Source organism: Oncorhynchus nerka, linkage group LG4 (assembly GCF_034236695.1).
Source record: "Oncorhynchus nerka isolate Pitt River linkage group LG4, Oner_Uvic_2.0, whole genome shotgun sequence".
NCBI lineage: Eukaryota > Metazoa > Chordata > Actinopteri > Salmoniformes > Salmonidae > Oncorhynchus > Oncorhynchus nerka.
Genome location: NC_088399.1, coordinates 41,105,892 through 41,229,534, shown reverse-complemented (window position 1 = coordinate 41,229,534; position 123,643 = coordinate 41,105,892). Strand labels below are relative to the sequence as shown.

The following is a 123,643-nucleotide window of genomic DNA, read 5'->3' as shown; positions in this document are numbered from 1 at the left end:
ATGCTCCGAGTGCGAAACACTCTGAATTTACCAAAGGACAATCCGACAATGTTCGGAATTTACGAACACCCTGAGCGCACTCTGAGCGTTCTCTGGCACTTCAGATAGAATTTAAGAACACACCCATAGTCATAAGTCATGATAAACACTATAGACATATACACACACACACACACAGCAATATCTAAGTGTGCTTGATATTTTTCTCTTTGTATGTCATTAAAAAAGTGTAAAATAAATAAATAAAAATGAATAAATAAATACACATTTACTTGGTCCCCCACATTCTTTATCATTTGTTTAAGTTGTTATATTACAGTGAACTTTGATGATCCCAATGTAATAAAAAAAACACTTTCAAAATGGCTGGTATATATTTTTTTTTACGTGTGCCACAAGTAGATCATTAATCCAGTGTGATGACCATTGCATACCATACGATGGCCATATCATGCCAGTTTAAAACATGAGGTAAAATAATTGGTTATTCTATATTACAGTGAACTTTGAGGTGTTGACTAGTAGATCATAACATGTCTATTTTATGCCAGTTTAAATATGTTTTGTGGTGTGTGCTACTAGTAGATAAATAGTCCATTGTCATCAACATTGCAAAGCATAACATGCCCATATTATGCCAGCTCTAAAATGGGGGAAATACTTGTTTTGTCTTATTATTGTGACGCCCTGACCTTAGAGAGCCTTTTTATTCTCTATTTGACTTGGGTCAGGGTGTGACTAGGGTGGGCAATCTGTTGTATTTTCTATGATGGCCTGGTATGGTTCCCAATCAGAGGCAGCTGTCTATCATTGTCTCTGATTGGGGATCATACTCAGGCAGCCTTTTTCCCACCTTAGTTTGTGGGATCTTGTTTGTGTGTAGTTGCTTTCTGCACTGCATATAGCTTTACGTTCGTTTTTTTTGGGTGTCATTTAATAAAAGTAAGATGTTCGCCTACCACGCTGCACCTTGGTCTCCTCATTCAAACGACAGACGTGACAATTATAGTGTACTTTGAGGTGTTCTAATTAAATGTGTCCACTGTTGCAATTGAACTGGATGATTAAAGATGTTGATTAAACTTAAAACTACTGTCACCGTCTCAGCTCACACTTCCCTTCACCGAATGAAACCAGTTTGATGTTCATGCTTTTATTCAAAATAACGTAAGAACTTTGTGTGTGCAATAGTTTGAAGTGAAATCTTGATTACATCGAGACCAATTCCAAAATTAAACTTGAATTATAATGTCAAATTATTTAATTATATGTGTCATATTGATGTACACACCACATATTAGTCATGCAACTACATAAAGTGTATATAGTGCATAACACATCCCCAAAGTGCAGTGAGAGTATACGTGCCCGTCCCAAAATAATGTTAACATCAATATAATATATCGCCTATTACAAAGTCACACACCCAGTGCACTTGACTTGGGTAATATAAGATATGCCCAGTTCCAAACCAAACCCTTCTGTAGATAGTCACCTACTCCAGTACCCTCCACTTTCAAGGATAACAGCACAGCCTTTTTATAAAGTGTTTTAGGACATTGGAGAACACATTAGGAGCGATCTTAGACTATTCCTCCATACAGGATCTTTCCAGATCTTTGATATCCATTGTCTGCACTTATGGAATACCCTCTTCAATTCATATCAAATGTTATTGGTCACATACACATATTTATCAGATGTTACTGCGGGTGTAGCGAAATGTTTGTGTTCCTAGCTGCAACAGTGCAGTAATATCTAATAATTCACATCAATACACAGAAATCTAAAAGTAAAATAATGGAAAACAGTGCATCACAGTGAAAACAGTGCATCACAGTGAAAACAGTGCATCACAGTGAAAACAGTGCATCACAGTGAAAACAGTGCATCACAGTGAAAACAGCGCATCACAGTGAAAACAGTGCATCACAGTGAAAACAGTGCATCACAGGCGCATCACAGTGAAAACAGTGCATCACAGGCGCATCACAGTGAAAACAGTGCATCACAGTGAAAACAGTGCATCACAGGCGCATCACAGTGAAAACAGTGCATCACAGTGAAAACAGTGCATCACAGGAAAACAGTGCATCACAGTGAAAACAGTGCATCACAGTGAAAACAGTGCATCACAGGCGCATCACAGTTAAAACAGTGCATCACAGTGAAATCAGTGCATCACAGGCGCATCACAGTGAAAACAGTGCATCACAGGCGCATCACAGTGAAAACAGTGCATCACAGGCGCATCACAGTGAAAACAGTGCATCACAGGCACATCAGTACATGTACTATATGAGAGCAAGAGTATTTGCAGAGTTGCTATTTAACACGAGGAAGTTCTCCTAAGACTAGGTATGCAATTTTCTTGACAAATTTGCCAATAATCTGACTATTACTCAATTATGTCAAACAAAGGAACATAAATGCGCTCATCAGCACTTTGAAGACAAAAGGCTTATACATCAACTTTGACAATTTTGTCATCAACACCATCAAACACAGTGAATGCATGGTAATGTTCACTGAAATTATCCGAATGGAACTTGTCCAGCAATAAGTATACAATATTGTCAACAACAATGATCTTAGTTATTTTTACACAAGACTGGCATTTCATGCTCCATCTTAATGCAAACTAACAGTTCCTCTCTGTACTCCATGCCATCCATCTTAACCCAGCTGGTAGAGTAAATGGCTTTCTGCATAGTGACCTGAACTGACGCTGCAAACTCCTCACCAGCAGTAAAATCACTCAGGGAAAATGCTTTCATCGGTCCATACTCCGTATGTCGCAATGGTGATGTCTCCCAGTGATGACCTATAGGAAATTGGTGTTTTTTGGTAAGGGACTTAGTAATGTTCTTGAAGTTTTTGAGGGTGTTCTAAAGAGTTTGTGCTTTGCCTCAAACCTCATATGTAATAAAGGACTGATTTGTATTATGCATGCTGGGTGTTTTCATAAAGTGATGTGTGGGTATTAAAGTTATGTAGGAACAACTGTTTGAAAAGTGTGTGATGTTCAGTTATCAAATGCTTCAGATACAGTCATGCCCTGGCTAAGAAAAAAATGGATTATTGCAGTAAGATGAGCAGCAAATTCCAGTTCTCATTTTCTGGTGGAAAAACATCCCCCAAAATCAAGGGAACGTTTCTCACAAGACAGTTTGAAAATAATTAAGTGCTATGCCAGTTCCACTGTTCTCTAGGTTGACTTTAGTTGGATGGTTTTTGCGTTCCAAGTACCCATAGTCAAATGAGTAGATTCTAGAGAGAAGTGCACGTTTCTAAAGAAAATTTTCAGAGATGTATTCAAACAACAATTTTAACTCAAACTGAGGCACCCTTACAAGAATGTCATGCATTATGTCCACAGAACAATGATTACAAACATGTAAGTGCTGCAAACTGTTCAGTTTATAATTTCTTTACACCATTCACAGACGGGAGCTGTGGGTCTGACTGCAACGGATTCAAATGCATTTCAAATTGATATTTACCACACAAAGGTCATCCTCACTGTAAACCGTCTGAGCATTCGACTTTTCTATCAAACAGAACCGGCAAAAGTAATGACCACTGAAGGACTCTGAAACCAAGGACTGCATGCACCCCCAAATTGTCTCCAGTTATTTGGCAGATAGTGCCATAAACTCTATCAGTTGAAAGTAATTTACACCAATTTACACCACCATTTAACATCATTAACCAAGGGCTCTAGAATGGCATAAAATACATATTTCTTTTAGATCTTGATAATGAAATAATTAAAATAAATTAATATTCATCACAGCAGAGTTAAACTTGGTGGGGATTCCTGAGGACAAAATAAATGGTGCCTATCTGGTAAACACCACGCTTGGATCCAAGCAGGTTGGCAGCTTCAAAGTCATCATAGTACAATTGGATCTGTAAAGCATTTCTAGGTTTTGAGAACAAGGGATGAGTCTCAAAGAAACTTCCAACACAAAAGTCTTCATATGTGTCTTCCACAGATCTATCCCTAGGTGCATTTTCCAATAACTTACAGATTTCAGAATTGTCGACACATGAACGTCAATATTTCCAGTGTAGGAATACAAATGTATCTTTCACTGGGACTTGATCATACATGCCTGTTTGTTTATTTTGCCTGCTGTCATATCTAACTCTCAACACTACTTCTACTGACTCCACAACATCTCTTGGTTTCTGTGTTAAAACTGACAAATGGGTTTTCAAAGTTCTCCAAACTATCCTTTACAGCAGATGTAGAGGGGTTATCCATAGGCATAATGGACAGAACATCTTGTTCAATTTGGGAGTGCAGCCCAGTAGTAAGCTCTTCTAAATCACAAACTACTGTTGACACAACACTATTTGCAACACTGCTAGCTTGCAACATGGCAATGAAGGAGGCACACATATCTTTAGCAAGACTGTCCATTCTTCTCAAAACAATCACTGAGTGTTATCGTGTGGGACACCAATGTTGCCACCCATTTGTGGAGCTTCTGACTGGACTGGAGAATCAGCAACATGAGAGGGCACTTTTAAGATTAATGCATCAACTACTTTACCAATATCCTTATGAATACTATTCAAATGTTTTCTGAAACCGGAGTACGTTGAAAACGGCCATCTACAATTATCTTGAGCACCGACCAATCTAAACTTGGTGGAGGGATAGAAACTGTGCTTAATTCTCAAATGAGATATCAATGACTGGCTGTTTCTGTGCAACACTTGACAGCAAAAGCACCGTAACCTACATTTATCTAGTTAAGAAGTTTTTTTCCTCAACTCTATCATGCTAGGGGCCTCTCTTGTTTTGTCTATATCAATGTTGTCGATGGTTGTCTGCACAAATGTGTAGAAGTTGACAAGAGCATCGTCATACGTCAGGTTAAAGACAAAGTGGTCTTTCATCAAACGCACACAGACCACTAGTTGCCTGGCAGGGAACAAGCCTCTTGTCCACAATGATGTAGTAGTTGTCAATCTTGCTCTGTCTTCTTCCGACGGCAAGGAGGTATGTCTGTCGACCATGGCTCCCATCAAGATGAACTACAATGCTGCAACACACAAAGGGTCTTTCTAAGTCACTCTCCACATGTTAAGACAATGAAGAGACAACCCCCAAAAAGAAGCCTACCTGGTTAAATAAAGGTGAAATATATATATATATATATTTGTTGTAAATAAATAGCCTCCTTGCAAGCATCACCAACAAGCTGGTGGTCCAGGACAGTCTTCCTCCTATGGGTTGTGCCTCCCGACTGGGGTGAAATACTCTTCTTGATGGGTCGAAGTGAGGTGTTCCTTGACACCGTCTTCAGCTGATAGGCAAAGGATATCTGAATTGTGTCAGGAACAAGTGTTCCTTAGATGTGGGAAAAGGTGACCAACATGGTCGTGAAATTGTTATTTTTAGACTTGATTCTGTGACTGTTTGATGCCCCTTTCAGTCCACAGAACATGTGTCAACATATTAAAGCATACACATGCCAAATATGTTTTGTTGATGAAGGTACTGTATCTTTCTAGTTTCATAATGAGGCCAAAAAGCATCAATGTATAGTTTGATTGTTTTGATCCAGTGTTTGTGTCCAGATTGGCTAATGAGAAGCTTACCAACGCATCTCTTTCATTAAATGTTTTAGATTTTTTATTGGACCTTTATTTAACTCGGCAAGTCAGTTAAGAACAAATTCTTATTTACAATGATGGCATACTCCGGTCAAACCCGGACAACACTGGGCCAATTGTGCGCCACCCTATGGGACTCCCAATAACGGCCGGATGTGATAAAGCCTGGATGTGGCTGACTAAGATGGCAATCATCTCTCCTGGTTCTGTGGTCTAATGTTTTGGTTGTCTGGTACTCTTCTAATACGTCTTGCCCACCAGGTCTACTAGTCAGGGCATCTCGGACCATCTATTAAGACGAGATAAAAGTGAAACAATTTAGGGTTGTAGGCAGCTGCAGCGGATGCTGGGGGGTACTTTTGAATATAAGAAATATTGTTTCACCCTTCCCTTCTCCCTACTACTTTGCGTTAAAGTGATACATTTTCACCCCATCCAGTAGGTGGCGGCAGACACCACAAACGTCGTTTACGGACCGCCATAATACCATAGAAGATGATTTCTTGTGAAATTTAGCCCCGACTACATCGATTCGCCCAAATTCAATACTTCTAAACATGTAAATAGTTGAAATCTTACCCTGTACCAATGTTTAACCTCTGTAGTTATGTCCCTTTATTTGTTTGCTCAAATCCATACTTTTTAACAGAACGTTCGTCAAATACAACCTCGGTTTCCTCGTTTCTGTCTCCAAAATGGCATATCAGGAAGAATACGCTAATTCAATCGCAGATTACGTTAAGTAATGTGCATTAAGTCATTTTAGAGCAACAGAAAATTAGTCAACGGTCGGTGGTTATATTTGAATGTTTTGTTAAAAAGTTTGGATTTCAGTAAACAAATAAAGGCAATACAGAGGACAAACAGGTACAACGATTTTTGAACGAAAATCGTTTACCACTTTAAGAAGAAAATTGAAGAAAAATGAGTTTATATTAGACAAATTAAGGTAGGTTCCTCCCGGTTTCGTTCTGTTTAAGAAACGTTTTGCAGCCGGATCGTTCTAGTGAGTATGTCCCTGCTCAGCTCTGTTGCAGTTCATCAGAAACTTCCTTCACCATGTGGGGTTGAGTTTAGTTTGCTAATCTGAAACATATACTGGAGAATGCGCACCAAGCCAATTGCAAATGATTTGAATGGTAGCGGGTGATTATAACGAAGCCATACGTGTCACACGTTGTAGTTACACACTAACAAATTGTTATAATAGATTGTCTAAATAATTCAATGTCTCCGCTGCGGATATCGCGCATGAATGCCATGCCGTTCATGAAATTGCAGATCTGTGACGGACAGTGTGGAATGGTCGCAGAAAGAAATTGTAGTGTTTTTTATAAACGTTCACAACTATTTGGGTTGACATGAATAAGTAGTGTTGGAAATCAGCCACTACGGATGACGTTGTCCAACAATGTTTTGATTCAATCGGTGACGTAATCCAGAACACAACAAATATGGTTCCCACTTAGTTTTGTGTCGAAACGTAAAGTGATAATTACTTTCAATGTGATGATTTGTTTTTTTAAATTAAGGTTTAAACGGATATACTAGGCAAGGGCTCAGATCATGGAAGCGAGTGCAGAATCTGGACGCAAACTGGTGTGTAGCATTACCCTATTATAGCTAGCCTTGTTTGACTACTGTGTACGCGTTAGCTGAGCTATCATCAATAGCTAGCTAGCGTTACAGTGATCATCATTAGTCAGAAGAAGTGCCATGTTAAAATGTTGACAAAGTTCAACTTTATGTAGTTGCTTACATTTGACTTGTTTGGTAAATTATATAGCTAGGTAGTTGGCTACATTACATTATTCACAAGCCCACTCAGCGCAACGTTGTGGCAAGTGCAGCAGTTCCAACGTTGTTGTTATTGTTTTGCATCTATTTTAGCACGTTATGTCAATGTTGATCCGGGACATGATATCAGCGATTGATGTTATTAACGAACATTGTCTAATCATCTGTAAAGGTGTTTGCAGCAGAAGGCCCATCTACAACCACACATTCAGAGGTTTAGCCTAGCCATGTGCACGTGCACCACTGTTTTATTGTGAATTATTTCGAGCCTACACAACAATGCACTGACTGGCCTACTCTTTTCTCATTTGAAACGACAGCTCTTATTCCAAGCCATGCATACATATTCATTATATGCAATTTTTAAAAACACGGTTAGTGAGATGTGATAAATTAATATATTGATATTGATATATACTTTTATAACAGTTATTTTCATTCCTCTAGCGCTCCATCTGCCGGACAATGTATGACGAAAACGAGGACTTCTCTGACGTTGAAGAAATTGCAAATGTCAGGGGTTTCAATTTGGAGGAGAAACTTGTTAGTGACTCATACAACACACATTTCGTTCAGTTGATGGATGGCAAAGGTACACATCTGTTTCATTCATAAAATATTACCACACACTCACAGTCCCCCAAGCAGACTCATAACTGACTGGACATGTACAATTTCTACCCTTTTATGGATTCACACATGATAAGGGAAAAGTTCCTGTTGGTTAATTCATTTTTTGTGCAGGATGTCCTCACACATCCATGACATACACACACATCACACATTGCTCTACCTGAATATATATGCAGAAGTTATGGCCCACTGACTACTTCCACTTTCTTCTTCTCAGATTTCACTTATGAGTATGTTCAGAGAGAGGCACTTCAGACCCCTCTTATTTTCAAAGCCAAAGATGGACTGGGAATCAGGTGAGACATGAGTCAAATATGATGACCTGTGACCAATACAATCAATTTGTTTTTACACTACTGCTACTCACTGTTTATTATCTATATAGTCACTTTACCCCTATCTACATGTACAAAATAACTTGACTAACCTGGACCTCCGCACATTGACTCTTACAGTTACTTTTTACTTTAGTTTATTTAGTAAATATTTTCTGCGTTGTTGGTTAAGGGCTTGTCAGTAAGCATTTCACAGTAAGGTCTACACCTGTTGTATTCGTGACAAATACAATTTGATTTGATCATGTTTATCCTATTACATGCTCTTTTTCTGCCTTGGTTAAATATTGGGCTTTATGGAATGGTTTGACGTTAATATGCTTATCTTGACTATATTCTTTAAAAAAACAAAAACAGAATGCCAGACCCGGAGTTCACCGTCAGCGAGATTAAAGGTTTGGTTGGTAAGTCTATCTGTTTTTAAATCGCAGGCAAAAGAAGTTGCTAAATGCTTCCTTTCCCTCCATCAATTCTTATCTTAGTCAGCAGTGCTGATGTACTCCACAATACCCTGCATTTCTTGATGAATGAAAAGCATGCTACTGGAAAAGGTGTTATGTCAAAAAAGTATGTGGGTGTTGATGTAAACTTCTATAAGCCTATAATGCAAAAATGAGATGACTCACTGTACCAAGACAATTTCTACACATTTGCATTACAGACAAAATAGATATAGGCCTAGTCATATAGATTCTATATTTTAATCAGACTGACATCAGTTAAATGGCACTTTTTACTTAGGCTAAATTACCACTTATTAGATCTCGGCAGGGTTCTTCAGTGCGACGATTTTACTCGCATAAGCGCTTAAATATTTTTCTGTGCGACCTAGAATTTTAATTAAGGACTACCAGTGCCCAGACAAATGTAGCATTCTAGCTTTACTACCTCAAAGATTTTTAATTGTGCCCCTACATTTCTTTGTAAGCGCCTACATTTTCAACTTAGTGCACGCATATTTGGTATTTTATTAGGATTCCCATTAGCTGTTGCAGGAGCTATTCCTCCTGTGGTCCACACAAAACATGAAACATAAATACAGAATGACATAATACAGAACATCATTAGACAAGGACAGCTACATACATTCGATTATTTGCCCGGCGTAGGCTAGCCCTGCTCATGTCAGATGATGAAAGTGTTCAGGACAGGGTGTACTTTTTTTATTATGGTACATAATGTATGTGTGCTGTGGTTCAGCAACTCCACCTGTTGGTAAAGGTTATGAACAAAGCGCATACAAATTGTACAGTTGTACCCAGGTTTACCGTAAGACTGCTGTGTTGGTGTTTGCAGGTAGCCGTCGTGCTGTTGATGTGATGGATGTGAGCACCCAGAAAGGCTCTGAGATGAGCATGGCCCAGTTTGTCCGCTACTATGAGACGCCTGAGGAAGAGAGGGACAAACTCTTCAATGTTATCAGCCTAGAGTTCAGCCACACCAAACTGGAGAACCTCATCAAGAGGCCCACTGTGGTGAGATGACGCTGGCAGTTTTTATTTCATCTGTTCATTATGAACGAGAGCAAATTTGATAGTGAATGCCAGCCAACTGTCAACTCTCTTATAGGTGGATTTAGTGGACTGGGTGGACAACATGTGGCCCCTAAAACTGAAACGAAGACAAACCGAAGCCACTAATGTCATCTCAGAGATGAAGTACCCCAAAGTACAGAAGTAAGTATTTTAGAAATGTCCTTAGTTATTGCATAGTATTTGCCATGCAATGTCAGAAAGTTTATTTGGATGTTTTAACCTGTTTGCAAAACGTAGTGGATTGTACCTAACAGGAAAATGCTCAAGCACAGGGCAAATTTTATTTTTAAAAGCTGCTTTGCTCAGAGGAAATATTAGCCTACTCCTCCTCCCTTTTCCAAAGTCCCTCTGCCCGCTGCGCACTGCTGTTGTTCACTTCCTCTTATGGCTCTAGATGGTTGCTAGGCAGCGGGGCTCTTTCATGGTGGAGGGCGGTTCTTCACAGGGTGCAGAAGTGACTGGATCCTCCTCAGCCAATCAGTTGCCAGCATTAGGGCATAACCCGCACTCCAGAGCCAATTGTGCCCTCCCTTTCATCCTCATTCTTCCCCTCTCTCACACACTCTATCTTGCTCTCTCTCTTTCACTATAATATTCTCTCTCCTCCCAGTTTCTCACTCTCTCTCTTTACTAAATGGAGCCCTCCGCCGATGGAGAGGCAGGGAAATAAAAGCCAGAAATAAAAGCTATAGCAGTTCTCTCCTGTCCGGTCGGTGAAAAGCGCGCAGGGGGGGGGGCTGGTCCTGAGCGAACCCGGCTCAGAGAGAGAGGAATAGCTATCGGGTACGTCTCTGTCTTTCATTGGGAAAAGCTGCTGGGGTTTAGAGATGTCGGGAGTACTCTACCATGTAATTTGACTTCGATTTATTTACCCCCTCTTTAATGGAGACGCTTATGGGGTGCTGAGATTGATTGTGAGTGGTGTTTGTAGTGGGATGTTGGGCTCTTAGCCCAGGGTCTGGTCACTCTCTGTCCATAGGGGAAACTGCTGTGCAGCCAATAGGATGGGGATCTATGTGTGTGATTATGTTGTGTCTCACAGGTTCAGCAGATGGGCCCTCAGTTTATGATAATTGCAACAGACGTGGGTGAAGATGTTAACTATCTGTGAATGTGTAGGAGGCCTATATGTGCTTCTTTGAAAATGATTTGTCTTTGTTTGCAAGTATGGTATTCATAATATAAAGAGAGTGAATGTGAAGTATGTAAGCCATACAGTATTATGCGTCTCTACATGTTCCGTTGAGTGTAGGTGATATTTGTGTTTAGTTATACAAAAGGTGGTCTAATCCTGGACACTGATTGTTTAAAAAAGCATTCCAACTGGTGTCTATTCAACAAGTTACCACCGGCTAAAGCTATGACGTTGAAATGCATATTTACTCTGATCCATCTCACTGCGCAATTCACTGTCATCAACCCAGCCAGGCAATTTATAAACTTGATCTCCACTATAAAAAGCATCTAGACATTATATCCCATTATATATCCCAGGTTTAAAAAAATATACCTCGTGTGTATTGATTTTAAGAAAGGCATTGATGTTTATGGTTAGGTACATTCGTGCAACGATTGTGCTTTTTTTGCAAATGCGCTGTTATTAAGTCATCCCCCGCTTGGCTAAGTTGGTCTTCACACAGTTCGCAACGAGCCAGGCGGCCCAAACTGCTGCATATAGCCTGACTGTTGCACGGAACGCAAGAGAAGTGACACAATTTCCCTAGTTAAAAGAAATTCATGTTAGCAGGTAATATTAACTAAATATGCAGGTAAAGGCGTTGATGTTTATGGTTCGGTACACATTGGTGCAACGACAGTGTTTCTTTTCACGAATGCACTTGTTAAATAACCATTTGGTGAAGTAGGCTATGATTCAATGATAAATTAACAGGCACCGCATCGATTATATGCAACCCACGACAAGCTAAATAAACTAGTAATATCATCAACCATGTGTAGTTAACTAGTAATTATGTGAAGATTGATTGTTTTTATAAGGTATGTTTAATGCTAGCTAGCACCTTACCTTGGCTCCTTGCTGCACTCGCATAACAGTTAGTCAGCTTGCCACGCAGTCTCCTCGTGGAGTGCAATGTAATCGGCTGTGATCGGTGTCCAAAAATGGCGATTAACGATTGTTATGAAAACTTGAAATCGGCCCTAATTAATCGGTCGACCTCTAGTATTGATACACCATCCAAAGTATAATTAATAACTTCATCAGACTCAAAGGGATATTCAACATCTGCTTTAAAAAATTTAAAAACGATCTACCAATAGGTGCCCTTCTTTGCGAGGGCCCTTCTCTGGTCTTTGTGGTTGAATCTGTGTTTGAAATGTACTGCTCGACTGAGGGACCTTACAGATAATTGTCCATGCAACTTATATTACTTGCTAAGCAACATATTTACTCTTGAACTTTAGGCTTACCATAAGAAAGGAGTTGAATACTTATGGACTCAAGACATTTCATCTTATCTTTCTTAATTAATTAGTAAAAACTGCAAATAACATTCCACTTTGACATTATGGGGTATTGTGTGTGTGTGTCCACACATTTGTGGTTATTGATTTTTTTGATGCTGGTCGGAATAGAGTATTGGTAGATGTAGAAGATTTCAACCAGGTATTGGGGCTGTTCCAAATTGGTTGAACTGCTTGTTTTGAAGGAATAAATAGACATTTTCGGCCAAATAGCTTCCATACTCAAGCTCCATTCCATGTACTGGAATGTTGCAATGCTACACTTTCTGGATAGTTTCTGGGGTAAGAACAGTGAACAAAAGTTTGCTCACTGAGCGCTTCTTTGACAAAGTTGGTGACCATACTGCACATGTTTTATTTACCCATTTCTGTTCATGATGTTCATTCAGCTCAGTATCTAACCCACGGTCTGATCCCTCAGGTTCATCATAACTATGCAGATGCAGGGTCTCATCATCCATCCCTCTCATCCCTCCTCTGTAGGTACTGTTTGATGAGCGTGAAGGGCTGCTATACTGACTTCCACATTGATTTCGGGGGCACGTCTGTGTGGTATCACGTTTTCAAGGGAGGGAAGGTAAGTTCATTTATTTGTATTATTATTTGTATTCATTTTTCTTTAACAGTATGTGGATAACAGCAGTGCATCCACCTGAGGCTCTGATGTACCCTCCCCCAATGCCGGTACTGTAAATGTATCAGATTTCTGCAGAGGCGCTACAAACGAACCTGCCCCCTGTTTTTCTCAGCGACGGCTGCAGAAATCACAGGACTGTTGCTAGGTAGTCCGTTGAGGGATCTCATTATATAAACGTGCACATTTCAAGCTAGAAGAAGATACATTTTGCGGTAGGATAGTCAAATCTAGGAAATGTCCTGGCTTCTCTAGTATAAGATGTAACATTGAGTGCTGTTAACATAGAAATATCACCCTTGTTTTAGATGACTACCAAAGCTACATTCACAACTTTTCATACCCTGTCCTGTCCCCAGGTGTTCTGGCTGGTGCCTCCAACGCCTCATAACCTTGCCCTGTATGAGGACTGGGTTCTGTCAGGCAAGCAGAGTGACATCTTCCTGGGAGACCGTGCAGATGGCTGCCAGAGGGTGGAGCTGAAACAGGGCTACACCTTCTTCATCCCCTCTGGTGAACTGCCTAGCATTTAATTTTGATGTATTCCTATCATATTGACGTTAATATTATTGTAGCAAACCATACATTACATGCTCTGCTTTATTCAAGCATGTGTTTGAGGACATGTTTGGGCATGCTATCTGTTTTGAGTGGGTCAGCCGGTTCTCATGATGTTTGGCTGGCTGTCCTGTTTCAGGCTGGATTCATGCAGTCTACACCCCTGAGGACACGCTGGTGTTTGGAGGCAACATTCTGCACAGCTTTAACATTCCCATGCAACTCTCCATCTATGAGATAGAGAATAGGACTAAGGTAGGCTGTCATACAGGTGTCCCACTACTGACGCTTCACTCCACCTATGACCATTAGTTAAACTAAACTGTGTCTCTACAATGAAGATGGATGAGGAAACAGCCTCACCTCATACAAACAAGTCAAGGTCACTTAGTTTGCTGCGTCAATGAGTGTGAGAATGTCAAACCAACCTTGTGATGTCATCAGAGTGCGCAGCTGAACACTGTATGCTGGAAACACTCGGTTTGTTATTTTTGATTCAAACATAACTAATATTCGTTAAATATAAATACCAAACTTGTTTTTGCGTGGATTCCGTGACGTGGTTAGCTTTTAACAGCTAGGACCGCTATTTCTTGTCCCAGAATTCTGCTTAGCAGACAGGTTGAAGCCTGCTTGACAGAGCAGCTAAGCTGCTTGCCACCAAGCTAACGGAGTTAGTGCCAGATGAGTTTTGCAATGGAGCCCTCTTTGTCTGGAGAAATAATTGTAGTGTTCCAGTGCTGTAGGAGCTGTGTCTACTACGCTTTGCTTCAGGACAAACCGGATCACTCAGAGTTCCAATGCGGCGTTTGTTTGCTTGCCGGGGATTATAGGCTTGAGGTGGCTTCCTTGATCACGCAGGTTGCCAGCCTACCTAAGAAACTGGTTAAAACGCAGAGTGGAATGTTTACCTTTTCTACGCCAGTGGCTGGACGGTGTACGCGCTTGTTGGCTGCATCTCCGCCTTGTCTTTTGTCATTATCCGACTGGCCTGTGTTGCCTGGAGCTCCCCCATCTGATAGCAGAGTCGAAGGGGCACAGCAAGAGGAGCAAGGCAATCATAGATGGTCGCATGTCATGAGCCGTGGAAGGCAAAGACAGCGGCCTCCCGCAAAGCAGTCTACACTCCCAACGATAGGCCCGGAGCAGATACAAACAACGAATAGTTTTGGCGTCCTGGAGCCTGATTTTCCTGCATCTTCGTCGCAGGGGGTACCTATGTCTGCGGCCGCAGTGCCTACTCCTACGATTTCGAAGTTGACGTCGGCAACCTTCCGTCCCTGCTCTGGATCGAACGGGGATTCTCCATATGTCGGAGGCCTGTGCCGGGAGCAACGGGCTCAAGTTATCCTACCTCTCGCCCGCCCATAAAGTGTTCTCCGAGGCATGGGAGTGGGTGGGTGTCCTCGTCCTTCTCGCCAGCTGTGATTTTGGGCTTTTTTTAAAAAGAAATGTGAATGTTTTTGCACCAGGAACAATGTCCTATCCCAGAGCTTGAGTAAATGACATTACTTAACCTCATAGTCCGCCCAAACCCGTATGTGGTAGCGTAACTACAGCCTCAAGCTCATTACCATAACGCAACGTTAGCGATTTCTAAAAATCGCAAATGAAATGAAATAAATATGCCTGCTCTCAAGCTTATCCTTTTCTTAACAATCCTGTCGTCTCAGATTTTCAAAATATGCTTTAGAACCAGAGAAAATCAATAATTTGTGTAAGAGTGGTGATAGCTAGCTTAGCATTTAGCGTTAGCATTTAGCACGCAACATATTCACAAAAACCAGCCAAGGAATCAAATAAAATAATTTACCTTTGAAGAACTTCAGATGTTTCAATGAGGAGACTCTCAGTTACATAGCAGATGTCCAGTTTTTCCTGAAAGATTCTTGTGTAGGACACATCGTTCCCTTTTGTTACTATGCATTTGGCTACCGAAACTAACCGAAAATTCAGTCACCTACATGTCGAACTTTTTTCCGAATTAACTCCATAATATCGACTGAAACATGGAAAACGTTGTTTGAATCAATCCTGAAGGTGGTTTGTCATATATCTCTCCATTGAAAGCACCGTCCTTGTAGCCTGGTTTGTTCTGAGATTCGAATGGAAAAATACTGGGAGCTGAGTTTTGCGCACCAAATGCCACGCAGACACCAAGAGGGACACTTGGCAATTGTAGTCTCTTATGGTCAATCTTCCAATGATATGCCTACAAATACGTCACAATGCTGCAGAGACCTTGGGGAAACAAGATAAAGAGTCCGTTCATTCCTGTCACATTCACAGCCATATAAGGCGATCATGGAAAACGTAGCCTCAGAAATCCTGTGCATTTCCTGGTCGGTCATACATCTTGGTTTTGCCCGAAGCATTTGTTCTAAGGGACTCACAGTGAAAATCTTTGCAGTTCTGGAAACGTAAGACTGTCTTCTTTCCAAAACTATCAATTCCAAGCATATTCGAGCATCTTTTCGTGACAAAATATTGCGCTTAAAACAGGCACGTCTTTTTATCCAAAAATGAAATACTGCCCCTAGAGTACTAACAGGTTAACTGCTACCGAATGTACTACTTCAGGACATGGAAATCGATTCTATCGTAGTTCATGTGGGTTTTAATAACATTATGAAGGGCAACTCTGAACTGTTGAAACTGGATTTTAAAGAGGTTGACATTGACTCTCTGCTAGACGCTAATTAAATACCCATCATATTTGGCCCTGTGCCCTCTGAATAGTGGCATTGAATGCTTTTGCAGGATTCTTTCTCTTCACAACTGGCTATGTGATTATTGCAGCTCAATTGGTGTAACTTTTTGTTGACAATTTCAATAACTTTTTGGAAACAAAACATTTTATAAGGATGATGTGATCCACCCAAATCATTTGGGTTCCTGGATCCTTTTACAACATTAAGGCTGCATTGAGACAATGATTTATCAATGACTCAAGCCCAGCTCAGCTAATCCCTACCATTGTGATGCTGAGTTCTCATAATTCTTCAGCAAATGTACATTATACCAGGGGAGTTGGTAGACACAATGTAAGTAACCTGATGTTCTGAAAGAACTGCAAAATCTGTATCCCTACAAATCAGCTGGGCTAGACAATCTGGACCATCTCTTTCTAAAATTATCCTCCAAAATTGTTGCAACCCCTACTACGAACCTATTCAACCTCTCTTTCGTATTGTCTGAGATCCCCAAAGATTGAAAGCTGCCGCGGTCATCCCCCTCTTCAAAGGGGGAGACTCTAGACCCAAACCTATATCCATCCTGCCCTGCCTTTCTAAAATCTTCGAAAGCCAAGTTAATAAACAGATCACCGACCATTTTGAATCCCACCGTACTTTCTCCACTATGCAATCTGGTTTCCGAGCTGGTCATGGGTGCACCTCAGCCACGCTCAAGGTACTAAACGATATCATAACCGCCATCGATAAAAGACAGTACTGTGCAGCTGTCTTCATCGACCTGGCCAGACCTGGCCAAGGCTTTAGACTCTGTCAATCACCGCGTTCTTATCGGCAGACTCAACAGCATTGGCTTTTCAAATGACTGCCTCGCCTGGTTCACCAACTACTTCTCAGATAGAGTTCAGTGTGTCAAATCGGAGGGTCTGTTGTCTGAACCTCTGGCAGTCTCTATGGGGGTGCAACAGGGTTCAATTCTTGGGACGACTCTTTTCTCTTTATATATCAATGATGTCGCTCTTGCTGCTGGTGATTCTCTGACCCACCTCTACGCAGACGACACCATTCTGTATACATCTGGCCCTTCTTTGAACACTGTGCTAACAAACCTCCAAACGAGCTTCAACGCCATACAACACTCCTTCTGTGGCCTCCAACTGCTTTTAACTGCTAGTAAAACTAAGTGCATGCTCTTCAACCGATTGCTGCCTCCGCCCGACTAGCATCACTACTCTGGACGGTTCTGACCCAGAATATGTGGACAACACCTAGGTGTCTGGTTAGACTGTAAACTCTCCTTCCAGACCCACATTAAGCATCTCCAATACAAAATTAAATCTAGTATCAACATCCTATTTCGCAACAAAGCCTCTTTCACTCATGCTGCCAAACTTGCCCTCAAAAAACGGACTATCCTACCTTTCCTTGACTTTGGCGATGTCATTTACAAAATAGCCTCCAACACTTTACTAAGCAAACTGGAGCCCCATATACCACCCACCATTGTGACCTGTATGCTCTCGTTGGCTGGCCTTCGCTACATATCCGTCGCCAAACCCACTGGCTCCAAGTGATCTATAAGTCTTTGCTAGGTAAAGCCCCGCCTCAGCTCACTGGTCACCATCGCTACATCCACCCGTAGCACGCTGTAAATAGCACATCCGACTACCTCATCCCCATATTATTACTTACCCTCTTGTTCTTTTGCACCCCAGTATCTTTACTTGCACATCATCATCCGCACATCTATCATTCCAGTATTAATGCTAAATTGTATTTTATTTTTCTCGCTTCTAGGGCCTATTTATGGCCTACCTCCTTACTCTTCTACATTTGCACACACTGTACATAGATTTTTCTATTTGTCTTTTCTTTTGTGTTATTGTTTATTGTTTGTGTTATTGTTATCCATTGGTTATGTGTAACTCTGTGTTGTTGATTTTGTCGCACTGCTTTGCTTTATCTTGGCCAGGTCGCAGTTGTAAATGAGAACTTGTTCTCAACTGGCCTACCTGGTTAAATAAAGGTGAAATAATTCATTCAAAAACAGCGTAATTCTGTCCCTCTAGCTGTCCTGAATGCCTCTGCTGATCCTTCAGCTATTGTGTGCAGTAATCATGTGCATATGAACCAGATGTATACTGTTAGCACCGAGGCGGTGTTCCCTAGTAGGAAGTTCACTGTGTGCAGCTCACCATGCACAAACATAAATAACATGAGCATATCTATTTCTGCTAAGCTTCACCGTAAAGCAATGAAAACAAGTAAGCATCCTAAAAGAAAAGTGCTCAAAATAGCCAACGTTAACATATTTTTCAACCTCTCCCTGTCCGAGTCTGTAATACCAACATGTTTTAAGCAGACCACCATAGTGCCTGTGCCCAAGAACACTAAGGTAACCTACCTAAATGACTACCCGTAGCACTCACGTCTGAAGCCATGAAGGGCTTTGAAAGGCTGGTTATGGCTCACATCAACACCATTATCCCAGAAACCCTAGACCCACTCCAATTTACATACTGTCTCAACAGATCCACAGATGATGCAATCTCTTTTGCACTCCACACTGCCCTTTCCCACCTGGACAAAAATAACACCTATGTGAGAATGTTATTCATTGACTACAGCTCAGTGCCCTCAAAGCTCATCAATAAGCTAAGGAACCTGGGACTAAACAGGTCACTCTGCAACTGAATTGTGGACCCCAGGTGGTAAGGGTAGGTAACAACACATTTGCCGTGCTGATCCTCAACACGGGCCTGTCGGGTGCGTGCTCAGTCCCCTTATGTAGTCCCTGTTCACTCATGACTGCACGGCCAGGCACGACTCCAACACCATCATTAAGTTTGCCAATGACACAGTGGTATGATCAACAACGAGACAGCCTATAGGGAGGAGGTCAAAGACCTGGCCGTGTGGTGCCAGGACAACAACCACTCCCTCAACGTGATCAAGACAAAGGAGATGATTGTGGACTACAGGAAAAAGAGGGCCGAGCACACCCCCATTCTCATCGACAGGGCTGCAGTGGAACAGGTTGAGAGCTTCAAATTCCTTGGTGTCCACATCATTAACCTGTTGCGTGTAGGGGGCAGTATTTTGATGTTTGGATGAAAAACGTACCCAAATGAAACTGCCTATTTCTCAGGCCCAGACTCTAGAATATAAATGTCAGATTAGAAAACTCTCTAAATTTTCCAAAACTGTCAAAATATTGTCTGTGAGTATAACAGAACATATATTGCAGGCGAAAACCTGAGGAAAACCCAACCCAGAAGTGCTGTTTTTCCTGAAAGCTCTCTGTTCCATTGCCTGCCTTCAATCCATTTAAAGGGATATCAACCAGATTCCTTTTCCTATGGCTTCCACATGTTGTGAACAGTCTTTAGACGACATAGCTTCAGGCTTTTATTTTGAAAAATGAGCGAGAAAGATCACATCGCGTCATTGGATGGCTGGGTGCCAGCAGCGTTTTTTTACGCGCTGCTGGCACAGCTTGGAGCAGACATTTTCTCTCTCCTATTGAAGAAGCCATCGTCCGGTTTAAATATTATCGATTAGGATTGATTATAAAAAACGTTTGACATGTTTCTACAAACTTTACAGATACTATTTGGAATTTTCGTCTGCCCGATCGTGACTGCTCGAGCCTGTGTATTTCTGAACATAACGCGCCAACCAAATGGAGGTATTTTGGATATATAAATAATCTTTATGGAACAAAAGGAACATTTATTGTGTAACTGGGAGTCTCGTGAGTGCAAACATCCGAAGATCATCAAAGGTAAGTGGTTCATTTTATTGCTTTTCTGACTTTCGTGACCAATCTACACAGCTGCTAGCTGTTTGTAATGTTTTGTCTGCTGAGAGAGATGTCCTTAAATAAACGCTTGGTATGCTTTCGCCAAAAAGCTTTTTTGAAATCTGACACGCCAGGTGTATTAACAGCAAGCTAAGCTGTGTTTTGCTATATTGCACTTGTGATTTCATGAAAATTAAATATTTTTTTAAATTTAATTTGAATTTGGCGCTCTGCAATTAAGCGAATGTTGACTAAAATGATCCCGCCAACGGGATGGGTGCATCAAGAAGTTAACTAACTAACATGGTCCAAGCACACCAACACAGTCTTAAAGAGGGCACGACAAAACCTATTCTCCCTCGAGAGCATCCTGGCTGGTTGCATCACTCCTTGGTACGGAGTGATGCAACTGCTCGGCCTCCGACCGCAAGGAACTACAAACGGCCCAGTACATCACTGGGGCTAAGCTTCCTGCAATCCAGGACCTCTATACCATGCATGTGGTGTCAGAGGAAGGCCCTAAAAATTGTCAGACTCCAGCCACCCTAGTCATAGACTGTTCTCTTTGGTACCGCACAACAAGCTGTACCGGAGCGCCAAGTCTAGGTCCAAAAGGCTTCTTAACAGAAATAATCAACATGTATTGATCACAGCTTAACTAACGCTGCAGAAATGAGCTTGAAAGCAGTATCCAGATCCATCGGATGTAGTGATCACAATATAGTAGCTATATCTAGGAACATGAAAGTTTCAAAGGCTGGGCCTAATATAGTGTATAAGAGGTCATACAATAAGTTTTTTAGTGATTCATATGTTGTTGATGTAAAGAATATTTGTTGGTCCGTGGTGTTTAATGAGGAGCAAACAAATGCTGCACTTGACACATTTATGAAATTGCCTTTTCCAGTTACTAATAAGCCTGCACCCATTTAAGAAAATGACTGTTAAATCCCTGTGGAATGATGAGGAATTGAAAAAATGTATGGCTGAGGGATGAGGCAAAAGGAATGGCAAATAAGTCTGGCTGCACAACTGATTGGCAAACGTATTGAAAATTGAGGAATCATGTGACTAAGTGAATAATAAAGAAGAAGAAACTACACTATGAAACAAAGATAAATGACAAAGAATGATAGTAAAAGGTCTTGGAGCACCTTAAATTACATTTTGGGAAAAAAGGCAAACTCGGCTCCATCATTCATTGAATCTGATTGGTCATTAATCACAAAACCGACTGATATTGCCAACTACTTTTAATGATTTTTTTCATTGGCAAGATTAGCAAACATAGGCATGACATGCCAGCAACAAAAGCTGACACTACACATCCAAGTATATCTGACCAAATTATGAAAGGTGAGAATTGTAATTTTGAATTCTGTAAAGTATGTGTGTGGAAGAGGTAAAGAAAATGATTGTTGTATATCAACAATGACAAGCCACTGGGTCTGACAATTGGATGGAATATTACTGAGGATAATAGCGGACAATATTGCCACTCCTATTTGCTATATCTTCAATTTAAGCCTACTAGAAAGTGTGTGCCCCCAGGCCTGGAGGTAAGTAAAAGTCATTCCTCTACCTAATAATAGTAAAGCACTCTTTACTGGCTCAAATAGCCAACCAATCAGCCTGTTGCCAACCCGTAGTAAACGTGTGGGAAAAAATTGTGTTCGACCAGATACAATGCTATTTTACAGTAAACAAATTGACAACAGACTTCAAGCACTCTTATAGGGAAGGACGTTTAACAAGCACAACACTTACACAGCCAGAAGAGGACTGGCCACCCCTCGTAGCCTGGTTCCTTTCTACGTTTCATTCTAGGTTCTGGCCTTTCTAGGTAGTTTTTCCTAGGGGTTTTAGGCTGGGTTTCTGTACAGCACTTTGTGACATCAGCTGATGTAAGACAGGGCTTTATAAATACATTTGATTGATTGATTACACAAATGACTTATGATTGGCTGACAGAAATTGAAGATAAAAAAGATTGGGGGGCTGTTTTGTTGAGACTTCAGTGCGGCTTTTGACATTATCGATCATATTCTTCTGCTGGAAAAACGTATGTGTTATGGCTTTACACCCACTGCTATATTGTGGATAGAGTTACTTGTCTAACAGAACTCAGAGGGTGTCCTTTAATGGAAGCCTCTCCAACATAATCTATGTAGAATCAGGAATTCCCCAGGGCAGTTGTCTAGGCCCCTTACTTATTTCAATCTTTACTAATGAATTGCCACTTGTCTATGTATGTGGATGACTTATCACTATACACGTCAGCGACTGAAATGACTGCAACACTTTACGAAGGGCGGCAGTTAGTTTCAGAGTAGATGGCAAGGAATAAGCTAGTACTAAATATTTCTAAAACTGAAAGCATTGTATTTGGGACAAATCATTCACTAAACAATTAAGTCATGTCGTAAATAATGTGGAAATTGAGCAAGTTGACTAAACTGCTTGGAGTAACTCTGGATGTTAATTGTCATGGTCAAAACATATTGATACAACAGTAGCTAAGATGGGGAGAAGTCTGTCCACAATTAAGCACTGCTCTACCTTCTTAACAGCACTATCAACAAGGCAGTTCATACAGGCCCTAGTTGTTGCAACTGGGCTGCTGTTTAGTTGTGTGGTCAGGTGCCACAAAAATGGACTTAGGAAAATTGCAATTGGTTCTGAACAGGGTAGCACAGCTGGCCCTTGGATGTACACAGAGAGCTAACATTAATAATATGTAAGTCAATCTTTCCTGGCTCAAAGTGGAGGAGAGATTGACTTCATCACTACACGTATTTATGAGAGGTATTGACATGTTGAATGCACCGAGTTGTCTGTCTGAACTACTGGCGCACAACTCGGACACCCATGCCTACCCCACAAGATATGCCACGAGGTCTCTTCACAGTCCCCAAGTCCAGAACAGACTATGGAAGACCCACAGTACTACATAGAGCCATGATGACATGGAACTCTATTCCACATCAAGTAACTCATGCAAGCAGTAAAATTAGATTTAAAAACATAACAATACACCTTATGGAACAGCGGGCACTGTGAAGAGACACAAACACATGCACACACACGATAACATACTCACTATACACACGTACACATGGATTTTGTATTGTAGATATGTGGTAGCGATGGAGTAGGTGCCTGAGTGCACACAGTGTTTTTGTGAAATCTGTCAATGTATTGTAATGTTTAAAAAATCGTATAACTGCGTAGCTGCTGCCTTGTCAGCAGATAATGGGGATCCATAATTAATAGAAATACAATTAGGCCCTTCCTCAGCCAGACCTCCTTGGTTTTCACAGATCTGATCAGGATAGGTTTAAGTAATATGAAATAAACTGTTGGGAAGCTAGGGATTTGAATGGAACTGTGCAGGAATGTGACACCGTAAGGCACACAAGTGCTGAAAGTGCAGTAATTTCCATTACTGTCCAATTGCGAAGCAGACTGATGCTAATGGTGGTGCCGATGAGGATGAGGGCTTTGCCCCCCTGCTTTTATAAAAAAATGCCATTGATATTCATGTGGAAATGGAGTCAGTGACAGGAGTGCATGTTGAATCAGAATACAGCTTTACAAAGGCTGGAAATAATCATGGCGCTTGTTTCATATTATCAGCCAGAGACGGACTTCAAGGAAAGAGGGTCAAGCCTGTAGGCCTATTTGTTTATCTCTTCTTTTCACACAAACTCCCAAGGGCTTCTTATGGTGATCAGATATTGTGTAAGATTGGTTTTGTGTGTATGCGTTTGTTTGTACTGTATGACCTACATAGAGGAATTCCTAGACAGATTTCACTCTTCTTATTCGGATATTCTTTACAATAATATGATCAGAGTAGTTATTGTAATAATATGGATGCTAGTCCTGTAGGCTTTGCGATTTATGTGGATACTTGGCTAAATGTGGCTTTCTCGGAAATGATGGATAGATTGTAGGAAGAGTCAGCTTTGCAGGAAGTACCGTACTATTTTTGTTTCTGCTGGAAAAGAGGCATGAGTGTAACAACGGCGACAGTTTCATATGCTCCCCAGGGCTCGGCACGTTGTGCTCGCTCTATTTTTACACCTCGAGATAGAAATGTAGCTAAAGAAAGGAAAGGATCATCACTTTGACAAGTGTTGATCTGTGTGAAATTGTCTTTGGGAGATAAATATAGCTGTATTTCTAAGAGGAGAGTGGGAATCAGATCATGCTGCTGTGTCTGAGAGGGCAAGCTCTGCCTGGAGAAGTGAATGAATGGAAGAGCTTGTCCTTCAGAAGAGCCTCTGGTTTGCCAGTGTGTCTTACATTTGTGTCACTGAACTTTAAGGTCCTGAACAGTCATTTTGATAGTACTTTTTCTCAAATGGCTAACTACTGGGAAGTTTGAAAATACTGGCTGAGTGGGCGGGGAGCTTATATTCAGGAGCGCGCCTTGACTGACCCAGTCATTGAAACGTTTATGTCAAAAGCAACTTGGATGCAGTGTCGCAGTAAAATCATCTCAAGCAAATTTGGTGATACACAAAGCAACTCAAACAATGTTGAAATTGCATCAGTTATATCACATTTTTCATACATCTCTAGGTTTGTATGTATCTTGTGATGCGGTTCACAGCAACACTGACGGATGTGTTGACTTGACAGCTGCGTCTGAGTTTTGGAACCCCCACCCCAATTTGTTCCATGCTGGCTGAAGACTTAATACCAGACACAGATGTAAGGGCAAACATATAAGTATCTTTGCCATAGATGAATAGTACACTTTTTAAAATTATATTTGCTGACACCCTACAGTCACATTTTTGGCACCAGAAGAGTAGCTATATAAACTACGCTCCTCTGCCAACACTCTGTTTGTTACAAGACAGTACTTATTTATATTAGGTAAGAGAATATCATGCTGTATTAAAATGAGAGTTAAGGTGATGTCACCTTGTCCCCTTTATAGTGAATCCAAGTGGTTGACATGGGGGAGGGGACCAGTAACTTTATGATCAAACTTTCAATCAATGTACAAGCAAGTCAGTTTTCATACTTGGGTCATCATACTTTGATCTGGTTCCTTAAAATATCATCCAATTTCTTGAAAAACATGATTTTTACTGTTCATAACCTTTTAACGTTTGTCTTTTATCCATGTTGTTTTTAAGTTGGATTTATTTTACTTTTTTTCTTATTTTTTTTAATATATTTTTTACAATACTTGACAGCCACAGTAGATCTACTGTCTGGGTATTAACACAGTGAATGCATCACTAGACTCACAGTAAAGATAAGGTATCAACTCTTGTTAATCATAAAAAAATGGTAGTAGATTAAACATGGTAATGTAACCCCCATTGTCTTTTTTTTTAAAGCTTTTTGTTCTCTCAGACTGTGAAAGTTTCTCCAAACTCGTTTCAGGTTCATTCCAAGTTCCGCTACCCATTCTACCATGAGATGTGCTGGTATGTCCTGGAGAGGTACGTGCACTGCCTGACCAAGCGCTCCCATCTCACTCCGGAGTTCCGCAGAGAGCCTCTGCTAATCGGTGAGTGAGCCCAGCTAATGCCGCTATTTAACCAATACCCAGAGTGTGTCTATGAATACCGGTTCTATCCTGAGAATTCTTATGGGGAGCCTTGCCTTGCACTCTTGTTGTAATTACCACTCACGAGTGGGTAATGCTTTGGAAAGAGCCAATGATATAACTCATCTGTTTAATCAGGTAGTTTGCCTTCTCACATAAATGATAGCATGATGAAAGTGACTGAAATTATAATCTGACCGGAATGGTTACACATGGAGCACAGCAGATTGGTCCCCTCGTCTTCTCTCATCCTTGTCGTCCTCAGACTTGGAAACTAAGCTGAGCACAGAGAGCCCATCCTCTGACTCCCGGAGTCAGGACATGGACGAGGAGGACTCCTGCGAGATGCAGCAGGGACGGGATGAACAGGGTGACAGGTCAGCATTTGATGATCCCTGCTCTCCTGATAACAGGAAGGGTAAATCCAGCGGCCTTCGACACCTCAAAGCTGCCTTGTCCAATGATTCTGAGGACAGCTGCATCCCCACCTCCACCCAGCCTCCAGAGTTCCCCAAAACCCCCTTTGGCTCGCCAGTCTCAGAGTCTCCGAGTAAATGGACTCATCTGACTGAGTTTGAACTGAAGGGCCTCAAGGCCCTTGTGGAGAAACTGGAAGCCCTCCCTGAAAATAAGAAGGGTGTTCCAGATGGCATCAAGGACCCCCAGGCCCTGCTGGAGGACATGAAGGTATGTGCCTCATCCAGCTTAGTTCTCGTGTATTTTTTTGTCTTGTGTATATATCTGGATGAACCATTACAAAACACAGGAACATACTTTACTCTTCTACCCGTTCCCCAGGTTGTCTTGAAGGAACATGAAGATGATGACCCCAAAATGGCTGCCACTGGAGTACCTGTGGTGTTCTGGCCCAAGAAGTCTGCCAAGGTGAGAATGCATGTATGTTTCCTTAGAATTGTTATTCATTTTTCATCTGATATCCTGCCCATCCTCATTCTCTCTGTCTTGGACCAGTGAAGTAGTGAGCATGTCCTAGGGGAGAGTGGGGTAAGTTGAGCCACCATTGTTTATTGGAAACTACAGAAAATTAACCATTTGACTAAATATTTAGGAAGAGGTCATCATTTCATGGAGTCTGTGAAGGAAGACATTTCCTGGGGAAAAGTAGTAACAAGTTAGGTCCAAAAAATAGATTTTCACCAAGTCAAATTAATTTGTTAGAGGTTTCATGATGCTTCTATCTAAACCAAGGTAGATCATGTTTAATATTGTTCTATACATCAGTTGGGGTCTCTATAAGCGTCAACATGAGGTCCTAAACCTAGCATGAAAGTGCATCCTTTTTTTTGCCTCGGGTGTCGTTGAGCCAATGGCAAGTTCTCAGGTGTAATGCAAGACATTATCGCTGGGATATGAGGTAACTGCAAGACCTTGCCTATGTTAAAGTACAAAGTGTTTGTTAGGTGTTAAGTGCTGTTAAAATATACTTACAATTATTAAAAGACAAGAAAGTGATTGTGATTGTATGGAATTGTGTTTGGGAAATAAAGATGGTTTTGAAAAGGTAGTGGAAATATTTAGTGACCGGTATGAATTTTTTGTCCGATACCGATATCCGATATTTTCCTTGCCTTCAAAAAAACGAAACCGATATTTAACATTTTAGTGGCCTTTTAAGCATTCTAGTAGAGTTAGAGTTAACACACACATTGACCGAGCGGTCTAAGGCACTGCATCTCAGTGCAAGAGGCTTCACTACAGACCCTGGTTCGAATCCAGGATGTATCACATCCGGCCCGTGATTGGTAGTCCCATAGGGCGGCGCACAATTAGCCAAGAGTCGCCCGAGTTTGGCCGGGTTAGGCCGTCATTGTAAATAAGAATTTGTTCTTAACCGACTTACCTAGTTAAATATAGGTTACACATACACTAACTATATATAGCTAGGTGTCATCATCTAAAAGAACCCTAATTTCTAAGACAGTTCTTATTTGATTAATAGTGGTCGGACCCATCTATGTGAGGCTAACCAGAATAAGGATTTGCCACAATAGTGGTCTTTGCAGTTAGCCTTCAAAATAAAAGTATGTCATTAACAGTGATGTAAATGATTACAAATAGTACAGTGCCATACTTTTATTTTGAAGGCTAACCGCAAGGTCCACTATTGTGACAAATCCTTATTGTGGCTAGCTTCACATAGATGGGCCTGAACACCATTAATGTGAAGCTAGCCACAATAAGGATTTGCCACAATAGTGGACTTTGCGGTTAGCCTTCAAAATAAAAGTCAGGTCGAGCCGCTCTAGCCAGATGACGCTATCTGGCTGGTTATAACGTTAGCTTTGGGCAACAGGGTTAAGTAGCTGGCTAGCTATTTATTTTCATGAACTGAAGTTCAATTTCAATAGGCAAACAAGTGGCAACCTAGCTAATACACTCACAAGGATTCCTAAATCATTGCTAAGAATAATGACAATTACTGCAGTTTCTACTGGTCATTGTTTTCAGGCTGGTTGTATTGGTGCTAGCTAGGTACAAAGCTAAAGCTAGCTACCCCAGAAGTTGCGGTTAAAAAATTATGCTTTATTACCAACGCGGTATTGTAAACACATCATTCGTGGCCGGTGTTTGCTTGTTTGCAGACTTTTTTGTACTGCTTTGACAGTGCTACTGTATCTATTTTGACACACATAGACCCAAATGGCATTCCATAGTATGTATGTATGTATGTATGTATGTATGTATGTATGTCGTCAAGCTAATAGCAGTGTAGCTATCACTGTGCAACTCCGGCGAAAGCCAACATCACCCACGACAGAGAACGGTTGATTGTCAAGGGCAATGAATTCCATTATCTTGGCTTTAATCGATTTCGCCTTTGAGTTGTCTCGCGGAAATTTTCTTAGTCTTTCAAATGACTGCTCGACTTGACTGCTGGATTCACACAGCAGACATTGTGTGCTAGGTTAGGAATGCTGTGTTGCACGTGTAGCGCAACATTTTACGTGGCGTCATTATGTCATGTACTTGCATAATATAGGTATGCAAGTCAGCTTTGACATCGGGACCGATTTTGGCATTTTTAGCTAATATCGTCCGATTCCGATATGTTCACCGATATATCGTGCATCCCTAGTAATATTTCATTCAGTACAGAAATTTGAAAGTGGCAAATTACCCAGGGTAATTTGTGCCAAGAGACCATTTTTTAGGACAAGCTATGTTTTTAAAACTAATGGTGACATGAATTCTGATTATTTCCAGGGATACACAACATCTGGAAACATATGCAGATATCTTTGTTAGAAAGAATATTTTCTATATTTAAACTATATTTATTTGACGGAGTGATGCTGAATGTAAAAAATGGCTCAACTTACCCCTCTCCCCTTTTTCTGGTGCTTGTGTGTCACTCTCTCACTTCATTGTCTCCTTCCCTAGAACAGAGGCTTTACTTATTTCCATAATTTTGACTTAGCGGGCTGCAGGGTTGCCTAACGAGGAACACAATGAGATTCTCTATTTGTTGCTCTTCATCTTCATGTCACAGCTGGGTCTCCTCATCAGTGTTTGTTGGATAATTAACACTGTTTTGAAGTGTTCTTGTTTACCAAGCAAGAGCTTTGCGCTAAATGATAAATTGTTTCCTTTCAGCCAGTCACTCGGTATAACATACTATGGGGAGTCAACTATTTTGTATTTTTTAAATTTTTAATTTCACCTTTATTTAACTAGGCTAGTCAGTTAAGAACCAATTTTTATTTACAAACCCGGACGACGCTGGGCCAATTGTGCCCCGCCATATGGGACAATCACGGCCGGATGTGATATAGCATGGATTCGAACCAGGGACTGTAGTGACACCTCTTGCACTGAGATGCAGTGCCTTCGATGTGGCGCAGCGGTCTATCAATCTTGCTCACCTGAAGCAAACTGAAATCACGCCCAACGGGCAAGTAGATGGCGCAACCATTTCCATAATTCTTCGCTCTTCAGGTCGCCTGAAGGAAGAACATGTCACACAATTTGAAAACTTTCCAAGCACACGAAGGCTACGAGATTCGCTTCCGAATTAGGTGTCTGTTAGTGGGGAGAGAGTACTCGTCCCCCTAGATGTTGCAAGTTTTGGGCCTGAGGCCTTGGTATGGCTTTTGTGTTTGCTAAAAGCTAACTACTTTCTGCTCTGCTTGTGTAGCCAGTGCTTCCTTGAGTAAGATGGCCAGTGGTGAGAGGAAGTTCAAAAAGGCTAACTAGTTGGGTTTGAACCTCCAACCGTACTGTAGGGCATGTGGTTTCACAATGAAAATGAAAGATACTCATCCCTGAACAATGATGTGACATCATTTAACTGAATTTTTCTGACTGTTGCTTTTTTGCTTGTGTGCCATTATTGCTGGCTAGACTACCCTAGACTTTACTTAGATGGCAGACGTGTTCTGATTAGTCTGTCAGTATTTGTTCAGGCTTGTGATTGCATTGCAGATGGAAACTTATAGCGCCCAGTTCAGATGGGTTTATGCAGATAGATCTTCACAGATATACTGTATCAGGAACCATCTGAAGCTCTGTTATATGTAACTAACTCATTTGACAAGGTCAACCTTGTAGTCCCAAGGTCACGATTTGTAGTTGAACAAGTCATTGCATGTGTAGATTTAATTATTATTTTATTTTTTACTTGAATTGAAAAAAAACGTTACATGCTCTTAGGATGCATGACTTGGACTGTGTGTCCCATAGTATGACGTGATTGTGTGTCCCATAGTATGTTATACAGAGTCATCGACTGAAAGGTAACGTACAGTTATGATTATAATTACTGCTCCCTGAAAGAGGGAACAAGGTATATAACATGTTTGGCCCCACGCCGTCAGGGGTTTTGGGCTCGCTGAAGAGCGGCACTGAATTGAGAAAATGGATGCAAGCCCCGGTATTATAGCCAGTAAGGCTGTGTGTGATTTCAGCTTGATTCAGGTGAATAGGATCGGTCGTTGGCTCTTCATGGTGTGTTCCCTCCTGCAGGGAACATTAGTTATATTCATAACTGTACATTATGGATGACCTAGGCATACTGACCAGCTTGACAAAAAGTCTGATGTATCCTTTTGTAGCAGGTCCAAAAATGCGAAATTGTGTCACAGCATCTGTGCCCTTTTTGTAAAAAGAAATATATTCATGTAGTTCTGTCCTTGAGCTGTTCTGTATTATGTCATTCTGTATTATGTTTCATGTTCTGTGTTGGACCCCAGGAAGAGTAGCTGCTGTGTTTGCCACAGCTAATGGGGATCCTAATAAAATACCAAATAACACATTTCCACTGCTGTGTTAAGACAGATTGGGGAAGGAATGCAGCAGAATAGAACATAGTCTGTGTGGAGCTCTTTGATCTTCTCTAACTTCCTGTGTTGCATGTTCAGTTCCAAGCTACTGGAAATATAGTAGATGCCATAGCAGAGCCATCAAATCCAGATCCACTGATACAGCGGGCAGGGAGGAAAGCAACAGACTAGATGAATCACTCACAGAGCAGTGTGATTGAGACACAATAGCAGAGCTCTGCATTGTGCTAGAATTTTGAGAATAGAAATGTGGTCTACTGGTGCTCCTCACCGTCGGTCCCTTTAAATGCCAGCCGGTGATTCTGTGTGCACCTTTGGTGATTAAACCCCATCTGTCTCTCTATTGGCTGGACTGGTCTGGTCTGGTTTTCCTTCCCAGTGATCCTGTTCATGAATATCCCCCAATTGGTTTTGCGTTCTCTCTCCTGACTGGAAGAAGTGGGGCTCCCTTGCACATATTCAAATACATTATCTGCATATGGTCTTCCAATTGGCTGCACTGTCTTCCTGTACTCCCTCCCAGACCTAGCTTTTCTCTACTCATGAGCTAGCCTGATCTGTGGTGCGGTGCTGTGTGCCTTGCCTTTGCTGGTGATTGTGGAGCAGGAGGGAGGGCCGTGGGGTAGACAGCAGTAGGAGGAGGAGGCTTTAGGCTGGGGCTGCCTTCAGCCATGTCAGTTTGCTGTGAGCTGGTCGGGGTATGAAAACCGGCCATGGCCATGTCGCTGAGCGCTGACGATGAGGATTACGACTCAGAGGCTGAGCAGGTTGGTTAGCGCACTGAACCCAAACCCTCGGGACAAAGAAAAGGAGAGGAATGTGTATGTGTGTGAGGCACGGTGAATTGAGCTGAGCATTGGTAGATGTTGTGTGGAACTGGAGCCACCTAAAGAGATGCCGTTTCTCCTTTCTCTTATTTCTTTTCTCCCCTGTACTTTTCATTGACAGGTTGTGTGCGTGTGTGTACCTGGTAAGTGCAGGAAGAAGGCACTGAGTGTTCAGACAGCAGTGTTAGTCCTCAGGGCAGCTACTGGTTGTTCCAGAACAGGGAAGAAAAATGAGATAAACAACAAGAATGTTGTGTGTGTGATCAGACAGAAAGATGCAGATTAGAGATGAATATTTAAATGGTTCGTATGGGCTTGTGTAAGCATGTATGAACAGGGAAGAATAAATCAGATGCATTTTAATAGATTTACTGTGCCTGCGATTGTGTATGGTAATGAGAGAAAATGAAGTTCATGTGTATCGTATGAATTGGGTTTGGCACAGCCTGCAAATTGTGCATGTAAACAGTGAGGGAGATATTGTGTTTGTGTATAGGCTCTTCAGCCACACAGTCATATCCCTGACTGCATTCCACACCCCCTTCCAATTATACACAGGCTGGGTTGTGATATCATTGGATACAGTTGAAATCTTTTCCATCCTTCCACAGATGAGATGGCGGAAGATTCCCCCCCCCCCCGTTATTGCTGTAGATATTTACACAACCAGTTTGTATGTGGTGTTCCTGTGCAAGTTTGCAGATTGTCAATGTCAGATGAAAACATATCACCATTTCAAGGGTCTGGTTGCAGGTGTTTTTACAGTGCTATGAGATATGGATAGATTGTATGTGGTGTTCCTGTGCAAGTTTGCAGATGTTCAATGTCAGATGAAAACATATCACCATTTCAAGGGTCTGGTTGCAGGTGTTTTTACAGTGCTATGAGATATGGATAGATTGATCTGAGATAAATTACAAGAAGTTGTTAAGTCAGTCACTTGTGAATTCCTTGTCCTTTTTGAGTTTTTGTTGTATCAAGAGCAAGTTTCATAGGCTTGTAAAATCCAGAAGATTACAATAGGAAGTGTCAGTGCAGTCAATGTTTGGACAGCAGTTGGCAACAAGCCTTTTTGATCCCCGTTAACATGAATATTCATGAAGTAGCCTAAAATAAATATGGTGACGTGATAACGATTCATCATTTTCTGACCGTACCCCTGGGGGATCACAGTGCCTCAGGTTCTGAGAGCTCTGCATCTATTATTCCTCGCTCGCTTTTTCCTCTTGAGGTTTTCCAGCAGTATTTTATCTAAGATCCAGACGTCTGTTTGTACTGTATGACTGGGAGTGCGTGGGTATGGCCAATGCACATTGAGTAGGTCCTCCTGTGCTTAGCTGTAGTGCAGTAGATTATTATGCTGTGGCATCTGCTTCTACTCCTCTGCTGAACCTCAGCTTTGCTGAGCTAAGGAATAAGCCTGCTTAGTAACGCTCATCTTCATACCTTACATAATATGCGTCTGTGGTCTGGGAATGCATTACATAGTTTACAGATAACAAACCTGTTGTCAAACTACTAGGCATTAAAGGCTTTGTTGCTGATGAGATGGAGAGGCTACACTTCTGATGTCATTGCATGTCCTTGCAAGGAGATGGCATGCTCCCTTATACAATCTCCATTGGAATATGATGAGGAACATCTGTCACTGAAAGCGATCCTAGCTTCCTGTGACCGTGATTATGGTAACTGAGACTCTCTTTCTCTATGTCGAGGGAGATTTAACCCCTTCTGTCACTGCTCTACAGGAATCTCATTGTGCGTTTATCCCTTCAAGGGGTGTTGCATCCAGACATGGTGGGCGACCAAGGTGATTATGGAGACAATGTGGAGGGCTGTCTGGAAAATCTTTTCTCATGAGAGGTCTGTGGTCCTTTGGCCTCCTGGCCCCGAGGTATGATCTGACAGCGATAGAGCTACTCTTTTAAGGCAGGTTAACTTCAAGATCACTAAATGATGTCAGGTAATCGGTTACGTAAGGGAATCTGATGGATGATACATCAGTGTCTTGTTGCTTGTGATGTACACTACATGACCAAAAGTATGTGGACACCTGCTCGTCGAACATCTCATTCCAAAATCTTGAGCATTAATAGGGAGTTGGTCCCACCTATTGCTGCTATAGCAGACTCCACTCTTCTGAGCTCTATACTAGATGTTTGAACATTTATGCGGGGACTTGCTTCCATTCAGCCACAAGTGTTAGTGAGGTCGGGCACTGATGTTGGGCGATTAAACCCGGCTTGCAGTCTGCGTTCCAATTCATCCCAAAGGTGTTCGATGGGGTTGAGTTCAGGGTTCTGTGCAGGCCAGTCAAGTTCTTCCACACCGATCTCAACCTCGCTTTGTGGCCACAAAGTTGGAAGCACGGAATCATCTAAAATGTCATTGTATGTTGTAAAGTTAAGATTTCCCTTCACTGAAACTAAGGGGTCTAGCCCGAACCGTGAAAAACAGCCCCAGACCATTATTCCTCCTCCACCAAACTTTACAGTTGGCACTGTACATTGGGGCAGGTAGTGTTCTCCTGGCATCGGCCAAACCCAGATGGTGAATCGTGATTCATCACTGCAGAGAAAGTGTTTTTCCACTGCTCCAGACTCCAATGGCGGCGAGCTTTACACCACTCCAGCCGACGCTTGGCATAGCACCATGTGATCTTAGGCTTGTGTGCGACTGCTGGGCCATGGAAACGCATTTCATGAAGCTCCCCTACGAACAGTTCTTGTGCTGATGTTTCTTCCAGAGGGAAGTTTTGCAACCGAGGACAGACCATGTTTACGTGCTTCAGCACTCAACAGTCCTGTTCTGTGAGCTTGTGTGGCCTACCACTTCGCGGCTGAGATGTTGTTTATCCTAGACATTTCCACCTCACAATAACAGTACTTACAGTTGACCGGGACAGCTATAGCAGGGCTGACAAACTGACTTGTTGGAAAGCTGGGATCGTATGACGGTGCCATGTTGAAAGTCACTGAGCTCTTCAGTCATATTCTACTGCCAATGTTTGTCTATGGAGATTGCATGTCAGCGTGCTTGATTTTTATACATCTGTCAGCAACGGGTGTGGCTGAAATAGGGGTGTCCACATACTTTTGTGTATATATGGTGTTTGCCAAGGAGGTGACCGGTGACACAGGACAGGTCATGGAGCACTGTACAGTTTTAGCAGGTTCCTTGGATCAGTCAGACCCCCAGTCTATAGTACTAACAGAGTCCCTCGGATTCCACCACTGATTTAGATTTCCCCCAATATCCAAAATAATCCTCTCTGGCTGTTTCCTGGATCTCTGATCACCCCAGCCTGGACACTCTGCTTAGTGTCCACTTGTTTGAGGATAAGTCTAGAACAAGGCAAGGATCTATCCTCGGACCCTGCTGTTCATTTGTGTTTTCTCTGTGGTAGCTGGGTTTGTTACTGAACCTGATTTCTTTGTGTATGACAGTAAAACATTCTTCTGATGACTATAACATTTGTTGGCATCTTCAATTCTTGCACATTTTCTCGTAAAAAGTATATTTCAACACTGTTTGCTCAGGTAAATTTGCTGAACTGCTAAACTTGGACCCAATCAGAAGTCCTGTACACACCCCAATGGCCTGCTTCTATGTAGGATGTAAACACATGCTCACGTGAAAACTGTGATAAAGAGGATCATCTAGCTAGCCCCCAAAGACTGAAATAAGATGCATATCTGTTTTTGATTTTTGACCTGAATTCATGTTTCACTTTTTCAGCATCTCCTTTCAGGAAAGCAAACTTCCTTTCATTGAGGCACATGTCCAAGTCATTAGACACCCAGGGCTTGTAGTTGGGAAATACTCTTAACAGTTTTTGTGTTTAATGACGGTATACTCACAGAACTGGATGTATGATGTGATGCTGTCTGTCGACTCATGGGGATCCCTGCGCGAATCAAAGAACACCTCCCAGTCTGTGACATCAAAGCTCCTCCCTGCCCCCTTCTGTCTATACCTGAATGGATTTCTCCACAGGTTTTTCGTGTTTCACCTACTGCCTATATCTCGGATGCGCTGCACACTGCCTTCTATGTGTCATCTCCATTGCCATAACAATGTAGTTGAGTGATGAAATCGGTGACGCACTGTTGCAGACTGCGGAGATGTGCGGAGAGGGAGAGCGAATTTAAAATCCTCAAGCACAGTCAGGTCAGCCGATGGTGAAAGAGCTGCATTGAAGCATTGAAACAGTCCTGGCAACAGCTTATTGTTAAGTCCAGGCACATAGACCAGAGTAATGGTAACCTGTCCAAAGTCGCGGGGTAGTTAGAATGGCCTGAATGATACAACGAGAATCTCAGTCTCTGGTGAACAATTGTTCAATGACATTACACTGCCTGGACAAGCATTTCGCTACACTCGCATTAACATCTGCTAACCATGTGTATGTGCCCAATAAAATGTGGTTTGTAAAATCTACAAAGATGCATAGCCCCCCCGGGCTATTGATTTATGTGTTGTTTTGTCTCAATCTGTTCTAATAACATTGTATCCCATCTATGTTCACATCAATATTGTCCTGCGTGAGCCACGTTTCTATAAAGCAGATTTTTAGATATCTTCTCCTCAAGGATTTAACCGCTAACTCATCCAGATTATGATGTAGTGACTGCACGTTTGACAGGGTGATCACCGGGGAGCGGGTGATGGCTTCCCTACCTCCGTAGTCTGTTGCTAATACCACCTCTTGAGCCTCGCTGCTGCTGCTTCTTCTTCTTTACGTTTTGACAAGGCCAGGCTGCTTTTGAGCTTTATCTTGGAAAGGGAGCAGGAACTCACAGGAATAGATGATGATGGTTGATTTATTGATTTACTCACTGACTATAGTGGCTGCTCCACTAAATATTTAGCGATTATGCTGCGGGACTTAGAGGTCATTTGTGGTTTAGTACGGTACCCTGCGTCACCACTTCATTGCGCCAGACCAGCGCAAGGGGGAGTTAGAGCACTGATTATGCTTTTGGGTACTACTGTGTCTCTAACTAATAATGAATGGGCGACCATAAACCTACATAGAAACTGCTAATTGTGCACGGCTTCAGTATTACTTACTGAAACTGTTGTTAGTTACACTGAGGTTTTTATTATTTTATTTTGTTAGGATTATTTTGCTCTTACTGTAGTACTGTAGCCCACTCCCGACCGGTCACATTGTACAGAGCCTGAGTGGCGCAATTGTTACCAATGCTGGTTCAATACCCGTGCCGGCCTTGACTGGGAGACCCATGAGATGACTGTAGGTTTTTAGTTTTCTCTCCCTCTAAAAACAGAAATAAATCATTCTGAATAACAAACTGGCTTTATTTACAAATTAGTAACAATGTCTCACCCCATGGCCTTTTTCTCACTAATTTTACGTTATTTGAAAACAAAATCATCTCCAAAATATTGTTATTTTTTAAACAAAGCGATTATTATTCATGTAGAATTATATAAAAGCCACATGGATATTCTCACAGGTACATTATTAACCCTGTTATTAGCAGGACAATATATCATGGCTCCCGAGTGGCACACAATGGTTTTGCCTTGCAGTTCTCCAGCTGTATCCACTGAAAGCGTGCGAGGTTCAAGGCACAAGGGCAGGGGGCACGGGATGGGCCACAGAGTCGCGAACAGAAGACAGACTAGCCCATGGGGAAGGAAGGGGGAGGGAGGGTGGACCCCCACCCCGCCACACTGGTAGCACAGAGCAACACTTTAAGGGGCATTGCACTAATAATGGCACTGACTAGGGAAACATTTCCGCTGTGCTTAGTGCCAGTCTGCACATTCAAACTAAAACAATGTAACTAATAATGGCATCTTTATGCTTTCGCTAATCAAATTTATGATAAAAAATACTCTTTCAAAATGCCGATGTTTATTTGGTTATGGATCCATAACGAATTACTATGGGAATAAATATCACTGAAATATCCTCCAATCCTCTATATGTAATTATTGGCAGAGAGTCTTTCATATTTTTCGATACACTGTAGCCCTACTGTAGTTGTAGCTCTTATTTAAAGAGCATAAAGTTCGAAGCAATAGGATTTGAAGCAATAGCCTACAACTATTTTAGCACCATTTAGCGCTGCTCTGAGACAAGCATGGGGACTGGTCTTGATAAATCAAAGAGATTTTTATTTTCACTGAATCTCCTTTTGAGTATTGGTTAGATTACAATTAGGGTGTATAAATGTTATGCTCTTAGAATAATCTTTATTTAACTAGGCAAGTCAGTTAAGAACAAATTCTTATTTACAAGGACAGCCTACTCCTTCCTCCCGGTCGGGGAATTGAACCACGGTCTCCTGCGTGCCTGCACGACACTGGGATTCTTTAGCTAAATAGCCCAGTACTGTAGCCTACTCCCGACCGTCACGTTGTACAGCGCCATATTTTCCGTTCCATATTTTCCTTCCATCTAAAAACCTAGAGGTTTTTTTTTTGGTGGGGGGGGAAACACCATAATATTAATCTAATTAATTAAGCAACATTTCTTCTTGCCACTCCAAACCCGTATCGGGGAGCGTAATCATAGCCTCAAGCTCATTACCATAACGAAATTAAATAAATATATTGAAACACAAGCTTAGCCTTTTGTTAACAACACTGTCATCTCAGATTTTCAAAATATGCTTTAACCAAAGCTACACAAGCATTTGTGTAAGAGTATTGATAGCCTAGCATAACATTAAGCCTAGCATTCAGCAGGCATCATTTTCACAAAAACAAGAAAAGCATTCAAATAAAATCATTTACCTTTTGAAGAACTTCGGATGTTTTCAATGACGAGACTCTGAGTTAGATAGCAAATGTTCATTTTTTCCCAAAAGATTATTTGTGTAAGAGAAATAGCTCCGTTTTGTTCATCACGTTTGGCTAAGAAAAAAAAACGAAAATGCAGTCAACACAACGCCGAGCTTTTTTCCAAATTAGCTCCATAATATCGACAGAAACATGGCAAACGTTGTTTAGAATCAATCCTCAAGGTGTTTTTCACAATTCTATTCGATGAAAAATCATTCCTGGCAGTCGGTTTCTCATCAAAGGCAAACGGAAAAATACTGCAGCTGGAGATAATAATAATAATAATTGCGATGGAGGACACCAAACGACCACCTGGTAGATCTAGTCTCTTATGGTCAATCTTCCATTGATATGCCTACAAATACGTCACAATGCTGCAGACACTTTGGGGAAAACGTGGAAAACGTAAGCTGACTCCTAGCTCCTCCACAGCCATATAAGGAGTCATTGCCATGAGGCGGTTTCAAAAAATGCGGCACTTCCTGATTGGATTTTTATCTGGGTTTTTTCTGTAACATCAGTTCTGTGGCACTCACAGACAATATCTTTGCAGTTTTGGAAATGTCAGAGTGTTTTCTTTCCAAAGCTGTCAATTATTTGCATAGTTGAGCATCTTTTCGTGACAAAATATCTTGTTTAAAACGGGTACGTTTTTCATCCAAAAATTAAAATAGCGCCCCCTAGTTATAAAAGGTTAAAATCAGTCCCATATAGTATATTCTTACAAAAAAAGGTTTTAAATTCTCTAGTACAGCCACTATTGAAGGCCATCAAATGCTTCTCAAAGATGCCCTCTGGTGGTGAAACTAGCATTAATGGTACCAGTGGTTGGCACTTAAATAATGTGCCATAGAATTCTGTGGCACCATGCAAGCTGTGCCGCAGTACGCTGCAACTTTTAAAGGACGAACCACTGTACATACAACCTCCGGTAGTGATTGTAAAGTTTTTTGCATATCACAGCAATTGAGATTAAGAGGGTCACACATGCCACGTACAATCCACTTTCAAACTTGCGATGCACTTGGACTTAGACAAAACTAAATTCAAGCAGTTTCACTATGAACAAACCAACAATTGATGCAGGTGAGCTCAGGGTCTGGCAGCAGTGCATATGCTACACGTATAGCGTACCTTGCCATACAATCTTCTCTAAAAAACAGCAGGGAGAAATGTTTACACTGTGCTCTGCAATAAGATGATCAGTGTTTGATTTCTAATCCAGTTGAGTTATCAAATGTCAGCAGCTGCCTAATTCCGTTGTGGGCATGCAGCATGTTTGATGCATTGGAATATAGACTATGCTATGGAGAATGATAGTCTCCAGGATTATAGAAAAGGCTGTTGTGAAATTGAGTTTCAAATACTTAAATGTTGACAGTGCCAAATTCTTGCCACTTATTATTTGACCAACTATTACTGAGTATGAGGCATGTTTTCCATAATGTACGTTTCATGCGTATACATTTGTCACTATATATCGTGTATATCGTGCCCCTCCCTTCTCACAAATCAGGTTTTTACAACGGTCGTAAATACCTGGTAGAAACTGCCATGTAGTATTGAGGGAGAGAGTTTATGGAGAACAAAGAGCTTCTCTTTAGAAACTCCGAATCCCCAAAATGGGAGAATTAAACAGTATTTATGTTTTTGAGAATGTGGGAATGGTCCGTAGACAGTTAAGGGACAGTCATGTCGAGTGTGTTTCATTTGGTGATCTCATGAAGGACAGGAAACACACAACTATTTCTCTTAATAATGTGTACATATTCCAGCTGTTAGGTCTACATCTGAAGGTTGTATAAGATGAATAAGTTTAACAATACTTTTGGAAAGATAACAATGTGATTTATTCTTCTAAATAAGAATGATTTGTTTTATGGTAACTTATGCACAGTCAGTAGCCACGCCCAGGTGGGCACAAATATGACAAGATGGCCCTTTTCTACCCAAGTGTAAAAGCCCCCGTGACGCAATTCACACCAGACCACCAAACCACAGTGTAAGCTAAGGTTGCAAATGGATGAATTTCCAAGACTATAAAACATGCAGCTGACGCAACATGTGAAATGGTTAAGAACTACAACTCTATATGCCCTGGAGGCCATACAGCGTGTAGCGTTGGCTACACGGCTGGAAATGGTTCAACTCTGAGACTATCGATCACTACAGAATAAGAGCAAATCCTAGGTGTAGAATTACTAGTCTGCAGCTGGAAATGAAGTCTAGTACAAGAATACTGACAACCGCTGAAGCATCTATTCTATGTAACGACCATCTGTACGCCTGACGTATCCATTACAACAGACACTATCCAGAGCCGCTGCGAAAGCGACAACTACGAAAGACATTGTGACTTCTAGGGATGTTAATCAGAGACTCTCTGATGAACTGACTCTCCAGCAGTCAGACCGGCGATTCCAACAGAGAAGACAACAACGACATATGAACGTAAATATATACATACAACTTTTCTCGAATGAGCTGCCGTTCATGTGCAAAGGATTAGCATTTCAATTAATATAATTATCAGCTGTATGTAGTGAATCCATTTTGTCTTTCCCGCTCTTTTATCTGTCCCCACCCCTTTCCATTGTCTACCAAGCCGTCATGCCTGTTTAGCCCACTTGAGACTTATCAATGCATTGTGTTAGTAACCAATATCAACTGTTTATGTATTTCTGTGATTATTTAGTTAGTAGATAAATAATTAAGCCAATTTGTATATTGCTGATTCATCATTTAGGCTAAGGTTCGAGAAGGTAATGAGAACTCAGGTAATAATGCTACATTAATAGAAGACTAATCGATAAGATATGATAATATCTGAATAGTCGATTCGGGAAAGAGAGACTCTATAAAAAAAATCCTGTGGTGCCTCGACTTCCTAGTTAATTAAAGTTTACATGATTAGTTTAATCACATAATAATAATTACACAGAAAAATGTATTTGATAATACAACAGTCTTCACATTAATGAATAGTCAGACACAACACATTTGAACAAGGAACACAATCAATTTGAGTGTTTCACCATGTATTTCGTATGGACAGAAATTGCAAAGGTGTCTCGGGTAGGCCTGTTACGTTGACCGTATTACCGCCGCACCAGCATTCACGAGTCATGACCACAGTCAAATTCCACGTGACCACTTAGTCAAGGTAACTAGGCTTCGCCAAAACTGCTCTCTGATGCCGCTGTTCTTATAAACCGAGTCGTTGCGCAATCGCATGTGAAAACAGATTTTTGACTGGCCACCATTCAAAAGATAATCCCAGCTTTCTTGTGCTGCTAAATTCTTAAAATGTAGGCTAATAATGTATCTCAATCACTGTTTGCAAAAAAGACCATTCAATGCATGGCTAAGTGTTCAATACATGGCTGAGCGTTCAATGCATGGCTGAGCGTGTAGAGTAGACCTGGGCTATATCAGATACGTTTCTTCTTCCTGCTGGAGGAATAAATGATTTTCCAAAAACAAACTTTTAAGTAGCACTGACCCAACATTGATAAATAGTGAATATGTGCAGTGATATTGCCTATGCTCTCCACTATTCGCTCAATTAAGTTGATCATTTTGATAACTAAAATACCTATTAGTCTTCTTTCTTCCCTGCAATAACCATTTGCTTTCCAAACTGTTTTCCCGCGATTTGTATTTTACATTTTTGAAATATGCCTGGCTTGGCCTCTAGCCTACTTTTTAGACAGTCGCAACACAACCATAATCCTTTCCTTACGACTGTAGGCAATGCGATTTAAAACAATACACAACCACTTAAAATTTTTAAAAGATTTAAAAAAGATAATGATCCTCTGTGGTCAAATCATGACTATAGTATCCTGTTTTGAATGATTTTATTTACTTATTTATGGACAGGAGTAGGCTAATTCGGCTATTTAATTTTGGCATTTTAATTGTATTTACTTTAGAGAAAGCTTTGTTTCCCCTCGCCTTATGAACTTGCCGCCTATGCTTGCATATTAAAAAATGGAACCGCGCGTAACCTACATTCGCTATTCGAGTGCAGGCTACAGATTTTTATAATTTTCTGTGGGCCATTATCAATCAAAAAATTATTCCACACCTACAGTACCAGTCAAAAGTTGACACAGCTATTCATTCAAGGGTTTTTCTTTATTTTTACTATTTGCTACATTGTAGAATAATAGTGAAGACATCAAAACTATAGCAACCAATTTTTTTTAACAAATCAAAATATATTTTATATTTGAGATTCTTCAAAGTTTCCACAGCTTTGCATGCTCTTGGCATTCCCTCAACCAGCTTCATGAGGTAGTCACCTGGAATGCATTTCAAATAACAGGTGTGCCTGGTTAAAAGTTCATCTGTGGAATTCCTTTCCTCCTTAATGCATTTGAGGCAATCAGTTGTGTTGTGACAAGATAGGATTGGTATACAGAATATAGCCCTATTTAGTAATGATCAAGTCCATATTATGGCAAAAGCAGCTCAAATAAGCAAAGAGAAACGACAGTCCACCATTACTTTAAGACATGAAGGTCAGTCAATCCGGGAACATTTCAAGAACATTGAAAGTATCTTCAAGTGCAGTCGCAAAAACCATCAAGCACTATGATGAAACTGGTTGTCATGTTGACCGAAACAGGAAAGGAAGAACCAGAGTTAACTCTGATGCAGAGCATAAGTTCATTAGAGTTACCAGCCTCAGAAATGGCAGCCCATATAAATGCATTCCAGAGTTAAAGTAACAGAAACATCTCAACATCAACTGTTTAGAGGACACTGCGTGAATCAGGCCTTCGTGGTCAAATTGCTGCAAAGAAACCAGTACTACAGGACACCAATAAGAAGAAGAGACTTGCTTGGGCCAAGAAACACGAGCAATGAACATTAGACCAGTGGAAATCTGTCCTTTGTTCTGACAATTTTTAAAATTCCAACCGCTGTCTTTGTGAGACGCAGGGTAGGTGAACGGAGGATCTCCGCATGTGAGGTTCCCACCGTGAAGCATGGAGGAGTAGGTGTAATGTTGTGGGCGTGCTTTTTCTGGTGACGCTGTCAGTGATCTAATTTAGAACTCAAGGCACACTTAACCAGCATGGCTACCACCACATTCTGCAGCGATACGCCATTCCATCTGGTTTGCTCTTAGTGGGACAATCATTTGTTTTTCAACAGGACAATGACCGCAAACACACCTCCAAACTGTTAAGGCTATTTAACCAAGAAGGAGAGTGATGGAGTGCTGCATCAGATGACCTGGCTTCTGCAATCACCCGACCTCAACCCAATTGAGATGGTTTGGGATGAGTTGGACCGCAGAGTGAAGGAAAAGCAGCCAACAAGTGCTCAGCATATATGGGAACTCCTTCAAGACGGTTGGAAAAGCATTCTAAGTAAATTTGGTTGAGAGAATGCCAAGAGTGTACAAAGCTGTCAAGGCAAAGGGTGGCTACTTTGAAGAATCTCAAATATATAAAATCTATTTTGATTTGTTTAACACTTTGGTTACTACATGATTCCATATGTATTTCACATTTTTATTGTCTTCACTATTCACTATCTTCACTATTATGGGGCCGCTGCAGGGTAGCCTAGTGGTTAGAGCGTTGGACTAGTAACCGAAAGGTTGCAAGTTCAAATCCCCGAGCTGACAAACTACAAATCTGTCGTTCTGCCCCTGAACAGGCAGTTAACCCACTATTCCTAGGCCGTCATTGAAATTAAGAATTTGTTCTTAACTGACTTGCCTAGTTAAATAAAGGTAAAATAAAAAATAAAATAAATTCTACAATTTAAAAAAAAATAAAGAAAAACCCTTGAATGAGTAGGTGTCCAAACTTTTGACTGATGCTGTATATTAGTAGGCTATACATTGCATTCGGAAAGTATTCAGACCCCTTGACTTAAAAAATAAATAAAAATGTGTTACAGCCTTACTCTAAAATGGATTTAAAAAATTAAAAATCCTCATCAATCTACACACAATACCCGATAATGACAAAGGGAATACAGGTTTTTAGAAATGTTTGCACATTATAAATAAACAGAAATACCTTATTTACATAAGTATTCAGACCCTTTGCTATGAGAGTTGAAATTGAGCTCTGGTGCATCCTGTTCCCATTGATCATCCTTGAGATGTTTCTACAACTTGATTGGAGTTCACCTGTGGTAAATTCAATTGATTTAACATGATTTGGAAAGGGACACACCTGTCTATTCAGGTCCCACAGCTGACAGTGCATGTCAGAGCAAAAACCAAGCCATGAGGTCGAAGGAATTGTCCGTAGAGCTCCGCGACAGGATTGTGCACAGGTCTGAGGAAGGGCACCAAAAACATTCTGTAGCATTGAAGGTCACCAAGAACGTAGTGGCCTCCATCATTTGTAAATGGAGGCGTTTGGAATAACTAAGACTCTTCCTAGAACACTTCCAAGTGTCACGTTTGGAGGAAACCTGGCACCTTCCCTACAGTGAAGCATGGTATTGGCAGCATCATGCTGTGGGGATGTTTTCAGTGGCAGAGACTGAGAGACTAGTCAGGATTGAGGGAAAGATTAATGGAGCAAAGTACAGCAAGATCCTTGATGAAAAGCTGCTCCAGAGCGCTCAGGACCTCAGACTGGGGCGTAGGTTCCCCTTCCAACAGGACAATGACCCTAAGCACACAGCCAAGACAACGCAGGAGTGGCTTCTGGACAAGTCTCTGAATTTCCTTGAGTGGCCCAGCCAGAACCCGATCGAACATCTCTGGAGAGACCTGAAGATAGCTGTGCAGTGATGCTACCCATCCAACCTGACAGCTTGAGAGGATCTGCAGAGAAGATTGGGAGAAAGTCTGCAAATTCAGGTGTGCCAAGCTTGTACTGTAGCGGCATACCCAAGAAGACTCGAGGCGGTAATTGCCGCCAAAGGTGCTTCCATAAGGTACTGAGTAAAGGCTCTGAATACTTGCGTAAATGTGATATTTCAGTTTTTTTTATGTTGAATACATTAGCAAAAAAATGTAAACTATTTTTGCTTTGGCATTATGGGGTATTGTATGTAACTTGATGAGAAGGAAAAAAAAAAATTAATCAATTTTAGAATAAGGCTGTAATGTAACACAATGTGGAAGGAGTCTAATGGTCTATATACTTTCAGAATGCACTGTATGTAAAGACCAGATTCAATTTGACAATAGTCTGATGGGTGAAACACATGTATTCTTCTGTGGGTTGCTGTGGAAACAAGTGCCTGTTGGATACTTGCCATTTGAATTCACATGAACATAATTTCCTCTTGTGTACAGCCCTCTTAAAGTGGGTATTGGTCATGCCATAACCATACATCAGTATGTGCCGTTTGGTACAGTACAAGTACAGTATGTCCCTGTGATCTATACTATGAGTAAAGGGTGGTTATGATTGCAGCATATTTTTGATGTAGGAACAACCTCCAGTAGTCTGCCTATATAGATGAGATCACAAGTACCCTCGGTAGCTAATATCTCCTGGCCAGGCATAGCCTGTGTGTTCTTGATTGCGTACAGTACATCTATATAACGTGTGTGTGTGTGTGTTTATGAGCAGCATGTACAGTATTGGCTCAGTGTTGGCTCAGCCAGTAATAACAGGAGAACATAAACTCAATAATGGAAAGTGCTTCACATCAAAGCAGTCCCCCTCCTCATCTCTCACTGCCTTCAATTGAATTTAAACTTATGCCCTCTCCCTGTTTTATTTAACACTTTGTTAAAAAAAAAAAAAAAATGTCATGTTCTCACTTGAGTGCGGTCGGATGATGGCTTCTTCCCTGGTCCTGTGTTTTCCATAGAAAGTGGAAGTAGCTAGTTAGACCAGACAGCTGTACAACCGGTCATAATAAAGGCTCTGCTGCTTATGACTCGGCACTTAATTGCTCAACCGCTAGCATTGATTAGATGAGTCAATTCACCTGGTTTCCCTAATCAGCTGCTTATTCAGGGGTCAATACTGCAGACACTGCAGCCCACCGTAGACCTGATCCATCTGTCTCTGTACCTTTTTAGTGTTGGGCTATAAAGACACCTCTCCCTCCACTTCTACTTTCAGCAGCAGCGGCCTCCCAACAGACCCAAACCCAAAATGGCGGCCTCGTCTCCTGCGGCGGCGGTCAAGCTGTCGGCCAGCCGGAGCACGTCTGGCGCCAGGAGGAGAAGGACGCGTTGTCGGAAGTGCGAGGCGTGCCTGAGGACAGAGTGTGGAGAATGCCACTTCTGTAAAGACATGAAGAAGTTCGGAGGGCCAGGTCGCATGAAACAGTCCTGCATCATGAGGCAGTGTATAGCGGTAGGTCTCCGACTAATCTTAACTACAGTAAGTCTGTTTGGCTTTTTATTGTGGTATGTTTTAAATGGTCAAACTAAAACTATCCTGCAAGGGACATTATGTGTGTGGACGTTTTAGAGTGAGTTCCTAATATGATGTTTGTGGTCTCCAGCCTGTACTGCCCCACACAGCGGTGTGTCTGGTGTGTGGAGAGGCAGGGAAGGAGGACACAGTGGAGGAAGAGGAGGACAAGTTTAACCGCATGCTCATGGAGTGCTCCATCTGCAATGAGATAGTCCACCCTCTCTGCCTCAAGGTAAACGGCTCAATGCAGTGTGTGGATGCTGTCACTGAGCCTCTCATATCTCTCTGTACGTGATCGATCGACTCAGTGTGAGCACTTACGTTACTGCAGTGTATTTGTTTATGGTTGCCCTTCCTCCTATAGAGGACTCCTATGCTGCAAATGATAAATGATAGCTTTGCTTCTCACTGTCTCACTTTTACTTGTGCTTCCTATCACCTTCACCCACTCAGTACTTTGTGTTCTTTTGTTCAGGTGAAAGATTCTGGTGGAGTTGTAAATGACGAGTTGCCAAACTGCTGGGAGTGTCCAAAATGCAACCATTCAGGGAAGACAGGGAAAGTAAGCATCTATGTGGGTGTGGAACCGGAATATCTAGCCTCTGTTCAAGACATCAAATGTATCGTAAAAAATACTTTAGAATTAAAAGTGTCCGGAAACAAATAGGCAAAAGATATAAAGTAGTCTTCTCTTGTTTCTCACCTTTTGGCCGTCAAGCAAAAAAGAGGACCAGGGTTCAAGTACGCGTCCAACCTTCCCGGGTCGCTGCTGAAGGACTCGCGATTGAACCGTGACATCAAGGAAGAGCCCGACCCGCCCAGTCTGCCAACATCACCCACTGGGACCACGGCAACCGTGGCCACAGTGAAGAGGAAGGCGGAGCGTGATGACACCCCAAAAACGAAAGCAGAAGAATCTCCTCCTCTGAAGAAACGTTCTCCCATGCTGTCTCTGGGCGGGCTGCCCCGACCCAGGCCTGAGGACAACCCTCTGAGGAAGAAGAGGATGCTGTTCGACATCAAAGATGAGGACGAGCCTCCTGTTGTCAAGAAAAAGGTGATTTATCCAACAGACTGATCAGCCTGATCATGGATAATTACGTTTATAATGAAGTATCTGTACTGAGCATTCCTCTTGATTTGAATTTATTTAGTCAAGATTCAATTACCAAACCGTAACCCTTGCCATTTGAGAATGGTAAACCCCTTACTTGTGAAACACTACTTGGAGAAAAATGTAGAAGATTATATGTATAAGGCCACTTCAAACTGTAAAGTGGATTGCAAGAAATGAATGTCAGAGTAACTGATCTGCTGCCTATGTTCCTTTACAGAAGAAGCCCCCAAAACCTGATGACCTTTTGATCCCCAAGCTGTTAAAGACCATCAAGCAAGAGCAAGTAGATGAGGACGACGAACACAAAGACCATGAAGATGAAGAGGAGGACAGATGCACAGGGGACAGGGTTGTAACTAAAGGGAAAAGAGAAGAGGAGGAAGAGGATGGAGATGAGGAGGAGGAGAAAGATGGTGGTGTAGAGAACAGTAAAGACGGTACAGTAAAGACTATGCTGAGTCCACTGCTACGGACGTCTAGAGCCAGAGAGAGTGACCAGTCCTGCTCCAGCTCTCCCCAGGCAGGGCCCAGCAGTGTAGGGTGCGATGCCTCAGAGAAGACACCTGGCCAGCTGAAGGCACGCAAGCGCCGCCGCCTCCCCAACAAAGAGCTGAGCAAGGAGCTGAGCAAAGAGCTCAATCTGGAGATTCAGAAGACCGAGGACTGCCTGGCCAATCAGAACCGCAGACCACTGAAGAGGGAGGACAGCCCAGCCAATAACAGCCGTCGACCCTTGAAAACTGAGGACACCTCGACCAATCCGAACCGCAGACCACCAAAAACAGAGGACTCTCCTGCCAATCATAACCGCAGGCCAATTAAGACTGAGGATGGTCTATCCAATCACAACCGCCGGCCATTGAGGACCGAGGACTGCTTAGTCAATCAGAACCACAGGCCAATGAAGACAGAGCCTGAGAGCGACGGGGAGGAGCCTAAGCCCAAGCGGCCACTCAACAACTGCACCAGTGACCTCGGAGACTGGCTCCACCCCAGAGGGCGGGAATTAAACGGGACGCCCCGCCAGCTCTCGCCTCTGGGATGGAATCGCAGCCCTCCGATCACACCTATTTGCCCACGCCCTCCTCCCTGCCGCTCACCACCCAAGTGTGTCCAGATGGAGCGTCACGTGATCCGGCCGCCTCCCATCAGCCCCCCGCCAGACAGACTGCCCCTGGAAGACGGACAGACCCACATGATGCACAGGGAGGTGTGGATGGCCGTGTTCGGTCACCTCGCACACAGAGACCTTTGTGTCTGCATGCGTGTCTGCAAAACCTGGAACAGATGGTGAGTTTTCAGATGTGCTGTGGCTATCAGATAGAGCAAGGGGTCTGATGCCAAGTTAAACCAGTCAGTCTTGTGAAATAGTGGGTTGTGCTTCTCATAATGGACCTTGTTCATTGGAACTACAGTATGAACACTAAGCTGTAAGGCTCTCTAGCCTAGAGCTCTCACCTCAGTGTAGTCCTTCCACAGCTGTAGCTATGGCGGCTGTGTGATCGGGTGCTGACCTTCGCCCCTGCCTCCCCAGGTGCTGTGATAAGAGGCTGTGGACGCGGATCGATCTGAACCGCTGTAAGTCCATCACTCCCCTCATGCTGAGTGGCATCATCCGCAGACAGCCTGTGGCTCTGGACCTCAGCTGGACCAACATCTCCAAGAAGCAGCTCAGCTGGCTCATCAACAGGCTGCCAGGTAAACACCAGCCAGCAGTGTTGTAACTGAGGCAATGTAAAAATCCCTCTGTGCCTTTATAACAGAATGGTCTGAACTGTAGTGTGTGTGTGTGTGTGTGTTTGTTTGTGTGTGTGTGTGTGTGTATCTCTGTATCTCTGTCCATGGTTCTGGGTACACACTGGAAACCTGCTGTCACCACTACTGTCTATTACAGTGCTTCTCTGTACTGAGGGCATTGACAGGAACATATTTAATGTGACTAGTTGTGATGGGTTTATGTTTGGCAATACTGTAATGCCGTCTTTGTTTCCATGGCTGGGCGAGCTGCTCCGGCATGTCTGACGCTTGTATCCCCAGGGTTTCCTTAAGTGTTTCAGCCCATTTGCTTTGTTTCTTATTAATTTATGCGGCGACTATAATTACATTTGCATAGTGATTTGTTTTTGTTTCCTTGTTTTTGAAGCCTCAGGTTAACGAGCTGTTGGAGACTAATATGATTCCTTAATGGAAAATCACAATTAGTCCCCCCCCCCCCCCAACGATTGAAAATAGCAGCAGAGAATGTTACACTAGTTGGAGGGCTTCTTTTTTTTGGGGGGGGGGGGCATTGTGACAGTGCTAGGGTGTTAGCAAGAGAGAGAGTGATGTCGAGTTTCGACCCCTGTTAACCCCTGACTGTTGTCCCTGCAGGTCTGCGGATGCTGCTGCTCTCAGGCTGCTCCTGGGTGGCTGTGTCTGCCCTCTGCACCGCCAGCTGCCCGCTGCTGAGGACCCTAGATGTCCAGTGGGTAGAGGGGCTCAAAGACGCCCAGATGAGGGACCTACTCTCACCCCCCACAGACAACAGACCAGGTATATTCCCACCATCCTCCAGTGTGTTAGAATGACCGTCTGGACACGTGGCGGGGAGTTTTGAACAGCATGTCCATGTGTTTTGCGATCCAGTCAAGGCTGCTGCAGCCCATCCATGTCAGGTCTTGCTGTGCTCTCTGGTGCCCCCATGTGGCTGTCTTTACAGGCCACACAGCTGGAACCACTTGGACCTGATTGTGCTCCGAGTAAGGAAGCTTAAAAACAACTTGACACATTCAATCTCACCGTCTCTTTCTGTCTCTCCTTCTCTAGGTCAGCTGGACAACAGGAGTAAGCTGCGGAATGTGGTGGACCTGCGTCTGGCCGGGCTGGACATCACAGACACCTCCCTGCGCCTCCTCATCCACTACACGCCCCAGCTGACCAGGCTGGACTTGAGCTACTGCAACCACGTCACTGACCAGTCGGTCAACATCCTGACCGCGGCTGGGACCACCACCAGAGACTCGCTCACTGACATCAACCTCTCTGGTAGGAGGATACAAGGCCGTGTTACAATGCCTACTATCACTACGGACAATGACTATGTCCGAATGTCCCTACAGCCTACTGTTTACTGAGAGTATTTACGACTAACAGTAACAGTACTAGTCACTAGGTAGAACATATTGGTTAGAATCCAGACACAGCCATTGACTCTCCGTTGCAACGTTCAATCGTTGCTTCATGGCATAGCTCATGGCATGTTCCTTACTGAGAGGAATGCACCCCCCCCCCTCCCATGGATGCCAATATGAATATATGGCTGGGCGATATGGCCTAAAAATCATGTCTTGATTTTTTTTCTAACTTATGGGGCGGGGCGGTTCACGATATATCTTTCTCGAACGTTTTCTCACAATAAGACACAGCCATTAACAGACAATACACCTAATTTCAAACAGTCAGGAATGATCTAATGAATTCAGGGCTTGTGAAGTTAAACCTAGGCTAAATAGAATCCTTCCACAACCGTAAGACCCACTAATAATGTAATTATTTTATTAAAATAGTTTAACCTACTTTTGTGGTGTTGCAATAATCACTGATCTGGCTTTCAAGTGTGTTAATGACAAAGCCCTTTTTGTTATAAAATTACCCAGAACCATGTGTAATGCAAATCCACTAATGATGACTAACTTCTTCAGGCGGACATTATAGAAAACGAACACAGGTCTCATAAACAATATCTCAAACACAAGCCCACATGCTAGCGAGGAGCCAGCTAATATTCATATTTCAAGTCTATCCAACTTGGATCTATTTTCTTGCTAAAAAGGCAGAACAGTTGAACTGTTATGAACACACCCTCCTGTCCGTCTCCAACTGTGTGAACAACATAGCGATTCTGTTGGACCAAACCTCAAATTCAAACCGATTGTTGTCAGAGAGGAAGAAGCTCTTTTGTCATGAGTGGCAAGGGGAGGGACTTGGGGTCTGTGCGCGACTAGAAATGTGCACGCAGCACAGAAGGTGCGAAGGACACGAGACCTAAAAAGACAGAACGCTCAAAAACATAGACATTTGGAACACCGCGCTAAAACATACATTCAAATAAATGTTATAGATTGCGCAGCCCTGTATAAATAGCTTTAATTGTGCCTATTTGTGATGCTCTATTGGAGCCAATGGGGCGGAGTAAAACTAGGGCTCACAGTCGTCCCCCCCCCCCCCCGGAGTGAAGCTCCACTACAAACCATAGCTGAAACACCCCCGGAGTGAAGCTCCACTACAAACCATAACTGAAACACCCCCCCCCGGAGTGAAGCTCCACTACAAACCATAACTGAACCCCCCGCCGGAGTGAAGCTCCACTACAAACCATAACTGAAACACCCCCCCCATGTTTCCCCACTCTGAGTAGTGCCCTTAAAGGTTGGATCAATGAGAGATAGACATTCCCATTATGAGACAGTCAGGGGGAACCGTGTGGCAGTCAGACTAATGAGGTCTCTGGCACCACTGATGTCTTATCCACCGTCAGTCATTCACTGACAGAACCGCTTGAAAACTTGTTAATGGAGCACTTGAAATCCCCATGCACATGACTACGGTGAGAGTTTGGTTTGAATCTTATATCCTAGAAAACAAACGAGCGGTAGGTGTATAGGAGGAGCCCATCTGTCTGTATACGCACTGAGGATACTGAATGGTCTCCTATTACATCAACCTATCTTCCTCCTCCCTCCCCTCTGCAGTGTGCAACAGAGTCACGGACCAGTCGCTGGCCTACTTCAAGCGCTGTGGAAGCATCTGTCACATTGACTTGCGCTACTGCAAGCAGGTGACCAAGGAGGGCTGTGAGCGGTTCGTTGCTGAGATGTCAGTGAGTGTACAGTTTGGACTTGTAGAGGAGAAACTACTGCAGAAACTCTGCTAGCGGTTGAGAGAGAGACTGCGCTGTATGCACTCGCTAGTTAGGACACTCTTCAGAATAAGGAACCGTCAAGGGGGGCGTCATCGCCATGGAGAAAGTGTTGCATTTGACAGAGGACATTTTTACAAGTGACTGTGGCTCTGATACTCATTGAATGCCTCTTGTGCTGCTGAAACAATCATGTTTTCCAAAACAGGATTTTCAACATGTAAAAGGCCACCTGGCATTACTGGACATTTGACAAAGCATGTTTTTCCCCCCACCCCCGTTTTGTCTATGCCAAGATATTTAAGTTATTTTTTTTATTTCTTGCAAATGAACAGGCAGTGTATGTTCACAACGGTGAAGTTTGACTTCTTTTGTTTAGTATGTGCTGTTGTTGCAGTGCACAGTTTATGCATTACACATCAATATTTTTGTATCAGAAAGTGTTTCATACTTTTATGTGCAGGGTTGAATGCACTGATTTACAGTACCATTTTTGATGGACAGTATTCAATCTGTCTGTTGTTTTTTATTCTTTAGACTGTAGATTTATGCCAAGAGCAGTAGCTTGTTTTCTGTACGGCTGTTTTATATGTCATTTATTTAAGTGCTGAGGTTCATTTTTATGCGTGTAATTGTCTGTACAGTACACAGATACGTTCTCATTTTCATGTTTTACTCAACTTACATTTTGAAATATCTAGAAAGAAAATCTATTTGTACTGTTTGACAAATAAATATTACTGTCCTTTCCAAGGTTTATCAAGTCCGTATGAGTAGGCACCAGTGACTGTTTGCAAGAGGAAGCAACACCAGGCTGATTTAAAGTCTACTACTGCATACCAAGAATCTGTCCATTTTCATATACCAGGCCGGTGTGACATTATCATGGTCTGTGTTGTTTTTTCACAAGGGATTCCCACACCTATGGATGCAAGTTTTAAGTAGACACTTGCTTTTGAATAAAACCAATACAGTATGTACACTGAGTGTACAAAACATTAGGAACACCCTCAGTCTCAGGCCATTGACTACAAGCTGTCGAAAGCGTTTCACAGGGGTGCTGGCCTATGTTTTCTCTCCAATGCTCCCCACAGTTGTGTGAAGTTGGCTGGATGTTCTTTGGCTGTTGGACCATTCTTGATACACACTGGAAACTGTTGTGTGAAAAACCCAGCGCCGTTGCAGTTCTTGACACTCGAACCGGTGCGCCTGGCACCGACTACCATACCCCGTTCAAAGTATAGGTGGCTGGCGGCACTTTAATTGGGGAGGATGGGGCTCATAGTAATGGCTGGAACGGTATCAAACATGATTCCCATGTGTTTGATACCCATTCCATTGACTCCTTTCCAGCCATTATTATGAGCCGTCCTCCCCGCCTAAGCCTCCTGTGGTTCAAAGGCACTAAATCTTTTATCTTGCCCATTCACCCTCTGAATGGCATACACACACATGTCGATTGTTTCAAGGCTTAAAAATCCTTCTTTAACCTGTCTCCTCCCTTCATCTACACTAATTGAAGTGTATTTAATAAGTGACATCAATAAGGGATCATAGCTTTCACCTGTATTCACCTGGTCAGTCTGTTTTGGAGAAGAGCCAGGAGTTACTAATGTTTTGTACATTCAGTGTATATGATCTACTGGGGTACTGTACGGTCAGTGTCTGACAGGTAACTAACTACTTTATATTATACCTTAATTACACTGGTTGTAAGTAGTGGCTTTTTTTTTGTGTATGCAGGCTATTATTAGACTATATACACTGAGTGTATAAAAAAAGGGTATGTACAGGAAATGACAAAAGTATGACTACTAGGGGCTCCTAATCGATGTTTTGATAAATCTCCTTTTTGTATGTGGACAGGTCTAACTACCAATCACCGTGTGTTCCCTGTGTGGTTGGGAAATGTATTAGTATATAATTGGTTCAACTGTATATACTGTAAATCTTCCGCTTAGAGAAACTAGTTTGTGACGTTTGAGTTATTAAAAACTCATCCTAAATACCGAGCTCTCTATTTTTGGTCACTTTTTCCCCCCCACAATCGTCTTAATTTATCTTTTTGTTCATAACCAGTCTGTGCAATATGTAAACAAAACATGTGTGAAATATGTTTAAAATGTCATACATTGGAGTATCTATGAATGTTTTTTAGGTTCTGAAATAAATACCTTAAACATCAAATCTAGAGTAGTATGCCATTCTGTCAACATTGCATTCATTAAACCGGGAATAAACAATTAATTGATGGTAGCCAGTCGGATACAGCAAGAAGTGTGTTTTAAAAAATTACAGGATCTTTGCTTATTATTTTATGGCATAATCTTGTAATGACCAAAATAAGAAGTTCAAAGATCCAGGATTCCATTGAATGCCCATATAACTCATTATACTTTAATATCATATAGCTGCCTACAAGTGGCATCTTTTTTGAGAAGTAGCAGGATTATAATGAACAAACATGTAAATACAGTGACAGAGTTCGCTACCGTGTGTGATGTATAAATGGATCCCAGCAGGTAAGAACAAGACATTCTCCAAAGGAAAAGGAGAGAACTTTAATTGTGAGCTGTCACATGATCAGTAAGTGCTCTGTTTTTGATTGGCAGAACATCATATTCATCTGATCAAATTAAGTGCATTTACATTCTGAAAAAAATTGCAATTCAACCTCAAAAAATATCAATTTAATGCTAATAAATTATATAAGACTTCCAAAGAAAATGGAAAAATATATTTATCTATAGATTACATATCAGTAAACAACAATATTAGATATCATATGCAATACATTTTACAGCAATAAGCTTTTCTGCTATAACGTACCACAGGCATCAGTAGCTACTTTTTTTTAAAGTCATTCAAAAAATCTGAAAGAACAGAAGCTGTATTTTATTAACTGATTCATGTAGAATAGACTTAGGTTATGCTTCCTTTTTATTCTCTTCAAAAAATATTAGAGATATCACAAGACACACCCACAACATGATAAAAGATATGTTTAAGTATAGGCACCGATTACCTACTTCTCGAGTTGAACACGGCCGATGGACAACAACAAGCGGACAAAACACCTATGGAAAAATAAATGGCATGATATTGCTTAATTAAATGGCAGAGACGCATTGCCAGTCATGCCTGACTTTAATAAAAGCGACACAGAGCACAGGAATATAAAGCACGGGATGACCCAGCCACAGTGTATGGCATGTTACCACAGTAGACAGCGTGCAGTAGACGGGAGCCTTATCCAAGCCAAACAAGATCATCAACATAGTACATATTGATCATAATGTGATATCACTTGTGACTGACTAAACACATGCAAGAAGAGATGGGTGGAGCAACTCTGAACTGAAGCCCCTTACTAACCCATAGCATGTGGCTCAAGTGTTTCCCTATAATCTAACCAAATCACAGAGCTTGAACACATTTGATTCATTTGAGTTTGGGTTGGATGCTGCTCCAATCTACAATGCATGGCCTGAAGTGAGGAGTGGCACTTGGCATAGAAACCGCAATCAGACATCAGTAATGTACTGTAGTTGTGGTGTGAAGTTTGGCACCTAAAACACCCTACGATGTGTGTGTAGAACGAAACAGCACAGAAACATACAGACTGGTTTATAGACAGACAGTCCCTCACTCACACATAGAAGTCTCTTTTTTTAATTTTTTTAAATATTGCACATACTAAAGAACAGTGAAGGAGATACGTACAGTATAGCCTGGTGTGACAGGAGTGTGTAAACCATATCGACTCTAACCCTGGGATATCGTCATCATTTCCACCTTGATCACCTCAGCCACTCACCATGAACAATCACATCCAATTCAAGCATCCATGGGACCAACTCCGCTCCATGGTTATTTATACGTTTGTTTTTTAAATGCTACAAACTGAAATGAAGCACTGTAAAATAAGATATTGTAGTTATTTTTGGAACGGTTCAGTGTGTGTTACACTAAAGACCTGTAGAAGGTCATTCAGTGCAGCCAGTGGGGCCCAGACCATCACTGGGGGGGAGTGGGACTTGTAGTTCTAGTAATAGAAGTTAGGCTGTGTGAAGCTGTCTGCTCTGCATGTCATTTCAACTGGAGGATGTGCACGTCTGTTGCATCCTTGGAAACGTGCACAGCCCATTCACACTCCCTCACTACAGATTCAGGTTTTCGAGCATGTGCACACTCTGCCGCAGGTTCAATGTCCTCGGCTGAAATGCTCGCCCACGGCAGAGTTAAGACTTGAAGACGTGCACGGCCCGCACCACGTACTGCCTGCAGATGGGGCACTCGCTCATCCTCATCCCACATTTGGTACAGGTGACCATGTGGCCGCACTCTAGCAGCACACAGTCGATCACAGCGTCCATGCAGATGCGACACAGGTGATCATCAGAGGCCAGCTGAGCCTTCATACTATCTGTGGAGAGAAACAAGGTATGAGGAAACAGCATTACCCTACGCAGTACGCAGCCTGAGGATGGCCGTCTTCTCTGGTTCATTCACATACCCTACATCAGTAGCAGTGGAGCCCTCAGAAAACGGGCTCATTGTAATGGCTGGAATGGAATAATTGCAACAGAGTCACGTGGTTTCCATATATTTGATCTGTTTGATACCTGTTCCATTCATTCCATTCCAGCCATTACAATGAGCCCATCGTCCTATAGTTCCTCCCACCAGCCTCCTCTGATCAGTAGCTACATGATGTATGTAGTGCGTCAATAGTCAATTTAAACAGCAGGATTAACTGGTCTCTCTCCAGAACACTTAGTGTGTTAAACAGCAGGGTTAACTGGTCTCTCTCCAGAACAACACTTAGTGTGTTAAACAGCAGGGTTAACTGGTCTCTCTCCAGAACAACACTTAGTGTGTTAAACAGCAGGGTTAACTGGTCTCTCTCCAGAACAACACAGTGTGTTAAACAGCAGGGTTTAACTGGTCTCTCTCCAGAACAACACTTAGTGTGTTAAACAGCAGGGTTAACTGGTCTCTCTCCAGAACAACACTTAGTGTGTTAAACAGCAGGGTTAACTGGTCTCTCCCCAGAACAACACTTAGTGTGTTAAACAGCAGGGTATAAATGCAACCCTCAAGCCCTTTATATTATTAGGAAGGGTGTCTCAAAGACCTGCACTACAATGAAACCTGATGAAGATGGTGGGATTCAAATAATATGACGGGTCGTAACGAGGTAAGAGTTGTTAGGGACCGCGTTAATGACAGGATGAACGACAGGCCTTCAGTACTAATGAGATGATGGAAATGAGAACAACATGGAACCATGCCGGGAAATATGATCAGGATCCGACGGAAATTAGACTTCAGCATGCATCAATATGGAGAGTTGTATTTTAAGACAGTGCTGAGCACTCTGTGGTTTTGCAGGTGGGATGATGTTGGAGTTAGACATGCTTTACACAATAATGCCTTACCTCCCACTGCACCATTGCATATAGGTGGAGGATATGCCACCACTTAGAATGAAAGCACATACCAAAAGAGCCATTAGTGATTCTAACAGGATACAAGCTCTTACTCCAATTCTTCCACCTCACGTAGTACTGAGAACAACTCCTGCACACAGTCATCTGATCCAGCAGTGAATGAGAAGTCACACTTCCACACAAATATGTGCATGTTATATACAACCCAACGATAGAGTGTTGAATGCTCACCTGCGGTCATGCTGTTGATGTTACTGACATTTTCCACTAAAATAAAATCAAGAAATGCATTTTTAATACTGTGCTGTATCTGGAACTGTAAATAACACCAATCAAAAAAAATATGTTTTAACTTGGACAGTTTCTATGTGGTTGAAAATAGGGTTTAACTGGAGATTGATAAGCTGCAATGGTCATTATTAACAGGATCACTATGGGTTCTAGCTGAGGTTAAGGTTGGTTGGTAAAGGAGGAAATGATTCAACGTGGTGCTTACTGGACTTCCTGTTCTGCTCGTTCTCCCTGTAGAGCCGATGTACCCGCTCGATCAGCTCCCACTTCTCACAGCATCCAGAGTAGTTGACAAAGTTACGGGCCAGAATCTCTTTGAGCTGCCGAACAGACAGGCTCTCAATGTCCCCCTCATTATCCAGGTCAGACAAAGAGGCCCGCATCCTCCTCTGCGTCACCGGACTGACCTACCAGAGAGAGAAGAGGAGGCCCTTCAGAAAACATGTGCAAGCCAACAAGTTCAACTACGACTAGGTTTTTGTAGTGAACGACATGGTCATTGAAGCAATAGCACAGAGTGAATCCTCTCACAAGAGTGGGTCAGTGAGTTCTCTTCAGTTAAACACATGCGGTGGAGACAGAGGCAGAGCTGGCTGTCTCACCTCTATGATAGGTTCCCTGGCAGGTTCCAGGTGCAGGAGGGGGATGGTTGGAGCTTCCCCATGCGGCTGGGGTTTCCACAGAAAACAAAACATAGATCAAAAAGACGGTCAGATTCAGTTTTTAAATGGTATGAAAGCAGATAAGCAGCTTTGAAATACTTTTTTTTTTCCCCGAAAGGATGCTCCTCACTCTTTCGCCCACAAATCAGAATGTCTATAAAACACCACAGGGTGGGCTCTAATCACGAGACTTCCACTTGCAGTTAATCACATTGATATTTGATGGCTCTCTTAAAATGTCTGATAAGGAAATTCGGTATGGAGGCGTGTCCTCTAAAAGGTTGCCCGTGTTACACTTAGTATTCAGCATCATTTTGCTTCTTCTAATCTTCAAATCAGTGGTTAACTATTCCCTTTCTTGAAGGCGATGGCTTTATTAGGAGTTTGCCTGCGACCAGAATCCAATGGTCTTGGCAGGGATGCAGCAAAAAAGCAGAGTGAGTCTGGTGAGAATGCGTTTGGCTTGCGGCATATTGCCCCGCATTAACTCAGCCCTTTATGTGCAATGAAGAGAGTAGCCTAGACTCCCCTCGTCTCTGTCTCCACTGGACCATAGCACATAAAGCAGTTAGCTAATGGTGCAGGCGCCAGGCATTCTTCTGGTGTGACATCACAATGAGGGATGGGTGTGTAGGGGTTTGGGGACGCTGACGTCCCTGGTCGTACATGCACACACACGCGCTCCCTCCGTCACATTCCGCTGGACCAATAAGCCAGCAGGCTCCCAGCATGCACCTGCGTTAATAATGCATCAGCAGTCCTGTTGGTGGCGTGCTAGCCTCCCCAGCCCAGATGTCACGCTCGAACGATCGAACCGCTGTGCAAGCACCGGGCACCAGCGATGCCCATAACCAGCCGAGGGTGTTACAGTTGGTGCATTCATCTTAAGATAGTTGGTGAGACAACCACACATCACTGTCAGAGTACATCTCTCCTCGATAGCAGCAAAGACAGTGCTAGCGGTATCACAATAGGAGGATGTTGATGTTTGGGATGCCGAAGATGACCCCAGGGACAGAGATGTGAGAAGTACTGTTGTCTTTCTCTTTCTCTCTGTCTTCTCAGTTACAGCTGTGCGGTTGAGAGGAATCAGAAGCCAGCCTGTGTGCGACTGAGCGTGACATAACCGATTCAGCTTAACAGGCAAAGGGTTTAAGCCTTGACTGTTGCTGACTGGCTCCAGCTCCCAGGGTGACACTGTAAACGCAGCTGTTTCCAGCAGTCAGTCAAGTGGACGTCAGCTCACTGCAGTGGCGCTGGGCTTTTCCCTGTGTGAGTGAGGCACCTCATTCATGTCAAACACACACAGCACCAGACTGTATCAAACTGTTTTTTTCTTTCTGGCTGCAAAGAACAGGGCCTGACTGCAATACTACACTGCAATTACTAGACTGCTTGGGAGCTTTTTATGCTCCTATGTTTAGCCTATATGGTTTTCCCAGGGGGTTACTTTCAGTAGGACTGGGGACAATCATAGCCCTACAAACCAGCACTAGAGATCTAGAACAGATTGCACGTTGCTGATTGTTATGCTTAGCTGTGACTTCACACTGACAAATATGCTTCCCACATCCGTGCCATGTGCTCTTCAAGCTTCACATTAATTAGCTTTGAAACAAGTAGGACAGATGTCAAAAGAGCAGGGAAGGCAGAAACGGAGGGGGGCAGACGTGAGGGAATGGGACCAAGTTTTTGTGTGTGTGTGTGTGTGTGTTGGCGTGCGTGTGTGAGTGTGTGTGTGTGTGTCCGCGTGCGTGTGCGACTGTGCATGCGTGTGTGAGTGTGTGTGTGTTGTGTGCCGTCACACCTGGCTCTGAGCGGTCCCTGAGCTGTCACTCCGGCTGAGAGGAGCGTCTCCCTGGGAGGCAGAGAGCACCGACTGCTCCGAGGCGGAGCGTCGTGTGGCTGAGGGGGGCGAGGCGTGGAGGGAGTGGGGGAGGGAGTGCAGGCTGTCTGTGTCCTCCTCCTCCTCTACAGCTCCTTGTGTGGAGGTGTTTTCCCCTGCTTCCAGGTGGCAGAGCACCAGGTCCACCAGGTCTTCCTTCTCCCTGCAGGTGTCTGTGGGGATGTTGCGCAGCAGCAGGTACTGGCGCAGGTCTTTAACGCGCAGCGCCATGAGCTGTGGTCTCTGGAAGGCCGTTCCGCGCAGGAGGTGGCAGGTGGTGCAGCAGCGGAGGTTCTCCTGCAGCACCGAGCACAGGGCACAGAAACTCTTCTTACAGTCCGAGCAAATGTGCTGAGAAAGAGAGGGAGAGAGAGAGGGAGTAGAGAGAGGGAGTAGAGAGAGGGAATAGAGAGAGAGAGAGAGGGAGTAGAGAGAGGGAGAGAGAGTAGAGAGAGCGAGGAGTAGAGAGAGGGAGTAGAGAGAGAGGGAGTAGAGAGAGGGAGAGAGCGAGGGAATAGAGAGGGAGAGAGGGAATAGAGAGAGGGAGAGAGTGAGGGAATAGAGAGAGAGGGAGTGAGGGAATAGAGAGAGAGAGGGAGTAGAGAGAGGAAGAGTAGAGAGAGTGAGAGAGGGAGTAGAGAGAGAGTGAGTAGAGAGAGAGGGAGTAGAGAGAGAGGGAGGGAGTAGAGAGAGGGAGAGGGAGTAGAGAGAGGGAGTAGGTAGAGAGAGGGAGTAGAGAGAGGGAGAGGGAGTAAAGAGAGAGAGGGAGTAGGGAGAGGGAGGGAGTAGGGAGAGGGAGGGAGTAGAGAGAGAGGGAGTAGAGAGAGAGAGGGAGTAGAGAGAGGGAGGGAGTAGGGAGAGGGAGGGAGTAGGGAGAGGGAGGGAGTAGGGAGAGAGAGAGGGAGTAGGGAGAGATAGGGAGTAGGGAGAGGGAGGGAGTAGGGAGAGAGAGAGGGAGTAGAGAGAGAGGGAGGGAGTAGGGAGAGAGAGAGGGAGTAGGGAGAGAGAGGGAGAGGGAGGGAGTAGGAGAGAGAGAGGGAGTAGGGGAGAGAGAGGGAGTAGGGAGAGGGAGGGAGTAGGGAGAGAGAGAGGGAGTAGAGAGAGAGAGGGAGTAGGGAGAGGGAGTAGAGAAAGGGAGTAGAGAGAGGGAGTAGGGAGAGGGAGTAGAGAGAGGGAGTAGAGAGAGGGAGTAGGGAGAGGGGTAGAGAGAGGGAGTAGAGAGAGGGAGTAGAGAGAGAGAGGGAGTAGAGAGAGGGAGTAGGGAGAGGGAGTAGGGAGAGAGAGAGGGAGTAGAGAGAGAGAGGGAATAGGGAGAGGGAGTAGGGAGAGGGAGTAGGGAGAGAGAGAGGGAGTAGAGAGAGAGAGGGGAATAGGGAGAGGGAGTAGGGGAGAGGGAGTAGGGAGAGAGAGAGGGAGTAGAGAGAGAGAGAGGGAATAGGGAGAGGGAGTAGGGAGAGGGAGTAGAGAGAGGAAGTAGGGAGAGGGAGTAGAGAGAGGAAGTAGGGAGAGGGAGTAGAGAGAGGGAGTAGGGAGAGGGAGTAGAGAGAGGGAGTAGGGAGAGGGAGTAGAGAGAGGGAGTAGGGAGAGGGAGTAGAGAGAGGAAGTAGAGAGAGGAAGAGTCACCACACACATTTAGAAGACAGGCGATCCCATCAGCCAGTCATGTCCATTCCTCCTGATCAATTAATTACTAGATTTAATTAATTATTTGGCCTCATGGCGTCATTTAACTTTCCTGTTTTTGGAAATATATTAATTACAGCTAATGAGAGGGATTTGCCAAATTTGCTAAACAACAGCTTTCCAAAACAAGGACTCATTTGTGAAGGTGGTAAATGACCTTTTAATGGTGTCAGACCGAGGCTCTACATCTTTCCTCATGCGCCGAGATCTTAGTGCTGCTTTGATACCATCGATCACCACATTCTTTTGGAGATATTGGAAACCCAAATTGGTCTACACGGACAAGTTCTGTCCTGGTTTGGATCTTATCTGTTTGAAAGATATCTGTTTGTCTCTGTGGATGGTTTGTCCTCTGACAAATCAACTGTAAATGTCGGTGTTCCTCAAGGTTCCGTTTTGGGACCACTATTGTTTTCACTATATATTTTACCTCTTGGGGATGTCATTCGGAAACATAATGTTAACTTTCACTGCTATGCGGATGACACACAGCTGTACATTTCGATGAAACATGGTGAAGCCCCAAAACTGCCCTCGCTGGAAGCCTGTGTTTCAGACATAAGGAAGTGGATGGCTGCTAGTTCTAGGTCCCAAGAAACAAAGAGATCTTCTGTTGAATCTGACAATTAATCTTGATGGTTGTACAGTCGTCTCAAATAAAACTGTGAAGGACCTCGGCGTTACTCTGGACCCTGATCTCTCTTTGAACGAACATATCAAGACTGTTTCAAGGACAGCTTTTTTCCATCTACATAACATTGCAAAAATCAGAAACATTCTGTCCAAAAATGATGCAGAAAAATTAATCCATGCTTTTGTCACTTCTAGGTTAGACTAGTGCAATGCTCTACTTTCCGTCTACCTGGATAAAGCAATAAATAAACTTCAGTTAGTGCTAAACACAGCTGCTAGAATCTTGACTAGATCCAAAACATTTGATCATATTACTCCAGTGCTAGACTCTCTACACTGGCTTCCTGTTAAGGCAAGGGCTGATTTCAAGGTTTTACTGCTAACCTACAAAGCATTACATGGGCTTGCTCCTACCTATCTTTCCGATTTAGTCCTGCCGCACATACCGACACGTACGCTACGGTCACAAGACGCAGACCTCCTAACTGTCCCTAGAATTTCTAAGCAAACAGCTAGAGGCAGGGCTTTCTCCTATAGAGCTCCATTTTTATGGAATGGTCTGCCTACCCATGTGAGAGACGCAGAATCGGTCTCAACCTTTAAATCTTTATTGAAGACTCATCTCTCTCTCTCTCTCTCTCTCTCTCTCTCTCTCTCTCTCTCTCCAGTACACCTGGCCGTGCTGCTGCTCCAGTTTCACCGGACGTGCTACCTGTCCCAGACCTGCTACCTGTCCCAGACCTGCTGTTTTCAACTCTCTAGAGACAGCAGAAGCGGTAGAGATACTCTGAATGATCGGCACAGCCAGAAGAGGACTGGCCACCCCTCATAGCATGGTTACTCTCTAGGTTTCTTCCTAGGTTCTGGCCGTTGTAGGGAGTTTTTCCTAGCCACCGTGCTTCTACATCTGCATTGCTTGCTGTTTGGGGTTTTAGGCTGGGTTTCTGTACAGCACTTTGAGATATCAGCTGATCAGCTAAATACATTTGATTTGATTCCCTATGACATCACCATGTTCTAGGACAGAGGAGGACTTTATCTCATTTCTTGGCACATAAAATCTAAATAATACTATATGGCAAATTGCCCAGATATTCCTGACATTCACAAGCTTATCTCGGTTTACTGAGGCAATTCAGATGAATCGACTGACAGACAGCCAGTTTGAATGGAGATTTTTCCATGTCATTGGTGTGTAAATGAGCTGCGGACCACTCTGACAGATCTATTCTTCAATCATCAGTGTTAATCCCCCTGAACCTCTGCTTTCATGACACAAATATCAAGCTGAGCCACACACACACACACACACACGTGTGGTTATAATATAACCCGGGACTGAATCTGCCATTCGCATAGCAACAGGTGTGAGCGGGCTGATAGAGCAGTCTAAGCCTGGAAGCTCAGAGAACGCTCCAGGGGCTTCCATCGCTGTCCCAGCATGCCACACTGTCAGACAACGCCTAGAGACACTCTGCCATTTACCTGTCTGCAGTCTAAGCTGGTGCCCTGGTGTGGCCATTATGATTGAGTACTTCATATGGAAGTTAGTTTTATTTGTTTATTTTTAAGGGGCGCATTCTTCCTCCTCCTCCTCCTCTTCTTACACACTGTCCTCATCAGTGTTCTCATCATAAACAACATCATCATCATCATACACACTAAAAACATCATCCCCCTCACCACTTACCTTGCGCCTGAAGACAGAGAAGGCCAGCCCACAGGCCTTGCAGAGCTGACCTACACTCCCTGCGCTGGTGGGGGGGTAGGTGGAGTACCCGGCGCTGGGGGCAAAGCGGAAGGGCCCCGCCCCGGCCCCGAACCCTGGCTGCTGCCCGCGCACCGTCCCTGTGCCTATCACCTCGTTCAGCAGCCCGCAGCATGATGCCCACATGGACGATGCCCCTGCCTACGACACAAACATACACAGCATGCACGTCTGTTCTCCAAGTTTGAATGCCTAGATTAGAGTCCTATTATCCATCCCAGTAGGTTCATAAACAATATGCCTTTGGCAGTACTGAAATCATAGTAGCCTGCAATGCAATCAATACAGTGCCCCAATTTCATTCCTTTTTTACAACTTTTGTTGCAGGTCGCATCACTAAGGGAAAGGATTGCAGACTTCACACTTTATTTGTCATTTGTCCCTGAATCCCACAATGCCTCAGTGTGATCTTCCGCTGCTCAACAACCGTTCCCCCTCAATGAACTACATGCCTTTGTGGCTCCTGAGTTCCTCTACAAAAGGCATTGAAATATTGTAATACAGTCTCCGGGATCCTAGTGCATTGAAAATTGTGTAGCAGTGCATGGCGGCAGCCGGCGTATTCAGAACAGAACGTATTCAGAGGCCTGTGAACAGTGGTGCAGCAGAGGCGGATGTTACGGTTTATAGAGCTTCAGAAGAAAGACTTTAATAGTCTCTCAGACTGGAACGAACTGGGTGAAAGACACAAAAAAAGACAGGACGCTGGCTGCAAATACATTATTATGAGAACTCTTTGGGTCTGTTTGAGGTTGAAAATGACTGAGTCAAGCACCAGAGTAGAGGTTGACCGTTTAATCGGAATGGCCGATTTCAAGTTTTCATAACAATCGGAAATCGGTAATTCTGGACGCCGATTTTGCCGATTTTTTTTTTTTACACCTTTATATCATCTTTATTTAACAAGGCAAGTCGGTTAAGAACACATTCTTATTTTCAATGACGGCCTAGGAACGGTGGGTTAACTGCCTTGTTCAGGGGCAGAACGACAGATTTTTACCTTGTCAGCTCAGGGATTCAATCTTGCAACTTTACAGTTAACTAGTCCAGCGCTCTAACCCCTGCCTCACGAGGAGCCCGCCTGTTACGCAAATGCAGTAAGAAGCCAAGGTAAGCTAGCTAGCATTTAACATAAACAATCATAATCACTAGTTATAACTACACATGGTTGATGATATTACTAGTTTATCTAGCGTGTCCTGCATTGCATATAATAGATGCAGTGCGCATTCTTGAAAAAGGACTGTCGTTGCTCCAACGTGTACCTAACCATAAACACCAATGCCTTTCTTAAAATCAACACACAGAAGTACATATTTTTAAACCTGCATATTTAGCTAAAAGAAATTCAGGATAGCAGGCAATATTAACCAGGTGAAATTGTGTCACTTCTCTTGCGTTCATTGCACGCAGAGTCAGAGTATATGCAACGGTTTGGACCGCCTGGCTCGTTGCGAACTAATTTGACAGAATTTTACGTAATTATGACATAACATTGAAGGTTGTGCAATGTAACAGGGATATTTAGACTGATGGATGCCACCCGTTAGATAAAATACAGAACGGTTCCGTATTTCACTGAAAGAATAAACGTCTTGTTTTCGAGATGATAGTTTCCGGATTCGACCATATTAATGACCAAAGGCTCTTATTTCTGTGTGTTATTATGTTATAATTAAGTCTATGATTTGATAGAGCAGTCTGACTGAGCAATGGTAGGCACCAGCAGGCTCATAAGCATTCATTCAAACAGCACTTTCGTGCGTTTTGCCAGCAGCTCTGCTGTTTATGACTTCAAGCCTATCAACTCCCGAGATAAGGCTGGTGTAACGATGTGATGTGAAATGGCTAGCTAGTTAGCAGGGTGCGCGCTAATAGCATTTCAAAAGACACTAGCTCTGAGACTTGGAGTAGTTGTTCCCCTTGCTCTGCATGGGTAACGCTGCTTCGAGGGTGGCTGTTGTCGATGTGTCCCTGGTTCGAGCCCAGGTAGGAGCAAGGAGAGGGACGGAAGCTATACTGTTACACTGGCAATACTAAAGTGCCTATAAGATATTCCAATAGTCAAAGGTATATGAAATACAAATGGTATAGAGAGAAATAGTCCTATAATTCCTATAATAACTACAACCTAAAACTTCTTATCTGGGAATATTGAAGACTCATGTTAAAAGGAACCACCAGCTTTCATATGTTCTCATGTTCTGAGCAAGGAACTTAAAGGTTAGCTTTCTTACATGGCACATATTGCACTTTTACTTTCTTCTCCAACACTTTGTTTTTGCATTATTTAAACCAAATTGAACAAGTTTCATTATTTATTTGAGGCTAAATTGATTTTGTTGATGTATTATATTAAGTTAAAATAAGTGTTCATTCAGTATTGTTGTAATTGTCATCATTACAGAAACGGCCAACTGCTTTCTTCTGGAAAATGTGAAGTCCAAGATGGACAAAGGGGGTGCTGTTGAGGCTGTGTTTCTGGACCTAAGGAAGGCTTTTGATACTGTTAACCATGAGATTCTCATCACAAAACGTCCAAGTTCAACTTTTCCCCTGATGCCTTGAGATGGATGAAATCATACCTTGAAGGCAGAACTCAGTGTGTCAGAGTGAGCAATGAGCTGTCGCCCACTCGTAGCTATGATGTGGGCGTGCCCCAAGGGTCAATACTGGGGTCCCTCCTGTTCAGCCTGTACATTAATGATCTGCCTTCTGTCTGTACTGGGTCTGAAGTTCAAATGTATGCAGATGATACAATGATATATGTGCATGCAAAGAGCAAACAACAAGCTGCACAAGAACTCACTACTGTAATGGTCCAGGTTACAAAGTGGCTCAGTGACTCGTGTTTGCATCTCAATGTGAAAAAAACTGTTTGCATGTTCTTCACAAAGAGGGCAACAGATGCTACTGAGCCAGATGTCTATGTGTCAGGGGAGAAGCTCCAGGTGGTATCCGATTTTAAGTACCTTGGCATCATACTTGATTCCAACCTCTCTTTTAAAAAGCATGTGAAAAAGGTCATTCAAATAACCAAATTCAACCTAGCTAATTTCCGATTTATACGAAATTGTTTGACTACAGAGGTAGCAAAACTGTACTTCGAAACTATGATACTCCCCCACTTAACATACTGCTTGACTAGTTGGGCCCAAGCTTGCTGTACAACATTAAAACCTATTCATTCTGTCTACAAACAGGCTCTTAAAGTGCTTGATAGGAAGCCCAATAACCATCATCATTGTCACATCCTTAGAAAGCATGAGCTCTTGAGTTGGGAAAATATTGTGCAATACACCGACGCATGTCTTGTATTCAAGATCCTTAATGGCCTGGCTCCCCCTCCACTCAATATTTTTGTTAAACAGAAAACCCAGACATATGGCAGCAGATCCACAAGGTCTGCCATGAGAGGTGACTGTATAGTTCCCCTAAGGAAAAGCACCTTTAGTAAATCTGCATTCTCTGTGAGAGCTTCCCATGTCTGGAATACACTGCCATCAGACACACATAACTGCACCACATATCACACTTTCACAAAATGCTTGAAGACATGGCTAAAGGTCAATCAGATTTGTGAACATGGTCCCTAGCTGTGTGTTGCCGCTTTCCATGTTGTCTGTTGTCTGTAGCTTGTGAGGTGTGGAAACACTTTGTTGCTTTTATGAATTTTGTATTGCTGCTTTTTGTTCTGTCTGTATGCTACGTCTTGCTTGTCCTATGTTGCTCTGTCTGTATGCTATGTCTTGCTTGTCCTATGTTGCTATGTCTTGCTTGTTCTATGTTGCTATTGTCTATATTGTAATTGTTTTTAATAACCTGCCCAGGGACTGCGGTTGAAAATTAGCCGGCTGGCTAAAACCGGCACTTTTACTGAAACGTTGATTAATGTGCACTGTCCCTGTAAAAAAATACTTCAACTCAACTCAACTCAACAAACAAAAGAAAAAAAATGTAATCGGCCGATTAATCGGCATCCGTTTTTTGTCCTCCAATAATCGGTATCGGCGTTGAAAAATCATAATCGGTCGACCTCTACACCAGAGCCCAAACAGCCTGTCCTAATGAGCTAGTCCGAAGGGGATTAATCAATACATCTGTCCATTATCTAATGAATAAAAATATTGCAGCAGGAAAGTGACCACAGCTCTTATAGACAAAAAGCACCTGATGAGAGGAAGGTGACCACAGCTCTTATAGACAAAAAACACCTGATGAGAGGAAGGTGACCACAGCTCTTATAGACAAAAAACACCAGATGAGAGGAAGGTGACCACAGCTCTTATAAACAAAAAACACCAGATGAGAGGAAGGTGACCACAGCTCTTATAGACAAAAAACACCAGATGAGAGGAAGGTGACCACAGCTCTTATAAACAAAAAACACCAGATGAGAGGAAGGTGACCACAGCTCTTATAGACAAAAAGCACCTGATGAGAGGAAGGTGACCACAGCTCTTATAGACAAAAAGCACCTGATGAGAGGAAGGTGACCACAGCTCTTATAGACAAAAAGCATCAGATGAGAGGAAGGTGACCACAGCTCTTATAGACAAAAAACACCCGATGAGAGGAAGGTGACCACAGCTCTTATAGACAAAAAACACCAGATGAGAGGAAAGTGAAAACATCTTCTCTACATAAAGACTTCTATGGTTGCTGTGGGAGCAGTGGGGTAATTTCTCAGTTATGACAGCCTTATGACCTGGTAGAGTAGGTGCACTTAGGGATATTAGTGTGGTCAAGGACCATAAGAGGACCGTACAGTACATGTGACATGTTTTCCTGATCAATGTTTTACTGACAGCAAGACTGTCCACTCCAGAGCCTGAGACCCAAGATGGTGTGATCTCAGACGTAGCTCCTTGGAGCATACTGATGAGAGGATGAGGGAGGGGCAGGGAGAGAGAGAGAATATGTCTTCTGTTCCACGGTCTGGGGAATCAAGAGCTGACATGAGCATACAGTATGTGGCTCTGTCTGAGTTCAGAAGAGAAGCCAGTGTATATTTTACGAGCAGGGGTCGCCGCTGTCCACAAATAAAGCTCTGCTCAGCCATGACCTGCCACAATACTCAGGCCTGCCCTGTGCTCTGTGATCTCACCTCAGTTACATAAGTGCATGTCAGATGGCTAGATGGAATATGTGGAACTGACTGCACTGAGAAAGAGAAGGTCTTCTCGGAAATACATTACAGCAATAAGCTTGTTGTGAAACTGAACAGAAAGGACCCCAGCAGCTCACTTTCTAGTTCCAGTTTTCCTGATAACATTTTGCTTTGTTGCCTTCAGAAACTATTCATACACCTTGACTTATTGCAAAATGTGTTGTGTTACAGGCAGAATTCACAATGGGTTCAATAAAACTAAACTTCTCACCCATCTACGCACAATACCCCATAATGACAAAGTGAAAACATGTTTTTAGAAATGTTAGCAAATTTCTTGAAAACGAAATACAGAAATATCTCATTAACATAAGTATTCACACCCCTGAGTCAATACATGTTAGAATCACCTATGACAGCGATTACAGCTGTGAGTCTTTCTGGGTAAGTCCCTAAGTGTAAATAAGAATGTCTTAACTGACTTGCCTAGTTAAATAAAGGTAAATAAAGAAAAAAAGAAAGTGCTTTACACACCTGGATTATACAATATTTGCACATTACTTAAGTGAAAACTTTAACTAGGCCACTCAACATTAAAATGTTGTCTTAGTAAGCAACTCCATTGTATATTTGGCCTTGTGTTTTACGTTATTGTCCTGCTGAAAGGTGAATTCGTCTCCCAGTGTCTGTTGGAAAGAAGACTGAACCAGGTTTTCCTCTAGGATTTTGCCTGTGCTTGTTCTATTCAGTTTCTTTTTATCCTAAAAAACTCTAGTCCTTGCCAATGACAGGATGCAGCCACCACCATGCTTGAAAATATGAAGAGTGGTACTTAGTGATGTGTTTGATTTGCCCCAAACACAACACTTTTTATTCAGGACATAAAGTTAATTTCTTTGCCACATTTTTTGCAGTTGTACTTTAGGGCCTTATTACAAACAGGATGCAGGTTTTGGAATATTTGTATTCTGTACAGGCTTCCTTCTTTTCGCGCAGTCAATTCAGTTAGTATTGTGGAGTAACTACAATGTAGATCCTATAACAGTCATTAAACTCTGTAACAATTTTTTATTATATCTTTTTATTTATTTACTTTTACCCAATTGGTAGTCTTGGCCCATCACTGCCACTCCCGTACAGACTGGGGAGAGGCGAAGGTCGAGAGCCATGAGTCCTCCAAAATACAACCCTGCCAAGCCGCACTGCTTGCTTAACCCAGAATCCAGCCGTACCAATGTGTCAGAGGAAACACCATACAACTGGCCACTAGTGTCAGCTTGCAGTCCGGCCTCTGGCTGGGCCACTCATGGACATTCAGAGACTTGTCCCGAAGCCACTCCTGGGTTGTCTTGGCTGTGTGCTTAGGGTCGTTGTCCTGTTGCCCCAGTCTGACGTCCTGAGCGCTCTGGAGCAGGTTTTTATCAAGGATCTCTCTGTAAGTTGCTCCGTTCATCTTTCTCTCGATCTTGACTAGTCTCCCAGTCCCTGCCATTGAAAAACACCCCACAGCATGATGCTGTCACCACCATTCTTCACCGTAGGGATGTGCCAGGTTTCCTCCAGACGTGACGCTTGGCCTTTAGGCCAAAGAGTTCAATCTTGGTTTCATCAGACCAGATAATCTTGTTTCTCATGGTCTGAAAGTCTTTAGATGCCTTTTGGCAAATTCCAAGCAGGCTGTCATGTGCCTTTCACTGAGGAATGACTTCCGTCTGGCCAATCTACCATAAAGGCCTGATTGGATTGATGCAGAGATGGTTGTCCTTCTGGAAGGTCCTCCCATCTCCACAGAGGAACTCTGGAGCTTTGTCAGAGTGACCACGGCCCTTCTCCTCCCCGATTGATCAGTTTGGCCGGGTGGCCAGCTCTAGGAAGAGTCTTGGTGGTTCCAAACTTCTTCCATTTAAGAATGATGGAGGCCACTGTGTTCTTGGGACCTTCAATAATGCAGAAATGTTTTGGTACCCTTCCCCAGATCTGTGCCTCGACACAATCCTCTCAGAGCTCTACGGACAATTCCTTCACCCACATGGCTTGGTTTTTGCTCTGACATGCACTGTCAACTCTGGGACCTTATATAGACAAGTGTTTGCCTTTCCAAATCATGTCCAATCAATTGAATTTACCACAGGTGGACTCCAATCAAGGCGTAGAAACATCTCAGGGATGATAAATAGAAACAAGATGCACCTGGGTCTGAATACTTATGTAAATGAGGTGTTTCTGTTTTTTATTTGTAATACATTTCCCCAAATTTAAAAAAAACAGTTTTCCCTTTGTCATTGATGAGGGGGAAAAACAATTATTTAATCAATTTTAAAATAAGGCTGTAATGTAACAAAATGTGGAAAAAGTCAAGGAGTCCGATTACTTTCCGAATGCACTGCATGTCAATGCTACAGTATTCACACCCCTCGACTTTAAAATGTAAATGAGCCCCCATGACTCAGATGTGCCCCTTCCCTTTGGACAGTCACTCAGTGGGCCATTACTACACCCTTCCTCCTCTTTTCTGCTAGATTTACCAGGATGAGGCACAGCGGTCTGGCCATAAAATCACTCATATCTGGCACAGTGCCAGAGGCAGAGCTTTCCCCTGTCACCTCAATTAGCACCCAGTAAGCTCTGCAGGGAGGGACTGCCAAAGCATACAAGAGATACCTGCAAACAAGAGTTACACTACAGTGCACTACTCTGTTACCAATATCTACACTTTCTTTGTGCTTATTAATGTATCATCCACTGATCATGAAGATTAAATATTAATTACTATAACATGCCTGGTTGTGGGCAGTTTTATCTGATGGGGGGGCATTTAGGGCCCTTAACCCCACCTGTCATGTTGACTGTTTTCTACACTGTTAAAATGTCTATCTCATGATGTGCTGAACCTGCTGATGAGCATTGGGATATTAAATGCTTCTGACCTTTGACTTCTGTCACGTTCTGACCTTTATTTCCTTTGTTTTGTATTTATTTAGTATGGTCAGGGCGTGAGTTGGGGTGGGCAGTCTATGTTTTGTTTTTCTATGATTTGGGGATTTGTATGTTTCGGCCTAGTATGGTTCTCAATCAGAGGCAGGTGTCATTAGTTGTCTCTGATTGAGAATAATACTTACGTAGCCTGGGTTGCACTGTTTGTTTGTGGGTGATTGTCTATGTTGATTGCTTGTGTCATCACAGTTCTCATTTAGCCTCACAGTCATTATTTGTTTATTGTTTTGTATAGTGTGTTTCAGTGTTCAGTGTTTTCTTTATTAAATTTCATCATGAACACATACCACACCGCATTTTGGTCCTCCGATCCTTCTCGGCTCTCCTCTTCAGATGAAGAGGAGGACGACCGTGACACTATCATCCTTTTTTGCAGACTATATGACAGTGTAAGACATTCCCTTAAAGAACAAAGACCAGACAAGGTTGACAAACTGTGCAAATAATTTACTTTTTCTTCCTAAACGCAAAATCCACCAATTCTTCACATTTGTGTTTTTTCACTAGAAATGATTGCTTATGGGTACCTTAATGTGTGTGTAAAATATTACTGTTCTCCTCTGTTTTTTTATTCATAGATTTTTATTAAAAAATAACGCTACATATCCATTCTTTAGATGGAATGGAATGTTTGAATCCTATATATTTGACCGTGACATGCCGTTGTCTCACCAAGCTATCTTAAGCCCAACAGACTAACTGCAAGTCAATATGGATAAGAACATCTACTAAATGACAAAAATGTCTAATGGAAATGTTTTACCTACAGATCTCATTTTACTGTACTGTTTATACTGATGTCACAAATGTACAGTTCTTTATTCAAAATGTTTTTTTTTTTTTTTTACATTTGACTGTGTATAACCTATCAGTACTACTCATTTCTCTGAGAGTGAGGCGGATATTGTTCAGCAAAATAAAATGATTATTTATCTCTGAAAAGAAACCATCAAGTGATAGATTTCAAACAAATGCATGTCTGTCATTGAACAACCCCATACCATGAGTAGATAGTGAAAAAACACACCAATCTCTTTCATAAGTTCTTCATACAATAAAAGTGAATATATCAACATTTCAATTTTTTTTTATTATATAGCGTTTTGTAGTGGTGGAAAAAGTACCCAATTTTCATACTTGAGTAAAAGTAAAGATACCGTAATAGAAAATGAGTCAAGTAAAAGTGAAAGTCCACCAGTAAAATATTACTTGAGTTAAAAGTCTAAAAGTATTTGGTTTTAAATATACGTAAGTATCAAAATTAAATGTAATTGCTAAAATATACTTAAGTAAATATAACGGCTTTCTTTAGGTGAAGTAGAGGCGGACCAAAATGCAGAGTGGTGGTTATTCATGTTCTTTCATTTATAAAGAAACTACACATGAGATAACAAAAACAACAAACGTGAGAAAACCTAAAACAGTCCCATCTGGTGCAAACACAAAGACAGGAACAATCACCCACAAAACCCAACACAAAACAGGCTACCTAAATATGGTTCCCAATCAGAGACAATGACTAACACCTGCCTCTGATTGAGAACCATATCAGGCCAAACATAGAAATAGACAAACCAGACACACAACATAGAATGCCCACCCAGCTCACGTCCTGACCAACACTAAAACAAGGAAAACACATACGAACGATGGTCAGAACGTGACAGTAAAAGTATAAATCATTTTCAAATTCCTTATACATATACAGTACCAGTCAACAGTTTGGACACACCTACTCATTCAAGGGGTGTTCTTTATTTTGACTATTTTCTACATTATAGAACAATAGTGAAGACAACAAAACTATGAAGTAGCACATATGGAATCATGTAGAAACCAAAAAAGTGTTGAACAAATCAAATATATTTGAGATTCTTCAAAGGTGCCACCCTTTGCCTTGATGACAGCTTTGCACACTCTTGGCATTCTCTCAACCAGCTTCACCTGGAATGCTTTTCCAACAGTCTTGAAGGAGTTCCCACATATGCTGAGCACTTGTTGGCTGCTTTTCCTTCATACTGTGGCCCAACTCATCCCAAACCATCTCAATTGGGTTGAGGTCGGATGATTGTGGAGGCCAGGTAACCCCCATACTCTAATTAAATTCCCACTCTCCCCACTACATATGGCAGAAAGGTAGGCCTCACTTGAAGCCTGATCAGGAGTTAATGTCCTTTTGAGTGACATCGGCAGAAGCGTTGAGCCAAAATGTGGAGACGAAGTGTGGGTTAAGGTTAGAGTTAGGGACAGGGTTGCAGATAAGGTTGAGCTGGGAGTTTATATGAAGTTAGGGTTGAGGCTAGGTTTAGGGTTGAGCCGGGAGTTGATATGAAGTTAAGGTTAGGATTGAGGCAAGGCTGAGGGTTGAGCTGCAATGTGGACATGAAGCTAGGGTTAATGCCTCAACCCTAGACACACTGGCCACCCCTCAGAGTCGGGTTCCTCTCTAGGTCTCTTCCTAGGTTCCTGCCTTTCTATGGAGCTTTTCCTAGCCACCGTGCTTCTACATCTGCATTGCATGCTCTTCGGGGTTTTAGGCTAGGTTTCTGTACAAACATCTGCTGATGTAAAAATGGCTTTATAAATAAATGTGATAGATTGCCATAACTCTAACCTTAATCCAATTAACAATTAATTAATTTGCCCCTCTCCCCACTACATGGCAGAAAGTTAGGCCTCGCTTGAAGCCTGAACTAGAGTTAATGTGCTTTTGAGTGACATTGGCAGAATGGTTGAGGCTAGAAACAAAATTCACGCATGGGATCGTTCAACAGACACTACCGATGAACCCAAGCCTGTATCTGACCATGTGAAATTAACTCTTCACATTGAATACTTGGTCCTACAGAAAACAAGGCATCTCTCCATAGAAATTACCTACACCCCTCACATAATCATAAAGCTCCGTAAACTGCGATTGAGATAGCTAATCGTCCTTGCACGCAACCAATCGTGACCTTATAGGGATGCCCTATATGTTGTGGTTCAGCTTCCTGTGGCAAAAGGAAGTGTCTTAATTCATCCTCAACATGGTCCTTCATTCTCTCCCTGCAGTTACACAAAAACACTGTCTTCCATCCTCTGTAGAACGGTCAATTCTTAACGTAAAGACTTGAAACTCAGGGCATCATTAAAGAGTGTCCCCAGGAGGCTGTACATTTAATCCTATGATTACAGAAAGTGACTTAATAGGGGGTCATATGGATAGTTTCAAAGGGTTAAAAAGATTGAATCTTCCCAAATTGTACATATTTGTAACTGGGGGACCTGGCATATGAAAGTCAATCGACCCAAAATAATGTTTCACCACCATTGGACACAATGGTCTTGCAAGTCAGAAACTAAGAGCATTGTTATGAATTCCTGAATGAATTCAGAAGAGGATATTGGTATTTTTTCTTTCTTTTTTTTAAACTTGAAACTGTCTGTCTGTCTGTCTGTCTAACTGCTGGCCTGCCTGCCTGTCTGTCTGTCAGTCTATCGGCCTGTCTGTGGGAGAGTGGAGGGAGAGATAAGAGGAGGGAGAGGCAGGAAAAGAAGGAGGGAGAGAGAATGAAGGGGGAGGAGAGAGAGAAAAAGTGAGGGAAGGGGAGAGAGAGGGTGAAGGAGGGATGGGGATAGAGAGGAGGGGGATGGAGGGAGGGAAAGGAGGAAGATCAAATGGAGGGGTAAGAGGGAGGGAGAGAGAGAAAGAGAATGGGGGAGAGGGTGAAGGAGGGAGAGGAGAGAGAGAGAGGAGGGGGGAAGAGAGTGTCAACAGAGACAGAGGTTGGAGAGAGGAGGGAGCAAGATAAGGGGGAGGCAGGGAAAGAAGGAGGGAGAGATAATGAAAGGTGGCGGAGGGAAAGGGAGAAAAAATGGGAGAAGGTGAAGGAGGAACGGGAAGAGAGATGGATAGAGAGATGAGAGGAGGTGGACGGAGGGAAAGGAGGGAAAGAGAATGGGGGGAGCGAGGGAGAGAAGGGGGAGAGAGAGGGAGGGGGAGAGAAAGACAGAGAGGGTGAGAGTGGGAGGAGTTTTAAAGAAGGGGGAGGGAGTGAAAAGAGATTGAGGGGGTGATAAAGAGGAAGTAAATAGTGAGAGGCAGACATTAAATAAACGAGAAAAACATTAACCTTGTTACATTCATCTTTTCCCAATGACTACAATGTATTGAGAAAAATATCAACCCTGTGACGCTCATCTTTTCCCATTGACTGCAATGTATTATTAAGAAAAACATTAGCTAATTCGACATTTTACCTTTTTGCAAAAATGTGCCAGGATAACGTTTTACCTGTATATCTCAGCCCAAATACCCATACGAACCAAGATAATTGGCTATGTCCCAGTACTCTGATAAACCAGGTCAACCCTTGTGACTATTCAGCAAAACTCACATAAACCAGGTCTACCATTGTGTAAGAGACACTAAAGACACCTTTTGACATTAAATATTTGTTACGTTATTACACTAATTCAGTTTATGGGTCCACACATGGCCAATTCCCCGATTTAAACATATGTTGACGCTAATGGAAAAACCATCTGTAAAATAATCTTGATCAAGTATATCCATTACCCAACTCAACTTCAATCTACTGAAAAAAGCAATCATCTGCTATGATAAAATATATATATTAAATTAGATCACAAATGTGACCACTACGATATGTATATGCCATAAGCATCATGGATTCAATGTATTGAAAATGAAGGCACATATGTAAACTAGACCCTTTAAACATTAGATACAACAAAAGACAATATTTAAAAATATTTAAAAAATTAATTAATGTATTTGAAGAGTTTATACAATTTTTCACATTTGTGTTTTTACATCAGCAATTATTGCTTATGGGTCCCTTCGTGTGTGTTTAAAATATTACTGTTCTCAGATGTTGTTTTTATTTTTGGTGTGCAAAATGCTATGTATCCTTTGTTTAGCTGGAATGGAATGTTGGTATCCTGTATATTTGACTGTGACAGGTGGTTGTCTCACCTAGCTCTATCTACTATCTACTACTACTATCTATCTACTATCTATCTACTGTAAATCCCTCTGAATAAGAGCATCTGCTAAATGACTCAAAAGTACAATGTATAGACCTCATATTACTGTATTGAATTATTATTTTCTTTTTAGAAATGTAGTTATTTGTTACATTTGACTGTGTAAAACCTAGTAGTACTACTTCTTCCTCTCAGAGTGAGGCGGATATTTTAAAAAAAGAAACATGATTATTTGTCTCTCTGAAATGAAACCGTCAAGTGATAGATTTTAAACATACTGATTAGATTGTGATAAAAGCACATTTTACAGACAAATTTAGAATGAAACTCTCTTAGTTTTTAAGCTGTTGAATACAGACTTCTGGTGCCAAATTCGTCAGGAAAAGGACACCTTGGAGATTTCTGCTTGTGGTCTTGTGACCATTTTGAGAAATCATATGAAACTTCTCTGAATCATACTAGACGCCCTACTATATTGCTTATTTGTTGATAAGTACAACTTTAACTTCTCTAAAACCTTTAGAAGTACCAACATAGTTTTCTCACTATTGTGACTGATGAGATTAAATGGGTTAAAGGGCTGTTGGTACATCTAGAAATAAGACCTCATTCTTACGCAGTCAAAAGAAAAGAAGTGAAAGAACAACTGCTTTAAACACTTACTCTTGGGGTGGAAGAGGACAGCTCCTACTAATAAAAAATAGTGATTTGGATCAGGGAATATTTTGTTTGCAGGAAATAAAAACAAAGTGGTGTGTCTGCTCCTGTGATATTAAATACAGTATGACTGCTGTATTTAATAAACGGATACCTTTCTGAGTATGCATCACATTTCATTCCAACAGACCATAGCTCATCCCACAGTTCCAAATCCATTTTGGACTTCAGAACTGTGTCATGGCAGTCAACCTATCCTGAGTGAATTCTCTTGCACAATAAAACAATATGCCCCAATGAGCAACAGACCTGTCTCGAACAAGTCCCCATGACAATTCAATGGAACTCAAGAGAAGTCGTGTTGAATAACAGAATGCAGTATCAATTCATGAGTTGTACTGTATTTCAGCTATCATCCTCCATTTCTCATGAACTGAAAAGCTCATTTTCAATATAAACCAGATTAGTCAACAAAACATCACAGCGTTCTCTCTGGGACAGATTATGGTTTGTCATGATCAGAAAGAAGACCAGATGACCTTTCACCTGCACTGAGACAACAAGGACAATATGGAATACCTGAAGATACAGATGTTGCACAAACATGCAATAATACACATGTGTTTATGATAGTCCTTTGAACAATCATAGCCAGCATTTGTATCGACACTTGTCTAACATCAATGTGTTCCTTCATTGCATATACAAGGAAGATACAGTACGTCTTCACAGCAAAGTATTCACCTCCCTACAATGGGTGGGGATAAACTCCTTATGTTTACCTGCTGCATAACATAACACTGATATGCTGGATCGGAGCCAAACATTACCATTGGACATAATTGCTCAATTTAGAACATCTTTACTCCAAATTCTATACTCTGATACTCATTAGTGTTGCAAGAAGCAGGACTTTTAAAAAGGGGGTAGAGGTGGTTAATTAAAACGAGGTAAATAACTTTCCTGCAAGTTGGATACTCTCACTGACAAAGTGCAAGGGGGTTATTTTTCATAATCATCCATCCTCCACCTCACCATCTACATTGCTATTGTTCTCGCCTGTTGTAGCACTACCGGTCAGTGAGTTGTAGAGATTACTGAGTCCAAAGGCTAACTAAGTACGGGTATTTATCAACAGACCAGAAATCTCACAAATATTTCCTCACTCATTGACTGCAGTATACTGATCTCATTATAGCAGATTAACGCTGGGAAATGGAATAGACATCGCACTGTGGTCCCAGTCTGACACTGGTGCACAGTGGTACAGTCCACTAGTGTCAGACTGAGGGTCAGAAAGCGCTCATGACCATCAACATATAATATCATATATGGATGCCATTATAAATAGAACGCAACATAAATATTTCAACCATGAGAAAATATTCCAACCGGTAAAAACATGAATGTTTACTCACCTTATACATGCATCCGTATAATCAGAGTTTGCAACCCTTTAAAGCAAACGACAAAAAAACACAATTCATGTATTGTAATTTTATAACATTGCATGGGTTTGACTGCATATGAAATTGAAATTTTGTTTAAATATTTTGTCGACAACCGTAATTGAAAGTTGTAAAATAGATAGAATGCAAGCCGGTTGTGCAAAAATATAATAACACAGACACTTTGACATTGCAATAGGCTTACCATACCTTCATTCCGACTCCCGGTTCTGGAATTTGTCGAGTAATATTAGAATGATGACCATTGCAAGGGCACAAGGAATCACACCATTACGTCTTCCCTCTCAGAAGCTCTCTGTGTATTTGCAGAATGAGCATAACGCAACGTACAAGTCACCCTGGACCAATCAGCAAATAACCCGAGGTACGGTTATCTTTACCAGCCAATCGCCTTTTCAATTGCCGCATAGTAGGCGTTCTAAACTATCCTTAGACACGCGCACGTCTTGATACGGGCAACCCGCCGTGCACTATCGATATTTAATTTAGATATTGGGAATTTATGAAACGCTGTTTCAGCATTTTTTTATTAAGATGTTAACTTGATTATGTTGCAACATGTTTAGGGGTGAACATGAAACTAGTGCACAGTGCACAGGTGAGTTATATCCCAGTAGGCTATGATTTAATTTTAGCCGAACACAGAGCCATCGAACACACCTGCAGCTTCATATCTGCGGATCACTTCACTGCACTAGAAGTCTATAACAAATTATAGAGCCTAGTGAATCTCTGAATGGTCATTTGATTCGCCTATGAGTATCAGTAATGCATACACAAAACATACTTCTTTGGGAAACAAATACAGTATCTACTATATTTTGCATGATTTTCATCTGATGTCTTGAATAAGTATTATTTCACAAAACACTTAATCAGATCACTTCATCTCTAAAACCAATGTCAAATAAATGTGAGGTGTGCATCTGGCTCTACAAACTTCAAAGTAGGAGGGGAAACAAGCAAGTGTGTGTTTGTGTGTGTGTCAGGGTGATCAGAAATGCAAATGGTCCCTAGGCTTGCAGACAGAGAGAGAGAGAGAGAGAGAGAGAGAGAGAGAGAGAGGGAGAGAGAGAGAGAGAGAGAGAGAGAGAGAGAGATAGAGAGATAGAGAGAGAGAGAGATAGAGAGAGAGAGAGTGAGAGAGAGAGGGAGAGATGGAGAGAGAGAGAGAGAGATGCTGCAATGGAGAGATTACAGCACAACAAAACATTAGGCCTACACAAAAGAGAACAAGTAAATAAACAAACCTATGCAGACAGCATTAGCCATACAAAGAATAATCCATGCACAGAAAGGTGCATATGTACACTATAACCCACAACCTGCAAAAATCACATACTTCAGAAGTTGCTTCTTTTTAAAAAAAAATTTTTTTACTTCTTATGGGTAAACAGTAAGCCTGTCCAAAATAAATTTAGCCTGTTCCAAATATTAGGGACATTTGTACCATAAATTGTGCCTACAACAAAAAGCTATTTATACAGTGCCTTCAGAAAGTATTCATACACTATCTCTTCACGTATTCTACATTTTGTTGTGTTACAGCCTGATTTCAAAATGGATTAAATGGATTTTTTCCCTCTCTCATCCATCTAAACACAATATCCCATGACAAAGTGAAAAGATGTTTTGAGAAATCTTAGCAAATGTATTGAAATGAAATAGATAAATATCTAATTTACAAACACATTCACAGCCCTGAGTCAATACTTTGTAGACGCACCTTTGGCAGCGATTACAGCTGTGAATCTTTCTGGGTAAGAGCTTTCCACACCTGCATTGTGCAACATTTGCCCATTATTCTTTAAAAAATTATTCAAGCTCTGTCAAATCGGTTGTTGATCATCACTAGACAACCATTTTGAGGCCTTGCCATGGAATTTCAAGTAGATTTAAGTCAAAACTATAACTAGGCCACTCAGGAACATTCCATGTGGTCTTGGTAAGCAACTCCAGTGTATACTTGGCCTTGTGTTCATTTCTTTGCCACATTTTTTTGTAGATTTACGTTAGTGCCTTATTGCAAACAGGATGCATGTCTTGGAATATTTGTATTCTGCACAGGCTTCCTTCTTTTCACTCTGTCAATTACATTAGTATTGTGGAGTAACTACAATGTTGTGAAACTATCCTGTGTCTTTAGATATTTTTGTCAGATGTTACTATGGAATAATGAAGTATAATTACAAGCATTTCATAAGTGTCAAAGGCTTCTATTGACAATAACATGAAGTTGATGCAAAGAGTCAGTATTTGCAGTGTTGACCCTTCTTTTTCAAGACCTCTGCAATCTGCCCTGGCATGATGTCAATTAACTTCTGGGCAACATCCTGACTGATGGCAGCCCATTCTTGCATAACCAATGCTTGGAGTTTGTCAGAATTTGTGGGTTTTTGTTTGTCCACCCGCCTCTTGAGGATTGACCACAAGTTCTCAATGGGATTAAGGTCTGGGGAGTTTCCTGGCCATGGACCCAAAATATCGATGTTTTGTTCCCCGAGCCACGTAGTTATCATTTTTGCCTTATGTTCCTGGATGGTTGGGAGAAGTTGCTCTCAGGGGATGTATTGGTACCATTCTTTATTCATGGCTGTGTTCTTGGGCAAAATTGTGAGCGAGCCCACTCCCTTGGCTGAGAAGCAACCCCACACATGAATGGTCTCAGGATGCTTTACTGTTGGCATGACACAGGACTGATGGTAGTGCTCACCCTGTCTTCTCTGGACAAGCTTTTTTCCAGATGTCCCAAACAATCAGAAAGGGGTTTCATCAGAGAAAAGGACTTTACCCCAGTCCTCAGCATTCCAATCCCTGTACCTTTTGCAGAATATCAGTCTGTCCCTGATGTTTTTCCTGGAGAGAAGTGGCTTCTTTGCTACCCTTCTTGACACCAGGCCATCCTCCAAAAGTCTTCGCCTCACTGTGCGTGCAGACGCACTCACACCTGCCTGCTGCCATTCCTGAGCAAGCTCTGTACTGGTGTTGCCCCGATCCCGCAGCAGAATCAACTTTAGGAGATGGTCCTGGCGCTTGCTGGACTTTCTTGGGTGCCCTGAAGCCTTCTTCACAACAATTAAACCGCTCTCCTTGAAGTTCTTGATGATCCGATAATTGGTTGATTTAGATGCAATCTTACTGGCAGCAATATCCTTGCCTGTGAAACCTTTTTTGTGCAAAGCAATGATGACGGCACGTGTTTCCTTGCAGGTAATCATGATTGACAGAGGAAGAACAATGGTCCAAACACCACCCTCCTTTTGAAGCTTCCAGTCTGTTATTCAAACTTAATCAGCATGACAGAGTGATCTCCAGCCTTGTCCTCGTCAACACTCACACCTGTGTTAAGGAGAGAATCACTGACATGATGTCAGCTGGTCCTTTTGTGGCAGGGCTGAAATGCGGTGGAAATGTTTATTTGGGCATTCAGTTCATTTGCATGGTAAAGAGGGACGTTGCAATTAATTGCAATTCATCTGATCACTCTTCATAATGTTCTGGAGTATATGCAAATTGCCATCATACAAACTGAGGCAGCAGACTGTGAAAATTAATATTTGTGTAATTCTCAAAACTTTTGGCCACGACTGTAGTGACTGGGTGTATTGATACACCCAGTGTAGTTAATAACTACCATGCTCAAAGGGATATCCATCTTCTAATAGGTGCCCTTCTTTGCGAGGCATTGGAAAACCTCCCTGGTCTTTGTGGTTGAATCTGTTTTTGAAATTCACTGCCCGACTGAGGGACGTTAAAGATACAGTAATTATATATATATATATATATATATATATATACAATATATATATATATATATATATATATATATATATATATATATATATATATATAAATACAATTACTAGATCTTTAACGTCAGTCGAGCAGTGAATTTCAAAAACAGATTCAACCATATATACAGTGCCTTGCGAAAGTATTCGGCCCCCTTGAACTTTGCGACCTTTTGTCACATTTCAGGCTTCAAACATAAAGATATAAAACTGTATTTTTGTGAAGAATCAACAACAAGTGGGACACAATCATGAAGTGGAACGACATTTATTGGATATTTCAAACTCTTTTAACAAATCAAAAACTGAAAAATTGGGCGTGCAAAATTAGGGCACAAATTATTACTCTTGAACGTATTTAGGCTTGCCATAATGAAGTTTTTTTTTTAAATCAGCGTATAATTTTTTATTAATTTGAAAACATTTTAAAAAACAACATTCCACTTTGACATCAGGCACTGTAGTAATGTGTACACATTACCAATAGGCCTCCATCATAAAACTGCACAATTTTCCTCAGTCTCATGGCAAAATGTGAAGGATAGTATGAGGTGAGCTATAAAACAGTACATTTTTCTCTCTGTCCCAGGGCAAAATGTGTAAAATTGCAGGAAATTTACATTAAAAAATCTAAAATTATCTCCAGCATCATGACAAAATGTAATTTCATTAGAAAACTACACATTGTCTCTCGGCCTCGTGGCAAAATGTGTTGAAATGCAGGAAGTTAGCTGTTTTCTTTAAAAAAAAATCTGTTTTCCTAAAAGGGTGTTATCCCTGGGGTGGAGCTAAAAGTAAATACAAAGGATACAACTGAAGAAACAGAGTGATTGGTACATGCCAACTGACCCATATAGGTCAACTGTCCCTATTGTTCTTTGAAGAAAACTCTTTCCCTTCTCACTTAGCCTATTTTGGGGTAATGCAAGATACCCTACCCTGTAAGAGCCTTCGTTCCCAAAGTCATGCAGTGTGATAAATGCTAAAATATTTGGACGTGTCAAGTGTATGTAGAATGAGGACTTCTGTACCAGTTGAGGTTCAAATAGGATGTATCAAATTACATGGCAACAGAAGTACTGAAAAATACAGAATTGGGAAAAGAAAATCTTACCCTAACCCTAACCTTAACCCTACCTTCATGTCCACATTCCGGTTCAACACCAACCCCAACCCCAGCTTCAACCTTAACGCCTAGCCCTAGCCCTATCCCTAACCCTAACCCTACACAGTGAACGTGAATGCTGAGGAAAAGACCCATGTAAGATATATATATATATATATATATTTTTTTTTTAATTTATCCGTTATTTTACCAGGTAAGTTGACTGAGAACATGTTCTCATTTGCAGCAACGACCTGGGGAATAGTTACAGGGGAGAGGAGGGGGATTAATGAGCCAATTGTAAAATGGCTCACAATACAGTATAATCTAACGACCATACGGTGGCACTGTATGCATGGTAAATGCTGTGAGAATGCCTTTGGTACTGATAAAGTATACCGAAAACATAGCAGTTTGTTGAGTGTTTGTTGAGTGTAGGTCTCCATGGGGCTGTTTTGGACCAAGACTTTCAAATCTCAGCCAAAGAGCTGACCCGTGGCTATTGTGGCAAATAAATACTCAACTACTCCCCCTCCCTGCCTCCCAAGTGGATCACTCTGACCTCCTGAGGGGTCTGTAAAGAATACAGCAACGCTGTAGTAGGCCAAAACATCGGCTAACAAACACAAATCAAAAGTGAGAGTGGGATTTCTTTGTTCCTGGCCCTCATAGAGGTTTACTGTGAAGTGAGAAACAACTCCAACTAGATATAGCTTACCTTAAAGGTGATCTTGTTATTCTGCTGCGTATAAAAAGCTATTCAGGAGACTTTCAGATGCCATTGGCATGTCTCTGTGTTATTACTGGCCCCAATATGGAAAGCGTTTTGATTTGAACATGGGACAGAGTTATGCTAAGTGGGACCACCATCTCAAGTCTAAACCAGAAACCCCCAAACACATATCCAGGGCATGGCACCATGGTTATTATAGTTTTGTGTTTTTACATTTGTTTTCATTTCTATCAGTTTAAAGATTTTTATTTTGATATTCATTTTAGTTTCAGTTTACTACAATAACCTTGCGTGACGCCACTGTCTCGCAGAGTTTACTGGAAGCAGAGCACTCTGTTAACAGGAAAGGACACATGGGTTATCGTAAAACAAACTCCAAAGTGTTGACATCCTTTTATTATTATTTTTTTTTAGGGGTTGGATCAGCTTTAATATTACAGATAGAGTGTGGCTTCCATCAATGTAATTGTCTGCATAATTTCCAATTAACATATGTTTGTGAACTTACCATTAAAAAGTACCATAATGATTGACTGTCCATATAGTTATACCATGGTATTTGCACTGCTACTGAGTAAACCTTCAATTGTTCTTCACCATTCCATCCTCTAAAACCTCCATCCCAAATTGAATTGTCGTCCAAGAGACTGGCAGACCACCCCTGTTCACCTGTATTCGAGGGCCTTTGAGACCCATCATTTAAAAAGAGCACACAGTGCCACCCACAGAACAGAAGCGGATTAACTGCCAAAATAATTTCCTACGCACTCACCTCCATTGTACTGTATACAGCTAATAAAAAATATACACGCTGTATATAAAAAATATTGCATATTTTAATTTATTTCCACAATTAACGAATAATATGCGTCATAATGTTGGCTGTTTTATTTTATTTTATTTCACCTTTATTTAACCAGGTAGGCTAGTTGAGAACAAGTTCTCATTTACAACTGGCCAAGATAAAGCATAGCATAGATAACAACACACAAGAGCAGAAAAGTAAATAAATAAAAACAGTATGGGGATGAGGTAGGTGAATTGGGTGGGCTATTTACTGATGGACTATGTACAGCTGCAGGTTAGTTGCTCAGATAGCAGATGTTTAAAGTTGGTGAGGGATATATGAAGGATTGTTACTTTTAACCAGGATTGGCATTACAAAAATTACATTTTTGGCAAACAATTATTGTGGTTCATCCTGTATTATCCCTAATATCACTACCCCATTAAAAGAGTTGTGGGATACACACACACACACACACACACACACACACACACACACACACACACACACACACACACACACACACACACACACACACACACACACACACACACTCCCCACACTTCCCCTCATAAACAATCACAAGCTCAGATGTTCAACTGTTGTTCCATCCCCGAGCCCAAGAGAAGACTTGATGTGCGAATGCATACAGTTGTAGCTGTTTGAGAAGGCATTCACAATTGAGAAAGAATGGGGAGATTTGATGAACCAATGTCAAGTCCTAGCTGATGATGCTCAGATACACCCCCTACCCTGAAACACACACACACACTGGTCCTCCGTTGTGACCATTTTCCCAATCATCTCTGTGCACTTTTGATTATTTTGTGCCACCAGTGCCGCAATAATTTGCCCCCTCTCTGATTGTCCAAGTGTGACCCCCTCCCCATGGCTTACTGCAGCTAGTGTTGCCTGCACTGCCACTACCAGGGTGGGGGCACCTCACTGGAATCCCCACCAGTTAGGTACAAGGTCGTCAAGGTTCTCATTAGCAGCTTTGAAAAATTCCATGCATATTATGCTCACCCGTCCGGGTGCTTTAGCTTTGTTGGACCTGCCAGGCAGGCTCAGACTCTTAAAGGTGGCAGTGCTGCTTTATTGGGTCTCTGACCGCGTTTATCTTTCTGTCTTGGCTGTGTATAGGCTACTTTCAGTAGGACTATAAAACAGATAAGGATTTCTCCTTAGTGTGTGGGTCGCTCAAGTGGGTGTCTAGGGTACAGGGTTGGGGACTGCTCCATCATGATAAGACAATAAATAAATAAACTATATTTATAATCTATTTTAAAATGTATATCCCATATCAAATCAAATCAAAGTTTATTTGTCACGTGCGCTGAATAGAACATTTTCCATTTTGACCTTACAGTGAACTGCTTACTTACAGGCTCTAACCAATAGGTGACCTTACAGTGAACTGCTTACTTACAGGCTCTAACCAATAGGTGACCTTACAGTGAACTGCTTACTTACAGGCTCTAACCAATAGGTGACCTTACAGTGAACTGCTTACTTACAGGCTCTAACCAATAGGTGACCTTACAGTGAACTGCTTACTTACAGGTTCTAACCAATAGGTGACCTTACAGTGAACTGCTTACTTACAGGCTCTAAACAATAGGTGACTTTACAGTGAACTGCTTACTTACAGGCTCTAAACAATAGGTGACCTTACAGTGAACTGCTTACTTACAGGCTCTAAACAATAGGTGACCTTACAGTGAACTGCTTACTTACAGGCTCTAAACAATAGGTGACCTTACAGTGAAATGCTTACTTACAGGCTCTATCCAATAGGTGACCTTACAGTGAACTGCTTACTTACAGGCTCTAACCAATAGGTGACCTTACAGTGAACTGCTTACTTACAGGCTCGAACCAATAGGTGACCTTACAGTGAAATGCTTACTTACAGGCTCTAACCAATAGTGCAAAAAAGTTATTAGGTGAACAATAGGTAGGTAAAGAAATAAAACAACAGTAACAAGACAGGCTATATACAGTAGCGAGGCTATAAAAGTAGCGAGGCTTCATACAGATACCGGTTAGTCAGGCTGATTGAGGTAGTATGTACATGTAGATACGGTTAAAGTGACTATGCATATATGATGAACAGAGAGTAGCAGTAGCGTAAAAGAGGGAGGGGGGCACACAATGCAAATAGTCCGAGTAGCCATTTGATTACCTGTTCAGGAGTCTTATGGCTTGGGGGTAAAAACTGTTGAAAAGCCTTTTTGTCCTAGACTTGGCACTCCGGTACCGCTTGCCATGCGTAGTAGAGAGAACAGTCTATGACTGGGTAGGCTGGGGTCTTTGACAAATTTTAGGGCCTTCCTCTGACACCGCCTGGTGTAGAGGTCCTGGATGGCAGGCAGCTTAGACCCAGTGATGTACTGGGCCGTACACACTACCATCTGTAGTGCCTTGCGGTCAGAGGCCGAGCAATTGCCGTATCAGGCAGTGAAATTGAAAGCTCTCTCTCTCTCACAACTCCTAGTCGCAGACACACATAGGCTCTGGCATTTGCAACCCTTTTCTGTTTTGACTCACTTAACTCCAGACTTTTCCAAACACAAAAACACACACCGCACCTTCCATCACAATACACCCGCCCATACCCACATACTGTGCCTTCTATATCCTCTGTTCGCTGTGCTTTTATCCCTACCATGTTGATTCCTACCTAAATTCGGGCCCCTAAGTATTTTCGTGTTCCAGATGTATTATTTCAATAATTATCCTTTCTTCTGAGGCTGTCTTTTATCTATTTCTAAATATTATGAATAGAAAGTTGAATACTAATTATTTTACCACATTCCCTATCTTGAATGGTGTAGGGTATTTTTTGTTTATTTCTTTATCAATTGTTGTATTTGATTGTTTTTATATAAATTATTACAATCCCTACCATGGATAGTATTGGGTGTCCCATTATTCGACTCCTCTATGGGAACTTTTTATTTTAGAATAGCCATAGAGTATTCTTGGAGTCTCGGAACAGTTGGTTCCCAGCTAGCACAGTGGATCTGGGCCAATTCCGGCTGAGAGTCAGACTCGGCCGATGTTATGTGGCCCGAGTCTGGGCCGCCTTAGGCAGTATTACTTACGGCTACGATGCGGGGATTGAGCTCAGGCCGATTCCGGTGTGAGTTATCTGGCCCAAATGTATAATTTGGGGCTCGGGGTGATTGGGGCTACTCTCTGACAGATGATTACACGGGCTGCTTTACATAACATTTCATAATTTATTTATTGTTCCGTATTTTCTCATTGTTTCTGTGATTTAAAAATACAATTAACATTTAAATAAAATTCTTTAAAAGTCCTGTTTAAGTAGTATTTGAGTATTTTGATACTTTGTGCAAGGCAATTGAAAAACTTTGTGGCTGGAGCCCCGGTGTAAGACCCTGCACTGCAGTACAAACTGCGTTGCTACAGATGCTAGTTCGATACCCATTACGGACGCGACCGGGAGACCCATGAGGTGATGCACAATTGGAGTTAGGGGAGGGTTTGGCAGGTCGGGATGTCCTTGTCCCATCGCGCTGTAACGACTCCTGTGGTGGGCCAGGCGCATGCATGCTGACATGGTCACCAGGTGTTTCCTCCGACATCATTTTTTGGGGGGGTGGATGGGAATAATTTGTATGCATGAAATGTATAATAGTAATAGTTAAAATGACTAAATTGAGCAATTTTGCATACATTTATTTAAATTTGCATATGGACGCTTCTGGGGGAATTCTGGTAAGATGCCAGCATAGTTTTGCTGAATTCCGGTAGACGGAAACGGCCAGATGTACTTGGGCCAATTCTGGGCAGTGATTCATTTTAATTCCGGGCACCCGATTCCGGGCCGATTCAATCAGTTCCTGCCCCCGGAAGACGGCCGCTTCAGGGACGATTCCTCATTGCTAGCTGGGTTATCAATAAAAAGTGTATTGACTACGAGAGCTACACGTTTTCCTTTAAGTCTATTCACCTTGAAGAGTGGTTACAGAAATGTGCGCCGTTCTGCAATTTACTTGGGGAACTGATAATTAATTAATATTTTCATGCAAGAATAGAAAAGGATTTTATCAGGTCTTGGAATTTCAGTCTTTTTATGGCTTTGTTTCATGCCCTGTTGTTTTAACATGCTGCTGAACCCCTCGATAAGAGGCTTTCTTCTCCCCCAAAGTAAGCCTGATTGGTTTGAATCAAAAAACACTGGAGCTGTGCAGAGAAACCCTGGTGAACAACCCCATCATCCATCTCTGTTGTTCCTGTCAGAATTGTGAAACTGGGGCCATGGGAAACTGAGATTGAGTAATTAGGTGCAACTAACAAAACATTCTCACATACACAGACATAAACACACATAACTACATACACATGCAGGGACTCACAAGCTGTGTTATTAGGAATACGTTTTTTTTGGAACGGTTTGTCTCTTAGTTTTACTGGTGATGTTTATCTTGTCACAGTGTCATGTGTTTATGAGATTGAATAAACAGCTTGCGGTGCACCAGGGTAAATCAACAGACTTTTCCTGTCTCGTTAATAGTGAACCAGTCTCTCTGGATTTCAGGTCAGCGAGGGGTCGCATTGTAGCGATCCATATTTTTTTTGTATTTATTTTACTAGGCAAGTCAGTTAAGAACAAATTCTTATTTACAATGACAGCCTAGGAACAGTGGGTTAACTGCCTTGTTCAGGGGCAAAATGACAAAATGACACCATTACATTGCAACATTAGAGCAAAGATATCACATAAACATAAAAGAGTATTGTGAAACAACACAATGATTTATTTATACCACCAGACATTAATACATGTGAATACATGTGAATATGTTCATATACCCAAAGACAGTGTGAAGTAAAAAAAAAAAAAAAAACGTTTTTTATTTTATTTTTTAAAGTAGGACGTGCTTTTCACATTGCGATTACTCCTTGACATGACAAGTTATTTCCCTTTGCTTATCCACAGTCAAAGATGAGTGCAATTGCATTGCATTAAACATATTTTTAGACTGCAGGGCTAGAATACCATGAACTGCTTCCTCCAGTAACTCTTCCTTGACAGGGAGAGTACCCCCCGCATTACTTTGTTCACTGGTAAATGAGGAAGTATGGGTACAATTAGTGTGAGGTTGACCTGTTAAACCCCGGTGCAAAGCCCTTTCTGTTCACTGACCTCTGGCCCCTAACTGTACACATCCAAGGGATGGAGAATAATACGTCTGTGGGGGCTTGACTGACCATAAACAACAAGTGGTGTGTTGTGTCCTCTCAGAATAATTAGAAAGGCTCACATAGGACACTTTAAAACGGACATTGTGCTGAATTATGTGACAAATGAAAACATCTTACGACTGGGCAGAGGTGACCTAAAATAACATTAATGTCATATTGTGTGTTATTTTGTGACGTCATTAAAAATGTTATAAAGGAAATACTGTAACTTGAAAAGTATACACACTATATGTGTGAAGTGTTCATCCGATGCGTTGTGCATGAAATATGAAAAATTATGAAAGTGTTTTTTTTAAGAGAGAGACATAATTTGAGGAGCCATAAGAGATAATAGATAATAGATAAAAGCCTAGCCCCTGAGTGATGTCAGAGAGCATGTCAGCCTGATGGATCCTCCCTTTTGAATGAACTGTATAAAATGATGGGTTAAGAATGAACATATCAGACCACGTTTAACCTCTTTGGGCTAGGGGGCAGTATTTTGACGTCCGGATGAAAAGCGTGCCCAAAGTACTCAGCCTGTTACTCAGGCCCAGAAGCTAGGATATGCATATAATATATTTGGATAGAAAACATTCAACCGTTTCTAAAACTGTTAAAATTATGTCTGTGAATATAACAGAACTGATATGGCAGGCGAAACGCCGAGGACAAACCATCCCAAAAAAAGCTACATTCAGCCTACCTCTATTTTCAATGGCTATCACTTTAATTATAAGGCCAAGTCCTCCCAGATTGCAGTTCCTAGGGCTTCCACTAGATGTAAACAGTCTTTAGAGAAAGTCTCAGGCTGGTTTTTGGAAAAATGAGCCAGAAATGGTAGTTTTTCTAGGTGGCTCCCTTTTTGACTGTAGTGTTTCCAAGCGTGTGGAAGAGAGCGCGTTCTTTGGTATTCTTCTCCGGTAAAGACAATAACGATTCTCCGTCTTAAATTGTATTGTTTATTTGCGTATTAGGGTACCGAAGGTTTGATTATAAACGTAGTTTGACTTGTTTTGTTAGTAACGTTTGGGATTCATTTTGTATGCATTTTGATGGAGGGAAACTGTGTGGATTATTGACTGAAGCACGCCAGCTAAACTGAGTTTTTATGGATATAAAGAAGGACATTATCGAACAAAAGGACCATTTGTGATGTAGCTGGGACCGTTTGGAGTGCCAACAGAAGAAGATCATAAAAGGAAAGGCATTTTTTATGTCGGTATTTCTGACTTTCGTGTCTCACCTGCCTGGTTGAAATATGTTTTTCATGTGTTTGTATGCAGGGCGCTGTCCTCAGATAATCGCATGGTTTGCTTTCCCTGTGAAGCCTTTTTGAAATCTGACACCGCGGCTGGACTAAGAAGAAGTTAAGCTTTATTTTGATGTATTACACTTGTGATTTTATGAAAGTTAAATATTTATAATACTGTAGTTTGAATTTCGCGCTCTGCAATTTCACCGGATATTGGCCAGGTGGGACGCTACCATCCCACCTGACCATAAGAAGTTAGGGTACCTGAGGATTGATTAGAAATGTTGTTTGACTTGTTTGGACAAAGTTTATTGGTAACTTTTGGGATTCATTTGTATGCATTTTGAACGAGGGAAACAGGTGGATTACTGAATCAAGCGCGCCAACTAAACTTACTTTTTAGGGATATAAAGAAGAACTTTATCGAACAGAACAACCATTTGATGTGTAGCTGGGACCCTTGGGATTGCAAACAGAAGAAGATCTTCAAAGGTAAGTGATTTATTTTAGCGCTATTTCTGACTTTCGTGATGCCTCTGCTTGTTTGGAAAATGTTTGTAATGCTTTTGTACGTGGGGAGCTGCCCTCAGATAATTTCCCGGGCTCCGATTTGTTGTTGAATTTGATCCCGTTAACGGGATTTCTGCACTAAGAGGTTAAAGAGTTACCATCTCCTGAATTAAACTCTATAATTAAACTCTTAAACTCTATAACCCCAGCCTTACTCATTATTCAGTACTACACAAATTGGTTTAATTATTTATTGACTAGCTAATTAAATAATATCCCAGAATACGCACACACACTTAGTACATGAGACAAAGGTCCCTAGCGGACTGACACAATATGGCATTTTACCCAACGACATGGAGAGAGAGAGGGAGAGAGAGAGAGAGAGAGAGAGAGAGAGAGAGAGAGAGAGAGAGAGAGAGAGAGAAAAGTACATTTATCGTGGATACATTCTATTACTATTCTCACGATTATATAATTTGTACACGAACCGCCGCCCGTTCAGGATTCGGACCACGATGGACATGAGTTGCAGCTCTCCGTCTTTTTGGTCTAAAGGAAGGTGAGGTTATTGCTTTACTTCGTGTTGAGGTTCAAAGTTTCAACCAATTCAAACATGTAGCTACCGCTCCACACTTTTTCTGGTCTAATGTTAATTTCGTTACCAAGGCTTTTTATGCACTCTGGCCAAAGGGGTCGGCTCCGTCCCTCTGACATGCTCTCCAACCTCACTCGGGGCATGGCTACTTACTCATGCACAGTTTATAGGAGATTCAATTCAATTAAAGGGGCTTTATTGGCAATGGAAACATATGTTAACATTGCAAAAGCAAGTGAAGTAGATAATATACAATTGTGAAATAGACAATAAAATTGAACAGTAAACATTACACTCACAGAAGTTCCAGAAGAATAAAGATATTACAAATGTCATATTATCTACAGTGGGGCAAAGAAAGTATTTAGTCAGCCACCAATTGTGCATGTTCTCCCACTTAAAAAGATGAGAGAGGCCTGTAATTTTCATCATAGGTACACTTCAACTATGCCGGACAAAATGAGAAGAAAAAAAATCCTGAAAATCACATTGTAGGATTTTTAATGAATTTATTTGCAAATTATGGCGGAAAAGTAAGTATTTGGTCACCTACAAACAAGCAAGATTTCTGGATCTCACAGACCTGTAACTTCTTCTTTAAGAGGCTCCTCTGTCCTCCACTCGTTACCTGTATTAATGGCACCTGTTTGAACTTGTTATCAGCATAAAATATACATGTCCACAACCTCAAACAGTCACACTCCAAACTCCACTATGGCCAAGACCAAAGAGCTGTCAAAGGACACCAGAAACAAAATTGTAGACCTGCACCAGGCTGGGAAGACTGAATCTGCAATAGGTAAGCAGCTTGGTTTGAAGAAATCAACTGTGGGAGCAATTATTAGGAAATGGAAGACATACAAGACCACTGATAATCTCCCTCGATCTGGGGCTCCACGCAAGATCTCACTCCGTGGGGTCAAAATGATCACAAGAACGGTGAGCAAAAATCCCAGAACCACACGGGGGGACCTAGTGAATGACCTGCAGAGAGCTGGGACCAAAGCTGGGACCAAAGTATTTATTTGCAAATTATGGTGGAAAATAAGTATTTGGTCAATAACAAAAGTTTATCTCAATACTTTGTTATATACCCTTTGTTGACAAAGACAGAGGTCAAACGTTTTCTGTAAGTCTTCACAAGGTTTTCACACACTGTTGCTGGTATTTTGGCCCGGTGAGCAAAAATCCCAGAACCACACTGGGGGACCTAGTGAATGACCTGCAGAGAGCTGGGTCCAAAGTAACAAAGCCTACCATCAGTAACACACTACGCCGCCAGGGACTCAAATCCTGCAGTGCCAGACGTGTCCCCCTGCTTAAGCCAGTACATGTCCAGGCCCGTCTGAAGTTTGCTAGAGAGCATTTGGATGATCCAGAAGAAGATTGGGAGAATGTCATATGGTCAGATGAAACCAAAATATAACTTTTTGGTAAAAACTCAACTCGTCGTGTTTGGAGGACAAAGAATGCTGAGTTGAATCCAAAGAACACCATACCTACTGTGAAGCATGGGGGTGGAAACATCATGCTTTGAGGCTGTTTTTCTGCGAAGGGACCAGGACGACTGATCCATGTAAAGGAAAGAATGAATGGGGCCATGTATCGTGAGATTTCGAGTGAAAACCTCCTTCCATCAGCAAGGGCATTGAAGATGAAACGTGGCTGGGTCTTTCAGCAGGACAATGATCCCAAACACACCGCCCGGGTAACTAAGGAGGGGCTTCATAAGAAGCATTTCAAGGTCCTGGAGTGGCCTAGCCAATCTCCAGATCTCAACCCCATAGAAAATCTTTGGAGGGAGTTGAAAGTCCGTGTTGCCCAGCAACAGCTCCAAAACATCACTGCTCTAGAGGAGATCTGAATGGAGGAATGGGCCAAAATACCAGCAACAGTGTGTGAAAACCTTGTGAAGACTTACAGAAAACATTTGACCTCTGTCATTGCCAACAAAGGGTATATAACAAAGTATTGAGATAAACTTTTGTTATTGACCAAATACTTATTTTCCACCATAATTGGCTAATTAATTAATTACAAATTCTACAATGTGATTTTCTGGATTTTTTTCCCCTCATTTTGTCTGTCATAGTTGCAGTGTACCTATGATGAAAATTACAGGCCTCTCTCATCTTTTTTTAAGTGGGAGAACTTGCACAATTGGTTGCTGACTAAATACTTTTTTGCCCCACTGTATATATACAGTTTTGTAACAATGTGCAAATGGTTAAAGTACAAAGGGGAAAATAAATAAACATAAATATTGGTTGTATTTAAAATGGTGTTTGTTCTTCACTGGATGCACTTTTCTTGAGGCAACAGGTCACAAATATTGCTGCTGTGATGGCACACTGTGGTATTTCACCCAGTAGATATGGGAGTTTACAAAAATCGGGTCACAAAGCTCATACAGGTAATGGTGTCTATTGCCCATTCAAATCCTTTTAGGCAACAACTTTAGTGGTAGGGGGAAAAAAGTGAATGGGGCTGGGGCACATGTCTTATACCACTGAACTATGAGCTCATCTATGAAATGATTAGTGCATACAGGTCAGAGGTCACAAGACTAAGAAATGCAAATAACAGTGTTGGGGTGTACATCGAATAGATGGAAATAGGTTACTGTTGGTCAATTGGATAATACGGGCCTAAGGAAAGTGGCTAACAGGGCTGAGGTGAATTGACAAAGGAACTGGGGTCGTAAGTAGCAAATAGGGCATTTAGGGCTAAGATATGGGTGTAACGGTACTTAACTGTACACATGTGGGTGTTAGGGTTAGGTCATGGGGGTAACAGGGCTGGGGTGTGTGGGTAATTGGGTGTACTGTAGGTGTGTGGGTAAGTGGGCTGAGGTACTCTATATAGATATTGCGGCTGAGGAATAGGGGTGAATGTATTTTCATCTTATTATAAGCAGAGCATTATATGTCACAATTGTGACTTAGAATAAAACATACTTTTTTACCTACTTTTCAATAAATAAAAAATAAGCAAAATGGATTACATGTTAGGGTTACTGGTGACATAAGATTTGCATAGTGGCATGCCTGGGAAAGATTTGGGAACAAATGGGATAATATCACTCTAGATAGTAGCATTCCCATTCTTCTAAGTCATATTCATGTATATATACTTTTCTCCAAATTAATATGTCTGTCTGGAATTGTGTGTGCTGCATTTCAGAATTGACATGGTCCTGGTTGTTGTATGTATATTGTAGTTTTTATTCAGCTGTGTTTATAAATGTACTGAGAGGATTCGTGTGCCTGACAAAGGGCAGAGTGAGTCTGAACACCCAGAATCTGGAGAGAGGCGACGTGTTTCTGAGGCTGAGAGACATCAGGTGGTCCGACAGAGGAGTCTACATCTGTCAGGTCATCCATGGAGAACAGGAGGAGGAGGCTGCAGTGGGTTTAAGGGTCAGAGGAGGTAAGTGTTCTGTAACTCCAGTAATGTTTATAAACACCTAAACTACAACAATAGCAACCAGCGTCTTTCCCTGTACAGAACCCTCCTACTTTATCATGTAGGTAGGAGTTCAAAGTCGGAGTTACAGATGAATAGACTAGATGAATTCTGAATATCAACTAGTTAGAATGCATATTACAGTCATTTGAGCTTTGTCCTAAAAGCATTTGAACCAGTTCAACATTACTGGTCACATCCCTTGATTGTCATTAGTAATGGATGTGATGAACACTCACACCTCTCTGATGTATATCACATCACTGTGGTATTTGATTGGATAATGTGACATATGGTGATTTGAAGGTAATGAGAATAACTAACACATTCTGTTTCACATGATCATTATTCATGACTCTCCATCTTGGATAATCAGCACTAGGTTAGTAATAACTTATTTGTCTTTTTTGTTGATTGACAACCAATAACACAAGACAAGGAACAGACCAGAGTGTTAATCTGATACTCTAAAGAACAGCAGTGTGTCTTCTTCAAGATTTCTAAGTAAATATGGTTGTTTACATGTTTCGGCACTTGTCCCAATTGTTTCAATGGTAGCTTTTATTATGATGAATATCTAGAAAAAATTCTCCTGAATTGACATACTGCAGCCTTCCCACAATATGTCTGCCATAGAGCTCAACATTTCACAGACCAACATTAAAATGGAATCAGCTTGAATTAAGTTTGATGTTCTATTATGAAGCACTCAGTCATTCTCAGACTGCTCACAGCACTGCTGACACCCCTTTCCATTGATGTACATCCCTCAGTCATTCTCAGACTGCTCACAGCACTGCTGACACCCCTTTCCATTGATGTACATCCCTCAGTCATTCTCAGACTGCTCACAGCACTGCTGACACCCCTTTCCATTGATGTACATCACTCAGTCATTCTCAGACTGCTCACAGCACTGCTGACACCCCTTTCCATTCATGTACATCAGTAAGGAATGTGTCAGTCATTCTCAGACTGCTCACAGCACTGCTGACACCCCTTTCCATTGATGTACAGCACTCAGTCATTCTCAGACTGCTCACAGCACTGCTGACACCCCTTTCCATTGATGTGCATCACTCAGTCATTCTCAGACTGCTCACAGCACTGCTGACACCCCTTTCCATTGATGTACATCACTCAGTCATTCTCAGACTGCTCACAGCACTGCTGACACCCCTTTCCATTGATGTACATCACTCAGTCATTCTCAGACTGCTCACAGCACTGCTGACACCCCTTTCCATTGATGTACATCCCTCAGTCATTCTCAGACTGCTCACAGCACTGCTGACACCCCTTTCCATTGATGTACATCACTCAGTCATTCTCAGACTGCTCACAGCACTGCTGACACCCCTTTCCATTCATGTACATCAGTAAGGAATGTGTCAGTCATTCTCAGACTGCTCACAGCACTGCTGACACCCCTTTCCATTGATGTACAGCACTCAGTCATTCTCAGACTGCTCACAGCACTGCTGACACCCCTTTCCATTGATGTACATCACTCAGTCATTCTCAGACTGCTCACAGCACTGCTGACACCCCTTTCCATTGATGTACATCACTCAGTCATTCTCAGACTGCTCACAGCACTGCTGACACCCCTTTCCATTGATGTACATCACTCAGTCATTCTCAGACTGCTCACAGCACTGCTGACACCCCTTCCCATTCATGTACATCAGTAAGGAATGTGTCAGTCATTCTCAGACTGCTCACAGCACTGCTGACACCCCTTTCCATTGATGTACAGCACTCAGTCATTCTCAGACTGCTCACAGCACTGCTGACACCCCTTTCCATTCATGTACATCAGTAAGGAACGTGTCAGTCATTCTCAGACTGCTCACAGCACTGCTGACACCCCTTTCCATTGATGTACAGCACTCAGTCATTCTCAGACTGCTCACAGCACTGCTGACACCCCTTTCCATTGATGTACATCACTCAGTCATTCTCAGACTGCTCACAGCACTGCTGACACCCCTTTCCATTCATGTACATCAGTAAGGAATGTGTCAGTCATTCTCAGACTGCTCACAGCACTGCTGACACCCCTTTCCATTGATGTACATCAGTAAGGAATGTGTCAGTCATTCTCAGACTGCTCACAGCACTGCTGACACCCCTTTCTATTGATGTACATCAGTAAGGAATGTGACAGTCATTCTCAGACTGCTCACAGCACTGCTGACACCCCTTTCCATTGATGTACATCAGTAAGGAATGTGACAGTCATTCTCAGACTGCTCACAGCACTGCTGACATCCCTTTCCATTGATGTACATCAGTAAGGAATGTGTCAGTCATTCTCAGACTGCTCACAGCACTGCTGACATCCCTTTCCATTGATGTACATCAGTAAGGAATGTGACAGTCATTCTCAGACTGCTCACAGCACTGCTGACACCCCTTTCTATTGATGTACATCAGTAAGGAATGTGACAGTCATTCTCAGACTGCTCACAGCACTGCTGACACCCCTTTCTATTGATGTACATCAGTAAGGAATGTGACAGTCATTCTCAGACTGCTCACAGCACTGCTGACACCCCTTTCCATTGATGTACATCAGTAAGGAATGTGACAGTCATTCTCAGACTGCTCACAGCACTGCTGACACCCCTTTCTATTGATGTACATCAGTAAGGAATGTGACAGTCATTCTCAGACTGCTCACAGCACTGCTGACATCCCTTTCCATTGATGTACATCAGTAAGGAATGTGTCAGTCATTCTCAGACTGCTCACAGCACTGCTTACATCCCTTTCCATTGATGTACATCACTAAGGAATGTGACAGTCATTCTCAGACTGCTCACAGCACTGCTGACACCCCTTTCTATTGATGTACATCAGTAAGGAATGTGACAAACAGCCATTCCAATATGTTGTATGGTATTTGATTAAATTATGTAATAAGACAGAAATTGGATTGAATGTAACTATAATAAACAAATACATTTTGTTTTTCATGACCATTATTCATGACTCTCCATCTTGGATAATGGATGATCAGCACGGAGAGCAGGTGAGTAATTACTTATTTGTCTGTTTTGTTTATTGACAACAAATAACACAATACAAAGAACAAGACCAGAGTGTTAATCTGATGCTGTAAAGAAGCACAGGCCTTGTGAACAGCAGTGTGTCTTCAAGGCTACAAATGAAATCAGTTTCATTTATTCATACTCTCCCCAAATGTTCTCAAGGTAGGTTGAATTATGATGATGCAAAGACATTCTTCAAATTATACTGAATGTACAGTACATACCATAGAACCCTGCCTCCTGCCACAATAAACAGTATCTGCCATCGAGCCCAATGCTGGTCATCACAAAAAAATGAAAATAATTCATTTGAACAGAAATAGACCAATAAAAAGAATAACATTATTAATGAAATTAACCAGACCTCATTGGTGCCCACAGTCCCTTCATGAGGGAGGGTTGAGTGACAGGAGAAATCTGATTGGTCCTGTTTGTTCTGTATATAGTGATGTAGTCTACCACACAGAACTCACCTCTCTGCATATAGTGATGTAGTCTACCACACAGAACTCACCTCTCTGTTTTACACAATCGACTCAGGTACAGTGTATATACAACGTGAGACCCAGGAGGACAAGTTGAAAAGTGAGGGATCAGCTGGTGAACTTGGTAAGTATGAGAGAGTCTGGAAGAGGAAGGATTGGTTCAGGGAATATGGGGGATGTCATTTAGATTTTCAGACGTATTCATTTGGAAATGTATCAAATAGTCAATAGATCAGCCGATGATTGGTTGAACTGAGATAACTGTTGACTGTAGAACAAAATAATTGTACCACCTCCATCAAATGATAATGTGTCTTTATAGGCACACTATTGAATGAATGAATTCATGAATCAAACAACCAATCCAATATGTTAATTGCTCTCTCAGAGTTGAAGCTGGAAAAATAATGAAAAGAGATATTGAGACAGGAGATGAGGAAACCACTAGAGGAGAAAGACACACACCTGGATGATAGGACCCAGGAAGTGAGAGAGACGGAGACTCCTGGAGGGGAAGAACCAGATAACTCTCCACTCAGAGAGTTATCAATATTGTCCTGCTTTCTCCTACTGTTTCCAGTCTATAGTGGACTATCCTTCACTTAGTGAGTTATCAATGCTGTCTCAAATTAACATCAATCTTGATTTTCACGATATTCTCCAATAATTTATATTTTACTATGATTGGTAATGTATGTAGCTGTTCTGTCCTATGTTTTTTAATGTGTCTCTGATGGGAGTGTCATGGTGACCATGGGGGAAGACAGGTCAAAATAATGTCTGGTCCTGTCTACTGTGTCAAGAGAAGGAGGGGAGCGAGGTCTGTAAAGATCTTGATGAGACTTATGCCAGAATCCATAACCAATGTAGATTATTGAATGTGTGTTATGATTTGTATGAATAATGACTAAATGATTTATACATTTAATGTAGAACTACAGAATTCTACCGTGTCTTTCTATAATGATAAATAATGTTTGTTCATAAGAAAGGAATGTGTGTGTGTGTCGAAAGAGAACGAGGAGGAACGTTAACCCATGTTTGAACCGACCCCTATAACTCTGGGAGATAGGACAGGGAGAGCCCCTCCTGGTTTCCCGTATCTGAGGGGGGTAATAAACTGTGGTGGGACTTCGGGAGAAAAAGAGAGAATCCAAAAGTTACTGTGTATGTACAGTATATCACAAAGGTGAGTACACCCCTCACATTTTTGTCAATGTTTGAGTATATCTTTACATGTGACAACACTGGAGAAATTACACTTTGCTACAATGTAAAGTAGTGAGTGTACAGCTTGTATAACAGTGTAAATTTGCTGTCCCCTCAAAATAACTCAACACACAGCCATTAACCTCTTACAGCTACCCCCCTACTTTTTTCAATTTCCGCCTGAAGACATACCCAAATCTAATTGCCTGTAGCTCAGGCCCAGAACCAAGGATATGCATATTCTTGGTTTAATTTCAATGTGAATTGAATGCAGGAGAATATAACACAATAGATCTGGTTTAGATAATACAATGAAAAAAACACACATTTCTTCATTTTTATTGTTGTATCATCATCTTTAAAATGAACAAGACAAAACAAACATTCAGATTGGATGATGGGGACAATTTCAGTGAAAACCATAAGAGGGCAACAGTACTTGTGCAAAGTTTCAGAATGATAACTTCCAAAATGAGTGTGCTACATGACATTTATCATGAAGTCACCCAGGTGTCCCACACAAGTAGCCCAAATGTACCCAAGTGGCCAAATTGGTGAAGTTATACATTTTGAATGGAATAACTATATACAAAATACCAAAATGGTATTCTAACACCCCCCCCCCCAAAAAAAAAGAAATGGAGAAAAAAACATGAAAAAAATCTATATACATTTACAAAATAACACATTCAATTGTGCTGCTGATGCCAGGTGCCATAGCAGTCTCGTTCTGCTGTAAAACAGAGGGTCACCAAGCATGTGGTGCAGGTGATGGGGGACTTCATTTTGCAAAGAACACAGCGACGCCTCCATGCTGTGCCCTTTTGGCCGCGAGGCACATCCATGCTTGCAGAAATACATTTGGGCAGATGAACACCACTTGTGGCAGGAGTTGGATGAACCAGCTTCAGTGGGGGATGGACACCTTGGCCCTGAGGGCTGCCATTCGGAGTCAGTGTCACTGTGAAAGAAAATGTTCAGTTAAAATAGTTTCACATATGAGCCCTGTATCAACAGGTATAATAAACAGATATACAGTGGGGCAAAAAAGTATTTAGTCAGCCACCAATTGTGCAAGTTCTCCCACTTAAAAAGATGAGAGAGGCCTGTAATTTTCATCATAGGTACTCTTCAACTATGACAGACAAAATGAGAAAAGAAAATCCAGAAAATCACATTGTAGGATTTTTAATGAATTTATTTGCAAATTATGGTGGAAAATAAGTATTTGGTCACCTACAAACAAGCAAGATTTCTGGCTCTCACAGACCTGTAACTTCTTCTTTAAGAAACTCCTCTGTCCTCCACTCGAACTTGTTATCAGTATAAAAGACACCTGTCCACAACCTCAAACAGTCACACTCCAAACTCCACTATGGCCAAGACCAAAGAGCTGTCAAAGGACGCCAGAAACAAAATTGTAGACCTGCACCAGGCTGGGAAGACTGAATCTGCAATAGGTAAGCAGCTTGGTTTGAAGAAATCAACTGTGGGAGCAATTATTAGGAAATGGAAGACATACAAGACCACTGATAATCTCCCTCGATCTGGGGCTCCACGCAAGATCTCACCCCGTGGGGTCAAAATGATCACAAGAACGGTGAGCAAAAATCCCAGAGCCACACGGGGGGGACCTAGTGAATGACCTGCAGAGAGCTGGGACCAAAGAAACAAAGCCTACCATCAGTAACACACTACGCCGCCAGGGACTCAAATCCTGCAGTGCCAGACGTGTCCCCCCGCTTAAGCCAGTACATATCCAGGCCCGTCTGAAGTTTGCTAGAGAGCATTTGGATGATCCAGAAGAAGATTGGGAGAATGTCATATGGTCAGATGAAACCAAAATATAACTTTTTGGTAAAAACTCAACTCGTCGTGTTTGGAGGACAAAGAATGCTGAGTTGCATCCAAAGAACACCATACCTACTGTGAAGCATGGGGGTGGAAACATCATGCTTTGGGGCTGTTTTTCTGCGAAGGGACCAGGACGACTGATCCGTGTAAAGGAAAGAATGAATGGGGCCATGTATCGTGAGATTTTGAGTTAAAACCTCCTTCCATCAGCAAGGGCATTGAAGATGAAACGTGGCTGGGTCTTTCAGCATGACAATGATCCCAAACACATCGCCCAGGCAACGAAGGAGTGGCTTCGTAAGAAGCATTTCAAGGTCCTGGAGTGGCCTAGCCAGTCTCCAGATCTGAACCCCATAGAACATCTTTGGAGGGAGTTAAAAGTCCGTGTTGCCCAGCAACAGCCCCCAAACATCACTGCTCTAGAGGAGATCTGCATGGAGGAATGGGCCAAAATACCAGCAACAGTGTGTGAAAACCTTGTGAAGACTTACAGAAAACGTTTGACCTCTGTCTTTGTCAACAAAGGGTATATAACAAAGTATTGAGATAAACTTTTGTTATTGACCAAATACTTATTTTCCACCATAATTTGCAAATAAATACTTTGGTCCCAGCTTTGGTCCCAGCTCTCTGCAGGTCATTCACTAGGTCCCCCCGTGTGGTTCTGGGATTTTTGCTCACCGTTCTTGTGATCATTTTGACCCCACGGAGTGAGATCTTGCGTGGAGCCCCAGATCGAGGGAGATTATCAGTGGTCTTGTATGTCTTCCATTTCCTAATAATTGCTCCCACAGTTGATTTCTTCAAACCAAGCTGCTTACCTATTGCAGATTCAGTCTTCCCAGCCTGGTGCAGGTCTACAATTTTGTTTCTGGTGTCCTTTGACAGCTCTTTGGTCTTGGCCATAGTGGAGTTTGGAGTGTGACTGTTTGAGGTTGTGGACATGTATCTTTTATGCTGATAACAAGTTCAAACAGGTGCCATTAATACAGGTAACGAGTGGAGGACAGAGGAGCCTCTTAAAGAAGAAGTTACAGGTCTGTGAGATCCAGAAATCTTGCTTGTTTGTAGGTGACCAAATACTTACTTTTCCACCATAATTTGCAAATAAATTCATTAAAAATCCTACAATGTGATTTTCTGGATTTTTTTTTCTCATTTTGTCTGTCATAGTTGAAGAGTACCTATGATGAAAATTACAGGCCTCTCTCATCTTTTTAAGTGGGAGAACTTGCACATTGGTGGCTGACTAAATACTTTTTTTTGCCCCACTGTATATACTGTATTCTATACTATTCTACTGTTTCTTAGTCTATGCCGCTCTGACATTGCTCATCCATATATTTATACATTCTTAATTCCATTCCTTTACTTAGATTTATGTGTATTGTGTATATGTTGTGAAATTGTTAGATGTTACCTGCTAGATATTACTGCACTGTCTGAGCTATAAACGCAATCATTTCGCTAAACCCGCAATAACATCTGCTAAACACGTGTATGTGACCAATAAAATTTGATTAGATTTGAAGAGTGAGGTGGTCTCTCTCTTTACCTGACATGCAAGCACGCACACCTACTAATACTCTAGGACAGCAGTTTGAGAAGACCAGAGGAAGTGATGGAGCCTCAAACTGAACGGAGATGTCCAAATGACTGACAGATGAGGATTAAAAGAGACATGCAGTAACCTTCTCTGACCAGAAGATGTCTCTGTTACAACACCAGAGGGGCGGGAGGAACCATGAGGAGCATAAGAGTAGCAGTAGTCCATTCAACACCTGATTCCAACACCTGATTCCAACCCCTTTTGATTTGGTAACCAAACAGACAGAGAGAAATACAAGTATTATGTTGCTTGTTTTACTATATAAAAAGTATACATGTTACTTCAGTCAATATTTTATTAAATCAGTATCAATAAATTCCATGTCACTGGTTATGTTGTACAGTAGTAAGCACACTTTGGATTACTTTTTCTGTCTGAAAAAAATACCTTGATTCTCCCAATAATGCATGAATAATGTTGTAACTTTTCTTTTACAATGTATGGAGGATGTCCCCTTTCAAATGTTATGGTTATTTAGTGGAGCTTTGTGCTTTGAGAGGGCTGTTTTTCCATCAGGAACTGTGGCCCTTAGCAGTCAGGGAGGGAACAGTCAAAGGTTGGCTATGGAAAAGTTAACCCTGTATTGTTTGGCACTACACTACTTTACAACAGTTGGAAATGATATCACACAGGAGGATGATATAGTTAAACACATTTAAGAGCAGAAGTAGGGAACGTTACAATCCAATAATTCAATAACACACTGTAAACCAATCAAATCAAAATCACTTATTGTGATCTTTACATCCAAATTACTGTCAGACACACGGTCACTAAAGCCTTGTTTATAGCTGGTGCTAACATGTGTGTCACGCCCTGACCTGAGTATTCTTTGTATTCTTTATATATTTTGGTTAGGTCAGGGTGTGACATGGGTGATGTATGTGTTTTTGTACTGTCTAGGGGTTTTGTAGGTTTATGGGGTTGTTTGCCATCTAGGTGTTTATGTATGTCTATGGTTGCCTAGATTGGTTCTCAATTAGAGGCAGCTGTTTATCGTTGTCTCTGATTGGGAACCATATTTAGGCAGCCATCTTCTTTGGGTATTTCGTAGGTTATTATCTATGTGATGCTGCATGTTTGCACTCAGTTTTGATAGCGGTCACATTCGTCTTGTTATTTTGTTTGTTTGTTTAGTGTACTTCGTGTTTTTTTCATCTTTCATTAAAAAGATGTATTCACATCACGCTGCACTTTGGTCTCCTCACTATGACGATCGTGACAGAATAACCCACCAACAATGGACCAAGCAGCGTGGTAACGGCCAGCAGCAGCAGCGGCAAAGAACGCAGGACTCCTGGACTTGGGAGGAGATTCTGGACGGCGAAGGACCCTGGGCACAGCCAGGGGAATATCGCCGCCCTAAAGCAGAGCTGGAGGCAGCGAAAGCAGAGAGGCGCTGGTATGAGGAGGCAGCACGGCAGCGTGGCTGGAAGCCCGAGAGGCAGCCCCCAAAAATGTATTGGGGGTAGGTTGGCACACGGGGAGTGTGGTGAAGCCAGGTAGGATACCGGGCAGGCACCGTGTTATGCGGTGGAGCGCACAGTCTCCCCAGTGCGTGTGCATAGCCCGGTGAGGTACATTCCTGCTCCTCGTTTCAGCCGGGCTAGAGTGGGCATCGAGCCAGGTGCAATGAAGCCGGCTTTACGCATCTGGTCTCCAGTGCGTCTCCTCGGGCCGGCGCCTGTCCAGCGCCTGTCCAGCGCTGCCAGAGCCTTCCTCCTGCCCAGCGCTGCTAGAGTCTCCCGTCTGTCCTGAGCTGCTAGAGTCTCCCGTCTGTCCTGAGCCATCATAGCCGCCAGTCTGTCCTGAGCCGTCAGAGCTGCCAGGACCTGCCAGAGTCGCCAGTCAGCCAGGAGCCGCCAGAGCCGCCAGTCAGCCAGAAGCCGCCAGGAGCCACCAGTCAGCCAGAAGCCGCCAGCCAGCCAGGAGCCGGCAGGAGCCGCCAGCCAGCCAGGAGCCGCCAGAGCCGCCAGCCAGCCAGGAGCCGCCAGAGCCGCATGAACCGCCAGGAGCCGCCAGTCAGCCGTGAGCCGCCAGCCAGCCAGGAGCCGCCAGAGCCGCCTGAACCGCCAGGAGCCACCAGTCAGCCAGGAGCCGCCAGTCAGTCAGGAGGCACCAGAGCCTCCAGTCAGCCAGGAGGCGCCAGAGCCGCCAGTCAGCCAGGAGGCGCCAGGGCCGCCAGTCAGCCAGGAGGCGCCAGAGCCGCCAGTCAGCCAGGAGGCGCCAGAGCCGTCAGCCAGCCAGGAGCCGCCAGAGCAGTCAGCCATTCCGGAGCTGCCCCTCAGTCCGGAGCTGCCCCTCAGTCCGGAGCTGTCCCTCAGTCCGGAGCTGCCCCTCAGTCCGGAGCTGCCTCTCAGTCCGGAGCTGCCAGATTCGCTCCTCAGTCCAGAGGCGCCTTTCTGTCCAGTGGCGCTCTCTACGATGATCTTCAGTCCGGGGCCCGCTGCGAGGGTCCCCGCTCCTGAGGCGCCACCTAAGTGGACCAAGACTGAGGTAGAGCGGGGGTCCACGTCCCGCCGCCGTGAAAGGGGTCCACCCGGACCCTCCACTTTAGATTAGGTTTTTGCGGCCGGAGTCCGCACCTTTGTGGGGGGGGGGGTGGGGGGGGGGTACTGTCACACCCTGACCTGAATATTCTTTGTTTTCTTTATATATTTTGGTTAGGTCAGGGTGTGACATGGGTGATGTATGTGTTTTTGTACTGTTTAGGGGTTTTGTAGGTTTATGGGGTTGTTTACCATCTAGGTGTTTATGTATGTTTATGGTTGCCTAGATTGGTTCTCAATTAGAGGCAGCTGTTTATCGTTGTCTCTGATTGGGAACCATACTTAGGCAGCCATCTTCTTTGGGTATTTCGTGGGTTATTGTCTATGTGATGTTGCCTGTTTGCACTCAATTTTGATAGCGGTCACATTCGTCTTGTTAGTTTGTTTAGTGCACTTCGTGTTTTTTCGTCTTTCATTAAAAATATGTATTCACATCACGCTGCGCTTTGGTCTCCTCACTACGACGATCATGACAATGTGTCCTTGGTCCTGACCTTATCCACATTCTGATTGTGCCACATTTTCAGATGTGTCTACACATGGTATTAAAATGGGTCTCATATCCTTCAGCATTGTGACCAGATTTCCAGGTCCTTCCCTAATTCTTATTTTTTTGTTTGTATTTATTTAAGACACATATTGATGTCATAAGTCAATGGTGCCACCTGACAATGATATTAAAAGGCGGGATAATAATGATTTAAATAGTTTCACTTTCCAGATCGGTCTATACTTTTATGATATCCAGACACATTGTGTGTCTGACTACATCAGGAAGATCACAACCAGATAGTAATGTGTCTTTTAATCATCTACACCTATCCAAAAATGTGTGTGGCTCAGTCAGTAGAGCATAGTGCTTGCTCTACCAAGGGTTGTGGGTGTGATTCCTGCTGGGGCCATCCATAAGTATGACTGTAAGTCATTCAGAAAAAAAGGCTAATATTATATCAGGACAAAGGACACATGTTAGAACCAGGTATAAATTGGTCTCTGACTCTGAGAGAGAGAGAGAGGGAGACACAGAGAGAGAGAGAGAGGGAGACAGAGAGAGAGAGAGAGAGAGAGAGAGAGGGAGAGAGAGAGAGACAGAGAGAGAGAGAGAGAGAGAGACAGAGAGAGAGAGAGAGAGAGAGAGGGAGAGAGAGAGAGACAGAGAGAGAGAGAGAAAGAGAGAGAGAGAGAGAGAGAGAGAGAGAGAGAGAGAGAGAGATTACACTCGCCCAAGCCAATGGCATGTACCAGATGCTCAGCAGGCTCTGCTCACACTTACTGGCCTGAGGCCAAACCACGACCAACAACATTGGACACTCTATGGAACAAAAAGCATTCACTATATCATCCTGGAATATCCAAGGCCTGAGGTCATCTGCCTTTGGCCTGAAGAGCAGAAACCCGGACTTCACCAAAGAAATCGGTAACACAGACATTGTCATCCTGCAAGAAACCTGGTATAGAGGAGACAGACCCACTGGTTGCCCTCTAGGTTACAGAGAGCTGGTAGTCCCATCCACCAAACTACCAGGTGTGAAACAGGGAAGGGACTCAGGGGGTATGCTAATTTGGTATAGAGCAGACCTAACTCACTCCATTAAATTAATCAAAACAGGAACATTCTACATTTGGCTAGAAATTCAAAAGGAAATTATCCTAACAGAGAAAAATGTCCTCCTGTGTGCTACCTATATCCCCCCACTAGAATCCCCATATTTTAATGAAGACAGCTTCTCCATCCTGGAGGGCGAAATCAATCATTTCCAGGCCCAGGGACATGTACTAGTCTGTGGCGACCTAAATGCCAGAACCGGACAAGAACCTGACACCCTCAGCACACAGGGGGACAAACATCTGCCTGGAGGTGACAGCATCCCCTCCCACATATGCCCCGCTAGGCACAACTATGACAACATAACCAACCAAAAACGGGTCACAACTCCTGCAGCTCTGTCGCACGCTGGGTATGTACATAGTCAACGGTAGGCTTCGAGGGGACTCCTATGGTAGGTACACCTATAGCTCATCTCTTGGCAGTAGTACTGTAGACTACTTTATCACTGACCTCAACCCAGAATCTCTCAGAGCGTTCACAGTCAGCCCACTGACACCCCTATCAGACCACAGCAAAATCACAGTCTACTTAAACAGAGCAATACTCAATCATGAGGCATCAAAGCCAAAGGAACTGAGTAACATTAAGAAATGCTATAGATGGAAGGAATGCAGTTTGAAACCTACCAAAAACAATTAGGCAACAACAAATTCAATCCCTTTTAGACAATTTCCTGGGTAAAACGTTCCACTGTAATAGTGAAGGTGTAAACCTGGCAGTAGAAAATCTTAACAGTATATTTGACCTCTCAGCTTCCCTATCAAATCTAAAAATCTCAAATAGAAATCCGAAGAAAATTAACAATAATGACAAATGGTTTGATGAAGAATGCAAAAATCTAAGAAAGAAATTGAGAAACCTGTCCAACCAAAAACATAGAGACCCGGAAAACCTGAGTCTACGCCTTCACTATGGTGAATCACTAAAACAATACAGAAATACACTACGGAAAAAGAAGGAACAGCATGTCAGAAATCAGCTCAATGCAATTGAAGAATCCATAGACTCTAACCACTTCTGGGAAAATTGGAAAACACTAAACAAACAACAACACAAAGAATTATCTATCCAAAATGGAGATGTATGGGTAAACCACTTCTCCAATCTTTTTGGTTCTATAACAAAGAACAAAGAGCAAAAACATATACATGATCAAATACAGATCTTAGAATCAACTATTAAAGACTACCAGAACCCACTGGATTCTCCAATTACATTGAATGAGTTACAGGACAAAATAAAAACCCTTCAACCCAAAAAGGCCTGTGGTGTCGATGGTATCCTCAATGAAATGATCAAATATACAGACAACAAATTCCAATTGGCTATACTAAAACTCTTTAACATCATACTTAGCTCTGGCATCTTCCCCAATATTTGGAACCAAGGACTGATCACCCCAATCCACAAAAGTGGAGACAAATTTGACCCCAATAACTACCGTGGAATATGTGTCAACAGTAACCTTGGGAAAATCCTCTGCATTATTATTAACAGCAGACTCGTACATTTCCTCAATGAAAACAATGTACTGAGCAAATGTCAAATTGGCTTTTTTACCAAATTACCGTACAACAGACCATGTATTCACCCTGCACACCCTAATTGACAACCAAACAAACTAAAACAAAGGCAAAGTCTTCTCATGCTTTGTTGATTTCAAAAAAGCCTTCGACTCAATCTGGCATGAGGGTCTGCTATACAAACTGATGGAAAGTGGTGTTGGGGGTAAAACATACGACATTATAAAATCCATGTACACAAACAACAAGTGTGCGGTTCAAATTGGCAAAAAACACACACATTTCTTCACACAGGGTCGTGGGGTTAGACAGGGATGCAGCTTAAGCCCCACCCTCTTCAACATATATATCAACGAATTGGTGCGGGCACTAGAAAAGTCTGCAGCACCCGGCCTCCCCCTGCTAGAATCCGAAGTCAAATGTCTGCTGTTTGCTGATGATCTGGTGCTTCTGTCACCAACCAAGGAGGGCCTACAGCAGCACCTAGATCTTATGCACAGATTCTGTCAGACCTGGGCCCTGACAGTAAATCTCAGTAAGACCAAAATAATGGTGTTCCAAAAAAGGTCCAGTCACCAGGACCACAAATACCAATTCCATCTAGACACTGTTGCCCTAGAGCACACAAAAAACTATACATACCTTGGCCTAAACATCAGCGCCACAGGTAACTTCCACAAAGCTGTGAACGATCTGAGAGACAAGGCAAGAAGGGCATTCTATGCCATCAAAAGAAACATAAATTTCAACATACCAATTAGGATATGGCTAAAAATACTTGAATCAGTCATAGAGCCCATTGCCCTTTATGGTTGTGAGGTCTGGGGTCCGCTCACCAACCAAGACTTCACAAAATGGGACAAACACCAAATTGAGACTCTGCACGCAGAATTCTGCAAAAATATCCTCCGTGTACAACGTAAAACACCAAATAATGCATGCAGAGCAGAATTAGGCCGATACCCACTAATTATCAAAATCCAGAAAAGAGCCGTTAAATTCTACAACCACCTAAAAGGAAGCGATTCACAAACCTTCCATAACAAAGCCATCACCTACAGAGAGATGAACCTGGAGAAGAGTCCCCTAAGCAAGCTGGTCCTGGGGCTCTGTTCACAAACACAAACACACCCTACAGAGCCCCAGGACAACAGCACAATTAGACCCAACCAAATCATGAGAAAACAAAAAGATAATTACTTAACACATTGGAAAGAATTAACAAAAAAACAGAGCAAACTAGAATGCTATTTGGCCCTACACAGAGAGTACACAGCGGCAGAATACCTGACCACTGTGACTGACCCAAAATTAAGGAAAGCTTTGACTATGTACAGACTCAGTGAGCATAGCCTTGCTATTGAGAAAGGCCGCCGTAGGCAGACATGGCTTTCAAGAGAAGACAGGCTATGTGCTCACTGCCCACAAAATGAGGTGGAAACTGAGCTGCACTTCCTAACCTCCTGCCCAATGTATGACCATATTAGAGAGACATATTTCCCCCAGATTACACAGATCCACAAAGAATTCGAAAACAAATCCCATTTTGAAAAACTCCCATATCTTTTGGGTGAAATTCCACAGTGTGCCATCACAGCAGCAATATTTGTGACCTGTTGCCACGAGAAAAGGGCAACCAGTGAAGAACAAACACCATTGTAAATACAACCCATATTTATGTTTATTCATTTTATCTTGTGTCCTTTAACTATTTGTACATTGTATATATATATATAATATGACATTTGTAATGTCTTTACTGTTTTGAAACTTCTGTATGTGTAATGTTTACTGTTAATTTTTGTTGTTTTTCACTTTATATATTCACTTTGTATGTTGTCTACCTCACTTGCTTTGTTAGGGAACTTCGGTATTCATTTCCAGGTGAGGTATTATTCGTTCCTCTGCAGGTTAACCACCATGGATCCTACAAAGGGCCTTCAGTATAGAACACACTGGGTCTGAGATGGCTGGACTGGATGGGTATCGTAGATGTTAGTACCAGTAGCATCTATGATAGTAGAGATGGGAAATGAACGCTTCCCACTCTGATGTAACAGTCGTCTCTAGAGACAGCTGTGGAAACCAGAGACACCAGATTCACTAGACCATGGACATCTGAAAGCTTCAGAAATCTCAAATCCAAATCCTCACCATTTTACTTCTCTACTTAGTCACTCCTCAGGAAGCAGAGGTCATCAACCACTCTTCTCCATCTCTCTCTATTACCTATTTACTCTGACCAGTCCTGACCCCTAGTCTCACCTTACCCTCACCTCACCCCATTGTTAACCCTCACCCCTATCCTCCTCACCCCATCCGTAACACTCACCCCTATCCTCCTCACCCTATCCTTAACTCTCAGCCCTAACCTCCTCACCTTACCCTTACGTTTACCTACACACAGATCTCTCTATCATAACCTCAAACAGACACTCCCCCAACACAAGGCTAGGGGGCCAGCTAGTGGGACAACTTCCAATGAAACTGGAGGGCGCGCAATTCAAATAAATAATCATAAAAATGATGGATGTTAAACATTTATGTACATACAAGTGTCTTATATCAGTTGAAAGCGTAAATTCTTGTTAATCTAACTGTACTGTCTGATGTACAGTAGGCTTTACAGTGAAAGCATGCCATGCGATTATTTGAGGACGGCGCCCCACATCCAAATATTTTTCCACCAGCACAGGTTTCATAAATGTGTGTGTGTGTGTGTGTGTGGAGGCTGCTTTCCCAAAAATAATATTCCGTCACTACAGCAGGCCAACAGTGAGGGCCACAGACCCTGGGCATAGTGGAGCCACTCAGTCTCACATCAGAGAAACACACACTGAGAGAGGCTGTTGGGCTAACAGCTATACACACACATTCTCTCGCTTCCTCCCCTTATTCACTGGACTCCTCAGCCACTCTGCTGGTTGAACACAATTATGACAAGCTGTTCCAGGATCAACCAGCTACAGATAGAGAGACAGTGATTGAGCAACTCCATATGGAGAAACAGAAACATGTATTCAGTCACCCAACCTATCTGATATCCACTCACACGAATGTCAGACACTGGTTGTTGTTTTGATACGGTCTCATTCCATCTCACTACACATCATGGTGATTGAAGCCAAAACGCAGGAATCCTCTCAGAGAGAGACATGGGGAAAGAACAGTCCTGTTCCTCTCAGCCTCAGAGAGAGACATGGGGAAAGAACAGTCATATTCCTCTCAGAGAGAGACATGGGGAAAGAACAGTCCTATTCCTCTCAGAGAGAGACATGGGGAAAGAACAGTCCTATTCCTCTCAGTCTAAGAGAGAGACATGGGGAAAGAACAGTCCTATTCCTCTCAGCCTCAGAGAGAGACATGAGGAAAGAACAGTCCTATTCCTCTCAGCCTCAGAGAGAGATATGAGGAAAGAACAGTCCTATTCCTCTCAGCCTAAGAGAGAGACATGGGGAAAGAACAGTCCTATTTCTCTCAGAAAGAGACATGGGGAAAGAACAGTCAATGTTCCTCTCAGCCTCAGAGAGAGACATGAGGAAAGAACAGTCCTATTCCTCTCAGCCTCAGAGAGAGACACGGGGAAAGAACAGTCCCATTCCTCTCAGAAAGAGACATGGGGAAAGAACAGTCCAATTAATCTCAGCCTCAGAGAGAGACATGAGGAAAGAACAGTCCTATTCCTCTCAGCCTCAGAGAGAGACATGGGGAAAGAACAGTCCTATTCCTCTCAGCCTCAGAGAGAGACATGGAGAAGGAACAGTCCTATTCCTCTCAGCCTCAGAGAGAGACAAGGGGAAAGATCAGTCCCATTCCTCTCAGAGAGAGACACGGGGAAAGAACAGTCTTATTCCTCTCAGCCTCAGAGAGAGACATGGAGAAGGAACAGTCCTATTCCTCTCTGCCTCAGAGCGAGACATGGGGAAAGAACAGTCCTATTCCTCTCAGCCTCAGAGAGAGACATGGGGAAAGAACAGTCCTGTTCCTCTCAGCCTCAGAGAGAGACATGGGGAAAGAACAGTCCTGTTCCTCTCAGCCTCAGAGAGAGACATGGGGAAAGAACAGTCATATTCCTCTCAGAGAGAGACATGGGTAAAGAACAGTCCTATTCCTCTCAGAGAGAGACATGGGGAAAGAACAGTCCTATTTCTCTCAGAAAGAGACATGGGGAAAGAACAGTCCTGTTCCTCTCAGCCTCAGAGAGAGACATGGGGAAAGAACAGTCCTATTCCTCTCAGCCTCAGAGAGAGACATGGGGAAAGAACAGTCCTGTTCCTCTCAGAGAGAGACATGGGGAAAGAACAGTCCTATTCCTCTCAGCCTCAGAGAGAGACATGGGGAAAGAACAGTCCCATTCCTCTCAGAGAGAGACATGGGGAAAGAACAGTCCCATTCCTCTCAGAGAGAGACATGGGGAAAGAACAGTCCTATTCCTCTCGGAGAGAGACATGGGGAAAGATCAGTCCCATTCCTCTCAGAGAGAGACATGGGGAAAGAACAGTCCTATTCCTCTCAGCCTCAGAGAGAGACAAGGGGAAAGATCAGTCCCATTCCTCTCAGAGAGAGACATGGGGAAAGAACAGTCTTATTCCTCTCAGCCTCAGAGAGAGACATGGAGAAGGAACAGTCCTATTCTCTGCCTCTGCCTCAGAGAGAGACATGGGGAAAGAACAGTCCTATTCCTCTCAGCCTCAGAGAGAGACATGGGGAAAGAACAGTCCTGTTCCTCTCAGCCTCAGAGAGAGACATGGGGAAAGAACAGTCCTATTCCTCTCAGAGAGAGACATGGGGAAGGAACAGTCCTATTTCTCTCAGCCTCAGAGAGACATGGGGAAAGAAGACATGGGGAAAGAACAGTCCTATTCCTCTCAGCTCAGAGAGAGACATGGGGAAAGAACAGTCCCATTCCCTCAGAGAGAGACATGGGGAAAGAACAGTCCCATTCCTCTCAGAGAGAGACATGGGGAAAGAACAGTCCTATTCCTCTCAGAGAGAGACATGGGGAAAGAACAGTCCTATTCCTCTCAGCCTAAGAGAGAGACATGGGGAAAGAACAGTCCTATTCCTCTCAGAGAGAGACATGGGGAAAGAACAGTCCTATTCCTCTCAGAGAGAGACATGGGGAAAGAACAGTCCCATTCCTCTCAGAGAGAGACATGGGGAAAGAACAGTCCTATTCCTCTCAGCCTCAGAGAGAGACATGGGGAAAGAACAGTCCTATTCCTCTCAGCCTCAGAGAGAGACACAGGGAAAGAACAGTCCCATTCCTCTCAGAAAGAGACATGGGGAAAGAACAGTCCTATTCCTCTCAGCCTCAGAGAGAGACACAGGGAAAGAACAGTCCCATTCCTCTCAGAGAGAGACATGGGGAAAGAACAGTCCTATTCCTCTCAGACTCAGAGAGAGACATGGGGAAAGAACAGTCCTATTCCTCTCAGCCTCAGAGAGAGACATGGGGAAAGAACAGTCCTGTTCCTCTCAGAGAGAGACATGGGGAAAGAACAGTCCTATTCCTCTCAGCCTCAGAGAGAGACATGGGGAAAGAACAGTCCCATTCCTCTCAGAGAGAGACATGGGGAAAGAACAGTCCCATTCCTCTCAGAGAGAGACATGGGGAAAGAACAGTCCTATTCCTCTCAGAGAGAGACATGGGGAAAGATCAGTCCCATTCCTCTCAGAGAGAGACATGGGGAAAGAACAGTCCTATTCCTCTCAGCCTCAGAGAGAGACAAGGGGAAAGATCAGTCCCATTCCTCTCAGAGAGAGACATGGGGAAAGAACAGTCTTATTCCTCTCAGCCTCAGAGAGAGACATGGAGAAGGAACAGTCCTATTCCTCTCTGCCTCAGAGAGAGACATGGGGAAAGAACAGTCCTATTCCTCTCCGCCTCAGAGAGAGACATGGGGAAAGAACAGTCCTGTTCCTCTCAGCCTCAGAGAGAGACATGGGGAAAGAACAGTCCTATTCCTCTCAGAGAGAGACATGGGGAAAGAACAGTCCTATTTCTCTCAGAAAGAGACATGGGGAAAGAACAGTCCTGTTCCTCTCAGCCTCAGAGAGAGACATGGGGAAAGAACAGTCCTGTTCCTCTCAGAGAGAGACATGGGGAAAGAACAGTCCTATTCCTCTCAGCCTCAGAGAGAGACATGGGGAAAGAACAGTCCCATTCCTCTCAGAGAGAGACATGGGGAAAGAACAGTCCTATTCCTCTCAGCCTAAGAGAGAGACATGGGGAAAGAACAGTCCTATTCCTCTCAGAGAGAGACATGGGGAAAGAACAGTCCTATTCCTCTCAGAGAGAGACATGGGGAAAGAACAGTCCCATTCCTCTCAGAGAGAGACATGGGGAAAGAACAGTCCTATTCCTCTCAGCCTCAGAGAGAGACATGGGGAAAGAACAGTCCTATTCCTCTCAGCCTCAGAGAGAGACACAGGGAAAGAACAGTCCCATTCCTCTCAGAAAGAGACATGGGGAAAGAACAGTCCTATTCCTCTCAGCCTCAGAGAGAGACACAGGGAAAGAACAGTCCCATTCCTCTCAGAGAGAGACATGGGGAAAGAACAGTCCTATTCCTCTCAGACTCAGAGAGAGACATGGGGAAAGAACAGTCCTATTCCTCTCAGCCTCAGAGAGGGACATGGGGAAAGAACAGTCCTGTTCCTCTCAGAGAGAGACATGGGGAAAGAACAGTCCTATTCCTCTCAGCCTCAGAGAGAGACATGGGAAAGAACAGTCCCATTCCTCTCAGAGAGAGACATGGGGAAAGAACAGTCCCATTCCTCTCAGAGAGAGACATGGGGAAAGAACAGTCCTATTCCTCTCAGAGAGAGACATGGGGAAAGATCAGTCCCATTCCTCTCAGAGAGAGACATGGGGAAAGAACAGTCCTATTCCTCTCAGCCTCAGAGAGAGACAAGGGGAAAGATCAGTCCCATTCCTCTCAGAGAGAGACATGGGGAAAGAACAGTCTTATTCCTCTCAGCCTCAGAGAGAGACATGGAGAAGGAACAGTCCTATTTCTCTCTGCCTCAGAGAGAGACATGGGGAAAGAACAGTCCTATTCCTCTCAGCCTCAGAGAGAGACATGGGGAAAGAACAGTCCTGTTCCTCTCAGAGAGAGACATGGGGAAAGAACAGTCCTATTTCTCTCAGAAAGAGACATGGGGAAAGAACAGTCCTGTTCCTCTCAGCCTCAGAGAGAGACATGGGGAAAGAACAGTCCTGTTCCTCTCAGAGAGAGACATGGGGAAAGAACAGTCCTATTCCTCTCAGCATCAGAGAGAGACATGGGGAAAGAACAGTCCCATTCCTCTCAGAGAGAGACATGGGGAAAGAACAGACCTATTCCTCTCAGAGAGAGACATGGGGAAAGAACAGTCCTATTCCTCTCAGCCTAAGAGAGAGACATGGGGAAAGAACAGTCCTATTCCTCTCAGAGAGAGACATGGGGAAAGAACAGTCCTATTCCTCTCAGAGAGAGACATGGGGAAAGAACAGTCCCATTCCTCTCAGAGAGAGACATGGGGAAAGAACAGTCCTATTCCTCTCAGCCTCAGAGAGAGACATGGGGAAAGAACAGTCCTATTCCTCTCAGCCTCAGAGAGAGACACAGGGAAAGAACAGTCCCATTCCTCTCAGAAAGAGACATGGGGAAAGAACAGTCCTATTCCTCTCAGCCTCAGAGAGAGACACAGGGAAAGAACAGTCCCATTCCTCTCAGAGAGAGACATGGGGAAAGAACAGTCCAATTCCTCTCAGACTCAGAGAGAGACATGGGGAAAGAACAGTCCTGTTCCTCTCAGCCTCAGAGAGAGACATGGGGAAAGAACAGTCCTGTTCCTCTCAGAGAGAGACATGGGGAAAGAACAGTCCTATTCCTCTCAGCCTCAGAGAGAGACATGGGGAAAGAACAGTCCCATTCCTCTCAGAGAGAGACATGGGGAAAGAACAGTCCCATTCCTCTCAGAGAGAGACATGGGGAAAGAACAGTCCTATTCCTCTCAGCCTCAGAGAGAGAAGGGGAAAGATCAGTCCCATTCCTCTCAGAGAGAGACATGGGGAAAGAACAGTCTTATTCCTCTCAGCCTCAGAGAGAGACATGGAGAAGGAACAGTCCTATTCCTCTCAGCCTCAGAGAGAGACATGGGGAAAGAACAGTCCTGTTCCTCTCAGAGAGAGACATGGGGAAAGAACAGTCCTATTCCTCTCAGCCTCAGAGAGAGACATGGGGAAAGAACAGTCCCATTCCTCTCAGAGAGAGACATGGGGAAAGAACAGTCCTATTCCTCTCAGAGAGAGACATGGGGAAAGATCAGTCCCATTCCTCTCAGAGAGAGACATGGGGAAAGAACAGTCCTATTCCTCTCAGCCTCAGAGAGAGACAAGGGGAAAGATCAGTCCCATTCCTCTCAGAGAGAGACATGGGGAAAGAACAGTCTTATTCCTCTCAGCCTCAGAGAGAGACATGGAGAAGGAACAGTCCTATTCCTCTCTGCCTCAGAGAGAGACATGGGGAAAGAACAGTCCTATTCCTCTCCGCCTCAGAGAGAGACATGGGGAAAGAACAGTCCTGTTCCTCTCAGCCCCAGAGAGAGACATGGGGAAAGAACAGTCCTATTCCTCTCAGAGAGAGACATGGGGAAAGAACAGTCCTATTTCTCTCAGAAAGAGACATGGGGAAAGAACAGTCCTGTTCCTCTCAGCCTCAGAGAGAGACATGGGGAAAGAACAGTCCTGTTCCTCTCAGAGAGAGACATGGGGAAAGAACAGTCCTATTCCTCTCAGCCTCAGAGAGAGACATGGGGAAAGAACAGTCCCATTCCTCTCAGAGAGAGACATGGGGAAAGAACAGTCCTATTCCTCTCAGCCTAAGAAAGAGACATGGGGAAAGAACAGTCCTATTCCTCTCAGAGAGAGACATGGGGAAAGAACAGTCCTATTCCTCTCAGAGAGAGACATGGGGAAAGAACAGTCCCATTCCTCTCAGAGAGAGACATGGGGAAAGAACAGTCCTATTCCTCTCAGCCTCAGAGAGAGACATGGGGAAAGAACAGTCCTATTCCTCTCAGCCTCAGAGAGAGACACAGGGAAAGAACAGTCCCATTCCTCTCAGAAAGAGACATGGGGAAAGAACAGTCCTATTCCTCTCAGCCTCAGAGAGAGACACAGGAAAGAACAGTCCCATTCCTCTCAGAGAGAGACATGGGGAAAGAACAGTCCTATTCCTCTCAGACTCAGAGAGAGACATGGGGAAAGAACAGTCCTATTCCTCTCAGCCTCAGAGAGGGACATGGGGAAAGAACAGTCCTGTTCCTCTCAGAGAGAGACATGGGGAAAGAACAGTCCTATTCCTCTCAGCCTCAGAGAGAGACATGGGGAAAGAACAGTCCCATTCCTCTCAGAGAGAGACATGGGGAAAGAACAGTCCCATTCCTCTCAGAGAGAGACATGGGGAAAGAACAGTCCTATTCCTCTCAGAGAGAGACATGGGGAAAGATCAGTCCCATTCCTCTCAGAGAGAGACATGGGGAAAGAACAGTCCTATTCCTCTCAGCCTCAGAAAGAGACAAGGGGAAAGATCAGTCCAGTCCATTCCTCTCAGAGAGAGACATGGGGAAAGAACAGTCTTATTCCTCTCAGCCTCAGAGAGAGACATGGAGAAGGAACAGTCCTATTCCTCTCTGCCTCAGAGAGAGACATGGGGAAAGAACAGTCCTATTCCTCTCAGCCTCAGAGAGAGACATGGGGAAAGAACAGTCCTGTTCCTCTCAGAGAGAGACATGGGGAAAGAACAGTCCTATTTCTCTCAGAAAGAGACATGGGGAAAGAACAGTCCTGTTCCTCTCCCTCAGAGAGAGACATGGGGAAAGAACAGTCCTGTTCCTCTCAGCCTCAGAGAGACATGGGGAAAGAACAGTCCTATTCCTCTCAGCATCAGAGAGAGACATGGAGAAGGAACAGTCCCATTCCTCTCAGAAAGAGACATGGGGAAAGAACAGTCCTATTCCTCTCAGAGAGAGACATGGGGAAAGAACAGTCCTATTCCTCTCAGCCTAAGAGAGAGACATGGGGAAAGAACAGTCCTATTCCTCTCAGAGAGAGACATGGGGAAAGAACAGTCCTATTCCTCTCAGAGAGAGACATGGGGAAAGAACAGTCCCATTCCTCTCAGAGAGAGACATGGGGAAAGAACAGTCCTATTCCTCTCAGCCTCAGAGAGAGACATGGGGAAAGAACAGTCCTATTCCTCTCAGCCTCAGAGAGAGACACAGGGAAAGAACAGTCCCATTCCTCTCAGAAAGAGACATGGGGAAAGAACAGTCCTATTCCTCTCAGCCTCAGAGAGAGACACAGGGAAAGAACAGTCCCATTCCTCTCAGAGAGAGACATGGGGAAAGAACAGTCCTATTCCTCTCAGACTCAGAGAGAGACATGGGGAAAGAACAGTCCTATTCCTCTCAGCCTCAGAGAGAGACATGGGGAAAGAACAGTCCTGTTCCTCTCAGAGAGAGACATGGGGAAAGAACAGTCCTATTCCTCTCAGCCTCAGAGAGAGACATGGGGAAAGAACAGTCCCATTCCTCTCAGAGAGAGACATGGGGAAAGAACAGTCCCATTCCTCTCAGAGAGAGACATGGGGAAAGAACAGTCCTATTCCTCTCAGCCTCAGAGAGAGACAAGGGGAAAGATCAGTCCCATTCCTCTCAGAGAGAGACATGGGGAAAGAACAGTCTTATTCCTCTCAGCCTCAGAGAGAGACATGGAGAAGGAACAGTCCTATTCCTCTCTGCCTCAGAGAGAGACATGGGGAAAGAACAGTCCTATTCCTCTCAGCCTCAGAGAGAGACATGGGGAAAGAACAGTCCTGTTCCTCTCAGCCTCAGAGAGAGACATGGGGAAAGAACAGTCCTATTCCTCTCAGAGAGAGACATGGGGAGGGAACAGTCCTATTCCTCTCAGCCTAAGAGAGAGACATGGGGAAAGAACAGTCCTATTCCTCTCAGAGAGAGACATGGGGAAAGAACAGTCCTATTCCTCTCAGAGAGAGACATGGGGAAAGAACAGTCCCATTCCTCTCAGAGAGAGACATGGGGAAAGAACAGTCCTATTCCTCTCAGCCTCAGAGAGAGACATGGGGAAAGAACAGTCCTATTCCTCTCAGCCTCAGAGAGAGACACAGGGAAAGAACAGTCCCATTCCTCTCAGAAAGAGACATGGGGAAAGAACAGTCCTATTCCTCTCAGCCTCAGAGAGAGACACAGGGAAAGAACAGTCCCATTCCTCTCAGAGAGAGACATGGGGAAAGAACAGTCCTATTCCTCTCAGACTCAGAGAGAGACATGGGGAAAGAACAGTCCTATTCCTCTCAGCATCAGAGAGAGACATGGGGAAAGAACAGTCCTGTTCCTCTCAGAGAGAGACATGGGGAAAGAACAGTCCTATTCCTCTCAGCCTCAGAGAGAGACATGGGGAAAGAACAGTCCCATTCCTCTCAGAGAGAGACATGGGGAAAGAACAGTCCCATTCCTCTCAGAGAGAGACATGGGAAAAGAACAGTCCTATTCCTCTCAGAGAGAGACATGGGGAAAGATCAGTCCCATTCCTCTCAGAGAGAGACATGGGGAAAGAACAGTCCTATTCCTCTCAGCCTCAGAGAGAGACAAGGGGAAAGATCAGTCCCATTCCTCTCAGAGAGA

The 123,643-nt window shown here is 42.8% G+C and overlaps 2 protein-coding genes across 11 annotated transcripts; one reads left to right on the top strand and one right to left on the bottom strand.

Moving 5' to 3' along the window:
* Positions 1-6,126: 6,126 nt before the first annotated feature.
* On the top strand, positions 6,127-55,181 carry LOC115124675 (lysine-specific demethylase 2B-like). Of its 8 annotated transcripts, none has more exons than XM_065017536.1 (21): positions 6,127-6,580; positions 7,876-8,020; positions 8,279-8,357; positions 8,754-8,800; positions 9,693-9,871; positions 9,966-10,072; positions 12,899-12,992; positions 13,409-13,562; positions 13,747-13,862; positions 25,509-25,635; positions 25,940-26,361; positions 26,473-26,571; positions 46,681-46,917; positions 47,069-47,212; positions 47,456-47,543; positions 47,691-48,037; positions 48,315-49,387; positions 49,632-49,795; positions 50,468-50,629; positions 50,903-51,121; positions 52,828-55,181. In XM_065017536.1, the coding sequence occupies exons 2-21, from the start codon at positions 7,894-7,896 to the stop codon at positions 53,007-53,009; spliced, it is 4,167 nt and encodes a 1,388-aa protein (XP_064873608.1). In that variant the 5' UTR covers positions 6,127-6,580; positions 7,876-7,893; the 3' UTR covers positions 53,010-55,181. The 8 variants fall into 8 exon arrangements, with proteins under 8 accessions (XP_064873608.1, XP_029510010.1, XP_064873607.1 ...); XM_029654150.2 differs by lacking the exon at positions 6,127-6,580 and adding an exon at positions 7,054-7,230 and having other exon boundaries at positions 26,473-26,559; positions 46,684-46,917; positions 47,456-47,542; positions 47,699-48,037; XM_065017535.1 differs by lacking the exon at positions 6,127-6,580 and adding an exon at positions 7,054-7,230 and having other exon boundaries at positions 26,473-26,559; positions 46,684-46,917.
* A 359-nt stretch (positions 55,182-55,540) lies between these two features.
* On the bottom strand, positions 55,541-80,888 carry LOC115124649 (E3 ubiquitin-protein ligase RNF34-like). 3 transcript variants are annotated; one of them, XM_029654082.2, is made up of 9 exons: positions 80,781-80,888; positions 80,541-80,576; positions 65,292-65,510; positions 61,208-61,636; positions 59,341-59,406; positions 58,944-59,145; positions 58,679-58,714; positions 58,436-58,477; positions 55,541-57,420 (listed from the first exon to the last, which is right to left on the bottom strand). In XM_029654082.2, the coding sequence occupies exons 2-9, from the start codon at positions 80,547-80,549 to the stop codon at positions 57,236-57,238; spliced, it is 1,188 nt and encodes a 395-aa protein (XP_029509942.1). In that variant the 5' UTR covers positions 80,550-80,576; positions 80,781-80,888; the 3' UTR covers positions 55,541-57,235. The 3 variants fall into 3 exon arrangements, with proteins under 3 accessions (XP_029509942.1, XP_029509964.1, XP_029509958.1); XM_029654104.2 differs by having other exon boundaries at positions 61,208-61,582; XM_029654098.2 differs by lacking the exon at positions 58,436-58,477.
* Positions 80,889-123,643: the final 42,755 nt, after the last annotated feature.

What these genes read in the sequence shown, in the direction of transcription:
- LOC115124675 (XM_065017532.1), top strand. Translation starts at nt 7,198, where the DNA reads ATGGAAGCGAGTGCAGAATCTGGACGCAAACTG. An exon ending in CGAGATTAAAGGTTTGGTTG is followed by an intron (nt 8,801 to 9,692) that starts GTAAGTCTATCT and finishes TGGTGTTTGCAG; the next exon opens with GTAGCCGTCGTGCTGTTGAT. An exon ending in ACGTTTTCAAGGGAGGGAAG is followed by an intron (nt 12,993 to 13,408) that starts GTAAGTTCATTT and finishes TCCTGTCCCCAG; the next exon opens with GTGTTCTGGCTGGTGCCTCC.
- LOC115124649 (XM_029654082.2), bottom strand. An exon ending in CGAGCAGAACAGGAAGTCCA is followed by an intron (nt 58,715 to 58,943) that starts GTAAGCACCACG and finishes ATTTTATTTTAG; the next exon opens with TGGAAAATGTCAGTAACATC. An exon ending in CATCAACAGCATGACCGCAG is followed by an intron (nt 58,478 to 58,678) that starts GTGAGCATTCAA and finishes TTTCATTCTAAG; the next exon opens with TGGTGGCATATCCTCCACCT.